This window comes from Schistocerca gregaria, chromosome 4, assembly GCF_023897955.1.
Source record: "Schistocerca gregaria isolate iqSchGreg1 chromosome 4, iqSchGreg1.2, whole genome shotgun sequence".
NCBI classification, from domain to species: domain Eukaryota; kingdom Metazoa; phylum Arthropoda; class Insecta; order Orthoptera; family Acrididae; genus Schistocerca; species Schistocerca gregaria.
In genome coordinates, this window is record NC_064923.1 from 610,384,405 (window position 1) to 610,528,583 (window position 144,179).

The following is a 144,179-nucleotide window of genomic DNA, read 5'->3' on the forward strand; positions in this document are numbered from 1 at the left end:
ACTACCAGATAAATAAAAGATTCTAACTACTGAAGGCACTAACTACTGATAGGCATAGTCAGCAATGAAAGATTTTGATAAAGAACAAACAATGTATTTACCTTAATAATGTTCCAAAGTCGTCATATATATCAGTTCATGATATACAATATTACAAATTTACTGTTTCTGATGGATACACGTCCAGGTCGTCCGCTCTCAAAATTCTGCCATCTCTCTCCCCACATCCACCACTGCTGGCGGCTCACCTCCAACTGCGTAACGCTACGCGCCGCTAACAGCCAACTGCCCAACACTACAATTTCGAATATTCCAACAATGCCAACCAGCCACAGACTGCACACAGCATAACCAGAGATTTTCATACAGAGCGCTAGGTAACGTTACCAACATAAAAACCTAAACAGTCTACGTACACTGTTCCAGTTAGTCGGTCAACATAGGGACGGGTAATGCACTGGAGTTGCTGTTCGATAGTGTCCCAAACGTGCTCGATTGGAGACAGATTTGGTGACCGAGTAGGCCAATGCAACACGCCGACACTCTGCAGAGTAGATTGGTTTACCAACAGTGGTATGTGGCCGAGCGTTATCCTGTTGAAAAAAGCCCCTTGAATGCTGTTCTTGAATGACTGCACAACAGGTCGAATTACCAGACTGACTTACAAATTTGCAGTCAGGGTGCGTGGGATACCCACGAGAGTGCTCCTGTTGTCATACGAAATCGCACCCTAGACTGTAACTCCCGGTGTACTCGTAGGTCCTGTGTGTGTGTAGGCTAAAGACCGATTGGTTGCAGGCGTTCGCTTGGCCTCCTCCTAATCAACACGAGGCCATCACTGGCACCGAAGCAGAACCTGTTTTCATCTGAAAACACAACAGAATTCAACACTGCCCTCCAATGAGCTCTCGCTTAACACTTCTGAAGCCGCAAATGACAGTGGTTTGGAGTCAGTGGAATGAGCGCCTGGCTCGGAGATGACATTGAAAAAACCGATTTGTAGCAGTTGGTTGTGTCGCTGTGGTGGCAACTGCTGCCCACATTCCTGCTGCAGACGCAGTGCGGTGCGTCAGAGCCATACGTCGAGCATGATCGTCTTCCCTCTCGGTAGTTCCACGTGGCCTACCGCAGCCCCGTTATCGTACGACCGTACCTTCCCGTCACCATCGCTGCCAGCAGTTATGAACGGGCGCTGCATTCCTGCGAAGTCGTTCTGCAATATCGTGGAAGGAAAATCCTGCTTCTCGCACCCCAATTGCACAATCTCATTCATACTCCGTGAGCTGTTGATGATGTGTTTTCGTCGTCTTAAAGGCATTCTTGACTAACACCAACTCACTACATACAATCTCAATGAAACCTTCCCGTCTCCTCTATACCTCTTTTTTTTGTTACGCAACCTTCCCTTCTACAATAACCTATGAAACCTTTCCTTAGGATTTCTATCTCTTGCTTAACAATAACAAATGAAATCTTCCCTTTGAAATTTATTCTCTTTCTCAATCTTCGCATACAAATTTCATTGCTGCTTAAAAAAGTGATTTTCTGATTATTTCGACGAAAAATAGAATGTGTCGTCGTCGTGGCCCTCAGTCGTTATTTGCAATAACCCAAAACTGTTCCTTACCTTTTTTACCGTTACTGGATCGCCATCTGACTGCTACATCGAACTGCGACATGAATATACTTACTCTTGTTTACTATACTCTATTGACTGCTGGTGGGCTGTCATAATAAGTGGCTGTATTTATTACCAAAGCTGACGTTATTCTTTAATAGCAAAGCTGACGTTATTCTTTAATTAATTTGATTGAAGTTACGTAGTTCATAGTTACACTTTTTCTTGACAACAATAAAATTTTTGCAAAGTTTTACGTTGATGGTTTTTGGGATGGATTATAATCAATAATGCAACATTCCTGGGAAAATTAATTATGTTCTGGAAACGCTTCAAATATTTACTGTTGGTAATGAAATGATTTTACAAACGTTCAAATGGGACTTACTTTTTACAATAATCTTACAACTAGCATTGCGCAAACATACCTTCAGTAGTCTTGAGTTTCGCAAAGGAAATAATTCAATAATATTAGTTCCTCTTATGATAATAGTTAGCTGATGTCTCTGTAAGTGAGCTAAATCATAGCTGGTGGCTGGCAGGCACACTGCTCCTCTCAACCTGTAGCTTCAGACCTGCTACTAAGTCGCTTCACATCTCGCTTACTACTGACCCCTACGAACGCTAAAGTGAGGTCTCTCCTGCCAACAATGCTTTCTGGTGCAGACAATCCCTGCTACCATTACAAAATGTATTAATGCGCGCTCTTTCGCGCTCTTTTCTTAAAATGTATCCACACGCGCTCTCTCCCGCCCTTTTTAAAATTATGTCAATTTGCGGTCTCTCTTGCCAACAATACTTTGGTGCAGACATTCCCTGCTACCACAATTATTTCCGACATGACAAATATTAATTATTGCTACTTAATCCTATTAATAAAATATACACATCTTTGATGAATTGTGGTTTGACAATAGACAATAGAAATATACACGTCTTACGTCAGTACAATCTCAAACGACCGTTACAGCGTGTATTTGAAGCAAGCCTGGCCTGCATCCTCAGAGTGACGCAGCTAGGACGACCCTTAGGCGACTGGCGCAAAATCTGAAGAGAAGTCATCTTTGAAATGTGCAAAGACACCTACAAACTGTGGTTTATCTCGCAAGACTTTTTGTTGGTGTTGCGATTTTCTTCTTTCATTGTATAACGGCGCAAAGGACTAAGTATGTCGGCGCCTCAGAACCATCCGCATGTTCGTACGACAGCTGGAAGGACGAATTATTGTCATTTTTTTAAAAATCTATCCGAGGAGATCAAAAATTCTGCCTCTGATTAAAAATTGTGCGTCTGTAAAAGCACTTGGTAACATTCGATGAGTGCAACTGCCCAAAGAAACCAGCAAAATCTCACGTGTACTAAATTTTGATAGAACAGTTTTGTAGCAGTACTGGCTGCTAGGTCTCCAACCCTCATGCGAGCACGGAAAATCCAGTCTCCACATCCTTGGTCCCAAGAACTTACCCAGGGACCGTGGTAGTTCGCAGCTCGTGGTCGTGCGGTAGCGTTCTCGCTCCCGTGTTCGATTCCCGGCTGGGTCAGGGATTTTCTCTGCCTCGTGATGGCTGGGTGTTGTGTGATGTCCTTAGGTTAGTTAGGTTTAAGTAGTTCTAAGTTATAGGGGACTGATGACTATAGATGTTAAGTCCCATAGTGCTCAGAGCCATTTGAACTTTTTTTTTTTTTTGGGACCGTGGTAGTGGGAGGGGGAAAGGGAGAGGAATTCATATTAGTTTTGTAGTGAATAACGAAACAGCTACGAGATTTCACTAGAAATTGTTCTGAGTAAACTTGCTAGCAGTGAATATCCGTTGTTCTGGCTTTATTCAGACTGACAATTAAAATATTTATCTGTTTGCCGGAAGGATGCGATTACGATTTGGTATGACTTTTTATAAGGAGGGAGGGGGTGGGACACCTGCTGTCCCCTGCCTCTTCGTGGGCACACTGTTGCATACCCCTACCAGTCTCGAAGTTGAAAACTGATGGATGCTGTACGAAGCGTGTAACTGGGAAAAACTAATTTCATTGTGGAGGTTCGTCCATTGTGTTGTTCGAAATGGTCATTCTTTTACTTTCATGCCTCGCTACAGTGGGCTCATTCCGTATATAAATGTAAACAGCACTACAAGAACTTCTCCTCTCAGAACAGACGCGATACATAATACTGACCGCCTCGCGCGTGTGCCCTGTACAGAATCCTAAAACGAGTCAAGACTCTATCACGTATGTTCGTATTAGGAGAGCTCCCCGTTTTGGGCTGTCGGGCCTAATTCCGCGGCGCTATTATCTTATTAGGCCCGGCGCGCGCGGTTAAGGAACCGCGGACGAAAGCCGGCCGGGTCGATACGCGGGAGACAATCAGCGTTTGCGGCCTGCCGGCAAATTACCGCGGATTGCCTCGCCGCCCCTCGCAGACTGCGTTTTAATCTGGACGGTCGAGAGCGCTGACGGAGCCGCGTAAATCGTCCTGTTTAAACAGCGCTCGTCCAATTAAAACGGAGCCGCTGATTTATTCAGGTGGGGGACGCGCAGTTTAAACACGCGCTGGCGCCCCCCGCTCGCTTGCGCGCGCTTCGACATTTTTCAGATTGGCCGGCAGTTACTCGCCGTCTCCTAATTTAGAAAAGTCCCTGCGAGCGACTGCGCCTGCGCCTGCTAACCTGCCGCGGATTCCTGGTCGGAGGATTCCTTCCACATTCCCGGCGAGAACGCGTCCCCGCAGGTGGCGGACCGCTCGAAACGAAAGAGGCCAACATTTCTGAGCAGCGCGTGTGGTAAAAGCTACCCCAGACACTTTACGGAAAAGAAATTACGTACGTGCTTCGCGTGTGGTGCCAGAAAAGGAAAGCAATTATCTACTCGAAGATGCTGTAGTAGGTATGGTGCAGATGTAGATGGCATGCCTTTGACGTACTTGGGTCTGACAACCGATTATTATGCAGTTAGGGGAAGAGTTAGAGTCAAACGCGGATTCTGTACCTTGTGTATGTTTCACTTACACAGATTTCTGCAGAAGAGAAAGTTGTTAGAAAAAATTCTATAGGTCAATGGAATTCGAATGCGAAATTACGACGTAATGGTCATACGGAAAATATTCTGTAGGTCAGTGGAGATCAAATGCAAAATTACTACATAATAGCCGTATAAGAGGACAGACCAGTCAACCCTGTGCAGTCTGACTGGCTTACTGTTCTTGAAAAAGTGATACTCTGTCAGTAGAGAGAAGTGGTTTTTATTTCTTTTCGACTGAATCTCAGTAGGACTCCATTAATCGTGACCAGCATCAGCTGCGACAGCCATCCTCAAAAACTATATCTGAAAATGGTCAGTGTAAGGCCGAAACGAACCACAAATAACAGCCAGTTATTGTGACTGTGTCTCAAAGATATAAAAACAATTTGTAACCTTATAGTTATGGATATATGAAGTTTAAATTTTCATGGATCTTATTGAAATTAGCTCTTATCGTTAACATTATCATCATCATTATTTTCTTCCTCTTCTCCTCAAAATAAATAAATAAAAAACTGCCACTTGAGTTAACAGCCACTAAGAGTTCACGCGTCCTCTCTCTCAATCTGCATTCCTTTTCCCTGTTTGTCTGCACCGGTAAATTTCAACACATAGCACACCACTCACTGGTAGTCCTTCTTCTTAAGCGTTTTATTAAATTCTCCTCCGTTGTCCTGAGGTTATTTCTTACATGTGACTATTTCCTGTTCTGTTCCTGAACTCGAAATCGTAATATGGAACAAATTGACACGTGTGGAAAATATCAGAGAGAAATGAAATGGCCCATTTCTACAGGATGGAACGATTATAAGTGCAGATGTTTTTATGTGCTACCGTAATATGTACACATATCAGTGTATTGGTTATTTTTCTCTGCGTCGAACATTCTTCCCACTTACAGCTCACAAACATTACCACGTGATATTTTCTGCTTGACCGTAACTCCACCACTAAACGGACTTCGCCCATCAGTATAGACTGACCGTTTTTATGTCCACACTTCAGCATCTGACCTACTGCCCAGGGCAAAATAAGGATTAAAGGACTGTTCTTGTCTCATGTACCAACCTAAAAAGGTACAATTTGTAATACCCATAGTTATTCATCTACGAATCTACGAATAACGTAAATACTGATTTAATGTTGTTCACTACACCGTCCTCAGTCACCAGTAGAAACATTTGCACTTACAAGTGTCACACTTTGTAGACATTACATGTAAGTAACAAAAATAACGTGTCAACCTGAAATGTTGCTATGAAACACTAAACGTCTAAGACAAGAGATTCAAACTAAAATAATTGTGGTTAGCAAGAACTTGACGATGATTCCTATTGTAGACACTGAATATGCCTAAAACAATCAGAAGAAGACGGAAGATTAAGATTTGATGTGACGTAGACGAGGATGTCATTACAAACGGGAAAAATGGTGGAGTTTGTTTGACTGAGCAACGACATAAATTTCTGTTGCTGAAGACCAGTAGCAGACATTCTTACTTTTGAGAATCGTCATTGCACTAGCAGTTGAGGAAGAATACCTACGAACTCTATAGATGACCTTCACCTCAAAGTTTATTTCCCGGTTGAAAAATGCCCTTGAATTGTTGTGATTCCACGTAAAGGAGTTTAAAATAGTTCTCTATGCATGTAAAACCACTTAAAGCTGCATCGCAGGTAGTACCTCACGCTTACCATACGCGTTTAGTTCACGGAAGTACAGTAGCACCGTGAAGCGAGTGCTTTTTAGTACAATTCCTTTTTTCAAAAGGAGATTGACAAGTATGCGGTTGCTTAATATTCCTGAATTCCTGAGTAGGTTTTCGCGAGTTAACAGATATTTGTCTTCTTCGACTGCTTGCAACATGAGATTTTTCGGCCTTGTGTTTCATTCTACAGCGATTCAAACGATATTTTAACCAGTCACAGTGCCCTTCTTTGTGTACATTTCATGTCCCCAAGTAGAAGACTGTTAACGAAGGTACGAGCATGTGGATCATGTTTGCAAATATATAAGTTGCTCGAGGACTTCTCTAGTAAGTGGACCAAGTACGTTGTCCTCGAGGCGAATGTTCAGGAGAGGAAACGGAATTGTCAGGAGCGCTCTAGGGAAGTGTTGAAACGTCCCCTTTGAAAAATTATGAATGACAGTGCTGGAAAAACTCTTCTGTTGTTTGATTTTCAAACAGCTGAGCAAAACTCAACGTACTCAAACGGTTTTCTCTTTACTTATTCTGATCATCACAAAACTGACACACAATATTTTTAGCGCAACGGAATCTGATATTCAATTATCCCTACAAAAGAATGGCCCTGACTAACGATAACATATACCTATCACGAATCACTTACCTCACAAAAATCTTCGTTACTCGACCTACTGCAATACAGCTAGCGCCAATACTGCCAGCTAAATAAAAGATTCAAACTACTGAAGGCGCCAACTACTGATAGGCATAGTTAGCAAATGAAAGATTTTGATAGAGAACAATCAATGTATTTACCTTAATAATGTTCAAAAGTCATAATATATATCAGTTCATGACATCCAGTCTTGTGAGAGGACCGTTGTTAAATGGTTCAAATGGCTCTGAGCGCTATGGGACTTAACTTCTGAGGTCATCAGTCCTCTAGAACTTAGAACTACTTAAACCTAACTAACCTAAGGACATCCATGCCCAAGGCAGGGTTCGAACGTACGACCGTGGCGGACACGCGGTTCCAGACTGTAGCGTCTAGAAGCGCTCGGCCGCTCCGGCCAGCAGACCGATGTTATTCTCTATATAGGACGAAAAGCAATCTGCGGCTATTTGCTGATGATGCTGTGGTATTCGGGAAGGTGTCGTCATTGCATAACGGTAGCAGGACGCAAGACGAGGACGCAAGATGACTTACACAAAATTTCTCGTTGGCGTGATGAATAATAGCTTGCTCTAAACGTAGAAACAATCCCTTAGTCTTCGAATAGCTCATCAGTCATGTGCTACTTGAAAAAGTCACACAGATTAAGTATACAAGCGTAACGTTGTAAAGCGATATGAAACGGAACGACCATGTATGGACTTTAGTGGGGAAGACGAATGGTCGATTTCGGTTTATTGGGAGAGTCTTAGGTAAGTGTGGTTAATCTTAGAAGGCGACTGCATATAGTGCGACCCATTCTTGAGTACTGTTCGAGTGTCTTGGGACCCCCACCAGGTCGGATTAAAGGAAGACATCGAAGCAATTCGGAAGCGGGCTGTTAGATTTGTTACCAGTAGGTTCCGTCGACACACAAGTATTATTAAGGTGCTTCGTGAACTCAAATGGGAATCCGTGGAGGGAAGGCGGCGTTCTTTTCAAAGAAATCGGGCATTTGAAGCTGACTGCAGAACGATCCTACTGCCGCCAACGTACATTTCGCGTAAGGACCACGAGGATAAGTTAGGGCTCGGTTGAAGGCATATAGACAGTCGTTTTTCCCTCGATCTTTTTGCTACAGTAACAGCAAGGGAGGTGATGAGTAGTGATACAACATACCCGTACGCCACATACCGTACGGTGGTTTGCAGAGTGTGTATTTAGATGTAGATGTGGTCCAGTCCGATGTGACTCCCGGTGACATCCTCATGATTCCAATAAGAATAGGACAAGTACTTTAAATAAGGTATTTCCTAATCAACTTGCACTTTATCTGTGCCCTATCAGTGAATCGAAGTCGTTTCTAGTTTTTGTCCGACGCACGTTGTTGTACCCAGGTAGTTGTGCAGCACGATTCGTTATACGTTTTCTGCCATAAGAGAACGGTAAAACTTTGCCCAGGCTCAGTTCTGCTGTAGCTGTCAGGAAATTCCCCTGTTTTCTGTCTCTGCGTGTAATGTTTCTTGATCGGCATTCCCACATCCTCCCCCTCTCCTTTGACAGCGCCCCCACTCCCACTTGGCCTCTCTTTCTCTCTCTCTCTCTCTCTCTCTCTCTCTCTCTCTCTCTCTCTCACACACACACACACACACACACACACACACACACACACATTCCACTCGCCGCGTTCTCCACCAGCCGAGGCATTGTTCCAGCGAAAGCGGCCGACGCGCCGCTGAAATATGTTACAATTACCGCCGCTTGTAAGATGTAAATGTTTGCGCGCGGCCCGACCTGTTAGCGCTGGCCGCCCGCCGTGTTCCAAAGTGTGATGCGCAAAAACTTGTTTCTGCTTCCATTAGCGGCCTTAATCGAAAACAAAAGGAGCGGCCGGCGAGCGGTTTTTCGCCCAGGAGCGCGCTGCCGGGCATTATGTCGGCGTTATTTAGACGTGGAGCCTCCCCGGCTGATGGTCGACAGCTTCGACTCGGAGGCGCCTTTTTCCTGCCTCGCCTCTCCTGTCTTGTGGCGTGTTCCGCCCCTTTTATGCAGGAAGTAGACAGTCGTAACTATTCCGGGACAGTTAACACTGGGCTGTTGCACTGGCCGTGCGACTGGATGAAACCGGACAGGCCGTTGTGCGTCAAATGTTAGCAGTGTGACGCTGCGCGGCAGGAAAGCTCCTGGTTTCAGCATAGCAGCGCTGCTTAGTAAAACGGAGATCGCTGTTTCGAATACCTGGTTCAGTCATCAGTGTTGGCATTTAACGTGTTCCGCTGCATATACTGTACACATGAAGAATGCAGTTTATAGAAAAGAGTCGATTCGAAGTGCAAGTGCTGTAACCTCTGAGATTAGGCACGTATCAGTTATATATAGATTGCTCCCGACATTTATCGTTTTAAATCTTATACTTAATTCCATAGCTTTTAAATATTCACAATCACAAATTTTCAGGACTATCTGCATAGAGTTGGGAATCTGTATGGGGCTAGGAAAAATTGTTATTCTTTTTTAGTCCAATTTACAAACGTATAATAAAAATTTATCTTTTAATATAATTATATTCTGCTTTGTGTGTGTGTGTGAAATTTTTTAGTGGATTTTAAACATATTGATGAGAATATTACGCAGACACATTTCAAATTTCAGGTTTATTACAGTGTGTTTTCATCTGATAGTATGTGAACAGAAAAGTGTTATACCTATATATTAATAATATATCAATCCGTTTAACTGTTATTCTCCTAACAAATGAAATAAAAAGAAATCAAAATCAATTTTATATGGTTTTTTGTAAGGCTTGTGTTGGAATACTAACTCTGTGCCTGCAGGTTTGCCCTTGTATGCTTTTGTCACTAGTACTGCACACATTTTCTCTTTCCCCATCTCTCTGTCCCTATCCTCGTCTCCCTTACTCTGTCTATCTCCTCCATCTCCCTCTCCAACCACCTCTCTGTCCTCCTCCCTCTCACCCTCTCAAGCTACTGCGTCTACTGATTTAATTCGGATAATTACAACCACCCTCTGAAATGGTTGATGATCCCCGTCTCTCAGTACATGAAACCTGCCTGGTCATGATATTTAGCTGTGGTTGTTCCTCCGCGTTTGCACATTGCAACTACACTAATGGCCATTAAAATTGCTACACCACGATGATGATGTGCTACAGACGCGAAATTCAACCGACAGGAAGAAGAAGCAGTGATATGCAAATGATTAGCTTTCCAGAGATTTCACACAAGGCTGCCGCCGTGGGCGACACCTGCAACGTGCTGACATGAGGAAAGTTTCCAACCTATTTCTGATACACAAACAGCAGTTGACCGGCGTTGCCTGATGCAACGTTGTTGTGATACCTCGTGTAAGGAGGAGAAATGCGTATCATCACGTTCCCGACTTTGATAAAGGTCGGATTGTAGCCTGTCGCGATTGCTGTTTATCGTATCGCGACGTTGCTGCTCGCTTTGGTCGAGATCCAATGACTGTTAGCAGAATACGGAATCGGTGGGTTCTGGAGGGTAATACGGATCGCCGCGCTGGATCCCAACGGCCTCGTATCTCTAGCAGTCGAGATGACAGGCAACTTATCCGCATGGCTGTAACGGATCGTGCAGCCATGTCTCGATCCCTGAGTCAACAGATGGGGACGTTTGCAAGACAACAACCATCTGCACGAGCAGTTCGACGACGTTTGCAGCAGCATCGATTATCAGCTCGGAGACCATGGCTGCGGTTACCCTTGATGCTCCATCACAGACAGGAGCGCCTGCGATAGTGTACTTAACGACGAACCTGGGTGCGCGAATGGCGAAACGTCATTTTTTCGGATGAATCCAGGTTGTGTTTACAGCATCATGATGGTCGCATCCGTGTTTGACGACATCGCGGTGAACGCACATAGAAAGCGTGTATTCGTCATCGCCATACTGGCGTACACCCGGCGTTATGGTATGGGGTGCCATTGGTTACACGTCTCGGTCACGTCTTGTTCGCATTGACGGCACTGTGAACAGCGGACGTTACATTTCAGATGTGTTACGACCTGTGGCTCTACCCTTCAGTCGATCCCTGCGAAACCCTACATTTCAGCAGGATAAAGCACGACCGCATGTTGCAGGTCTTGTACGGGGCTTTATGGATACAGAAAATGTTCGACTGCTGCCCTGACCAGCACATTCTCCAGATCCCTCACCAATTGCAAACGTCTGGTCAATAGTGGCCGAGCAACTGGCTCTCCTTGGTGTAGCAGTTTTAATGACCAGTAGTGTAAGTTAGAAACAGTTGACTTGGGCAGCTGTAAAAAGATTGAAATGTCGTTGATAGGTTTGTTACTCAGGTGAAATCCGATGACCAGTCTACTGGCCCGCCGGAGTGATCGAGAGATTCTAGGCGCTCCAGTGTGGAACCGCGCGACCGCTACGGTCGCAGGTTCGAATGCTGCCTCGGGAATGGATGTGTGTGATGTCCTTAGGTTAATTAGGTTTAAGTTGTTCTAAGTTCTAGGGGACTGATGACCTCAGATTTTAAGCCCCTATAGTGCTCAGAGCAATTTGAACCAGTCTACTCTCGAAATTACTGAGCTCTCCTGACCGATTCACTGTGTAGTTGCCGCCTCTCTGCTGCCGACACAATGCTCCTCGGCTTGTTTTGTGCTGAAACGTCCGCCTTTAGTGACATTAGTGGTCAGTTTCGCTTTAGATAGGGGTGTCCGGATACTTTTGGTCACTTAGTGCTAAGGATCTGAGACGCGGTGCGCAGCGCGGACAGTGCCAGGTCGCTCGCGGCTTTTCCCGGACAGGCGACGAGATGGAGCCAGCCGGCCGCGCTGTGCCCTCGCGACAGCCGGCGGCGTGTGGCGCGCGGCGCCGCCCCGGGCATCGGCAGCTCAGGCGAGCGCGCGCCGCCGCCGCCGCCGCGCAGGCAGGTGTGAAAGCCGGTAATGCGCTCCGCGCCGCGCCACGCCGCGCGATCATGCACGGTAAACACACGCGCCTCCTTTGCGCGCGAGCCACATCAAAGCCGTGAGCAATTTACGTGTCAAAGGCTGCGCACGGCGGCTGGTCGCGCATCTCCACACCCCTGCCCCCTGCCCGGAGCTCCGGGGCGGCTCGCCACATCCTGACGAGCCGGCCTCTCGGTTTGTATGCCTCTGTTCCGCCCTGTTTTTTTATTTATTTTGCAGCTCCCAGCGGGCGCGCGGGATGAAGAATAAATGTACAGCGGTGGCGGCGGCAATTTGTCAGACGTGAAAAAGGAAAACGGGAGCGGGAGCGCGCGGGCGGGCGGCCGCGTTATATACCTGCGGCCTGCGACGACAGATGGAATAAAAATTGATTCCCGCGGCAAATAAAAGTCCGGCGCGTTGCTTGCCGCCAGTAATGGAGAGGGCGGATTAGCGCAGCGGCCCCGGCCAGCCCTTTGTGTGTCCGGCTGGCCGGCCACGAAATTCGCGCCTCGCGGCTCCGCGCTCCGACTTCCGGCGCAGCCGCCCGTGCTGTATAAACGCCAGCCGCGGCTCTTTGCGACTGTTAAACAACGGCGCCGCCCCGCTACGGCCGCAACGCCGTCTCACTGGAGGACCCGCCCGCTCCAGCTGTCTGCACCGGCGACGTCAGCGCTGCGATCGCTCGCTTCTAGTCCGAGGCCACGCCTTCATCCTATCACTGCCCGCGTTCGTTGTCAAAACTGTCCCTGCCCTCCACTGACAAAAACAAAGTTCGCAAAACACTCGCGCTTTCCGTTCTAGGGACCACTAACTGTATTTCCGCAACCGTACAGTTTACATATCTAAAACAATAAAATAATTTTCCCTTAAAGTACAAATAAACCGCACAGGTCGCGTATTACTCAGTTTGTCACTAGCTTCATCCTACAGACGAGAGCCTCTGGATACTATGCTTTCTCGATTTCTGTCCCAGCACACATGGATAGACATTATCAATTGTCCTACATCTCACTGTCTCAGTTCTTACATCTTTGCAATATCTGGAATAATAATTGCGGTAAAAGATGATTCACTGCGCCAATATATGTATTTGTTGCTTCGTTTGTAAAAAAAAAAAAAAGATATTCCTCTACTCTGACCTTCCAGGGACGTTTTTTGAAATTTAGATTTCTTGAAACTTTATTTTAACGCTTTTCTGAACATATAGAAAATGTGAGTACATTCATTTTATAGACCTTCAACCACAGCAGAAAATTTATCGTGCCACATCTCGAAATGTGCAGTCTGAATTTTTCTCGTTAGAGATTGTGGTACGGTGTACTGATGCATATGTAGGTGCCGCTATCGATAGATTTCATGCAAACTATAACGCCTTCAAATAGCACATGGTAGAGTTCCGTATTCTCTCGTTCGCTGCACACAAACTGCTAGTCTTATAGAAAAAATGAACTGGACCTTTCTGTAGGAAATTTTATGTAGTTAAATTTTGTGGTGTGATACATTTTCGATAGAGCCCATAGTTTTCAAATTATTCAAGAAAAACATAAATAAGTGTCCTTCAAACGCGTTTTTCTTGAGAAACTTAAAAAGTGAGCCCTCCAGCCAAAATGTATCCCAGTACAAAATTTAACTACATTAAATTTCCTACAAAAAAACATCCTGTTCATTTTTTCTGTAAGACTAATGGTCTGGGCGTAGCGATAGACTATGAAAATCTCACACATGAGTTATTTTAAGGTATTGAAGGTTGCATAAAACCTATCGGCAGGGCAGCTGAATCACATTGTATTTTGAGTTCTTCGGCGTTTATAGATGCAAAGTTACAAACCTCACAAATTACCGAGGACAAGTAAATTTATTGCTCTTTTGCAACACCGATTAGCAACAGTGTCAAAATCAGAATCTATAACCCTCTACTGCTCTCCGCCGTACAGTTAGCGTGCAAAAATACTCCCTGAATTTTGAGTGGGGTGGATTCATGAGTTTTCTGCACAGAAACCGAGAGATTTTCATATAACATTACTATTTTCGACGTCCTACCTTTGCAAAACCGAAACCAAGAGAATTTCATATGATATTACCACTTTCAACATCCTACCTTGGCAAAACCGGATTTTCTGCGTTGGCTACTTTAAATCTCAGCCAAACGTAGCAAAATTATATGAGTGTAAATGTGAATTTTAATGTTTTATTATGTGAGAAAGTATTTTGCGTTGCTGTTCTTACAGCACTATCTGACTTTTTACAGGATGTGGTCTAGCTGCGTGTTATTTCCAAGCTGCCTAGACAGGCGTCTAGATAGGTGTTGTATGTGGTTGTGTCCTCGTTAGTTGAGCGCACGTTTCCATGTGGCATTTTTCGTATTAATTCCTTGCCCTAGTGGACAAGATAAGGTGTTTGAGATCTCGGACCACTGTGCCATTTAGACCTGTACTTCTCTATGAAAGCATCCGGGATGGTATTTCCAGGTGCAGCATTTGCTTTACTACCAAGGAAAGCGTCCCAAAATCGTTGGTCAGAACTGGGGGATTGAACTGAGGCAGTACATATCTGATAAAGATATTTGGCCTACACATCACTATTATATGCACTCACATTTTTCCACAACACACACGATATAGGTGGGAATAATGAAAGAGTTTCGCAAACATTGAACCTTATTTTCTCATATAAATTTTTAAACATCTATTCTTGAACGGTCTCCGCCGCCTCCTTAAGTGTTCACTACCATCCATTAGGAAGTCGTACATTCTCTTTATTACAAATACATTGAAGAGCCAAAGAAACTGGTTCACCTGCCTAATATCGTGCAGGTTCCCCGCAATTACGCCGAAGTGCCGGAACACAACGTGGCATGGACTCGACTAATGTCTGAAGTAGTGCTGGAAGGAGCTGACACCATCAATCCTGCAGGGCTGTCCATAAAACCGTAAGAGTACGAGGGGGTGGAGATCTCTTCTGAACAGCATGTTGCTCGGCATCCCAGATATGCTCAATAACGTTCATTTTTGCGGAGTTTGGTGGCCAGCGGAAATGTTTAAACTCAGAAGAGTGTTGCTGGAGCCACTCTGTAGCAATTCTGGACGTGTGGGTTGTCGCATTGTCCTGCTGGAATTGTCCAAGTCCGTCATAATGCACAATGGACATGAATGGATGCTGGCGATCTGACAGGATGCTTACGTATACGTCACCCTTCGGAGTCGTATCTAGGTGTGTGAGGGGTCCCATATCACTACAACTGCACACTACCCACACCGTTACAGAGCCTCCACCAGCTTGAACAGTCCCTTGCCGACATGAAGGGTCCACGCATTCATGAGGTTGTCTCCATACTCGTACACGTCCATTCACTTGATACAATTTGAAACGAGACTCGTCCGATCAGGCAACATGTTTCCTGTCATCAGCAGTCCAATGTCGGGTGTTCACGCGCCCAGGCGAGGCGAGGCGAGGCTTTGTGCCGCACAGTCTTCAAGAGTACACGAATGGGCCTGCGGCTCCGAAAGCCCATATCAATGACGTTTCGTTGAATCGTTCGCACACTGAAACTTTTTGATGGCCCTGCACTGAAATCTCCATCAATTTGCTGAAGCATTGCACTTCTGTCACGTTGAACGATTCTATTCAGTCGTCGTTGGTCCCGTTCTTGCAGGACTTTTTTCCGGCAGCAGCGATGTCGGAGATTTGATGTTTTACCGTATTACTGATACTCGCAGTACACTCGTGAAATGGTCGTACGGGAAAATCCCCACTTCATCGCTACCTCGGAGATGCTGCGTCCCATCGCACGTGCGCCGACTATAGCATCACGTTCAAACTCACTTAAATCTTGATAACCTGCCATTGCAGCAGCAGTAACCGATCTAACAACTGCACCAGACACTTGTTGTCTAACGTATGCATTGCCGACCGCAGTGCCGTATCCTACCTGTTTACATATCTCTGTATTTGAATACGCATGCCTATACCAGTTTCTTTGGTGCTTCAGTGTATTACAGAGATACTTATAACCTAATGTCGCTGTTTTTGTCAGAATGGGACAGCTGATTTACAGACAGCTGTAATATAAAATAACTAACAATCGGAAAACAAATATGTGTGAGAGAAGAGATAGAAAGCAACCATATATAATCATACCCACTCTCTCTGAATCTCACCTGCGATCACCCACACAGTCACACTACGTAGCTTGCAACATGGAAGATAGCATTAAAATTTTTCAGATGTTCTAGACCTGTTGAATAAATCTAAATAAGACAGGAGGAAAACTAAAATAGATTCACGTGAATATGTGGCTGGCTGATCACTTACAAGAAACACAGATGAGCCAGCCACCCTGAAGACACATTAAAACATTTGCCCTAAAACTTTACGGAACAAGTCGGACAATTCACTAAGCCTTAAAAGCCGTACTACATTCGTTTGTTTGTTGAAAACAAAGGGCAGATCTGTTGACAAATGAGCCACCGCCCTTTGTCTGGAAACAAATGATAGTGAAACGCGGCGCACAGTGACCTGTACACCACAAGCACCACACACTGGAGTCTTCGTTGATCCATTGTGGATCGTGGGACAACGGCTGGCATGAACTTCTTGATGCAATAATTTACCACCAGCCGTATGATTTGTAGAAGTTTATTTTATTTTATGAACTTCTATGTGCTACCAGTTTCCGCATTACATTGATGCCATCTTCAGGCCCCACTCGCCATAGTCGTAAAATCGTTATTCACGGAAGGAGCCATATAGCTGAGGCCTCAGTCTGTGTCGCCTGGCCTGCAAGAGCTGTTGCAGGACGATTGATTAACGGATCCAGCTATGTGGCTCCTTCCGTGTATACCGATTTTACAGCTATGACGGGTGGGGCCTGAAGATAGCATCAATGTAATGCCGCAAATGGTAGCACATAGAAGTTCATAAAATAAAATAAACTCCTATAAATCATACGGCTGTTGGTAAATTATTGCATCAAGAAAGACACACTGGAGTGTCCTCTCGCGAGAGCAAGAAGCCATGCGTCATACTGTTGTAAGACGAGTAAGGAGAACCTCATCACGGCTGCCTGGCTGCAAGGAGGTACGCCACGACCTCGTTATGGACTTCACTAGATGTAGCTTATTATCTGTCACTTCCAGCCACTCTTCTTCCCATCGCCGCATGACTCTGTACCTCAAACGTGAGGCAATAGCACATAGGGGGATGGCACACTGAATTACCTTCGGATCACGGCTCACCTCCTAGGCAGTTACAGCCTTTCCTTTAGTGTCCTTAATACAAGTGTGCCTGGCACTCAGCAGAAAGACACCTCGCACCCAGCCTATGTAGGTGGAGAAGGGCGTCCTGGACATTGTGGACTACTTTATCTGCTGGGTAATAGCGCTGTAGAGAGTGAAGGGCGCTCAGGGGCTCGGGACAGGCAAGGAATTCAGCAATCGAAATACATCTCATCTGTCCAGTGCCCGTAAGGTCGCATATAATTTCGCGTCAAAGACATAGAATCTTGATTCAGTGGGATCTTGAGTTGAGTACACGATCAGGGAAAGCAATTGGGCAATCAGTGGAGTCCGCCTATTTAGACCCATCCGTAAATACAGCCACATAGTTGTGGCGCTCAGTTAAAATATTTTAAATTAATGTAACAAAATATGTGTAGGAGTGCAGCCTCTGCTCTACTGGACTAAATAAAAAATTACTCATGGCTTCTTCAGAACCAGGATGACAGGTAGTGAAAACCCTGGATTTGGAGCTCTAGCCCAAGTGACTCCAGGACACGCTGCAGGCGGCCTCGCTCCTTGCGTCGACTGGAGAAAATGCGTTCCAGAAATGGACAAGCCACCTTTTGGTATGCAGCGAGGATCTTACATATCTGCCGCCAGATGGCAAGTGGCGGTTCCCCAGCCTCAGCGCAGAGACTCGGTCTGCGTAAGCACCTGTGACCAGCCTAATCCCCTAATGGTGGATAACATCACTGATCTTCAGATAAGACGGACTCGATGATCCTTACGCCATGCACCTTTAGTCTAACCATAAACGGACGGAAGTCCGATAAATGTGCAGCGATGTGCTCTGTCCACTCCCCAAGACTTGTGTCTAAGGCAGTTTATGACTTTCAGTGACTTCCGTGTCCTGGCTGTCAGGTCTTCAAGTGTGGTAACTTCGACAGATTGGAGTGAAAAATGAGGCCCAGAAACCTGGCCGAGTGTTCAAAATGTCCAATGGTGTCCCTCATATGCAAATCAGATAAACTAAAAATACGATGAAAACACACACACACATTTATCTGATGAAAACCGAAAACTCATCTTTGCACCGCATTCCTCTAACCTATGCACTGTGAGGTGCAAATGACGAGTCGCTTGTGCAGTACTGTGGGAGAACAGAAAACTGCAAAACTGTCCACAAATAAGGAGCATTTTACAGGTCTCCATACTGTAGTCATCATACTGTTTACGGTTATGGCAAAGAGGGCAACACTTAAAACACTGTCCTTAGGAACACCATTCTCCGGCTCAAAACAATCCGATAGCACATCACCAACTCGGGACCTAAGCAAGCTCTTAGATAACGACCGTATGAAGACAGTAAGGTGGCCATCGTGGAGTTTCCGTCACCAACTCGGGAGCTAGCCTAAATAAGCGCTTAAATAAGGACCATATGAAGATGGGGAGGTGCCCACGACAGCCCCACTGGTGGAGCAGCCGTAATACTTGTCTCGCAGGCCTTACTGATGTCAAAGAATATACCGATACATCGATATTCGTGTATGAGAACCCGCTGGATAGCCGCCTGTGGCAGGGTCAGGTTGACGACAGTGAATCGAAATCTCCTGAATCCAATCCGAGAGCGGCTAAGGAGTTGCCTGGTCTCTAACATGCACACCAGACGATGATTAACCATTTGCTCCAGGCTCTTTACGCATCTCATTTAGGGGACTCTCCGATAACTACTAGGACACGTTCGGTCCTTACTTGGTTTGAGGAGAGTTATCAAAATTGCCTCTCTTCACGAGCTGGGAGAATGGCCTGTCTGCCGTATCGAATTAAAACATTCAAGGAGGATTTCCTATGACGCTGCATGCAAATATCGAGGTGTGTTGTACTATATTTGGTCATGACGGAGTGTAGTACCAAAACGCACACGCGGAGAAAGGGCAGTTATAAGACAGAATTACTGTACCTATAGCCCAACTTACCCCTGTCCCAAAATGCTCTGCCATCGCCAGGACGATGTCTCTCGGCGTTGTCTGTAGACACCGGTATCAGCACTGCTGCTTTTGGTAAACGACTGCATTTACCAGAAATCCTCATGATGGTTTCCCATATTTTTGTAGAACAAGTGGAACTGTTCATATAGTCGAGGAATGCTTGCCACGACCTCTCTTGCACTCCTTAATTACGCGTAGAGCCTTGACTGTAGCGACTCGGAAGGCTGCTGTGGTACTCTTGAGTCCAAAAATGTACAGGTTGCCTCCAAAGATGACATGAGGTTGTGGAATGGATGTCAGTGGTCAGATGGGTCACTCGTGTGATGTGATCCACACATTCCTGGATGCTGCTTCGGTGTTCAAGTGCAGTGGGTGCGTCGGTTTGCTGGCGGACCCTACCTGCCCGCGCCGACCGATGCCTACCGTCCCACAATCCGCCAGTGCAGTCAGGTAGGGTCCGCCAAGCAGTGTGCCCACACACAGCCACGTGGGTCGGCGACCTGCTCAGCGTTTGGGGGCGGGGGGAGGGGTGTCGACAAGGCACGCTGTGAATGGGCAGCTTAAGAGAGTTAAGTCGATGACATGCTAGTCATGCGCTGAGGCTGTCTCGCCACACTGCTACGTATGAGGAACAGTACCCAATTGAATGCGAACAGTAGTCCAGGCATGAATAAACATAACAGCAGAACCTGCAGCACATAAAAAATACTGCCGGGTCGGTCGTTGAAGTATTGTGCGTAAAAGGGAAACAACAGCTCAGCAGAAAACTCAGAAGGGCTCTGTAATCATTCGCGCCGATAAAACCAGAGAGATCAAATTGTTATTATTTATTTAGATGACGACTATTTCTCCACTTCAGCACCGCTTCTAAGTAATTGCACTTCAGAGAAATAGACAATTTGAAAAACATCCGCCCAAAAATTCAGTAGTAGCCTGCCTGTGTCATGAAAATTATGTAAGTTCTTTAATAGCAACAGACTCATAAATTTGAGAATTTCATAATTTACGCAGTGTAACATCGATGTGTGCACGCACCATTATCAGACTATCATTGTGTTGGTGGGGGGGAGGGGGGAGGGATGTAGGACGTTTCCTTCAGTACTTAACGCCTATGTTTGGGAAGTCAGACCTCCTGCGTCGTATTATTTTTTCTTGTGAACGGTCTCTGTCTTTTTGTTTTGTCTTACTCCCTGTGATGTACTGGTTCTACCAGCTGGTTCACAAACCGCGTCGGCTCGAATGTTTTCTGAAGCCGATCACGTGACAAGCCTATCTTTCTCAAAAGAAATTGGAAAGTGTCCAATGTTAATCATATCTCTGTACTTGCCATCTCCTGGTGTCTACTGGGACCACAGCTGTAGTTGTATCTTACATGCGGTTGCGACACCACCGTCAGCTGTATTTACTGGTTTTATTCCTATGAAACTCGTTTCGATGTTACCAATACACCATCTTCAGGCACTTCTATGCTGCTCGGTGGTCACGAAGGTGTCAGGAGTCACAACTGTGCTTTGCGTAGAAGGTCCAGAAAACATACTTGTCTGGAGATCATTCACTGCCGCCACACGCACCACAGTTCCGTGGACGCCAGACTTTCTGCGCACACTATGGTGATGTTTCCCGATGCCTACGTGATAAAGCAGCGACGTAGAGAGATCTGAAGATGGTGCATTGTAACACCAAAATCGTTTACATGTAAATAAAGCAGTAAATATAACTGATGGTGTTATCTTTACTGCATGGAAGACTTGCAGCATTCTAGAATTCCTTAAAATTGTTGAGACTCTTACCTTTTATGCTTTCTGGAGGACAACGGTTCAAACCCGTGTCCAATCATTCACTGATTTCCCTAAATCGTTCCAGGCAAATGCCGGGATGGTTCTTTTGAAAGGGAACGTCCGATTTCCTTCCCCATCCTTGACACAGTTCCAGCTTGTGCTCCGTCTATAATGACCTCGATGTCGACGGAACGTTAAATTGAGTCCTCCTTCCATCCTTTATCTTCTGTGCGACTTCGCGTAATTAGCTGAGAAATTCGGTAATTGATATTCCGCATGTAAAACCACGAACGCCTCCTGTAAAGTGTTCTTTGAGGCGACGGAGGGTTCCATATGCCCTCCGCCTGCTCACCACGTCAATCGAACCACGCGGGAGGCTCGAACTGCCCTGCAGTTCGGAGTCTGAGGCGGAGCAGGCCAACAGCACTTGTTGCACTCCGCCAAAGTGCTGGCCAAAAGTGGAGAGGCGACGGCAGCAGCGCGGCCGAGCGCGGGCGGCTGCGCTTCCTCGTGTTTTGCACGGCGCGCCGCCCCCGCCGCCGCCCATACTGATGCGCGCACGCCCACGCACGCGCGCGCACGCACGGCGCGGCGCGTCTCATGTGGCGCGGGCGGCTCTTTGCAGCGCGACACGGCCGCGCCTCGCATATTCATGCGCCGCCGCCGCTACCGCCGCCGCCTGACAGCCGGAAATGGCCCCCCTCCTGCAGACAGCCGCCGCCGGTGCAAGACATGCTAATTGCGCCCCCGCGTGCAGATCTGTCGCGCTCATACCGATGCGGCCGCCTTGGCGCACGGCTCACGTCTCACGTGCCGGCTCTGACTCTCTCACGGCCCTACGGCCCTTCCCAGAACTGGCCGCGTCTCGCCGAACTACCACCCACGAGCGGCCTTCTCCTGCACATTTGGATTTGGCCACGCACCTCACTCACGGCTTTTCTGCAGCCTTCATCTCCCGTATACAAACGCTGTTGCATTCCCGATATCGTTACCGTAAACGCTGCTGGGGTTGTAGGTAACCGGGTCAGGGAAATGATCCAGTATGTGAAGGTGACAGTTGGGGAAATGCTGGCGATCAAAGAGTTACACACCTTACTTCCACGTTTATATCTGCGTCTACACTACGCAAGCCATTTGATAATGTGTGGAGGCGACTACTCTGCGTATCACTTTCACATCCTGTCCCACTGTACCACTGTCACATCCTGGTCCCACTCTTCCGTCATCTTCACTGTAATCAGTAAAGATGTTGTTGAATTCTGGTGTAAGGCACCAGAAGGAGGGAAAATTCAAGAGCTACACTTTATTAATTCATATGCCTGCGTCAGAAAGACATCGAATACAGCCTGTTAGCCAAATTCCTGTGTCGGAACGGAAGAGTTTACTTTTGGCAGTGGTTACAGAATCGGTAACCGGTTTGAAATCTTTATAGGAATAGTAGCGAGGGGCTTCGGCAGCCTAGTGACGTTTCGCAAGAGAATAGTTCCACGAATTTGCGGATTTGCCAGCGACTTCCTGTAGTAATTCACGTTGCACACTACAGTGCACAGTTGCATCAATGTGACCAACTGTCAGGACTGATCACCTCAGAAGTTAAGTCTAGTGCTCAGAGCCATTTTTTTTTACCACCTGTCAAAAGCCTGTATAACCACCATTTGCCGCGCAGACCGCTGTGAGAGGTGCAGCAAGAATTACTGAGGTTCTGGAAGGTACAGACAGGGATGTGGAGCCATGCCAACTCTACTGTCATTGCCAGCTGCGCTATGTTTCTCGGCTGAGGAACCATGGTGCGGGCAGAACGCCGAGGTGGCACCACAAATTCTCGACTGGTTTTAAATCTGTGTAGTTTCATCGCCAGGGAAGTACAGTAAACTAATCTTGGTGCTCTTCGAACCTCACACGTACATTGTTCTGTGCTTAGTAAGTTGCGTTGTCCTGCTCGTAGATGCCGTCGCGCCGAGGAAAAGCAAACTGCATGTAGGTGTGGTCATGGTCCTCAAGGATAGATGCATAATAGTGTTGATCCGTTCTGCCTCCCAGATTGATGAAATCACGAGGGAATCCCATGAAAACATTTCCCAGACCATAACGTTCCCTCACCTTGCAGCAGTCTGCAGTTGTTTACTGATGAGGCCGTGGTGTACGGTAAGTCATCGAAGTTGAGTGACTGTAGGAAGATACAAGATGACCTAGACAGAATTTCCAGTTCTTCGTTGATCCATTATGGATCGTGGGACGACGGCTGGCATGAACTTCTTGATGCAATAATTTACCAACAGCCGTATGTATTGTAGAAATTTATTTTATTTTATGAACTTGTATGTGCTACCAGTTTCGGCATTACATTGATGCCATCTTCAGGCCCCACTCGTCATAGTCGTAAAATGGCTATACATAGAAGTTCATAAAATAAAATAAATTTCTACAATACATACGGCTGCTGGCAAATTATTACATCAAGAATGGCAGCTAGCTTTAAATTGTGAACATTTAAGTTAATGCCGATGAGTAGGAAGAACAAATCTGTAATGCTCGGATACAGTATTGCTGGTGTCCTGCTTGACACAGTCACGTCGTTTAAATATCTGTACGTAACGTTGTAAACGATATGAAACGGAATGGGCGTGTGAGAACTATGGCAGGGAAGGCGAATGGTCAACTTTGATTTATCGGGAGAATTTTAAAGAAGAGTGGTTCATCTGTAAATGCGACGGCATATAGAACGCTGGTGCGACCTATTCTTGAGTACTGCTCGGGTGTTTGGGATCTGTACCAGATCGGATTGAGGGAAGACGTCGAATCAATTCAGATATTGCCTGCTAGATTTGTTACCGATAGATTTGAACAACACGTGTTACGGACATGCTTCAGGAACTCAAATGGGTATCTCTGGAGGGAAGGTGAAGTTCTTTTCGAGAAACACTACTGAGAAACTTTAAAGAAGCGGCATATGAGAGCTGACTGTCGAACAGTTCTACTGCCGCCATTATACAGGACGCGTAACGTCCACGAAGATATGAGAAATTAGGGCTTATACGGAAGCATACAGACAGTCGTTTTTCCCTCGCTCTGTTTTTCGAGTGGAACAGGGGAGGGAATGACAAGAAGTGGTACAGGGTACCCTCCGCCACGCGCCGTACTGTGGTTTGCGGTGGATCATCTAGATGTAGATGTAGATGTGGATATGTTGTAGTTCCGACCAGCCACCTCCCGGAGTAATCAAGGAACCCACAATTACGATCGGACGATTTTAGTGTGGTCAGGTCATAGGAAAAGGCACGCCAGTGAGCCTGTGTCACGCAATAAACAGATATACCTAAGATATAGTAGATACTTAAACACTGTACTACTTGGTACTCTGTGACTGACATATGATTTAATACTTACGTGCAGAGGGAAAGTACATGGACGAACGAGTAATATGATGAAGGATCGGAAAGTAACGCACAATAATTTTTGCTCCTCTGGTATTGCAGATGAAATGTTTTACGGCGAAATAATTTGAAGTTGCGATAAAGATACTATTTTGTTTTCAGGTCAGGCTGTAACGTGAGAAGCCTGAACTATGAAACAAACAAGACGTGCATGTTACCGTCTTCGACTTGTGAAGAGCAGCGAAGTGTAATTCCATATTTGCCAATGAGTACAAACTGAGTGAACTTCACAAGGACATGCCTTGCGTGTATGGAGACGACTGTGTGGATCGTAGCAATGCCTCCACGTGATGTGCATTCTTGCAAGAGGGCCGTGTGATTCGCCACGCTCCGGGCGACAGGTAACAACGCAACCCAGTAAAATGTCGGAACCATGTAGGCAGAAATTTTGAACGACCAGCGTGTGCAACTGGGAAGCGTACCACAGCAATTCAACGTTTTCTATGGTGCGGCGTACGATTTGGTTCACAACATTAATGCAAACGATGTCAAATTTATGTTGCTACTCCCATTAGTGAGAACATCTTAGTTTTCAGTTGGAGGTTCTAACAACTCTACCACAACAAAGGTCAAAATTTAATGATTGTGGTGTTGCTCACGCTGCTAAATACTGCATTTTCGGGCAACAACAAAGTTATTATGTGGCAGGTTTCATTGGAGCACAGCTAATAAAGTCATATAATAATGAATAAACTAGGCACTCATCTTTTCGTGTTTCCCACGCTGGTCTCGTTGTAAAATCATGGCTCAGTCGTCGAAAATCCAGGTGGTGATGATTCCAAGCTCGGATGCAAAGAGGCCTAGGTTTTATTCTGCTATATTGAAAAGTTTTGTAGATGCGCTTCACAAACCATTCTTGAAGATTAAACCTTTCAAAGTTTAGCACAATCGTGATGTAAAAAAATAATCAGCACTCCGAATTTAAGATACACTTTCTTGTTATTGCTTTTGTTGCGATAGCACGTAACACACAAAACGTCACTTCACAATACAAAACATACTTGAAAACACCTTCCTCGCTGTTAAAATTCACATTTTATAAACTGGCGTCTTTCAAACATGACGTCCAAGACTTGACTTTTTTAAGGTCCGACTGTTTAACAACTAACTAATAATCGCTTACGGGCCCAAAGATCAGAATTACAAGTACGTCAAAGATCATAGTGACGAAAGAAAAGAATACACATAACAATAGTATCATTGCAACATAAACATATCGATGTATCAAAGTACCTCTAAATTAATGAAATCAAATCTGAATGTCGTCTTAGAAATATGTCAACTACTTTACAGAAACACAGTAAAATATTGCTGGTATCGAGAGGTTCAGGTGAGGCACCATAATGGTTACGCAACTCTAGTGCCATTAGAATGTGCACCAACCTTCCACAATGCAGTCCGGAACTTCCACTGTCGGATGCGGAACTGATATCAGCAGTCCGCAGATGGCTGTACTCCAGCCAAACTGACTTCCACTTACAGGGCGTATTGGAACTGGTACCATTATGTGAGAAATGGGTTGAGAGCGTTGGTGTAAATGTAGAAAAGAAGGTAAAAGACGTAAGTTCATTTCTGATTTTTTTGTTTTGTTATTTATCAAACTTTTTGGTAATAAAATTATTACGTGTTATTTACCAATCTTCACTCGCACGTGTCAGGAAAACGAGACTAAGTGTCGTCATTATCCATAATGCTAGCGAAGTTGACAACGACAGGGGTATCATTCGAGCGAAGCTAGCTGTAAAACAGTCCACTTTACGTCTTCACCAGGGCTGCTACGAGCCATTCCGGCTCGAACCGGGATAGCCGAGTTGAATTTCTTCATTCGCCACTGTCAAATTGCTGAAAAAGTGATTTGTAAGATAGCGACCGGCTTTTGACAAGGGGTAGTTAAGAAAATGGCAGCTTTTCAGTGCCGATCGTCCACCGGAGCCAAGTACGGCGTTCAGGAGGGAGCTCACTTGTTCGGCGGAAATGTCAGTCTCCAGAAAGAGGACGCAGAAGGGGAAATTATCTTCCGAGGGCGATCGACCCGCATCGCGCAATTATGACGGCCAAAAACGTCAGGGAGCCACGAACTGGCCGAAAGTATTGGAAAATTGCCGACCATTAGCAGCCGACCGGCCGGAATCAATCACGCCGCGTCGAGCGAGGAGTAACCGCCCGCAAAGAAGTTGTGTGCTCAGCGCAGCCACAGGCCGGGCCGGAATGCTGTACGCCGAGCCCGCGCTACACCACTTTGCGCGTCATCCTCTTCTTGCGGGGCGGCCATCCATCACGGTCGCGCTGCCGGTAAAGTGCCTCGGGTAACGCGCGGGCCCGCGCGCAGTCGCCTCACGTACCGACCCGCATTAATGATCGCTCCGGTAAAGAACTTTGCCTATTTTTGGCGCACTTTCCGCCGCGCATAGCTCCTGAGAAACCACGCCTGCTATGCGCCGAGGCGGCCGCCGCTGCCGCAGGCCGCATTTCCCGCGCAAGAAAGGGCAACCGGCGCACCGCCGGTATCTGCGGCGGACAGAACGCCAACGAAGACCACTGCTGCGCGGCTCGTCCGAGGAGATGACGACCGACCGAGCTGAATTAGTTAACACGCGAGATGTGTTCCGAGCTGCCGTACAAGCGTTTACTGGCGTCGTCCGCAGGCATCTTGTGATCCCGGTAGGTCTATGCCGTCCCAGAGACCTACTGTTAGTGCCTCGTGAGCATGTCATGTAGGCGGGATAAATTATACACTGTTTTTCAGTGACACTGGTGCACTAGACAAGTCGAGTACGTCATAGACAGTGTACACTTAAATAAATACACTCTACAAAAGCTGACATATTGCCATCTGGGATCTGTAATGTAAATGTATGTATAATAATCTATTACTTTACGATAGCCTAGATGCATAAAAAAATTCAAAATACCGGTTTCTGCAACTAGTTTCCGTCTTCAGTTGTGCTTAATCCGCTAAAAAGCTTCGTGCAGATATACAGTGTTCATCATAATTAATGGCGTAAACGCCACACCGGTGATAGTACACGATACTGCACACAAAAAAGCCTTAGTAAACCTAAAACTATTTGCGAAATAATTCGACTTTGTGGTTACCAGCCACAACTGGCTCTACACTGTGTAAAAGTCATCCCAGTTAGGAGAAGGTAACAATACAGTACAACATTAAGAAAAGTATTTTATCCACCTTCAGCAACTACTTCCCTATTTGTAGAAATAATCGGGAAGGATTTGCACATAATTTTTTTTATTCCTTTACAGTTGCAGGGACCTAGTGCCTTTCTTCAGAAGGTTATAGCCATCGCATCATTTGCCAGCTGTGTTGTTGTTGTTGTCTTCAGTCCTGAGACTGGTTTGATGCAGCTCTCCATGCTACTCTATCCTGTGCAAGCTGCTTCATCTCCCAGTACCTACTGCAACCTACATCCTTCTGAATCTGCTTAGTGTACTCATCTCTCGGTCTCCCTCTACGATTTTTACCCTCCACGCTGCCCTCCAATGCTAAATTTGTGATCCCTTGATGCCTCAAAACATGTCCTACCAACCGATCCCTTCTTCTAGTCAAGTTGTGCCACAAACTTCTCTTCTCCCCAATCCTATTCAATACCTCCTCATTAGTTACGTGCTCTATCCACCTTATCTTCAGTATTCTTCTGTAGCACCACATTTCGAAAGCTTCTATTCTCTTCTTGTCCAAACTAGTTATCGTCCATGTTTCACTTCCATACATGGCTACACTCCAAACAAATACTTTCAGAAACGACTTCCTGATACATAAATCTATATTGGATGTTAACAAATTTCTCTTCTTCAGAAACGCTTTCCTTGCCATTGCCAGTCTACATTTTATATCCTCTCTACTTCGACCATCATCAGTTATTTTACTTCCTAAATAGCAAAACTCCTTTACTACTTTAAGTGTCTCATTTCCTAATCTAATTCCCTCAGCACCACCCGATTTAATTTGACTACATTCCATTATCCTCGTTTTGTTTTTGTTAATGTTCATCTTATATCCTCCTTTCAAGACACTGTCCATTCCGTTCAACTGCTCTTCCAAGTCCTTTGCCGTCTCTGACAGAATTACAATGTCATCGGCGAACCTCAAAGTTTTTACTTCGTCTCCATGAATTTTAATACCTACTCCAAATTTTTCTTTTGTTTCCTTTACTGCTTGCTCAATATACAGATTGAATAATATCGGGGAGGGGCTACAACCCTGTCTCACTCCTTTCCCAACCACTGCTTCCATTTCATGCCCCTCGACTCTTATTACTGCCATCTGGTTTCTGTACAAATTATAAATAGCCTTTCGCTCCCTGTATTTTACCCCTGCCACCTTTAGAATTTGAAAAAGAGTATTCCAGTCAACATTGTCAAAAGCTTTCTCTAAGTCTACAAATGCTAGAAACGTAGGTTTGCCTTTTCTTAATCTTTCTTCTAAGATAAGTCGTAAGGTCAGTATTGCCTCACGTGTTCCAACATTTCGACGGAATCCAAACTGATCCTCCCCGAGGTCTGCATCTACCAGTTTTTCCATTCGTCTGTAAAGAATTCGCGTTAGTATTTTGCAGCTGTGGCTTATTAAACTGATAGTTCGGTAATTTTCACATCTGTCAGCACCTGCTTTCTTTGGGATTGGAATTATTATATTCTTCTTGAAGTCTGAGGGTATTTCGCCTGTCTCATACATCTTGCTCACCAGCTGGTAGAGTTTTGTCATGACTGGCTCTCCCAAGGCCGTCAGTAGTTCTAATGGAATGTTGTCTACTCCGGGGGCCTTGTTTCGACTCAGGTCTTTCAGTGCTCTGTCAAACTCTTCACGCAGTATCGTATCTCCCATTTCATCTTCATCTACATCCTCTTCTATTTCCATAATATTGTCCTCAAGTACATCGCCCTTGTATAAACCTTCTACATACTCCTTCCACCTTTCTGCCTTCCCTTCTTTGCTTAGAACTGGGCTGCCATCTGAGCTCTTCTACATCCTTACATTTGTCCTCTAGCCATCCCTGTTTAGCCATTTTGCACTTCCTGTCGATCTTATTTTTGAGACGTTTGTATTCCTTTTTGCCTGCTTCATTTACTGCATTTTTATATTTTCTCCTTTCATCAATTAAATTCAATATTTCTTCTGTTACCCAAGGATTTCTAGCAGCCCTCGTCTTTGTACCTACTTTATCCTCTGCTGCCTTCACTACTACATCCCTCAGAGCTACCCATTCTTCTTCTACTGTATTTCTTTCCCCTATTCCTGTCAATTGTTCCCTTATGCTCTCTCTGAAGCTCTGTACAACTTCTGGTTCTTTCAGTTTATCCAGGTCCCATCTCCTTAATTTCCCACATTTTTGCAGTTTCTTCAGTTTTAATCTACAGGTCATAACCAATAGATTGTGGTCAGAGTCCACATCTGCCCCTGGAAATGTCTTACAACTTAAAACCTGGTTCCTAAATCTCTGTCTTACCATTATATAATCTATCTGATACCTTTTAGTATCTCCAGGGTTCTTCCACGTATACAACCTTCTTTCATGATTCTTAAACCAAGTGTTAGCTATGATTAAGTTGTGCTCTGTGGAAAATTCTACTAGGCGGCTTCCTCTTTCATTTCTTAGCCCCAATCCATATTCACCTACTATGTTTCCTTCTCTCCCTTTTCCTACACTCGAATTCCAGTCACCCATTACTATTAAATTTTCGTCTCCCTTCACTATCTGAATAATTTCTTTTATTTCATCGTACATTTCTTCAATTTCTTCATCATCTGCAGAGCTAGTTGGCATATAAACTTGTACTACTGTAGTAAGTGTGGGCTTCGTATCTATCTTGGCCACAATAATGCGTTCACTATGCTGTTTGTAGTAGCTTACCCGCATTCCTATTTTCCTATTCATTATTAAACCTACTCCTGCATTACCCCTATTTGATTTTGTGTTTATAACCCTGTAGTCACCTGACCAGAAGTCTTGTTCCTCCTGCCACCGAACTTCACTAATTCCCACTATATCTAACTTTAACCTATCCATTTCCCTTTTTAAATTTTCTAACCTACCTGCCCGATTAAGGGATCTGACATTCCACGCTCCGATTCGTAGAACGCCAGTTTTCTTTCTCCTGATAACGACATCCTCCTGAGTAGTCCCCGCCCGGAGATCCGGATGGGGGACTATTTTACCTCCGGAATATTTTACCCAAGAGGATGCCATCATCATTTAATCATACAGTAAAGCTGCATGTCCTCGGGAAAAATTAAGGCTGTAGTTTCCCCTTGCTTTCAGCCGTTCGCAGTACCAGCACAGCAAGGCCGTTTTGGTTAATGTTGCAAGGCCAGATCAGTCAATCATCCAGACTGTTGCCCCTGCAACTACTGAAAAGGCTGCTGCCCCTCTTCAGGAACCACACGTTTGTCTGGCCTCTCAACAGATACCCCTCCGTTGTCGTTGCACCTACGGTACGGCCATCTGTATCGCTGAGGCACGCAAGCCTCCCCACCAACGGCAAGGTCCATGGTTCATGGGGGGAGGCATTTGCCAAAACGTAAATTCTTTGGTCCCACAGAATTACTCCTAGGGTCTTTGCTAATAGCTTCGTTTCCACTGCCATTAACTTCTGTATTTTTTTCGTTTCAGCTCTAGTTTGTTTGGCGTAAGTCAGATCAGGACGCACTATTGTTTTATGTATTTTTATTTTCCCCCAGTTGTAAATTTGTTTCTCCGTACAGTATTTTGCAGGCATCCGGCTATCCCTTACTACCTTTGTCACTTGATTTTTCACTAGCACGGTTAAGTCTTCATAGCTGGTGATAACAGTCCCTAGACAGGAACAAATGTGTCGACAAGGCAACAATGTGTAATACAAAATATGAATAAACTGATGAAGACGATTAAAAGAAATTAGAAAGATCATGTGGAAAGGATGGACCCTTCAAGACCAGCTAAAATTTGAAAACACGGGCGGCCGCAAGGGAAAACGATTACCCAGACGGCGACCCAACAGGTGGGGCAATAGTTGGTCGGGTACATCCACAGAATGAGACAGATCCTAGTCAGCATTAAAAAAAATCAAACGTAAGTAGATGTATGCTGCTTACATCTGTTTACGTTTAACGCTCGCAAATAATGCGATAGTTATAACCTTCCGAAAACGGGCATTAACAGCTTGAAACGGATACAGGAATAACATTTCTTTTCTCTGTATGTTGATCTTTTCAGAGATGGTTGCGGGATCTCGGCTGTTCAGTACAAGATGTGAGATCAAAAACGATTCATCTATCTAATTTGCGAACTGTTACTTTAGTGGGTTAACAGTTTCTGCGATATATTACGCCGTCTTGAAGCCTCGTAATCGACTTGTAGGATGATTTCAACCTCGGTTTCGGTCAAAACTGGGGCCAACATTATAAGACTGGTACCTATGGATTTCTACTTGATCCAGCGATCACTTCAAACATCGTCTGCCGACGCTGTTCTTTCGCAATTTTTTAAATCTTTATTTTAATGTGGAGTCGATTATCTTTCTCTGTGTGTGTGTGCGTGTGTGTGTGTGTGTGTGTGTCTAAAACCTCTCTCTCCCTCTCTGTCTCTCTCTCTCTCTATCTCTCTCTCTCTCCCTCCCTCCCTCCTTCCCTCCTAGTTGGAAATTTCCAAAAATTATTTTCCACCCTCCAAAGCAAATAATATTCCTATGCCTATCTACAGATCAAGTAGCAATTTTATATGTTACTACAATTCTCATGATGCTAAATAGAAATAAATAAAGTACTGTTTACCTATACAGAACTAAATAAAATATGATCTTTTTCCAAACATGGGACATCTTTATAGTGTTACGATATGTCATAGCATATATATGTAAGCACTTTTTATGTATCAAAACATGTAGTGCGTGTTAGAGATCTATTCTGTGACAAATCTAAAGTTTTCAGTGAGAAAAATTTACGTGTGCGACGATAAGAATACAGTGGGAATGTGTTCACATCTGTTGGACGAAAACTATGAAAACAAACACTCCAAACCGACATTTCACGTAATTCACAACCAATGCAAGTCTGCAACGCAACCATCTGTGTGGCGTGCTTGTAATTTTGTATTATTCATATTTTAAGACAGTTAAACTGTAAAAAACGCACCACATGTTGTAATGAAAGCATGAAAACCGCCTGAAGATGAATCATAGTGATTCGAAACCGGTAGCGGTACCTTTTGAATTTTTAATAAAGGAACTGAAAATAAATTTGTGGCTGTTTGCTGTCTTAACAGCATCAACATTTGTCTTCAGATAATAGCCACGGTCTCCAACCACGTCACCCTATGGCAAAATTGCATTATTATTCGTGTTCTCACTATTGCCAAGTAGATTTGTACTCCTGACCGAAGTCGTGTAGATGTTCAGACTCTAAACTGGTTACCGAACTATCAGTTTAATAAGTCATAGCTGCAAAATACTAACGCGAATTCTTTACAGACGAATGGAAAAACTAGTAGAAGCCGACCTCGGGGAAGATCAGTTTGGATTCCGTAGAAATGTTGGAACACGTGAGGCAATACTGACCTTACGACTTATCTTAGAAGAAAGATTGAGGAAAGGCAAACCTACGTTTTTAGCATTTGTAGACTTAGAGAAAGCTTTTGACAATGTGGACTGGAATACTCTCTTTCAAATTCGAAAAGGTGGCAGGGGTAAAACACAGGGAGCGAAAGGCTATTTACAATTTGTACAGAAACCAGATGGCAGTTACAAGAGTCGAGGCACATGAAAGGGAAGTAGTGGTTGGGTAGGGAGTGAGACAGGGTTGTAGCCTCTCCTCGATGTTATTCAATCTGTATATTGAGCAAGCAGTAAAGAAACAAAAGAAAAAATTGGAGTAGGTATTAAAATCCATGGAGAAGAAATAAAAACTTTGAGGTTCGCCGATGACATTGTAATTCTGTCAGAGACAGCAAAGGACTTGAAAGAGCAGTTGAACGGAGTGGATAGTGTCATGAAAGGAGGGTATAAGATGAACATCAACAAAAGCAAAAATCCATGGAGAAGAACTAAAAACTTTGAGGTTCGTCGATGACATTGTAATTATGTCAGAGACAGTAAAGAACTAGGAAGAGTATTTGAACTGAATGGACAGTGTCTTGAAAGGAAGGTATAAGATAAACATCAGCAAAAGCAAAACAAGGATAATGGAATGTAGTCGAGTTAAGTCAGGTGATGCTGAAGGAATTAAATCAGGAAATGAGATACTTAAAGTAGTAAAGGAGTTTTGCTATTTGGGGAGCAAAATGAATGATGATGGTCGAAGGAGAGAGGATATAAAATGTAGACTGGCAATGGCAAGGAAAGCGTTTCTGAAGAAGAGAACTTTGTTGACTTCGAGTATAGATTTAAGTGTCATTAAATTATTTCTGAAAGTATTTGTATGGAGTGTAGCCATGTATGGAATTGAAACATGGACGATAAATAGTGTGGACAAGAAGAGAATAGACGCTTTCGATATGTGGTACTACAGAAGAATGCTGAAGATTAGATGGGTAGATCACGTAACTAATAAGGAGGTATTGAATAGAACAGGGTAGAAGAGGAGTTTGTAGCACAACTTGACTAGAAGAAGTGATCGGTTGGTAGGACATGTTCTGAGGCATCAAGGGATCACAAATTTAGCATTGGAGGGCAGCGTGGAGGGTAAAAATCGTAGAGGGAGACCAAGAGTAGAATACACTAAGCAGATTCAGAAGGGTGTAGGTTGCAGTAGGTACTGGGAGATGAAGCAGCTTGCGCAGGATAGAGTAGCATGGAGAGCTGCATCAAAGCAGTCTCAGGACTGAAGACCACAACAAAAACATCCACAAATCACTATGGAAATCCTTCGATGTGCGAAAGCGGCAGCCAGTTGGTTCCCCCCTGCTGGCCGGTACCTGCCAGGCGCGGGGTGTAGGTGTGGAAAGCGGCGACCCCGGCCTTGCCTCCTCGGTCACGCCAGCCGGCCATTAGCCGGGCTGACAAGTGGCGCCCCTAATCCGGCTATCGCATGCTGGCCGCCCGTTTCCGCGGCCTTGGCCCTGCCTCCACTTCGCGCCCGGCTCACCCCAAACTACGCACTCCCTAGGGGATTACACGGACGACCCAACTCGCTTCCGAGCTCTATGGTCCGGCGTCCGCCCACCAGTCCACACCGACTATGTACATCACCTGCCCCGGTACCTGCAAAATTTCGTACCGTGCACAGCGTAATGCCTTCATAATGCGCTTCACGCATCAGTTTTTTAAGGCTTTCAGTACTGGTGTCCGAATTCTGTTTTATCCTCGTGTATTTTCCGAACCGAAGCTCGACTTCTTATTTATGGAAATACAGGCTCTTTCATGGGCTGTGCGGGAAGCTACCTACACTACTGGCTATTAAAATTACTGCACCAAGACGAAATGCAGAAAATAGACGGGTATTCATTGGACAAATATATTATACTAGAACTGACATGTCATTACATTTTCACGCAATTTGGGTGCATAGAACCTGAGAAATCAGTACCCAGAACAACCACCTCTGGCCGTAATATCGGCCTTGATACGCCTCGACATTGAGTCAAACAGAGCTTGGATGGCGCGTACAGGTACAGCTGCCGATGCAGCTTCCACACGATACCACAGTTCATCAAGAGTAGTGACTGGCGTATTGTGACGAGCCAGTTGCTCGATCACCGTTGACGAGATATTTTCAATTGGTGAGAAATCCGGAGAATATGCTGGCCAGGGCAGCAGTCGAACATTTTCTGTATGCAGAAAGGCCCGTACATGCGGTCGCGCATTATCCTGCTGAAATGTAGGGTTTCGCACTGATCAATTGAGGGGTAGACCCACGAGTCGCATCACATCTGAAATGTAACGTCCACTGTTCAAAGTGCAGTCAATGCGAACAAGACGTGACCGAGACGTGTAACCAATGGCAACCCATACCATCACGTTGGGTGATACGCCAGTATGGCGATGGAGAATACACGCTTCCAATGAGCGTTCACCGCGATGTCGCCAAACATGGATGCGACCATCATGATGCTGTAAACAAAACCTGGATTCATTCGAAAAAATGACGTTTTGCCATTCGTGCACCCAGGTTCGTCACCGAGTACATCATCACAGGGGCTCCTCTCTGTGATGCTGCACGATACGATAAACCGTAAACGCGATAGGCTACAATCTGACCTTTACCAAAGTCGGCAACGTGATGGTACGCATTTCTCCTCCTTAGACGAGGCATCACAACAACGTTTCACCAGGCAATGCCGGTCAACTGCTGTTTGTGTATGAGAAATCGGTTGGCAACTTTCCTCATGTCAGCACGTTGTAGGTGTCGCCACCGGCGCCAACCTTGTGTGAATGCTCTGAAAAGCTAATCAATTGTATATCATAACATCTTCTTCCTGTCGGTTAAATTTTGCGTCCGTAGCACGTCATCTTCGTGTTGTAGCAATTTTAATGGCCAGTAGTGTATGTTCCGATGGTCAAATAAGCTGCTGTTCGTTTCTCAGACTTTGGGAAGTGGTGCATCAATTTCATCTGAAATGGATGAGTTAGAAGAGGCCTTGTAGAGAAGTCTGAGAAAATACAGGGCTATTCAAAAGGAATAAACAGATTTGAAGCATTAATTACTTCCAAACTACTAAAGATACAAAGTCAATTTCAGCGTTCCTGGAAAGGGAAAAGTTCAAAGTGTTATGCATTCAGTATGAAAACCATACGTTACACGACAAATATGAAAACGGTGGCTCATTTCCTGCCACACACGGAGCAGCTGGTCTCTCGTTATCGGATTCACAGCTTCAACAAGCGAGGTCGCAGACTTTCAAGAGTGTCAGGCATAGGGGGAATGAAAGCGGTGTCTTTTACGTAACCCCACGAGTAAAAGTCACAAGGTGTGAGGTCTGGACACCTGGGAGATCACCGGCGATAAAGTTCATCTTCTGCTCCTCCTCTTCCAGTCACGTTCTGGAATGGTGTCATTCAGATAACGTCGACCGTGCTTCGAGAATTTCTCATTGTCAATGCTTCAACCTCCAGTACCAGTATTGGAGGGTGAAGCTTTGACAGTGAGAATTTCTCTGAGCGCGTCCGACGTTAGCTGCGTAAAAATTTGAACTTCTATCTTTCCAGAAACGTTGAAACTGTGTGTCCATCTTTTGCAGTTTGGAAGCAATAGATATTTGAATCTGTTCCTTCTTTTTGAATATCACTATAGTTACAAACCGAAGTGTTAGCAGCATCGGCTCACAGAGCTGTGAAGGGCCTACAAACTCGAACTGACACCGTGTGAAATTAAGGTGAATATTCGACTTTGACAATTCAGGTGTTTTTGCTGGACATCAGTACTGCAAATGGCTAGTGCAGTTTGTGGGTGATGGAAATAATTCTAAGATGCTTTTTTCTACCACTTTTTTGTTAAGATACTTTCTTGTCTGTCTGTTCGGTACAAATTTCCCAGCCGATTTTAAACTAACTTCCCAGTGAGTTAGACGCTTGAAACTTTAAACATAACCGAGAAATGGATGATTGTGTAACATTAACTCGCTTTCTTGTCAGTCTGTTCGGAAGAGGTGGGAGTAAGGGTGGAAAAGTTTGGTACACCTGACACATAGACTTCCAAGCACAACTTGCATGTTTATGCACAACTGCCGTTTCCACCTTTTCCTGTTTCAGTCACGAATGGTTCATGGAAAGAACGAAACCTGGTAAGCTTCCACGTGAGCTCGAATCTCTCTAATTTTTACCTTCTTGGCCTTTACGTGAGATATGAATAGGAAGAAGCAATGTATTGGCTGGGTCAGCTGAAAGGAAACTGAAATATACCTGAAGTTTACCACATTTTTCTGTTCTGTTCTCATCAAAATGTTTGAAATAGGTTGAAACATTTTACATACGCAAGATTAAATTTTTAATATATCACGTTTTTAAATTGGGCTAAAAATAATTTCTACTTGCCCCCTACAGTTTCCCAAACTATACAAACAGTACTTAAGATTTGTGGTTGTGAATTTTTAATATCTGTGAAAATACTTGTCGAATTTAAAATGAAAATCGTGAAGTCCATGGAATAAAAAAATGGCACATGAATAGTTCACCTCCGCAGTATTACAGTACTTAAAATTAGTATGTCCGCGTTTTGCGTTCCAGGTCTTAACAAGTGTTTTTCATAGCTATTAGAAATTTACAGTCTCAATTTTCAGGACTGTCTGTATGGGGTTAGGAACCTGTATGGGGTTAGGAGGAATTATTTTATACTTTTTAGGCCGATTGAGAAACATGGTAATTAAAAATTTACTTTTATTTAAATGGTTGTTTCTGTGGTACGTCCACATGCAGAATAGTCGACAGTGAAGAGTTGAAAATACTGATCAATTAGATCAGGAATCTCTGTTGACATGAGAAAGGATTGTGGTGTGGAACTTTGGTCAAGACGAACCGTTGAAATGATCTTTTTGCACCAAACTACAGCTTCTGATAGGCGCGTGGACAGTGTGTTGCAACCTTTCTTTAGACAACTGACAGTTCCTTTCATCAAAATCGCTTAATAACAGTGTCATAGACGCACTGGCTGTGTTCTGTTGCATGTTTTGCGTGAAGTTTTAGGTAGTTTGTGATATATTCGCCCGTAGACGTCAGGCAGCCAACATAGAATGACCGCACTCTGAGGAAGGAGCTCGCCGCCCTCTTTGAAAGGCACGTATCTCTTGCAGAGAGGTGTCCTACAGCGCGTCACACAGCTTCTGTTGTACGTGAGGAGAATAAAAACGCTTCGCGCCCTACGAGCGGCCTGTCTGCCATTGAGAAGTGAGGAAAGGGTGCGGACTCTGAACATGTTGCCGGGCTGGAGATAAGAAGACGTATATGCATGTTGCCAAAGGAAGGAATACTTGCTCTGAATGCCTTTTTTTAATTTTACCTTGTGATCCTCTGTAGTTTGAGTTGTGGGATCGATCCAGATACACCTTGTCAAGATGGATTGGAAGCAGATGTTTGCAGGTGCAGGGGTAGAGGTGGCGGTCATTCGACAGGACGCATGACATCTATTCATAACTGATAGTGCAGTTTGACAGGCGAGGGAAAGCCGTGCGACAGTAACGCACGTGTGGTCATCCTGCGTGAGTAAATTTACAAGAACGTTGAACAGTAATTTGATTTGCCGGTACGTGAACACGAGGCGGCAAACCGGGCGCATGGTCACGCCCAAGGATATAGCTCTGGAGAAAGCAAAGAGAACGTCCTTGAAGATACTTGTTGTGGAGCAGGCAAAAGGGGCAAGTTTGTGTTTGGCATCCGAAAGGCAGCTGGCTGTGCGCTGCCAGATATCCAGTGCAGGCGACTGACAGAGACGCACGCACCGCCTTCACGTGCCCCCCCCCCCCCCCCCCCCCGGGACCTGGCCACCACTAGCACGCGGCCGGCAGTGTGGCCGTGCGGTTCTAGGCGCTACAGTCTGGAACCGCGCAACTGCTACGGTCGCAGGTTCGAATCCTGCCTCGGGCATGGATGTGTGTGATGTCCTTAGGTTAGTTAGGTTTAAGTAGTTCTAAGTTCTAGGGGACTGACGACCTCCGATGTTAAGTCCCATAGTGCTCAGAGCCATTTAAACCTAGCACGCGTGCCCGCTGCCTTCACAGTTCACACCGCTGCAGCTTGAATCTAACAGATTCCAGCGCGCCTACAGTTTCGCCACCGGCAGCCCCGTTATCGCCCGGTAAAGGCCTACAACCCTCTCATCCAAGTCCGTCCGACAATTCATCAACATCTACGTGATTACTCTGCTGTTCACAATGAAGTGCCTGGCAGAGGGTTAAATGAACCACCTTCAAGCTGTCTCTACCGTTCCACTCTCGAACAGCGCACGGGAAAAACGGCCACTTATTTTTTTCTGTCCGAGTCCTAATTTCTCTTATTTTATGGTGATGATCATTTCTCTCTATGTAGATGGGAAACAACACAATGTTTTCGCAATCGGAGGTCAAAACTAGTGATTGAAATTTCATGAGAAGATCCCGCAGCAACGAACAACGCATTTGTTTTAATGATTGACACTCCAATTCACGTATCATGTCTGTGTCACTATCTTCCCTATTTCGCGATAGTGCAAAACGTGCTGCCCTTCTTTGAACATTTTCGATGTCATCCGTCACTCTCACCTCATGCGGACCCCACACAGCACAGCAGTATTCCAGAATAGGGCGGACAAGCGTGGGGTAAGCAGTCTCTTTAGTAGACCTTTTGCACCTTCTAAGTGTTCGGCGAATGAATCGCAGTCTTTGATTTGCTTTACCCACAACATTGTCTGTGTGATCGTTCCAATTTAGATTATTTGTATTTGTAATCCCTTTGTATTTAGTTGAATTTACAGCCTTCAGATTTGGGTGACTTATCGCGTAACCGAAATTTAGCGGAGTTCTTTTAGTACTCATGTGAATAACTTCACACTTTTCTATATTCAGGGTGAATTGCCAGTTTCCAAACCATACAGATATCGAATCTAAATCATTTTGAAATTAGTTTTGGTCTTCTGATGACTTTAAAAGACGGTAAATGACAGCAACATCTGCAAACAATCTAATAGGGTTACTCAGACTGTCTCCTATGTCGTTAATATAGGTCAGGAACAGTAGAGGCCTATAACGCTTCCTTGGGGGACGTCGGATATTACTTCTGTTTCACTCGATGACTTTCCGTCTATTGCTACGAACTGCGACCTTTTTGAAGGGAAATCACGAATCCAGTCGCACAACTGAGGCGATATTCCATGGGCACGCAGTTTGGTTAGAAGACGCCTGTGAGGAACAGTGTCGAAAGCCTTCTGGAAATCTAAAAATATGGAATCAATGTGACATCCCCTGTCGATTGCACTCATTAGGCTACTTCACGAGTATAAGGAGCTAGTTATGTTTCACAAGAACAGTATTTTCTAAATTCGTGTTGGCTATGTGTCAATAAATCGTTTTCTTCGAGGTACTTCACAACGTTCGAACACAGTAATGTTCCAAAACCCTATTGCAAATCGACGTTAGTGATATGGGCCTCTAATTCAGCGGATTACTCCTACTTCCCTTTTAGTGTATTGGTGTGATTTAAGCAATTTTCCAGTTTTCAGGAACGGAACTTTCTGTGAGCGAGCGGTTGTATACAATTGCTAAACATATAGCTATTGTATCAGTATACTCTGAAAGGAACCCGACAGGTAAGCAGTCTGAACCACAGGCCTTGCCTTTATTAAGTGATTTAGGCTGCTTTGCTACACCGAGGATATCTGCTTCTATGTTTCTCATCTTGGCAGTTGTTTTTGATTGGAATCGGGAATACTAACTTCGTCTTCTTTAGTGAAGGAGTTGCTCAAAACCGTGTTTAATAACTCTGCTTTAGTGACATTGTCATCCGTGATTTCACCGTTGTTGTGGCGCTGTGAAGGTATTGATTCTGTTTTCCTCTTAGCGACCACGATTTAAAACCCAGTTAACGGTCCTGAGAAACTTTTCATTGATAATGGGCAAGTTGTTACGATTGTTTCCTCCCTGCTAGTAGAAACTTGTAAATTGTGTTTGTGCAACCGTGGTCCAGTCCAGAATCACTTTTCTTTTGAAAAAATAAATATTTGGGACTAATCTCCGTACGATCTTTCGTCTCGCGCTACCAATACTTCTATTTAATTTGCAGACGCCGCACTGAAGTGTAATTTAATATACTACAATTGACAAATGGCGGAAAGTCGAGCACAATAAGTTGTTAAGAAATTAACCGCAAATTGAGATTGTGGTTCCGCATTAGTTGTAGAAAATTTCAGAACAAATGAAAAACTGTGCCGGACTGGGATCGAACCCAGATTTCCTGCTTGCCGCGAACCTTCGTGTAAACCACGTCGGCTATCCGAGCACGCTTCCTTTCGTAGTGCTTCTTCATTCCTTAATGCTCGCACTGTATTAACGTCATTCCCTCACAGGTTGAGCCACTGTTTTTCGATCGTCAAGTTGCCGTACTATGGCGTGGAACAGTACAATGTAGTGCAATGTCTTTGTTGTACCACGTATTCCGAAACAATGTTCCTCCGGACTACGTGGTACTACGCAGACACTGTGCCACAATACTGTATAAGTTGTTAGTTTTTTCAACAAATGTTGGCGTATATTGTTTGCATTGCGTACCTGTCGGAATTATGGTTGCATTCCTTACTGCTGTTTTCACATAGTGCAGAGGCTCTTGACGTAAATCATGAGGTTGCTTCTGAACTCCGACGTTGACTTTGTTGCTAGCTTGTGTAATCCGATAAATACAGACAAAGAGAAGCCTCTGAGTGTGGTCCTTTCCGTCACGCACAGACTGCAAAAGCCGGTTGCAGTACTGACGCCAAGAACCAGTATATGAACCGGCCTTACAGTAGGGACGAGAAAACCGGCGTCTTAAGAACGGTATTTTTCGGTATTTGTTTGAAATCGGCTACAAAAAGTTTTATTTTTATTTTTTGGTAATGGCTGAACAAAAAATACTCGGATTAGCAATAGCAGCAGCGCTAAATACTTTTGTTTTTAAATAATCCTTTCTTTAAAAAACTAGTAATTTTTATCCGTAAAATGTCGATTGTTTTGAAATATTGCATTATTATAGAAATTGAGAAGAGCAGCAGCCTGTTACTATATGGCATGGACTACTAAATGTTACACGTGTACCTGCAGTGTGGAAGACTTGCCTCATGTGGTCTGTATGATAGTTTCTCGCTGTCGTCAGTCATAGTCTGTATTAAAGAGTGGCACCATTCCTATACTGAAAGTGTTTTGCGAAGTGCAGTATCAGTGAGGTACAATGCTCCATTTACTTTAAAAGATTAAAAACGAGTGGATGCACAACGGACTACCGAGATCAGGTGAAGAGAAAATTTTAAAAAACAACTATTCATAGTTTAAAATAAAAGTAGAGAGTACCTAGTCTGCTGCCTATGTCTGCATAATGTGCCTTTCAGTGCTTGTAATCCGCGAGGAGGAAGTGTGTAATATTTGTGCTTTAACCTTATACTGTAGGATACTGATAGCAAAACGATCTGTCTGTTCAGTAAACAAATGGCCCTTAGCCCAATAGGTATCGGAAACACTTGACACTATCTTTTTATCACCTATAGAACCCGTGGTATGAGCACTGGAAAATCCCGTTTTTATGCTAGTTGTTTTGGATCGTATTAGGTACGGATGCTGTCGCTTGCATACCAGCAACAAGAGACTGTGACTATGAGATTTTTCCTGGAGTGCCTACTTATCTACAACGCTTGATCACTAGTGGCCTGCATCTAACTAAGAAATGGTTCAAATGGCTTTAAGCACTGTGGGACTTGACATCAGAGGTCATCATTCCCCTAGATTTAGAAATAGTTAAACGTAACATAAGGACATGACACACATCCATGCCCGAGGCAGTCTAATTAAGAAATAGGTGACACTGTGGGAACTTTAAAGTGATAGAGTCACTGACGGAAGTACCAGACTGAATGTTGAAGGCGCTAGGGGCATCGAATGTGTTCAGGGAGATGTGCACGACACGATGTTACTGATATGACGGTAGTAAAAACGATGAGCCAGTGGGTAGCTGTGGTGGAAGAAGTGCCTGTCAGCACGTTTCTCTGATATCACAGATGTCGCATTTCCAACCACAGTTTCATTACTCGGAAGTGATGGACAGCGACCTCCCTCCCCCCTCCTTCCCCCTCTCCCCCTTCCCACAGACACTTTAACGGCAGTGACACATGTTTCTGTCGTCGCCGTACGAGAGCAGGCTGTAGGCGCCGCAGAACAGTAGCGGCCCAGACCAGCTGCGAGCCGCCGGTCGCGTTATAAAGTGCCTCCTCGGGGTTTCCCCAACGATACGTCGGCGCGACGACACTCGGCGCCCTCTCAACTGCGGCGCGGGAAAGCTTGGCGCAAATAAAAGTCGCTATGAAGTTATAACGCAGGTATTAACATTTCAGCAGCGGCGTTGGCGGCGGCTCGTAAAGCGAGCGCTGTAAAGCCGCCCCTTTACGACGCCGGCCAGGGGAGTTGCGGTGCGGTGGCAACGACTGCGCCGCTACTGCCGGCCGTGGCGTAGGGGGCGGCCGGCTGCGTGCAGGCCGGGGGCTGGGGCTGACCTCCGAGCTGCCCGGCGTCGTTAAGCACGTGACACGAGCGTCTCCGTGCCGGTGTCGAAGGCCATCTTCGAGCTTCACTCGCAAATGGCTCTGGGAACAAGTGTATCCTGCAGGCGAACTACACTATTGGCCATTAAAATTGCTACACTACGCAGATGTGCTACAGACGTGAAATTTAACCGACACCAAGAAGATGCTGTGATATGCAAATGATTAGCTTTTCAGAGCATTCGCCCGCATCTCGTGGTCGTGCGGTAGCGTTCTCGCTTCCCACGCCCGGGTTCCCGGGTTCGATTCCCGGCGGGGTCAGGGATTTTCTCTGCCTCGTGATGGCTGGGTGTTGTGTGATGCCCTTAGGCTAGTTAGGTTTAAGTAGTTCTAAGTTCTAGGGGACTGATGACATAAGATGTTAAGTCCCATAGTGCTCAGAGCCATTTTTCAGAGCATTCACACAACGTGCTGACACGAGGAAAGTTTCCAACCGAGTTCTCGTACACAAATACCAGTCGACCGGCGTTGCCTGGTGAAACGTTGTTGTGATGCCACCTGTAAGGAGGAGAAATGCGTACCATCAAAAAAATGGTTCAAATGGCTCTGAGAACTATGGGACTCAACTGCTGTGGTCATCAGTCCCCTAGAACTTAGAACTACTTAAACCTAACTAACCTAAGGACATCACACACATCCATGCCCGTGGCAGGATTCGAACCTGCGACCGTAGCAGTCGCACTGCGTACCATCAAGTTTCCGACTTTGATAAAGGTCGGATTGTAGTTATCGCGATTGCGGTTTATCGTATCGCGACATTGCTCCTCGCATTGGTCGAGATCGAATGACTGTTAGCAGAATATGGAATCGGTGGGTTCAGGAGGGTAATGCGTAACGCCGTGCTAGATCCCAACCGCCTCGTATCACAAGCAGTCGAGATGACTTATCCGCATGGCTGTAACGGATCGTGCAGCCACGTCTCGATCCCTGAGTCAACAGATGGGGACGTTTGCAAGACAACAACCATCTGCACGAACAGTTCGACGACGTTTGCAACAGCATGGACTATCAGCTCGGACATCATGGCTGCGGTTACCCTTGACGCTGCATCACACACATGAGTGCGTGCAATGGTGTACGCAACGACGAACCTGGGTGCACGAACGGCAAAACGTCATTTTTGCGGATGAATCAAGGTTCTGCTTACAGCATTATGATGGTCACATCCGTGTTTGGCGTCATCATGGTGAACGCACATTGGAAGCGTGTATTCGTCATCGCCATACTGGCGTGATGGTATGGGGTGCCATTGGTTACCCGTCTCGGTCACCTCTTGTTCGCATTGACGACACTTTGAACAGTGGGCGTTACATTTCAGATGTGTTACGACCCGTGACTGTGTACGACCCGTGGCTCTAACCTTCATTCGATCCCTGCGAAACCCTACATTTCAGCAGGATCAAGCACGACCGAATGTTACAGGTCCTGTACGGGCCTTTCTGAATGCAGAAAATGTTAGACTGCTGCCTTGGCCAGCTCGTTCACCACCGTTCTCACCATCGGAAAACGCCTGGTCGATGGTGGCCGAGCCACTGGCTCGTCATAATACTCCAGTCACTACTCTTGATGAACTGTGGTATCGTGTTGAAGCTGCATGGGCAGCTGTAGCTGTACACGAGCTCTGTCTGACTCAATGCCCAGGCGTATCAAGGCTGTTATTACGGCCTGAGGTGGTTGTTCTGGGTACTGATTTCTCAGTATCTATACACCCAAATTGTGTGAAAATGTAATCACATGTCAGTTCTAGTATAATCTATTTGTCCAATGAATACCCGTTTATCACCTGCATTTCTTCTTGGTGTAGCAATTTTAATGGCCAGTAGTATATACAGCGTTCCCTGTATTTTCAAACTACAATATTACACAGTGAATCACGTTACAATAAGAAAAAAGTGACAAGAGTGACAGCATTTAAAAGAGGATCCACGTATCGATTACAAATACAGAACGCAATGCCTATCCGTCTGAATGAATGCATATTCAAACTCTCCAGCTAAATCGATGGATCGATTTTGGCGTTTTCAGCATCGTATAGTGCAACAGTTTTTCGATAAATTCGTCTTTTTCACTTAACTGACAATAATAGTTTGTGAAACCTTCGGTATATTGAAGCAACAGAAAAGAAACGAAATTTAATCAGAACCACGGACCCGAACGGTTTCATAAATTATTTTCCGACATGTCCTGCGTCGTACAGCAAGGTATTAATGTCGATACGAGATAAAATAGAGAAACAAAGTACGTTAATGAGTGAGACAATAAGTGTTGACGAGAGATTAGTAGCAACTTCGAGATTTCCGGTGACACACAGATCTTTCGAATGCTCGAAATTTTGTTCTCTAATACCAGCAAACAATCGGTAAAATTCTGTGGATAACCTATGAAGCAGTTATATCTTCCTGGCAAAGACATATTCGGGCAGTTAACGTAAAACATTTTTTTACGTGTCATACGGTAATAAATCGGTGAAACTGACACGCAACTCGTAGACTTCTTACTAGTCATTGAAGATATCTGACGTCTTTTTCCAAGTGCAAGCTTTTTTTTAAATCTTTTATGTAATTCACCAACCTGTACTATACTTTCAAATTAATAATGTAAGCAGTGTCATAGAGAATCCTCCGATTACCCTCACATTGCTCTATTAAAACTGTTTTGTGTTAGAAGGATACTAGAAAAATTGAATCTCGGGTATGATATGCACAAAGGCTAATTGAAAAAAATAAACTGCACGCTAACGCCATCTGTCTGGTACATAAACAACTGTAAAAGTCAGAATGGAGAATTTTGTCAAACCGTCAATAGTTGACCCCACACGTTCTGTATGTATTGAAAATACTGAGAATATTTTGAGGACCATCAATTATTTCCAGTTTTGACAATAGTGAAAACGCGCCGTCAGACGGTTTGACAATACAGTTTTGGGACCCTTCATAGACCGAGAATCAGTACACGGAAGTCGATGTGGCTTCAGCAACGTACAGCACATCTATTGTAAAGTGTTTTAAACCGAGTTTCATAGAATTGGATGAATAGTAAATTACATACAGCTTCAGCGCTAACATTAACCCATAAGGAGGCATTGGGTCAATAACTAGATAAATCCACATTTGGAAGTAAAAGCACAGTTATCTTCTTACCAACCTTCCTCACCTATGACTTTTATTAAGGTGTCCATTTTTTTGGTAGTACTGGGACTCTTCATAAGAATCAGTCAAGTGCTAATAGTTGTTTCTTTAGTTAATTGTTTATTTTTTTACACATTAAAAAAGTTGTTTGGTGCAAGTGCGTGACAAGTTACTTTTTTTTAATTCAATAAATGTGGTAATAAATCTCAGTTTGCTTATGTAATTAGTGGTTCAAATTGATGTGAGCACTATGGGACTTAACATCTAAGGTCATGAGTCCCCTAGAACTTAGAACTACTTAAACCTAACTAACCTAAGGACATCACACACATCCATGCCAGAGGCAGGATTCGCACCAGCGACCGTAGCGGTCGCGCGGTTCCAGACTGAAGCGCCGAGAACGGTGCCGTTGATTTTGACTACTCTGATGCAGGTAGTGTTGCACAGCAGCAAAATAGAGGAAGTGCGGCACGTGCCGGCTTGTACTCATTTCGCAGGGGCGCAGTGCGCGCTCTCATTTGTATGCAGGGGTAGAAGGTCCGCGCAGAGTTACCGGACGCGATATACTGGCTCACGAGAATGGCACCGCGTTACCCCGCAAAGAGTCCGCACAACTCACAACAATGAGCGGGCCCGCAGTAATCCATTAGCCCGCGAGCGGCTGCCCGGCCACCCGGCTACCTGCGTGATTAGATGGGCAAGTTACTGGCGCCAACTTGCGCGCCAGCTTTAAATTCCCCGCCGGGCGCCTGGGCGCGCTCGCGTCTGTGCGCCTCGCCTTCTACACGGGCCGCCGGTAATTATATTTGCAGCTCCGTGCCACTTCTGGACGGACCGGGCTTTCCAATTAACGGTGAAAAATGTCAGTTGGCTCAGGTAACGCAATTGCAGCGAGACGAGGTAACTCAACGGCCACACCTTACCAAACCGGGCGACCCTCTGCGTTACTGCGTCCCCTTTCGTCCTTCGCGAAAGGAGCGTAATATTAGCAAGAAGCCTACGACTGCTACCAGAGCGTAGGCGCCTATGGATACCTGACCAGTTCGTCCAAGAGTAGTTTATACGTTGACAAAATGCCGCACATGTTACGGTTGTCCATCGATCCTTACAGTAATAGCATATCTATGACCCGTGTGCCAGTTTAAAACAGCTGAGAGAGGTGACCCAATGGTTAAGGTTCTGGACTTATGTTCGAAAGGAGCGTAGTTCAGATCTCCCAGGCCATCCCGATTCGCACGAAAGTGAGTCAATAAATAAATCGCAAGAGACAGAGTACCGCATATCGCTTTATATTTGGCGCCTATACGTGTCTAGAAGGTAGCAGCAGATGTCGGGTGGACAGTAGCCAATACAAAGCGTACCGCGGTAATTTTTTACTAATCTGCAATCAGATTAAAATGTCAGATGAGCTACGAGTATGTATTCGACTAGAACAACGCGACTTTTGCGAACCGGTGGACTGTCCACAGAGCACGTCCATCGTGAAATGCGTCCCACGTACTGTTATAACCGTATTTCAGAGTAATATATGTTCAGTTGGAAGAATAATATAATAATTCCAATCGCAAAGAAAGCAGGTGTTGACAGATGTTAAAATTAGGGAACTATCAGTTTAATGAGTCACGGTTACAAAATACTAACGCGAATTCTTTACAGACGAATGGAAAAATTGATAGAAGCCGACCTCGGGGAAGATCAGTTTGGATTCCGTAGAAATGGTGGAACACGTGAGGTAATACTGACATTACGCCTTATCTTAGAAGAAAGATTAAGGAAAGGCAAACCGGCGTTTCTAGCATTTGTGGACTTAGAGAAAGCTTTTGACAATGTTGCCTGGAATACTCTCTTTCAAATTCTAAAGGTGGCAGGGGTAAAATACAGGAAGCGAAGGGCTATTTACAATTTGTACAGAAACCAGATGGCAGTTATAAGAGTCGAGGGACATGAAAGGGAAGCAGTGGTTGGGAAGGGAGTGAGACAGGGTTGTAGCCTCTCCTCGATGTTATTCAATCTATATATTGAGCAAGCAGTAAAGGAAACAAAAGAAAAATTCGGAGTAGGAATTAAAATCCACGGAGAAGAAATAAAAACTCTGAGGTTCGCCGATGACATTGTAATTCTATCAGAGACAGCAAAGGACCTGGAAGAGCAGCTGAGCGGAATGGACAGTGTCTTAAAACGAGGATATAAGATTAACATCAACAAAAGCAAAACGAGGATAATGGACTGTAGTCGAATTAAATCGGATGATGCTGCGGGAATTACATTAGGAAATGAGACGCTTAAAGTAGTAAATGAGTTTTTCTATTTGGGGAGCAAAATAACTGATGGTGGTCGAAGTAGAGAGGATATAAAATGTAGACTGGCAATGGCAAGGAAAGCGTTTCTGAAGAAGAGAACTTTGTTGACTTCGAGTATAGATTTAAGTGTCATTAAGTTGTTTCTGAAAGTATTTGTATGGAGTGTAGCCATGTATGGAAGTGAAACATGGACGATAAATAATTTGGCAAGAAGAGAATAGAAGCTTTCGAAATGTGGTGCTACGGAAGAATGCTGAAGATTAGGTGGGTAGATCACATAACTAATAAGGAGGAATTGAAAAGAATTGGAGAGAAGAGAAATTTGTGGCGCATCTTGACTAGAAGAAGGGATCGGTTGGTAGGACATGTTCTGAGGCATCAAGGGATCACAAATTTAGCATTGGAGGGCAGCGTGGAGGGTAAAAATCGTTGAGGGAGTCCAAGAGATGAATACTCTAAACACATTCAGAAGGATGTAGGTTGCAGTAAGTACTGGGAGATGAAGAAGCTTGCACAGGATAGAGTAGCATGGAGAGTTGCATCAAACCAGTCTCTGGACTGAAGACCATAACAACATGTTCAGTTAGATACAGGAATTCCACAAAGGACAAGAAAAAGTCACAAACGTCTTTGCCACCTTGGTTATCCAGTCTAGGGTCTTGTGGGCTGCAGCAATTTAAGGAACCGAATAAACATGTTATATCCTGCTATACCACTCGTTAGATTTGAACGCTGCCAAAAGAATTCTATGCTGCAGGCTTTCAACGCCTTGTCGAACTGTGAGTGGCTGTTGAAGTTTAGAAGGGAAGTATGGTGAAAATGAATTTCAGGCTCATTTCCATGGTCTGCTTATATCGCTTAAGCCGAAAATCCTGATAGTTCGATTGAAAACGACACGACCAATGTTCCATCCCTCTTCATTGTTTTCATGCGGGATCTCGTGAACTCCGCGTCCGTTGATGACGCAACGAGCCACAAATACTTCCAAAAAAGCTTTATTTCAATGCCGTAACTGGTTTCGGACAATCACGCGCAACTTAGAACTACTTAAACCTAACTACCCTAAGGTATCACGCACATCCATGCCCGAGGCAGAATTCGAACCTGCGACCCTAACGGTCGCGCGGTTACAGAGTGAAGCGCCTAGAACCGCTCGGTCACACTGGCCGGCATTTCCTGTCCATGTTATTCAGCTATACTTGTGTGCAGTCGAAAATGACTACAGCATGTCTGATCAAGGGAATGACCCAGGTATTGAGTGCCTTGATAGTGTTAACACGATTTAGTTTGATTTTCAGAATTTTTCCAACCCTTTGGCTCTGCTGTTTGCTGACCACATTTCTTACGTGCCCATGCTTGATATTGTCCTAATTGTAAAATTCCTGGGTATTATTATTATTATTATTATTATTATTATTATTATTATTATTATTATTATTACTAAAAACGCTTAGTTTCAATTGCTCCTGAATGTGTAAACTACCGTGCAGTAATTTGGTGCATGGTAGGAAATTTCGTTCCCTTCAAGCATTAAGGAGTAAATAAATGTCATATTCCTCAATATTTAATATAGAATATAATACTTCACGGAAGTCTGCAGTATAAGAGACACAGAGTGCGACTGGAATAGGCATTAAATAAGGTCTCATCTTTAAAGTTAAAAAAGGCTCATATCTATTGAATGACGAGCGTCCATTTGTAAGCTTGTTGGCTCTGCTGTTTGCTGACCACATTTCTTACGTGGCCATGCTTGATATTGTCCTAATTGTAAAATTCCTAGGTATTATTATTATTATTATTATTATTATTATTACTAAAAACGCTTAGTTTCAATTGCTCCTGAATGTGTAAACTACCGTGCAGTAATTTGGTGCATGGTAGGAAATTTCGTTCCCTTCAAGCTTTAAGGAGTAAATAAATGTCATATTCCTCAATATTTAATACAGAATATAATACTTCACGGAAGTCTGCAGTATAAGAGACACAGAGTGCGACTGGAATAGGCATTAAATAAGGTCTCATCTTTAAAGTTAAAAAAGGCTCATATCTATTGAATGACGAGCGTCCATTTGTAAGCTTGACTTCGTGTAACAGAAGCGAGTGAAATGGTACATTATTTAACATGCCCAGAGTGCACTAAAAATGTAATGGAATTTACTGGCAACAATACTTACTTGAAATTTAAAGCAAGCTTATACTATTTCAATACGTTTTGTGGAATTCATTCCTTAAGTTGTGTTATCTCAAGTGTTGGATGTTTTAATTGTGTCGCTGTTCTCGCAGGGGTGCGATATGGGAGGCGTAATGTTCAACTGTCTTCTGGCTATCAGCTTAAGTTCTACAGTTTCCCTAAATCGCTGAACAGGAATGCCGGGCAAAGGATACGGCCATTTTCCTTCCCCAACCCAGACTGTGGTCTGTCTAATGACATCGCCGTCGACAGGACTTCAAACGTATATCCTCCTTCCTTACACAACCGAAACGGTCATCGCAGGCATTGATAGCGCGGCGGAAAAACCGGCGTCTTAACTCGCCACCCGCAACACGCGTCGGCCGGAGCCGCTCTCCAATTACGGCGCTCACGGCCGCTTCCAGGAACGGCGCGCCCTTATCTCCCTCGCTTATTAGCCGCCGTAGGATGCGGCGTTTTTCGTCGGAAGTTCTTTCTAGCACTTTATTTCCGGAGATAACTGTGCGTGACTGTTTGCCGTTCTTCATCTGCTTCCGAGAAGTGGCACGTGCTAGTGCGATAGGCGGCAGAAGTAATCCGCGCTACTGCCTCCGAGCGGTGAAATTTAATTTAGTCCCGAACATCATCACCGCTCTCTCCGCCTTCCGTTACGCTATTACTGTTTTAAACAATGTATTCGTTTACACGCATCTAAGGTAGACCTAAATCATGACTCCCCAATCGTCGGCCGACCTGTTATGTTTCGACATAAGGGGACATTTCCTTGCTCAGTTTCCAAGTTGTGTTTCAATAAGTATGTATCTTTCCTTCAGCAATAGTATTCTTCTTATTTCATCCAACACTTGCTATAAACTTATGGAAATAACTCACTTTCCATCGTGAGGCGTTTTCTTATTTCGAATGAACGGTTTATTTAATTTCATTTCCAATTTTCTTGGGAAGTAGTTTCCTTTGTTCGCCCCCGGTAGCTGAGTGGTCAGCGCGACGGACTGTCAATCCTCAGGGCCCGGGTTCGATTTCCGGGTGGGTCGGAGATTTTCTCCACTCAGGGACTGGGTGTTGTGTTGTCCTAATCATCATTTCATCCCCATCGACGCGCAAGTCGCCGAAGTACCGTCAAATCGAAAGAGTTGCACCAGGTGAGCGATCTACCTGACGGGAGGCCCTCGTCACACGCCATTATTATTATTATTATTAGTTTCCTTTAATTTATGTCTATGGTCACAATCTTTTCTGTTTAACAGATTACCGGTTTCGGTCTTTAATGACCACCAGCAGATCTGATGATGGTCATTAAAGACCGAAACCGGTAATCTGTTAAACAGAAAAGATTGTGACCATAGACGTAAATTAAAGGAAACTTATTACATATGCGGGTCAGTGTGTTTTTTTAGCGACGATGTCGCAGCTTGTGATTCTTGGGAATTGTCAAACGACATCACGCAGTATGTGTCGTGAACCGCAATATCCAGAGTTGTGGAGCACTGTAACAGTTGCCCGATATTGGACTGCATGGGAACGTGAGGCCAGGCGTATTCAACGTCGAGGTTCCAGTCAGTCACGTCTGATTACCACAAGCTGGGAGTGCCGTATTGCACAACAAGTACAGCGTAAAACAGTGACTTCACCGCGCCTGCCATTTGAGAATTGTAATGGACTCCAGAAACATTCTGTGTCATCCCACACCATTTGTGGACGACTAGCAACAGCGGGGTGGGGAAGTATCGTCCCATGCATAGGTTGCCGTTAACACCCCCAACACACACGGCTGCATTTGCAGTTGAGCCGCAGCAGGGAAGCATTGGTTGCTGGTGAATGGCGTCCCATTGTCTTCAGTGATGGCCATCGTCGCCGATGACAACCTGGCGAGAGGTCTCATTCTTGCAACGTTTTGGAAAGGCAGAACGGTGTTCCTGCTGTCATGATGTGAGATGTCGTCGGGTACAACTGCGGGTGGCGGTAGGTAGTGATTGAGAGAACTCTGGTGGCGCAACGGTACGTGACTCACATTCTGCGCCCTCATGTGTTACCTCTCACGCGACTGTATCGTAGTGCCATTTTTCTACGTGGCAGTGCTCATACACACATGACTGTACGAACTGTCTGCGTGATGATGAGGTACTCCCGTGGAGAGCAAGATCCTCAGGTCTGTTTCCGATGGAATATGTATGGCACCAGGTCAGACGTCAACTCCGCCCCAGTGCAATTGGCCAGGATATCAAGGTCCTGTTGCAACAGTTGTGGGCTAGTTTGCCTCAGGGGAGGATAAAACGGCTTTAAGACACCTTTCCCAACTCCATAAGTGCATCAGCGCGTCCAGGCCAGAAGAGGTGCAATGTCAAATTTCCAAGTGAGCTCATACTGGCAAGTTCCTTGTAACTCTGACTCGATATTGTAGTCACTCAGATAACATCACCTGAGATTTTTTTTGGCTCTCCCCTCCCTTCCGGGTGCTTCAGTTCTTCTTTAAGGCAGTGCACATAAATGCTCTGAACATCTGAAGATGAGTGATTACCTACTTGAAACTACACAGTCCTGTCACATTGAGGTGACCACCGCCTATATTCGACATCAACGTGCAATAACCACTCTCACAGCGTGGATCGGAACACTCGCAGTTATTAAACTTTCTCACACAGCTATCTCTCACTGCATTTGTCCTGTCGAAATACCGGCGGTTGTCGCAGACGTCACCCGGTATGCATTCCCGTGAGTTTTTTGACTATTTTACACGCCGAGATAAAACTCAAGTTCCGTACTATTTCAGGATTATCTACAGTCTGTGTAATGGTTAGGTGCTCTCTGTAGTTACTAGTTTATTACACACATAATTCAAATGCTTAATGATTTTGTTAAAATATCTTTTTAACTGTTGTGTACGCTAGTCTTTTAACCGGCATTGAGACACTGTAGCCCTCCAAATAACTACCGGTACTGCCAACATTTTTCTCGGCACCGTTATTGAAACCGACTTCCTCGTCTTCGAGTAATCGTCATTTCAGCACAAAGGCATGCTAGCTGCTTCTATCATGGGAAGTGCACCTGCATATACTAAGATTCCGCCTATGTAGGTAGGTCTTTACGTCGTGTCTTGCAAATATTGTACGACCCAGCTACGGGCAGTGATATAGCTAGCTGATGGCAGAGTGTAACTAAATGCCTCTTGGCTTCACGGGAGGCGTGCATATGACTTGAAAGTTCATTTCCTTTCCTTAATTTCTTTCTCAGTCTTCTGTGGTTATGGTTGAGTGGTGTCGTGCGTGAAGATAACTGAGCAGTTATCAATTTGGAGAGCAGATGTAATGGAGCAATGTGAAGGCGTTATCGCTTCGGTTGCTGGACTGGAGCGCGCAGTATCCGTACGTGGTAGTGGTGGAGTGTATACAAGCCTGTGAGGGGGGGGGGGGGGGACAGTGCAGTCGTTGCCGTAATGCGAAAACGGAGAGATTTATCTGACGTCCAAAAGGCAATATGATCTTCAACTTTCAGGAGCATTTCCGAAACTACTGAATTTGAAAACTTGTTCGCGTGTTGGAATAGCATAGCGAAATGGTGCTATTTAGAACTGGCACCGAAGCAACTGTGGTACAGCGTGGCCGTAGATGACAGGGGCGAACGACGGCTGCGGAGTGTGTACGAGCGAGCAGACGTGCAGCTGTTGAGCAACTAACTGCTCACATAAACCATGGGACTACTAAGAATGTTAAAATTCATGGCGAAAACTTCAGCTGTTATGTATTTTGCACAGTTCGCTAGTAGTTTCGGTCAGGCATAGGTGGCGTAAACGGCACGAAAGCTATACCGTAATTTGAAGAAAAGTAATTTTCTCTTTTAAGCCCACCATAGAGCGTAAAAAATTTCTCACAATAATAACTGTGTACGATAATTTTCGTCGAGAAGCAAGTCCACATCGACAGCTACTTACGCACTGTATTACTAGCTGCAGCACACTGTGTTACTAGCTGGAGCACACTGTGTTACTAGCTGTCGATGTGGACTTGCTTCTCGACGAAAATTATCGTACACAGTTATTACGGTGAGAAATTTTGTACGTGCTATGGTGGGCTTAAAAGAGAAAATTACTTTTGTTCAAATTATGGTATAGCTTTCGTGCCGTTGATGCCAGCTAATCCCGGTAATGCTCACTGACCGAAACTAGTAGCGAACTGTACAAAATGTATGACGGCAGCAGGCTTCAGAATTAATTTTAACCGCTGTTTGGCGGCTGAATATCCCAACCTGCAAACATACATATACCGCCAACAGTGTCTCCTTAACGACCGCTCAGGCGCCTGTTTCTTGGACCCGTACTGACTGCTGTTTATCGGCGACGAGGGCTGGCAATTGCACTCAGCTGGACGTCCACTATGTGGGTACAGGTGGCCTTTTCAGATGACAGATGACCGTTGGAGTGTACGGTGTGAAACCTCTGGAAACAAACACCCCGGTTCTAGGCGCTTTAGTCCGGAACCTGCTAGGGTCGCAGGTTCGAATCCTGCCTCGGGCATGGATGTGTGTGATGTCCTTAGGTTAGTTAGGTTTCAGTAGTTCTAAGTCTAGGGCACTGATGACCTCAGATGTTAAGTCCCATAGTGCTCAGAGCCATTTGAACCATTTTTGAACAAACACCCTGCTACAGTCGTAGGAAGATTCCAGGCCGGAGGAGGGAGCAATATGGTCTGGTGAATGTTTTTCATGGAATTCCGTGGATGACCTTGTCACTCTGGAAGGCACAGTGGATCAATACAAGTGTGCATCTCTCCTCGTGGATCATGTCCACCCGTACATGCAGTTGGTGTTTCCTCGGCACGATGACATCTGCCAACACGATAACGCAACTTGTCACACAGATGTCAGTGTACGAGCATGATTCGAAGAACAGCGGGGCCAGTTTACCGTACTCCATGGCAACTAAATTCCCCGGATTAAAACCCAATCGAGAAGATGTCGAACCGCTTCGATCGGTTTGTTCACGCTGTAGATCGTCAGCCTAGAAACCTTTCCACTTCCATGTCTGACCCTTTCAGAATCCCACTGACGCACTTCCTTCATGCCTCGCAGCGGGTCGCGCTGTAAAAGGTGGTTATTGAGGTTATTGACAGTTGGTCACATCAGTATGACTGGACAGTGTAGTTACACATTCTAAATAAACAAAGAGGAGTCAAAAGTAAGTGCCAGCTGAAGTTACATTAATACGTAAAATACAAATTTAGTTTTTCGGGCCTATTTACAGCCCCGTCTTTCTCCGGTCTGTGTTTGGTCTCCAATAACACCATCGCCAACGTGACGTTAAACCGTACGTTGCTCTCTAGAGCACAGAGCACATTACTAAAACTTGCGTTTCCTTCTTCTGGAAGACTGGTAGTCGCCGTCTCCTTTCACCGAGCGTTTCTCGAATAACGACCGTCCCTCCAGCCTGTAAACTTAACATTATGGCCGTCCGACTCGCGTAGCTAAACAGTACATAGTGTGCGTTCAAGATCGATCGGTAATCCTCTCCTTGTTTTGGTGGAGCAGCTAGGCGATAGATTATGCCGAAAGCTTTCCCGTACAAGCTGAAGGTTACACTCCCAGCACCTGTGTGGCAGCGGAGCCGGGCTCCCATTCCATTTATTCATGGGAGCGGTGCCTGCAAACAGCACGGTCGCGCCTTTACAGGTAGGCAGCCTTTGTCCCCGGTGGGACTGCAGACCGAATCGATGCGGGTCGCGCCTCTACGACTTCAGCGGCACACATCCTCGCTGCTGCCACGTACGGAAACTACGCGCTCCAGTCCGGCAACCGAAGCGAATCGCCTTCACATTGCTCCGTTATGACATTTGCTCTCCAAACTGATAGCCGCTCACTTATCCTTGTTTACGACACAACTCACATATGAACACAGAAGATTAAGAAGGGAATTAAGGATAGCAAATGAACTGTCAAGTCTTATGCATGTCTTCCACGAAGCCAATAGGCATTTAGTTACACAGTGCCGTCTGCTAGCTATATTACTGCCCGTGGCGTGTGTCCTACAATATTTGTAAGACACAACGTAAAGACCTACCTACATAGGCGGAATATTAGTATATGCAGATACTGTTCCCATGACAGAAACAGGTAATGACATGACGATTATTCCAAGACGAGGAAGTCGGTTTCAATAACGGTGCCGATAAAAAAGGTAGGCAATACCGGTAGTTATTTGGAGGGCTGTAGTGTCTCAGTACCGGTTACACAGCAGTTGAGAGGCACTTTAATGAAATCATTAAGCATTTGAAGTATGTGTGTTTCGAACTACTAAATACAGGGAGCCCCTAAACATTGTACAAGACGGTAGATAATCCTAAAGTGACTACGAAACTCGTGTTTTCTCTCGGCGTGTAAAATACTGAGCCGGCCGGGGTGGACGAGCGGTTCTAGGCGCTACAGTCTGCAACCGCGCGACTACTACGGTCGCAGGTTCGAATCCTGCCTCGGGCATGGATGTGTGTGATGTCCTTAGGTTAGTTAGGTTTAAGCAGTTCTAAGTTCTAGGGGACTGATGACCTTAGAAGTTAAGTCCCATGGTGCTCAGAGCCATTTGTAAAATATTGAAACAACTTACGGGAATGCAGCGGGGTGACGTCTGCGGCGACCGCCTGTATTTCGACAGTACGAATGCAGTGAGAGACCGCTGTGCGAGGAACTTTAATACCTCGTTAAGACGGTCTACGCCGGCCAGAAAACCATAAGACATCACATACAGAAAGGCAACACACACACACACACACACACACACACACACACACACACACACACAAAACATAGTAAACTACTAGCGTCAAGACAACCAACTTCAGAAGTTATCGATTGTGAATATTAATGACCAACGCGTAATCTAGAACTCCGTCCCTCTGTTGTCTGACCAGGGAGGGAGCAGGATTTTTGTAGAATTTAAGCAGAAACCTCCGTCTCTATTTATAAGATCACTTGCTAATATAATCACAAATGGAATGAAATTTTCACTCTACAGCGGAGTGTGCACTGATATGAAACTTCCTGGCAGATTAAAACTATGTGCCGGACCGAGACTCAAACTCGTGACCTTTGCCTTTCGCGGGCAAGTGCTCTACCAACTGCAAAATTCGCAGGAGAGTTCTGTGATGTTTGGAAGGTAGGAGACGAGGTACTGGCGGAATTAAAGCTGTGAGGACGGGGCGTGAGTCGTGCTTGGGTAGCTCAGTTGGTAGAGCACTTGACCGTTACATTTTCTGCATGTATTTTGGTTTCATCTCTAATTTTTTGTACTGTCGAATTCTGTCATAGTCTGCCACAAATAGTTTCTATTAAAACTGCCAAAGGCTTTTTTGTAATTAACTTGAACTTTCTCATATTCACTCTTCTCTACAATATATCCATCTATTAGCAAATTAACTGTTCTCTTAAGTCCCAGGATATATTCTGGCAACCTACATATTCCTCCCTTCTCTCCCCCCCCCCCCCCCCCCGGCCTCCTTCCTCGCAGTACGATAAAGAGCCTCTTCATTATTATCCTACCAGCCAAGTCAATCTTCAGCACTTCAGACTACTTAAATTTATATTCGGTGTTAACGTTTTTCTCATTTACACAAAAGCTTTTCTTCATGTTGTGTCTGGATTTTACTTCTTTATTTCTGTCGTCTGTTGCTTTCGTGTCCAATTAGCAAAGCTCTTCTACTATTTTTAGTCATTTCCTAAACGTATACAAATGAAATTGCTCTCCGTGTGTAGATGGAGAATTTTGTCGAGTCTGTCCGACTTCCTGCTCCTATTTTCTGAGGGCCATTCGCTAGCACCCAGATTTCACGCTCTGCCTTTATATGATTATGTACACAGAGAGGGGAGCTTCAGCGTTTGAGCGCAAATGTCTCTGGAACGACAACACATATTGGAAAACGGCTTTCACGGACATGAACGTAAGGCACGGACTTATGAAAGTAAGTATTATGAGACGTTCTAAAACGTAAGCAAATATTATTTTCAACGCAAACTTATGTTTTTTAAATTGACTCAGGTACTATTTCTTACGCAATCAATAATATGAAAAACCACATTAAGAATGGTGTTGGTTGCAACGCAATACGTCTATTACCTCCCGAGAGATTGCAAAGTGAAGTTGACACTTGAAATAAACAAAACGCGCCGTTGCACATCCCGAGATGCAAGCGTGAACCCTATGTTGGTCGTAATCGCTATGTAATTGACGTACTACAATGCAGCGTATGCTGTACTTTATTATGTATATTATTAAATGTCTCGAAGAGTTAATTCTTACCCGATATGCTTGAAATTTCTACAAGTAATGAATTTTTTCGAGGGTAAATATGCCAAAGTAACGTCTTTAAGTGGGTAATATCACAAGTTCAAGGGTTAATGTAACTGCGAGATAAACCATTGAAAATGTGAAATGCTGGTTCATTTGTAACCTGTGTAGCCGCCAGAATGCTGAATGCAAGAATGCAAACGATCGTGCACTGTGTTGTACAGGTGCCGGATGTCAGTATATGGGATGGAGGTCCGTGCCTGTTGTACTTGATCGGTCTGTTCAGGGACGATTAATGCTGTTTGTGAATGAGACTGGAGTTGTCGTCTGATGATGTTCCGTATGTGCTCGACTGAAGACAGATCTGGTGTCCGAACAGGCCAAGGCACATGTCGACACCCCGTAGAACGTGTTGGGTTACAACAGCAGTATGTGGGCGTGCGTTATCCTGTTGGAAAACACCCCATGGAATGCTGTTCATGAATGGCAGCACAACAGGTCGAAGGACAAAACTGTCAGGGTGTGTGGGATAACCACGAGCGTACTCCTGCTGTCATACGAAATCGCACCCCAGACCATAACTCCAGGTCCAGTGCGTCTAGCTCGCAGACGTTGGTTGCAGGCTCTCAACTGGTCTCCTAACCAACATACCGCCATCACTGGCACCAAGGTAAAACCGTCTTTCATCAGAAAACTCAACAGACCTCCATCCTGCCTTCCAATGAGCTCTTGCTTGGTACCAGTGTAATCGCAAATGGCGGTGGTTCGTGGTCAATGCAATGCACGCTACAGGGCGTCTGGCTGGGAACTGTCCTCAAAGTGATAAATTTATGACAGTTTTTTGCGCTCAGATTGCTGCTGCAAATGCTGTACGATGCGCCAGACCTGTCTGCAGAACACGATGGTGTTCCATCTCGGAAGCCACATGGCCTTCCGGCGCCAAGTCTTCTTGCGACGGTACATTTCTCGTGACCACCTCTGCGACCAATCGTGTACAGTGGTTCCATTCCTGCCAAGTCTTTCTGCAGTATCGCAGAGGGAACATCCAGCTTCTCCACCTCGTTCAAGCTCAGTGAGGTGTTGATAGTTACGTCTTTGCAGCCTTGAAGACGTTCCTGACTAACGTCAACTCACCACGTCCAATCTCAAAGATACCTAAGGCTAACGACCGTTATACCGTGTATTTAAAGCAAACCTCATACGCATCCCCATAGTGGCGTCACGAGCGCCTCTCGTATGCAACTGACGTGAAATCTGAATAGACGTCATCTTTAAGATGTAGAAACACTCCTACCAACCGTCGTTTATGTCGCACAACTCCTTCTTGGTGATCCGTGCAAGATCCCCTCGCTTCTAAACTGATACTGTTATTGCTCAGCTTAGCCGCGTGTCCGTAGTGGGTAGTATATGTGACGTTCAGTATACCCGGAATTTCCGAGTGTAAGTCGGACCTTCCTTGATCCGCCTTGGTGGGTCGTGTCGTCAGATTTCCTCCTACCTGTGCGCGGTGCAGTTCTCGTAAATGTCGTCCCGTGCAGATTCTTCATTGGCGCATTGGATGTCTCTGTCGGTGGAAGCTAATTATCTGAAATTGCTGTCGATCAACTTTGGGGTATCTATTTACTCGAAATTAACATTCAGAATGGCGTAATCACTTTTATTCCCATTAGATCAATAATGGAACACTCATGTCACAAACTACTCGTAGCCGAGAGCATGGCTACCATCGAACAAGACAGGAAGAGCTCTCAACACCGACTGCCGACTTTGGCGCGCAGTCCGTATCTCTTATTAGTTTCGTCATAGTTCGTGGATTTCCGATCAAGTTCGTACTTACTAAGATATGCTTTTGTTAATGAACGGGTGTGAATTTTAACGAGGCAAAATTATGATAAATAGTATTAAACATCCAGAGGCTCCTGCTAGTATTCATGTTGTCATAAATGACTTTAATTATTAAATATAAATAAACAAAATCGGTGACTTTGGGGTCAAGATGGCGGTACTTCCCTTCATGTATATTTCCCAGGCTGACGCTTTTTGGTACGGTCTAGCGCCGAACCCCACCCCACTACGCGCGACATATGGTCGCTCCGTCACCTAGCCAGCCAGCGTCGGAAATGCTCTCCGACTCATGGCCGGCTACGGACTACAGCACTTCCTAACTATCGTGAATACATCAATAAGAGACAATAATTTATTAAAACTGGTAAAAATGTCTTCCTCACGTAAGAGGCACCTTACATCAGATATTTCTTTTCGTCAGTGTATATCGTAGCAAACTGACTGTAATTTATATTGCGAGAATAAATTACAGCTGCAATATCAATCTTGGCGATAGCAGACTACCATCAGACGTCACAAGATCGCGGAACAAAAGCTCGAGTATTTAACACAAACATGATTCCTGACTCTTATTTATTGATTAGTTGCCATTGTTCTACATGGCACATACCCTAGAAGATATTTTACTCCGAGTTTAACTGTTAATCTTATTATTAAAATCCACAGCGCCATACTAACGCTGAGGCAGGCCGTGGGTATAGTACCAACAAAAGCCACTAGATCGCCTTCTCATCAAAAGATCGAACAGAACCCGAGATTTATCGGACTGTGACGTAAACTGTTCAAACAATTCGAGCCGTGCTCAAACACAGCCCTACTTGAAACAGTGAAAACTGAGCTGAAATAATGGGAGACGAATTGTCCAAAAACTGTATGAGATACTTATCGCAAAATGTAATAACAAATGGCGCAACAAATCATTCTTTCATACAGGTGAAAACCAAAGTATTAATTCGTCGCTTTCTGTTGACATCCACTGATTCAAATATGCTCTTCTATTTTACTCGAGTCTTCCACGCAGCTTGCATTTGCTGTATCAAGGCACAGGGCCAATCACTTTGTATGGCAGGTATTACACGTCCCAGGTGACGCCGGACACAGCAGCTGGTGCATAATGAAACGAAAGTGATTGCAGTCATACGTTTGGCACAAATAAACATCGTCTGCAGGTGGTATACGGGAAATGGCTAACCAGCCACGGTAGTACCCTTTCTAGAATACACAAATCCGGGATTAGCCAGAGAGTACAAACGTTAATTACGTGATAAGTCAAACTCTCACGAATATACGGTTAAACATAGGATACGACTAGTTTTTACGGAGAGGAGGAATATGACGCACCGTCTAACAGCCCTGTCAGCTGCCGAGTGGCTGAGAGACAGTTTGGCAGCTGCCGCCAGCATCAACTGCAGAACGCGGACCTGATTTATGGCCGAGCCGCCATTTAGATGCGGCACGAACGACGCTACCTCCAACGTCGCTTGATAATTGCTAATGACTCCGCCGGCTCACCGATGCTGGACACTGCTTTAATGCGAGAGTAAGAGCTACGCTGAGGTATGACGAATGACTGGGGCAGCAGTTAAGGAGCGAAGCGGGACGTAAATCACGGCGTGGCGCCGTGTTTTGCTGCCGCCGGCTCCCGCCCCACCTGACGTGTAGGGCAGGCTGACCTCTTTGTCCGGCTGCGAGTAACAATCGGCCTGCGCAACTGAGGGAGCACCAGCGCGCTCTATTAGGGTACGCACTTCAACGAGCTGCACCCGGCTCTCTCCTACAGTCTTCACGATTGTGAGCGTGATGGCAAAGGAAATGGCTCTGCAATACATATTTAAATACACTTAATGTTATTTGCAAACTTACTTCTTTCCAGATATCTATAATCTGCAAGGTACCTTAAAGCCGTCCATTCACAGGCTGACCTATGCTACGACGCGCTAGCCGTCCCGCCTGACTGTATGGGCAACGGCGACTGCTTGGCGGGTCCTACCGGCTGCCTGCACTGGTGGAGTGTGGGCTAGCAGGTAGCGGTTTCGCCGTCAAGCGGACGCATTCCGCACACGGTGTGCGGACATTTCCACGCCGGATCTTTGCCACGGCGGACATTTGCCACGATTTTACCTGCTCCGAAGCGTTGGGTCCCTTGTCTCCTCCTCCTCACTCGCCTCCCGACCCGCAGTAAAGGTACTTACTGAGCCTCTCAGCTGGTTTACTTAACATAGGACGAGAATCTCTATGGATTTTCCGCCACATTTCTAGAGAGGGTATCGTTGTGGAAACTATTAAATGCATCTCGCATTGAAATCCGCACCAAATTTCGAGCCTCAGTGAAACTTCGCCAATCTTGGAGATTTTGCGTTCGTGTGAATTATACGTGCCTTTTTCTGTGTTCCTGCAGCATCTGTTATTAATTTATTTCGTATGAATCTCTCGAGTGCTGTTGATACTAAGCCACACATGGTCTTCACTTACATAGTTTGGAAGGATTGGAGACTGTCTCTTAGAAAGACGTCATCCGATTTTTTAGTTCCTTTTACAAATAGATACATTACGCGATTAGTTTTAGTGAATTTATTTGTTACGGAATTGAGCCTCGCTACGACTGTGTATTCAATAAAACTCAGTATCCGTCGTGATGCTGAGGATTACTTGTGGCTAAGAGGTCAAGTGTGTTTTGGTAACCATTTACAATTTGTATGGCCTCGTGAATTAATTGTTCAAAATAATTTTTTAAAAAAAGGATTTAGAACAATTACGGAAGTTGTTTTTTGTCTACAATAGGATCTGAAAATGTATTTTTGTCAACATACGGAAGTTAGATTGAAGTCACTGCCAAATATAATTGTATGAGTAGGGTACCTATTTGCGATGAGACTCGAGTTTCTTTGAAATGTTCAGCAACTGTTTCATCTGAGACCGGGGGTCTGTAAAAGCTGCCAGTTACTAATTTATTCCGGTTTGCCGAATATAACCTCTGCCCATACTAAGTCACAGGAACTATCTGCTTCAATGTCGCTTGTGAGCTGGAACACACATTACATTATTTTTTCTTAAGTTGTGCTTCTTGTTTCTGTTGTAGTGCAGATCATTACAATTACGGCTTTTCCCCTCAAAACCTAGGATGCTTTCTCTGCGACCCTGTAAATACCAGAGCTAAACAATGTAGAACAACAACGTACGTTACAAGCATATCATTCTGCATTGCTTCATTTCCTTATTTTTCATTTTAAAATTGTACGTCGTCTTTAGATGACGTGTCAATCACAGATATTCTTATCTCTGTTTATGAACGTACTTTCAGTCATGTTTTGAACATTGTCCCACTACTTTATTAACAAATGTTTCGCCGCAAGGGAAATCGGATTTTAGAGAGTAAATTAATATGGAGTATGTCGTTCTTATTTTCAAACAATCACATACCCATTTCTTCTTTCCTTATTGTCTTTTGGGCATGCAGTTGTAGAAATGAAATTAGGCACAAATGCAGTAATCAAAAAGAAATGATTACCGTACATTCGCATTCTCTTTACATAGTTCCTTTTTTGTTGCTCCCATGGCGATGGACTGTTTCTGTCACAATCAGTAAGCATGAAAGGAAGCTACCGTACAGACAGAGGGATCTATATTTATACTGGGCAGAACTAATTACATACTGACATTATCGTTGGAATTGCTTTCGTTTTCCAAAAGTTATAAATATTTCGATTTCGAAAAAGAAGCTCTGTATTTCACCAAGATGTCGAAGAAGAAGGTCCCTTACGTACTGGTTGTACCGAGTAAGATGTGGAGACGGCGGTTTGAAAGTGGGCAGAGGTAGTGCGGGGAAGGGCGTCCCTTACCTGAGGGATCTCTACTCAAGCTACCTGGCGAAGGGGTAAGTGTGGCAAATGTCCGGCGTGGCAAATGTCCTGTGTGGCAAATGTCCGGCATCCGATGCACCCAAACCACGGACCCGACCGCTAAAACATCTCCCACACACAGGCGTACGGGGTCGGTAGATGCTCACGGAAACGGGGGACAGCCGACCAGCCGGCCTATGTATGGGGGTCTTTGCAGTATTTGTCTGCCAGTCTAGCTCAGTGGTCAGCACGACTGGCTCCTATGCGGAGGACCAGAGTTCGATCCCTGGTAATTTCTCGGTGGTAGGGCTGGAACGAGCTGCACTCGGGTCTCGTGATACCAGTTGAGGAGCCATTCGAGTGAGAAGTAGTGGCTATCGCCGGAAGAGCATTTTACTAATCCCATGCCTCTGCACACCAATGACTCAACTGGCTGAAGGTGACACAGAGGCCAGTCCCAGTTCGATGCTCTGGGCCAGAACGCAGAGCTACCTTGCAGTGTGTAGCCGGGTGATTCAAAAGTAGCTGTACACCCTTCGTGTACCCCTTGTGTAATGTAAGCATTTAAATAAGAGTAAAACGTTAAATACAGTTTGGTCTGAACCTTCTTCATTTCAGCTTTATGCAGGTGAGTAGGGATCACAAGTGCAACATATAGAACACAAAATTAACTGTTCTCGGAGAGCAGTGACGTGAAAGGATCGGAAATTCAACTCAACCCTGTACTGTTCATTTTGCCCTGGACATGTTCAAAATGATGTCCATGTAGACAGAGGCAGTGATGTGCTGCACTTCTTAGCACTCTCGGAATGTTGCAGGGTCCGTCTATCTCATTCTGCACAGCTGTTTTCAGTTCACTGCTGAAGGTGTGCTACATTCTCATCTGCAACACCTTAAATGAGCGCCTTCAGATGGCCCCACAGGTAGAGATGCAGGGGTTAAGATCTGGAGATCTTGTAGGCCAAGCAACTGATCCTTCGGGACCTGTCCACTTTGAGATGCTCTGTTGCATTCCAACTGAAATGTGCAGGTGCACCATTGACAGAGCAAAATTTGTCGATATGCAGGTGAACATGACATGCCAAAAGCCTGCACTGGCTCGTGACTTAATGCCTACAACAAATGACATTATGCACCATAACTCGGAAATAAAGCAGTTTCAGACATATATATATATATATATATATATATATATATATATATATATATATATATATATATATATATATATATATATGCGTTGAGACGCTATAGGAACCCACAGAGCATTCTGCCTCCTTTGAGCATGCTTGCTTATCTTCCACGTTCTCTGATTTTTTTTCCTCCATGGAGTCTCTTTCTTTTGTCCCTGGTTCCTTTGGAACTACATTCTCTGACCCAACATCCCATTTGTATAGTTTGTCTCTGTATATGTTCTTCTCTTGAACTTGTGCTGGATGGATGTGTGCTTTTTCTAGGTCGAGTTTGACTTCAGTGAGCCATGTTGTTGTTGTGTTGACCCCTTGTGTTCAAATGGTTCAAATGGCTCTGAGAACTACAGGACTTAACTGCTCAGGTCAACAGTCCCCTAGAACTTAGAACTACTTAAACCTAACTAACCTAAGGACATCACACACATCCATGTCCGAGGCAGGATTCGAACCTGCGACCGTAGCGGTCGCGCGGTTCCAGACTGTAGCGCCCAGAACCGCTCGGTCACTTCGGCCGGCACCCTTTGTGTATATGTCAGCATTCTTTTGGTGTGTCTTGGTGGTGGTAGTCTGCCTATGTACACATAGAACGTTAACCTTCTTTTTCTGACATCTGCTGCTAGGTTTGACATCTTCTCCGTGGTTTTCCTAGATTGTAAGTTTTGAGCAGAGAATTTTTCTCAAGATTTTGCATTCTTCCTTCGGTATACTTCCCATGTCGCTTTTCGTTTGGAGTGTTAGTGTCTCACTTCCATACAGTATTCATTGCTGTGCTCTAGTGTCTGATCTTTCTTTGAACAGGCATGCATTTCTTATGTCTTGTATCCTGCCATAAGCTCTCTTCATTTTTTGTAGTCTAGTCTTCTGTGAGATCTTTACTCCTTTTGTAGATTCGAAGTTTTCAACTCTGTTTACCTTGCCGCATTTTGCGTCTAGTTTTTGTATGTTTAATTTTGAGCAGAAGAATTCGAACTTCTGGTAAGCCTTTTACAGGCCAACTTTTTTTGCACATTCTTTTAGTATTTCTGTTTGTTGGCTGCTGTTGCCTCGTTATCCGAAAGTATGGCCACGTCTCGGCGAAAGCTAGTTTTGTTTTGTGACATGTTCCCCATCCTACAAGGATGCACAGAGCTAACATTTATCAAATCTAATCTATAAATGTCACTGACATGATTTTCTTCACACCTGAACGCGTCCATGGGGATATCTTGCGGTATCTTGTGGTTTATCACTGGCCATAAGTCAACTGCGTGTTCCACGAACGTGCTGCGTCGCTTCATCCAGCACATCGGGCAACTCGTACCGTTCTTCTGTCTGAGGTGTGCCATGTGGGAAGGTATAACAGCCTACTGAGAAACACTGTCATGTTTAAGGCGACATTGATAACTGTGCGTGGTGGTTATAATTACATTTTCGCTTCTTGAACCAGTGTTGGATGGTAAACTACATCTAAATGTACACACATACTCCTCAATCCACCATACGGTGCTTGGCGGAGGGTATCTCGTACCACAACTAGTATCTTCTCTCCCTGTTCCACTCCCAAACAGAACGAGGGAGACATGACTGCCTATATGCCTCTGTACGAGCCCTAATCTCTCTTATCTTTGTGGTCTTTCCGCGAAATGTAAGTTTGCGGCAGTAAAATTGTACTGCAGTCAGCTTCAGATGCTGGTTCTCTAAATTTCCTCAGTAGCAATTCACGAAAAGAACTCCTCCTTCCCTCTAGAGACTCCCACCCTAGTTCCTGAAGCATTTCTGTAACACTCGCGTGATGATCAAACCTAGCAGTAACAAATCTAGCAGCCCGCCTTTGTATTGCTTCTATGTCCTCCTTCACTCCGACCTGATAGGGATCCCAAACGCTCGAGCAGTACTCAAGAATAGGTCGTATTAGTGTTTTATAAGCGGTCTCCTTTACAGATGAACCACATCTTCCCAAAATTCTACCAATGAACCGAAGACGACTATCCGCCTTCCCCACAACTGCCATTACATGCTTGTCCCACTTCACACCGCTCTGCAATGTTACGCCCAAATATTTAATCGACGTGACTGTGTCAAGCGCTGCAATACTGATGGAGTATTCAAACATTACAGGATTCTTTTTCCTATTCATCTGCAATAATTTACATTTATCTATATTTATAGTTAGCTGCCATTCTTTACACCAATCACAAATCCTGTCCAAGTCATCTTGTATCCTCCTACAGTTACTCAACGACGACACCTTCCCGTACACCACAGCATCATCAGCAAACAGCCGCACATTGCTATCCACCCTATCCAAAAGATCATTTATGTAGATAGAAAACAACAGCGGACCTACAGCACTTCCCTGGGGCACTCCAGATGATACTCTCACCCCACTAATTACCGTATGAGTACCCATCTTTGTTTTTGTTGTTGTTGCGGTCTTCAGTCCTAAGACTGGTTTGATGCAGCTCTCCATGCTATTCTATCCTGTGCAAGCTTCTTCATCTCCCAGTACCTACTGCAACCTACATCCTTCTGAATCTGCTTAGTGTATTCATCTCTTGGTCTCCCTCTACGATTTTTACCCTCCACGCTGCCCTCTAATACTAAATTTGTGATCCCTTGATGCCTCAGAACATGTCCTACCAACCGATCCCTTCTTCTGGTCAAGTTGTGCCACAAACGTCTCTTCTCTCCAATCCTATTCAATACTTCCTCATTCGTTATGTGATCTACCCATCTAATCTTCAGCATTCTTCTGTAGTATCACATATCGAAAGCGTCTATTCTCTTCTTGTCCACACTATTTATCGTCCATGTTTCACTTCCATACATGGCTACACTCCATACAAATACTTTCAGAAACAACTTAATGACACTTAAATTTATACTCGAAGTTAACAAAGTTCTCTTCTTCAGAAACGCTTTCCTTGCCATTGCCAGTCTACATTTTATATCCTCTCTCCTTCGACCATCATCAGTTATTTTGCTCCCCAAATAGCAAAACTCCTTTACTACTTTAAGTGTCTCATTTCCTAATCTAATCCCCTCAGCATCACCCGACTTTATTCGACTACATTCCATTATCCTCGTTTTGCTTTGGTTGATGTTCATCTCATATCCTCCTTTCAAGACACTATCCATTCCGTTCAACTGCTCTTCCAAGTCCTTTGCTGTCTCTGACAGAATTACGATGTCATCGTCGAACCTCAACATTTTTATTTCTTCTCCATGGATTGTAATAGCTACTCCGATTTTTTCTTTTGTTTCCTTCACTGCTTGCTCAATATACAGATTGAATAACATCGGGGAGAGGCTACAACCCTGTCTCACTCCCTTCCCAATCACTGCTTCCCTTTCATGCCCCTCGACTCTTATAACTGCCATCTGGTTTCTGTACAAATTGTAAGTAGCCTTTTGCTCCCTGTATTTTACCCCTGCTACCTTCAGAATTTGAAAGAGAGTATTCCAATCAACATTGTCAAAAGCTTTCTCCAAGTCTACAAATGCTAGAAACGTAGGTTTGCCCTTCCTTAATCTAGCTTCTAAGCTAAGTCGTAGGGACAGTATTGCCTCACGTGTTCCGACATTTCTACGGAATTCAAAGTGATCCTCCCCGAGGTCGGCTTCTACTAGTTTTTCCATTCGTCTGTAAAGAATTCGCGTTAGTATTTTGCAGCTGTGGCTTATTAAAATGATAGTTCGGTAATTATATTCCGGCTGTGCGCTGCAGGATTTGCCTTATTAGTAGTGTCAGTGTCGTAATTTGTCCTTAGGTACCGGTGCTAGCACGACGACGAAGGGCCTAAACACAAGCATCAGCGTGCATTACAGTTGCTCGCAGTCAACACAGGTCTGGGCAAGGTGAAGAGGGCTCTACTCATAAAGCTGTTTCATCAAAACAACAGCAGTAGTGCTGCTGCTCTTCGCGAGAATCGACGCATTTGAGGAATAGAGAGAGGTCCTCTTTTTCGCTCAGGGGTTAAAGAAAAGGATTCGGAAGTTCAAATTAAATGACGATGTGGGACCTACTCCTGGGAAGAGCCAACAACCAATTGCGCCACAAATTGTTGAAGAAGTTGGAGTCACCATGGCTCAGAATGCTGGACGCAAAGTGCGATCTTCTAGAATTGCACGAGCTGTGTGCTTCGAAAGCTAACGTTCCATGGTCCAACGTTTGAAAAGCGCTGCGAACAATGTAGAGGATTTCGATAATGTCGCGGATGCAGTTCTTCGTCACATTGGGCAACGTTTGTAAGCTGGAGTATATACATAGTATGCTGTTAACAAATGGTTCAAATGGCTCTGAGCACTATGGGACTTAACATCTGAGGTCATAAGTCCCCTAGACATAAAACTACTAGAAACTAACTAACGTAAGTACATCACACACATCCATGCCCGGGGCAGGATTCGAATTTGCGACCGTAGCAGCAGCGCGGTTCCGGACAAGCGCCTAGAACCGCTCGGCCACAACGGCCGGCAGTAAACAAATCTTACCCTCTCATGTGGAAATTTAAATGTGTTTCTTTTGATCGTTTATTCGTTATTTCTCTTCTGCAAGTGCATACAAGTGTTTCCTCGAAAGTTTCATTGTTCTACGATCACTCGTTTTTCAAGGGAGCCCTCTCAACTAGCGGAAGTTTAATTACAACTGATAACTACCCCGTAGATTTCAGTTTTTCTGAATTGGGAAGTTGGCTATTTTGCAAAACAGCCTGTGTGGCATAGTAGTCCTGGACTGTGAGCGATGCCTAGGAAGAGTAATGCGGTTTTGTGGCTTTCAGATAAGATGAGCGCATAATAGTGTACTGCTTCCTGGATCACTATACATTACACCAGTCGCTGAAACGAGATCCACAAATTTTTTTCTTATTTTTCAGGACCACCTCGCTTTCGAACAGTGACTGGAACATCAACAGACTCGTTCATTTTCTGACATGTACCACTTCTTCGGCAGTGTTCTCAATTTTATGACTATGAAACGACCACTGTATCTGATTTAGTCGGAGAGATAATCTTTGTGACCACAGTGAATGCTTTCTCTCGTTAGTCGTTTTATTGGTAGTAGTGCCTGGCAATATCAAAATTGCACACTCAGAATTAAGAGGCGGAGGTAGCACAAAACAGACAGCGCTCAGCGCCCATTGCAGCTGCAGCACCGCTCCCACCTCTTCCAGGGGAATCGCCTGACGTGGCGTGTGGTCTTTGTCTTGTTTCAGGTGAAGATCTGGTTCCAGAACCGGCGCACCAAGTGGAAGAAGCAGGACAACATCAGCAACGCGGAGGCCGCCGAGCACAAGAACCAGGCGACGGGCAAGCCAGAAGGCGGCGCCGCCAAGCCCAAGGAGGGCGCGCCCGCCAAGCCGGCGCAGCCGGGGGCCAAGGCGGCGCCTTTGGCTGCGCTGCCCGGCGCCAAGCTGGGGGCGGGGGGCGGCGCCGCGCCAGCTCCCGCGCCGGCCACCGGGGGCGGGGGGCCCGCGGCCGCTCCAGCGTCGCTGCCGTCGCCCAGCAGCGGGGAGGACCACTCCAACGCGTCCGTCTTCACGGCCGGCGACGGCTCCGCCTCCGAGTCGTGCTTCGGCGACCCCACGCAGCCGCCGCCCCCGCCGCCACCGCACCACGTGCTGACGGTGAGCGTGCAGGACAGCAGCCGGTCGCCCACCGTGTCGCCGCCCAAGACGCCGGCGCTGGCGCCGACGCCGCCTTCCGTCGCCGCCCCCGTGCCCATGGTGGTGGATCCCCTGCCGGCGCCGACGCCCCCGACGCCGACGTCCGCCCCTGCCGCCGTCTCGACGCCGCCCCTCGCCGTGCAGATGCAGATGTCCGCTCCGCTGGCGCAGCCCGAGCTGATGGAGGCGCCGCGGCCCGTCTCACCCTCCAGCTAACTACGCGACAAGCAGCGCCGACAAGCGGGACTGCAGGCGCACCGCGAGCTCTGAGCGCTCACTCCCTACAAAACTTGTGTCTTTGTAGCTCCGAGGAGGGTCCTTCCCGGAGCTCGCCAAAGCTGGAGGAATTTGCGACGCCAGTGTTGTGCCACGATTGTGACGAAATGACTCAGGACGGAGCGTTTCAGGTCCCATACGGGGGACAGGACATGACAGACGTGTGCCATACGTTTACGATGCTATTTTTCCTTACGTTCTCGTTACAGTGTTTGTTACTACAGCGCCCACCTGTCAGGGCAGGTAAACTCTTTGTACCGCGCCGTCACCAATAATTTTTTGCTTTTATCGGATAACGATCCAAATTTACGGGAATAGTTGTTTCTTTTGCCAACATATTCAGTAAGCCACCGTTAGTGATAGTTAAAACTGGGCATGTCAGATGCTTACTTTTCTTTTTTTAAATTCTTAGCCCAGTGTCTCCCAGGACACTTAAAATGAGGGGGGGGGGGGGGGTAAACGAGAAAACGGGAGGGGGAAAAATGAAGGGGAAGGGTATCTCGCAGCGATACGTCGGAAGCCAAATTATTTATACTGTTGGTCCAAACTGTAATCTAAGTGTAGGCCTTATTGGAGGTAGAATCATCTTCTATGTTGATCCTTCTGGTCCACGGTACTGCGCCAAGCTCCAAAAAGCAACAGACTTCTCTCTCGGACTTCGAATTTCCTTGAGCATTCGTTGAAAGGGCGTTTTAATTAGGTAAAGTCCTTTATTTTACACGCACGGTAGCGCAGGTACGCAAGTATCTATGATGTTTTTTTTTTATCTACGACTTTTCAATTTCAGTCCAGTGTTTCCGAGTCCTTCGTGTAGTAATTTTTGTCCCGTAGCTTTGTCAGAGATTAGAGTGGTGGCCGAGAGCCCGTAGCGTGGAGCGGGACGTGTTTTCTCTTTACGACGACCCTGATCAGACGACCGGAAGCTTAATTTCGCAAATATGGATGAGACAGCGGCGGTGCCGCGCTGCTGTCGGGGGGAACTAAAACAAACGCGGGCGGACGCGGCCAGCCACGGCCAGTGTACACTGCGAGGGCGGGGTGGCACACAAAGGGGGCGGCTGTGCCTCCCCCGCTGTCCGGCCACGCGCGAGGGCCAGCGAGTCGGAAGGGCCAGCAGGTTAGGCGAGAGCGTTGGAGCCGGAGGCGGCTCGGACACTTACCGCGACGCTGTTGCCTCTGCTCACGTTCCGCTCACAAATTTTATTTTATACGCCAGAGGCCCACAGCGTCACGACTCTAGAATTTTTAGGCGGCCACTGTGTTGCCACAAATTTGACATCTCTTCCGCTCTGCGAAACTGACCTGAGTCGTCTTCTCTACGTATCAATAATAAACGAGCACACAGCAGTCCGGCATAGTCGACGTTTGTACTGATTGACAAAAAAAATTAAACTGTTCAACAAGCTATGTTGAAACAAACATTTGGTATCGGTTGGAATAAAGATAACTCACAGCAAAAAGAAAGGTGCTGCACGAGCACTGTCAAATTAACAAGAGAGATACAGGTGGCAGAAACGAAGTTCTTTGTTAGGACAAGAGATTGTGAGCGAAGGGAACCTCTCTGGTGACACGAGACTATACCATTATTCACAACTGAAGGTGATCCAAAGAGAGGAGAGGAAAATATTATCGAAAGAAAGAGATAAAAATGGTTAAGGCATTATGGAATCGAGAATTTAAAAAAAGAGGTGCCAATGTAGGAATTTTGTTGACAAGGATGTGCGAAGGAGAGACCGGACGAATAGTATGGATGCAGAAGAAAAATGGCTGTTTGTTGAGACTAAATGTGTCAACAAGAAAATTGGTAAAGTGTAAAGTCAAATGAACGGCGAACAAATAATCCGTTTTGATACTGCTACGGGTACATTAAAAGCTGGGAAATAGAACTAAGCTTTTCAGTAACGGCTCGAAAAGGTTTCTGTTCTTTTATTCAGGTAATGTTTCCTGCTACATGGGGAAAAATTTGGCAGAAATTGCTGTATAAGTGAAAACGAAGTAGGGACGAAATATTGTACTGCTTTTGTAAATTCCTGCTAGTAAAACGGAAATTTTACAGTTTAAATGGATATATATGGCTTATGCGCCCCTTTTCCTATTGTCGCAGAAGTCTGCGACACTAGAAAAGTCATATTTTGCCATACTCGTCCGATAAATTAGTAATCTTCATTTGACTGAGTCTGGCGTTAGCATAATTACCTTGCTGAAGGACGACATTCTCACTTTTGACTGATCAGCGCAAATCACCAACATTGCAGCTTCGTTTTTGTATTGATTTTTGGTAGTGAACGCACTTATATAAACATTTAGAAATCTTTTGCAATATAGAAACATTTCTTGCCGTAACTACACCCACACACGCAAGAAGAAAACCCAGTCTTATTGTGGATTCTGTTGTTCTAACTGGGTGAAATATCAACAGTAAATGTTTATTTACGAAACAATGTTTTAAATTTTTTGACAAGACAGGAAATGTTGCTCTTGAAAATGACGATTGCAATGGTGGTTATTGACAGAGAGTCAACGATAAAAATGTTGGCCTTTAAGAATTCCTGTACCACTATGAATCTTGCCTTGTGTTTGGATGTTTGCTGAAAGGATAAGTAGCCAGCAAAAATTCGGACATCCGTATCTAGTGTGCACCTGGAAATGATTCGAAAACGGAAAATTTATGAAATATGAAATAGAAGGAAAGACAACGCTCACTTTAGAGACTGTGATTGCTTAGCAGTTGGGATGTATAGCTTTAGAATTGTCCTAATGTGCAGATGAGTACAATGACTGCAACATGTTTATGGAGGTGCTCTTAAGCGCACGATTCTCGCTTCGTGACATTCCTCATTACAACAATAGTACTCTGGGAGCCTTATCATTTAATTACGAGCCCCTCTGTAACTCAGAGCCATTTTAAATCGCCGCTGTCGCATTAGAACGGGAGCCTCGTATCTCTAGGGCAGGAGCCACTGCCGCAACATCTGTGCCCTATCTGTAATTTGTTTAACGTCACGCTAAGTAAATTATTAAGTATGACGTATCGGGCCGAGCAGTAAACATCGCAGCGGCGCTCTTACAGTCCCAGCCGCACACAATTCACCGCCCTAATCTCCGATCGGCGGCGGACGCGGGCCGCTCCGGGGGCTCGCCACTCGATTATATCGCACTTAACGACAAACGTATGCAAATCGCTGTCGTAAATATCGGCATTGTGAAACAAGATGTAATCACTTCCCGGCCCATAACTGTCGCGCCAGACGAGCTCCGGAGTTCCAAATACGGCCGTCGGTAACTGCGCCGGTCGCCTATTAACCCTTCATAGCCTACCCCGGGCCTCGTGCTCTAGACCGGGCACGGGCAAATGCGCCGACACTGATACGAGATTTCGTCTGGTACTGGCTGAAACCAGAAGGAAGTTAGCACACGGAATCAGCAGAAGCCACGACCTGAAAACAGTTCTGTGTAGAAATGTGAAAAATTTAAATATATTTTTTTTCTGAAAGCAATTCCTAGAGTAAAACTCTGTTTTCGGAGTACGAAGGGCGGGGAACTTGTCGCAAAGTACCGTGGACCACTCTCGCAAACTGCACACAAGCTCAAACGAGTCTGTTTTTTACGATATTGTCGTCGGAGTGTTACAGCTTAGAATTTTGTCGTCCCAGTCACTTAAAAATACTTATTACGTATGATCTGTTCTCTTGTTCGGTCACACGATTGTCTTAGGCTGTGTCCATTATTGTGGCAAAAAGTTTCTCTAATATATTTAATTTGTGTTTCGGTTTATTCTTTATTATGATAAAATATATACAATAGAAAAGAAAAATTACTAATTTGTAAATAAATTAAATTTGAAAGATGTCTTCTCTATTTGTTGTTTTGTAAATCACATTTCCCTGTAACCAGTGTTCCTTTCCGCTTATACAGTGCAGACAGTTTCTGGCAAAAAGTTATCCGGTAAACATTATTACAGGTGGATATGTTTTATAGCATATACCAACCACTAAATTGATGGCATGGCATTTTTTTAAAAAAACTGTTTTGTCAGTGTGAAACGAGGTTGTTCATCGTCCAAGTGCAAATGATTGCCAGTAAAATTTTAAATCGAAACATACGTGACTCTGCTGACAAAAGCTCGTAATACTGTGATAAGTATATCAACACCATTATTTGCTCTACACGAAACAAGCAAGTTATCAATAATAACTGGGACACTTTCAATGACACCATCGCACAAAGAAACACAACAACTGGTAAGTAGCTAGCCATGTAAATGCAATGCAGTCACATTATGATGAACAAAATGTTTTGAAACGGTAATGGCAGGCAGTGCGTTAAACACACACACACACACACACACACACACACACACACACACACACACACACACATACATATCCACATCTCTGTTCCATGTATTTTCTTACGTTTCTTCTTTTGTTTCCCGTAAACATACCTGATTTTTTGTATTCTCTCCGTGCATGTCATTCTATCCTGTAGTACACCTTCATTATCCAACGCACATCTCTGTTCCTTGGTTCTATAATCGCCATTTCTCCAATGGTGAATCTGGTTGAAAATCTAGCCATTCGATCTCTTTAATTCCAAATATACGAGCTTCTTTTTCTGATGTATATTTTCAGTTTGTTTGTTGTCATAATGTCTTTGTTATGTTTGTATCCGAACTCAGAATCTACTGATCATACAGTGAAGGCCTTTACGAGCGGATGTCTTAGTTGCTAGTGAATCTTCCGGATTGTGTGGAAGTGGTCTAAGAAACTGTTCGGATCCTGACATTTCGCCCAGAGCTGCTCTGGACATCTTCGGAGGTGCTCCTGGGGTGATGCTGAATCTTGCCGATTGACGAGTCGGAAGTTGGAGAGCGACTTAAACACTGTGTAAAATGTGCGTGGTCTAGTTTACATGTGATCAGCAGAGATAATCCACGTCAGAGATGAAATTTAACTACCGATTGTCGCCTGTCAAGGGTGAAACTTCTGTATAGATTCTGCAGAGCCATTGTCCATATATCACTAAGTATCATTGCTTCTTCTGTTCTGTGAAATATATAAGCATTGGCATAATTTTAATAGAAATGAAGAAGCCATGAAAGTTAGTGATATATTGTTAGTGGTTCTGCATAATCGATAGACAAGTTTTTATCCTTGACATGTGGAAATCGATAGTTATGTTTCATCACTGACAAGGATTCTCTCTGCCGATCACATGCAAACTAGACCATAGTACACAGTTTTTATTCTCTCTCCGACGTCCAACTCATCAGTCGGCAAGACTCAGCACCGCCAGGAGCACCTCCGAAGATTTCCTGCGCATCCCGGGAAGAAACGTGAGAAATCGAGAAGTCTTGGACCCCAGCCACATAACCCAGAAGACTCACCAGCAAATATCACAATCCACTGTTTTCGGCGAGTCCAAGACATTTCCCATTTTAATGGGCCTCTACTTCACGGCTTCCAGTTTTTCTGACACATCTTTAAACCTCTCTCTTGTGAATAATGTATTGAAATTCGGAAAACCTACTGCTTTTATGAGTTGGTTACCTAATTTCATTTTTCTTCTTGCCTTATTTTGAAAACATAACGTACTAATTGGGTGTCAAAATTTTACACTATTATGCGAATATTATCGGTATGTTACAATCTCACAATTCAACATTTTCATTTGGAAGACTGTTTTAGCTATAAGGATGTGATGTAATCTACGAATTTGATAATGACGTCTCCAATGAGTTAAATAAGTTTCAAATCATATGTCACACTATACATAGAACACCATCCAATAAAACCAGTAAAGACAAAGAGACAACACTCTGCCAAGTAATGCCAACGCCTGTGCTCACATGCTGGAAAATAACTAAGAAAGATCAAAGAAGTACACTGTCAGCATGAAGTGACATTTTTGTGCGGAAGTCAAATGGTATACTCTGAGGGATCAAACAAAGAAGTCAGAGATAAGGAAAACTTTCAATCCATTTTGCATGAGCGAAAGAATATAAAAAGGGATAACAAAATGGAAGAAGCATATTGAAAGCATGGGGGCAGAAAGGATAGGCAGAAACGTAATAGATTATAGGTCTGTAGGAAAGAGAGATACAGGACGACAGAGGGAAAGGTCGCTTCTTTGAAGACGGAAGAGGCTTCATATAAGCCTACTCATAATGTGACTGCATTGCATTTACATGGCTAGAGGAAGAGGAAGGCTGTTTCCATTGATCATAAGAAAACTACTGATTTCAGAACAAACGTAATGAAACTGTACTCTAATCTTGTGTCTTTTTGAGGCAGAAGTTTAAATAGTAAATCCCGAGCGTTTCTTTGAATGTTCTCGTTACACAAATCACATTGCTAAACCATCACAACTGCAGTTTTCGATAAGTATTATCACTATTAATGTAAAGGTAGAAAAAGAAACTGCAGCGACCAGCGAATTATCATTAACCCTGATGATGAGGATGAAGACTGAGAACTAATTGTGATATAGTGGAAATATTAGCTTGCACACAAAAAAACTTGCCGTCACCTAAAATTCATATTCAACGTCAAAATGATTTCTAAAAATTTTATCGATAATTTATTAAACGTAACAACAATAATAGTAGCCGACGATTATTAAAGATATTTAAAATCCGTCTTTGAAATTACTACTTGAGAAGATGCTTTCTACATGCCTACAATAAGTGTAATGCAACTACAGATAACCTGGCCATACAAATGAAGAACATAACAGTACAGTTTGATATTCGCATTTCATATAATAAGAGCTCGAGCACATAAACTGCAACGTTTATACAGATTTCATCGTCATTAGGTTGGATAAATGCAGTTTCTGGGTAACAATGAGTTTCAAAACAGTATATACTAACTAATGACATTTATTCTACTTCAATAACACCAGATAACACACTTACATCCCTGAAACTTTATAAAGCATTCACTATAACAACGTGACTGATATGTGGCTGGAAAGGATTTCTTTTTCGACCCTACAGCTATCTACTCCAGGTAAGTAGCCATCCTTACACCAAAACACGGTCTCACTGCTTTTACATCCCTCCTCTCACGTTGAAAGTCTTGTTCCTGGGTTAATCACACTGTTCAGTCTCACTAACTCAGTTCAAATGGCTCTGAGCACTATACGACTTAACTTCTGAGGACATCAGTCGCCTAGAACTTAGAACTAATTAAACCTAAATAACCTAAGGACATCACACACATCCATGTTCGAGGCAGGATTCGAACCTGCGACCGTAGAGGTCGCCCGGTTCCAGACTGTAGCGCCTAGAACCGCACGGCCACTCAGGCCGGCCCACTAATTCAGTAGATATGAAGGTCATAGATGGTAAAAAATGTTCATTAATAAATGAACTTGCGATGCTCTTGTAATGTAGCCTGGATACTCGTAGGAAAGAGACAAATCACTGTAGTAACTAAAAAGTTGCAGGTCCTTCCATTTAACGAAAGCTCCTACCATACAAACACGTCGCCTTACTCACTCAAGGCTATCTACGCTTTTAAGGAAGCACGAAGCACACGCCATACAATCAAAGGTCGACAGTCGGAGTACGACGAGTAGGTCCACTGAGCGACGACGAACAATGGACACTGAATGGGACCATTCCAGAGGTGAGTAAATTGCTTTTTTTTTATTATCTGTTGTTTCACAGTGCTTCCCATGAATAAACTTCGTATATGTTTTACAAACATTTACGTTACACAAACGAAGGCGAAATTTCACGTCTTTTAATTTAGAAACAACGTAAACCAATAATAATAATAATAATAATAATAATAATAATAATAATATCTATATCCTATGGTTTGAGAAATTGGCAACCGCATTTCCAAGTAAAAGCTTTAAAAACGAAGCTGAAATTTACGAATGTAATTCGCAAATAGAACATGTGCAGACTTGCAACATGTCTTATTTTCAAGGAATGCACTGACATTAATCTGAAAAAGAAGCTACACAAAGTTAATTCTTTAGAGCCTTAGACCAGAGCAACCCACAAAAATGTACTGTTGAGTACTGAATACATGAAGATTGTATACTAGCTCGTTCACCACAGTAAGGAGAGGCGGGCTACTGAGTCGTGCGACAGCTGTCGTCGTAGGGAGGTTGGACAGGAGTAGAAATGATTAACAAACAAGTTAACACAGCAAACAGAAGATTTACTTAACTTCTGTTTCTCCAGGCGAACGAAGACTCATAACAAATAAGTCAGCAGAAAACAGAGTCCAGCTATCACAGTGTTAACAATGATGAGGATCACTGTACTAGCCACCAAAAATGGGGTCGTGGTGACGAGACGCCAAGTGCAAATGGCTTGAGTGTCTGCCGGCGGTCGTCCTGTCTCGCGGCGGCAGAGGACGCTACGCCAGTGGTATGCAGCCGCTGGAGGGAAGACTCAGTGGGCGCGCAATGCGCTAATGGCGTCGGACGGAAACTTGCAGTTCCGTTACCAACTTCGCGACACCCGTGGGTTGGTATAAGTAAACATCTTCGAGAATGCGGCAGTTTGTTTCGAATCCAATAGATCCTTAAACTTTATGGATTCGAATAAGGTCTGAGAAGCTGCAATGCTGCATGTAGAGTTTGATGTTTTTTCAGGGGTGTTATTATGGAGGGATTGTTGTCGCTGATTAAGAATAGACAAATAGAGGGGTAAAGATAATTCAGGATCTATTACATGGTCAATGTTTTGGCTTTCAGAGAACTGTGGACACCACAGAGGGAGTTCTGAATTTGCGATTGGCGATGGAAGCAAGACTTAAGAAACATCTACACAAGTCAATAGCATTTGTCGACTTGGGGTAAGACTTCGACAGTGTAAAATAGCGCAAAATATACGAAATTCTGAGAAAAATAGCAGTAAACTGTAGGGCGAGACAGGTAATATACAATATATACAAGAACCAAGAAGGAACAATAAGAATGGAAGGCAAAGAATAAAAAGCTCGGATTAAAAATGGGGATCAGACAGTGATGTCCTTCGCCCCTAAAATTCAATCTATACAGTGAAGAAGCAATGACGAAAATAAAAGAAAGTTTCAGGGCTGAGATTAGACTACAGGGTGAAAGGCTCCCAATGATAAGATTTACTGATGACAAGAGGGAAAATGAAGAGAAATTACAAGAGATATTGAACTGAATGAAGAGTCTCATGTGTACAGAATCTGGACTGAGAGTAAACTGAAGACAGACGAAATCAATGAGCTGTAGCAAATGTGAGATTAACGATAAAACTGACATCGAAATTGGGGATCACAAAGTGTATCAAACATCAGAATTGATCAGAGGAATAAATTTGTGAGAATGTGCATTATGGTAGTGAATCATGAACAGTAGAAACCTGATAAAGAAGAGAACCAAAACATTTGTAGTATGGACCTTGCCGAGATGGGGTGACTTGCGTGGCTCAGTGACAGAGATAGCCATACCACAGGCGCAGCCACTGTTGTGGGTATCTGTTGAGAGAACAGACAAACTTGTGAAGAGGAGCAGCACCCTTTCCAATAGTTGCAGGGGCAACAGTCTATATGCTTCACCCATCTGGCCCTGTAACATCAGCCAACGAGAACTTTCTGCGCTGATACCGCGAGTAGGCTGAAATCAAGGGGAAACTACGGCCATAACTTTTCCTGAGGACATGCAGCTCTTTTGTATGGCTCAATGATGATAACATCCTTCTCGATAAAATATTCTGGAGGTAAAGTAGTCCCTTGGATCTCCGGGTTGGGGACTACTCATGAGGATGTCATCGTCAAGAGAAACAAAAATAGCTTTCCACAGGTTGGAGCGTGCAATGTTAGATCCCTTAATTGTGAAGATAGGTTAGAAAATTTAAAAAGAGAAATGGATACGTTGAAGTTAGATACACTGATCAGCCAGAACATTTTGATCACCTACCTAATAGCTGGCATGCTCACCTGGACAAAAGCGGCTATGCGTCGTGACGTGGAAGCAGTGATGCCTTGGTAGGGAGCTGGAGGGAGTTGGGCACCACATCTGCACACACAAGTCCCCTAACCCCTAATTCCCGTAAATTTCGTGGGGTTTGGGGGGGGGGGGGGAGGTGATGGGCTGAGCTCTCACGTCACCTTCAATAACATCCCAGATCGAGATGTATTTCATTGGTTTCATATCTGGTGAACTGAGGAGCTAACACATCAACTGTAATTTATGGCATGGCGGACTATGTTGTTGAAAATGCCACTGACACCTGGAAATATGGTCGTCATGAAGGGTTGTACATGGTTTGCAACCAGTGGACAATACTCCTTGCCCAAATAAGAATGTATGTAAGGTACTAGAACAACATAATGAATGCCTTACCATTGCTAAGATAGACACAAAGTCAGCACGCAACAAGTTTACATTCCAGCAAGCTCCTCAGATGATGAAGAGTTTGAAGGAATTTATGATGAGATAAGATAAATTGTTCAGATAGTTAAAGCTAACGACCATTTAGTTCTGATGGAGGACTGGAACTCGATAGTATTAAAAGGAAGAGATGAATAAATAATAGGCAAATATGGACTAGAGGAAAGGAATGAAACAGGAAGCCGCCTTGTAAAATTTTGCACAGAGAATTATTTAATTATCGTTAATTTTTGCTATAAGAATCATGAAATATAGTAGCTTACAATGGAACAGCCCTGGAGATACCAGAAGTTTATGTAGTGGCAAGGCGGAGATTTCGAAACCAGATTTTAAACAGTAAGTCATTTTCAGGGTCAGATGTGGAGTTTGACAAAATTTATTGATTATGAACTGTGAATTAAAACTGAAGAAATTGCTAAAGTGTAGGAAATTAAGGAGTTGGAGCCTGTATAAGTCAAAAGAACCAGAGGTCATTGAGAGTGTCAGAGGGAAAATTACGCAACGATTGACTTAATCCGGGGAAAGGAATCAGTAGTAGACGAATGGGTAGCTTTGAGAGAGAAATAGTGAAGCCAGCAGAGAATCAAATAGGTAAAAAGACAAGGCCATAAGTCCTTGGATATCGCAGGAGATACTGAATTTAGTTGATGAAAGGAGAAAATGTAAAAATGCAGCAAGTGAAACAGGCGAAAGATAATACAAAGTTCTAAAAAAATGAGATTGTCAAGAAGGGCAAAATGGGTAAGCAGGATTAGCTAGAGGACAAGTGTAAAGATAAGGAAGCATACCTCACTAGGGGAAAGACAAATGCCACTTAAAGGAAACTTAAAGAGGCCTTTGCAGAAAAGAGAAGCCGCTGTATGAGTATAAAGAGCTCAAATGGAAAACCAGTACTAAGCAAAGAAGGGAAGGCTGAAAAGTGGAAAGAGTATACAGAGGGGCTATACAAGGGAGATAAACTAGAGGGAAATGTAGAAAAGAACGAAGATCTAGATGATGATGAGATGGAAGACATGATTCTGCAAGAAGATTCTGACAGAGTACTGAAAGACGTAAATCAAAACGAGTCCCCGTGAGTAGGAGACATTCCGTCAGAACTACTGATATCACTTAGAGAGTCAGGGATGACAAAACTAGTCCATCTGTGGTCAAGACATATGAGACAGGCGAAAGACTCTCAGACTTCAAGAATAATAATTCCAAATACAAAGAAAGCAGAGGCTCTCAGGTGTGAACATTACAGGAGTATCAGTTTAATAAGTCGTGTTTTCAAAATACTAACAAGAATTTTTTACGAAAATTGGAAAATCAGATAGAATCCAACTCGGGATATATATATATATATATATATATATATATATATATATATATATATATATATATATATATATATGTGTGTGTGTGTGTGTGTGTGTGTGTGTGCGCGAGCGCGCTCTAACGCATTGCCTTCCAAGCGGGAAGGCTTGTCGGTCTCCGGCACGAATCCGCCCGGCGGATTAGTGTCGAGGTATGGTGTGCCGGCCAGTCTGTGGATGGTTTATAAGGCGGTTTTCCATCTGCCTCTGCGAATGCGGGCTGGTTTCCCTTATTCATCCTCAGTTACACTATGTCGGCAATTGCTGCACAAACACTTTCTCCAAGTAAGCGTACACCATAATTACCATGCAAGCATTGGGGTTACACTCTTCTGGTGTGAGACATTCCCGGGGGAGTCCACTGGTGGCCGAACCGCACAATAACCCTGGGTTCGCTGTAGGGCGGCGGTAGGGTGAATGAACTGCTGTAGCCTGTTGGATTGTGTACCACTGCGGGTAAGGCGGGGACGAAGCCTCTCTGTCGTTTCTAAGTAAGTCCTGATAATCATTTATTGCATTTACGGGCCTTTAAGGCCTACAGCAGAATGAAAAGGATACAAACTACAATATAAAAGGAATACAACAAACTGCACATTAATGCGAAAGTACACATTGCAAAAAAAAAAACACCAGTCAGTCACAATCTCAGTGCAGGAGACATTTACTGCAGATGGTGATCCATCGCTGCCGGTCCCCAGCCTCATCGTCTACCGCTGTCAGCTTCATTTGCTTGAGTATGGACAGTACCCGATCATTCCATCGCGTCCTCGGTCGTCTCTGTGGGCGTCTCCCAGCAGTTTGGGAACGAAGAACGTGGTTAAGGAGGGACCCACCGGCTCAGAAGATGTGGCCAAACCACTGTAACCTCTTCTGCCCCAATATCCGGCCGATGTGTGGTTTTCCTTACCGCCGGTAAAGGGCTTCTTTTGTTTTTCGTTCCAATTTACCTTCCACGGTATTGTAGACGAGTCCATATATCTTTCGAAGTACCTTTCTCTCGAACGCATAAGTTGCTTCTTCAGTTGTTGCTGAAGTTGCCCAGGTTTCACAACCATATAAAAGTACCGGCCGTACTAATGTCATGTATAGCCGAGTCTTGTTTTCTAGCGATATCAGCTGGGATTTGAATAAATTGTTTAGGCTGAAGAAAATGCGATTAACGTTTGTCATTCGTTGCTGCACCTCTTTCGTCACTTCACTTTTGTTGGTTAGTATGGATCCCAGGTATCTGAATTCTCTAATCGTTCGAAGACGTGCCTGTCAACAATAATGGATGAGAGAAAGGAGCTAGATGTCGCAAGACAAAGAGATTTTTTGCTTTACTCTCGTTCACTACCAGCCCTGTTTGTTTCGTGTTGCCAAGGATCGCAACATCGTCAGCAAATGGCAGGATTATGTCTGTTCCAACCATCTCCATTTCTCTGTTTCGAACACTGTCGCGGCTTACTTTACCCAAGGTCAAGTTGAATAGTATTGACGCCAGTGGATCTCCTTGTCGCAATCCAATTGGAATACTGAATGGTGATGATAGTTGGCTGTCGAACCTTACATGCCGGCCGGAGTGGCCGAGCGGTTCTAGGCGCTAAGTCTGGAACCGCGCGACCTCTACGGTCGCAGGTTCGAATCGTGCCACGGGCATGGATGTGTGTGATGTCCTTAGGTTAGTTAGGTTTAAGTAGTTCTGAGTTCTAGGGGACTGATGATCTCAGACGTTAAGTCCCATAGTGCTCAGAACCGTTTGAATTTTGAACCTTACTTGGCAAGTTGATTGGGAGTAGCAAGGTGCTATTAGTCGGATGTACTTACGTAGAATGTCGAGTTCTTCTAACGTTTTCCGTAGCATGGAGCGCTCATTGCCGTCGTGCGTTTGTCTAAAGTCAATGAAGATCAGGTGAACTTCCGGACCAAACTTGTAGAATTTTTCTGTTAGCTGCCACAAGGTACACAGGTGATCAAGAGCCGACCATCCAGAGATGAAGCCACATTGATAAGGGTCTATAATTTCTTTAGCCAATGGTTTCACGCAGTTTAGGAGCAGCACTAAAAATACTTTGTACTCAGTCTCAACTAGGGAAATGCTGCGTTAGTTGGATACCTGTATGGCATCTCCCTTCTTGAAGATGGGACATATAATTGCGCCCTTCCATTCTTCAGGAATTTTTTCCTCTGTCCAGATGGTAGATCTTAACTGCTTCAACGCTTCCATGAGTGCTTCGCCCCCCAAGCGTAGCATATCAAGTGTGCTGTCACTACCACATGGAGCCTTCTTGTTCTTGAAGGCCTTTAGTGCAACATGGATCTCTTCCTCTGATGGTTCAGGGATTTCCTCTCTATCAAATTGGACCCGGATCTGAGTTTTCAACATTATTGGGCTGTCATGGTTCAATAAACTCTCAAAATGTTTTAAAATAGGTTTTCCTGCTCTAGTGGTGGTACCACTTCACCAGTCTGACTCGTTAAAGCGAACTTATGTCGCCGGTAGACACCTCCGGGAAATATTGAGGCCAGGAAAAAGGAGCGTGATGACTTTACTCTTCGACGGTTATCAACAGATTTTTTGGTGTTCCCGTTTCTTCCGCCTTATGAGCTGGTCTATGTTTCTCCTCGCCTCACAATAAGCGATTCTTGTATCATCTGAAGGTCGCTTTAGCCACTTCAGCTTCCTGGCTGATTTAGCCTCTACGGAGTGTTTGCTTTTATGTTTTGGAAGGGAAACAAGCTCTTCATTTGCGCTCAGTAGCACTGCATTCCGCAGTGCCATCCACGCAGCTTCTACGTTGTTAGGGTTTTCCGATGTTGTGAGATGTTCTGCAATTTTTTCTTGGTAGCGCTGTCTCACTGCTACATCTTCCAATTTTTCCTTGTCAAAGCGGACAATCCTTTCGGCAATGTTCAAATGTGTGTGGAATCTTATGGGACTTAACTGTTAAGGTCATCTGTCCCTAAGCTTACACACTACTTAACCTAAATTATCCTAAGGACAAACATACACACCCATGCCCGAGGGAGGACTCTAACCTCCGCCGGGACCATCCGTACAGTCCATGACTTCAGTGCCTGAGACCGCTCGCCTAATCCTGCGCGGCCTTTCCGCAATATTTCGCCATTTGGTGGACAGTTTCCAACATAGTTTGGCTACATTCAAAAAGTGGTCGGAGTTCATATCTGCGCCGTGGAAGGTTTGTACATATTCGACACTTCCATGATGCCCTCGGTCAACTAGAACATGATCGATCTGGTTCTTCGTACTTCCATCTGGGGATATCCAGGTAACCTTATGTATTCTTTACATAGGGAGTACGTACTTCTGATGATCATTCTCATTGTTTCAGCGAAGTTTATTAGCCTGACACTGTTCTCATTCCTTATTTCATGGTTACTACCAGTGCCAATTGTTGAGCGATACTCCTTTTCTCTTCCCACTTTGGCGTTGAAATCTGCTATTACCAGTTGGATTGAATGCCTAGGTAGTCCATCTACTACATTTTCTAGCTCGCGATAGAAATGGTTTCTTCGTCAGCATCCTCTGATAGGGCATGAGAGTTGACTAAGCAGATCTTTTATGGTTTAGCATTTAATATCATCCAGCTGATGCGGTCATTTACTGGAGGCCATTTATTGGTAGCTGGTATCATTTTATTACGGACAGAAAATCCAAATCCCGAAGTTCGGGCTTGACTTAGCTCGTTGCTGTTGAAGAGCGTGTGCGTATCTCCGATCTTCATGACTCCCTGAGATAGTCTTGTTCCTTGAATTGCTGTCACGAGGCATTGATATTTACCGAGTGTTTCTCCAAATTGTTTCATTCCCACGGTCATAACTAACTTTACGTTCCATGTTCCAGTTCTAAGTCCAGAGAATCCATTCACATATCCGGCTTTCTCAACGTTTTGATCCATCTAGTTGTTCCTTTTGTCTTTTTCTTTAACCAGGTTCTCTTTTACAGAAGTGGGGGGTTGCCCATCTTCTAACCCTCCTCCTTTCTCATCTGGGACATGGCTAATAGAAGAGATCGGTTGATAGGAGACATTCTGAGACATGAAGGGTATTAGTATTGGTAGGAAGTAAATCGTAGATGCATATAGTAAGGAAATTCAAAAGGATACAGGATGCAATAGTCATTCGGAGGTGAAGAGGCTTGCACAGGATACAGTATCATGAGAGTTGCATGAAACCAGTCTTCGGACTGAAGAACGTAACAACAACAACATTAACAACAACAGATGGATGTCGAAAATTAGGTGAACTGATTATGTAACGAATGAGGAGGTTCTTTGCAGGATCGTAGAAGAAAGGAATATTTGAAAAACCATTGGCAAGAAGAAGGGATGGGATGATAGGACACGTGTTACATCGGGGTACTAGATTGATTTGTCGTGGGTAAAGAGTTCAGAGGAAGACAAAAACTGGAATACATACAAACAATAACTGAGGGCGTGCGACTGTGAAATGAAAAGGTATTCACAAGAAAGACAATTGTGGCGCGTCGCATGAAACTTGTCAGAAGACTGGTGACTCGAAAGAGTGCGGAAGGCAATTCTAGATACACGTGTCTTCAATAAGCCTAATGAAATAAGCGTGGTAAAAACACACAGTTCTTTTGAAAGAATACATGAAAAAAATTTCGATAAGAGTGAAAGACATCCTTCAGCTGCTAGAGGTTTTTACCACAGAAAACGCAAAATTATACACGAGTTCACACTTAATATAGAAAAGTGTGGCGAACATTGTGCTGATATGATTTCTTTTCTTTACAGACAGATGAACCGCTTTCACAGAAGTAAACGACTGGAATTTTATAGATTTTAACTGCCAAATCACAGTTAATTCCCTTACTACCGACTGCCTGCTACTGAGATTCATCTCTTTCCTGACAACTATGAGACCTATATCTGACATCGTATCAATGCCCAAAGTAACATCACCAAGACCTTCTTGAAATAATGCTGTAAAACAATGGCGCAGATTAACTTCTTTCATTTTAAAGTGGATTGTGTGGTTGACGTTGTCGAATCATGTTGTCAGCGAGCTGCCGCTATATTCTGTTGGAAGGAGCACAATCGCGGAAGAGAACAGAATTTCATTTTATAATCACAAAGCAACTACCCTTTCTTTTGTTTACTTCATGTACTGGGTGTGTTACAATAAAATTATGGTATGGTAGTGGCCTTAATAAGATCACAAAGCGTTAGTTGTCCTTGTCCAAGAAGAACTAAAATAAAGTACTAAAATGTTTGAGTCCTGAGGATTCCCTGCAGATATGCAGCTGCAATGTCCTACTCTTAAGAGTAAGCTGACCTGTCAGTTAAAGCAACGTCGTGGTCCAGGAAACAAATTTGGGACAAACACACACACACACACAACATTTACGTCTCGTACACATGAACATTTACATACTGATATGCAATTTCAGTTTTCTCTCCTGGGTATAACGAATATATGAGGGTTATCTGGAAAGTGAGGAACGATCGGTCACGAAACCGAAACCACAGTGAAAATCCGATGAAGCTTTGCGCAGGTGTGTTGGGCAGTGTTCCTAGTATACCCGTCGATCGCGTTACGTCGTTCTTTTTAGTTCTGAGCACGCAGGGAGCACATAAAGATACCTGGAACAATAGTGTCTACCGCCAAGTACGAGGGCCTGGTGAGAAATTTCGCCTAAAGTTATGCAGCCAACATTACATAACTGTCGTGCGGTTTCTTCTTCAAGACAATTCTCAGCCGCATTCTGCAGGGGCAATGAAGATGCTCCTGCATCGTTTCCATTGGTAATGTTTGATTACCCACAATACAGACCGTAACTGTCTCCCTCTGAGTTTCATCTCTGCTCACACGAACCGCTGGCTATGAAAACAACATTTTGGCACAGACAAGGAGCTGTAGGGCAGCGTAGAGAATTGGCTGAAAGCACTTAACGAGAGTACTGGAAGGTTGATACAACGCTACGACAAACGTCTACGTCGGATCGGCGACTATGAAGATAAGTAGCTGGAAGTTGTAGATAACTTTTGCAAATACAACAGTTTTGATTTTCACTGTGATTTCCATTCCGCGAACTATTGTTCCTTACTTTCCGAATAGCCCTCGTAATTTTTAGCCTAGTCAAGGGTTACAGGAATTTAAGTAGACTGCGTATCAGAAACTGACTACATATCAGTGATTTTCTTCCCTTCATACATCGAACATAATTTTCCTTGCTTGATGTAAATAATTTGAAGCACTTAATGATAATGGTTAAGCTGTGGATCAACGCTTAGGAAAACGTATTTCAGTACAATAAAAGCTTTTAGTAAAAAAAGGGGGATAACGTTTTTGACTAGTACTCAAAACGACCTGAGCCCGGTGTTTGAACATAGGAACTGCTTAAATTTCGAATAAAAATCACCTGCAACAGCCGAAGATTTCCAGCAAAAAGAGTCGCCCACGTTCTGCCAACGGCCTTGTCAAAGAAGACGGAGGAACGTAGAAAAGTTTGGGACACCCTGGGACAGGAAACTACCTTTAAAAGGCGGATTCATCAGCAATGATCAACGGCTTGAGGCAACAGAAGCCACTGCATTAAAGACGCACCATGTTTTTCGTCAACAATTGGCCTGTAATTGAAAAAGTGTCAAGATGATGTCTCCATTGGAAAAGATACCGTACTACTCCTCCATTCGGATCTCCGGAGGGGACTGTAAAATGTCATTGTTGTAGGGGAGTTAGAAAAACCGAAAAGAGAAATGTAAAGGCTCAGTCTAGACTCAATGGGGGATGTGAAATTAAATGGAAAGCAGATAAGGATATCTGATTAGACAAATGTTCGGCACTATCATTTGACGGAAATACGATTCATCATGAGCAGGAAGATATGGCAGAGGCTCAGCTACTACGAACACTTCGATGATAGAATAATTCTCATCAGGATCGACAGCAAACTAACGCCAAAAACAATATTTCATAGAATAATTATCATCAGGATCGACAGCAAACTAACGCCAAGAACAATATTTCAGATTTACTTGCTGGTGTCGCAAGCAGGATATGAACAGGAAAAGAAATTATATGAGGATACTGAACGTGTGATACCGTATGTAAAGGCAGATAATCGTCGGTCAATGGGACGCGTTAGTAGGGGAAGAAATATGAGAGAGAGCTACGGAAAATATGAGCTCACTAATAGGAATGAGAGAGTAGAAAGGTTAGTTGAGTTCTGTAATATTAATAATCACCTTTTATGCATACTGCAGTCCAGCTTTGTGTTCTTATAATTTGACAGTCTCACCCGAAATTCCTTTCTATCATTCACAGCAGGACAATGTCCTCGTAACAACCGTTTTCAGCTTAAATACTTCAAAAAACGGAAACACTTTAAAGTGACCATATTTTCTTCACTAAAAATTAATATTTTTCGCAACAGCTTCTCCTAAAAAATCTTTGCAAAAAGTAATCAACCCCACAAATTCACATGTTTCACAGATACCTCTCTCCACCCCCTAGTGCCTCTTTGTCTTCAGAACCAGATGTAGGTTTTCCGCGATTTTCCTAAATTTCTCCAGAAAAATGCCGGGATGACTGCTTCGAAAACGTCGCGGTCGATTTACTTACAGATGATGCTTTCGTAATCTGAGTTTGTGCTCCAAATGACCTCACTGCCAGGGGACGTTGAACTGTAATCTTCCTTTCTTTTTTCTCTGGTTCACAACATATTTGTTGTTAACAGTCTTCTTCCATAGCAATAATCATCCAGTTCAACAAATAAACAGTAATTTTGAGATATACCAACAAATTATCTTCCGTTACCAAGTAAAGGTTTCATCATCGATTAATTACTCGCTGCAGGCAGTTGGTTGCTGAGGTGTTACATCTTGTCCTGTAGGTGCACAGGAGCACATCACAATAGAGGGAACGAGTTTTTCGAACACACGCAGAACCGCAACGCTTATATGAAATCAAGGAAAGAGTTAAATTTGGTATTTAAAATTGAACTGTTACGATATTGAAATCGTACGTTCTGTTTTTCGAACATTTAACTTACACCTACTGAAATGTATTCTATTGTTACCAATGCAGGAAGCCATTCTTTCATCCTTTATCATTTTAAATTATTCTTTTTGCTCTTAATGTTGAAATAGGTGTTACATGCCATTTACTTTTACACATGCTGATGAGCGAAATGAGTTGATTATTGTACAGAAATGTACTCAATCTTTGGAAAATAGTGTTAAAATTTCCGCTCGGCCATCCTGATTTAGATTCCCTGTTTTCCTCTTAAACACATATTACGAGCGCCGCTGTCCTGCGTTCAGTGTAGTGTCGGATGGTTGTTATTTGATCGACCAACACTTCTGGGAAAGAAGTTCCTTAATACAGAACGAATCTTTCTCACGGCAGCGTAGTGTGCGCTTTTTTTTAAAAAAAAAATTGTTGGCATATTAAAACTGTGGCCAGACCAGAACTCGAATCCGCAACCCGTCATGTCACGGGCAGTGTTGTTACAGAGTGAACTATCCGTAGGAAGCTCACAAGCCTCCGTCAAAGCTGCAATTACCTCATTCCTACCTTCCAAATTTCACAGAATCTCCCCTTCACACCTATTTGGAGTAGAAATAGAAAAAAGTAAAGATTATTTATAAGAACCCTCGGAGTTCCAGAAAACGAGTGCGCAAAAACGACGAGCCATACATAAAGATGACACATGTCAGTGGACAGAGAATTCTCCAAGTTTCTTCTTGTAGCACATGCCCTGGAATGGTTGCAGGGTGGACCCCTAGGGAACAGGCGCGCAGGACACATAAGCGGACCAACGGCTCCGTAGTGTCACATCGAATCAGTTTGCGGTTGCAGACAGGCAATCTAATGAAAAGATTTCCTAAGCAGGGTGCCACTCAGCACACAAAGGAATGAAAGGCATTAGATGCCAGTGAGTTCAAAATGGTATAAAAATAGCTCTGAGCACTATGGGACTTGACATCTATGGTCATCAGTCCCCTAGAACTTAGAACTACTTAAACCTAACTAACCTAAGGACATCACACAACACCCAGCCATCACGAGGCAGAGAAAATCCCTGACCCCACCGGGAATCGAACCCGGGAACCCGGGCGTGGGAAGCGAGAACGCTACCGCACGACCACGAGATCCGGGCTCAGAATGGTTCCAATGGCTCTAAGCACTATGGGACTTAACATCTGAGGTCATCACTCTTCTAGACTTAGAACAATATGACCACCTACCTAATAGCCCATAAGTCCACCGACTTAGAACAATATGACCACCTACCTAATAGCCCATAAGTCCACCTTGGGCACGGATAACAGCGGTGACGCATCGTGGCATGGAACCAAAGAGGCCTTTGTGAGTCCCTGGAGAGAGTTGGCACCTATCTGCAGGCACAAGTCATCTAATTCCCGTAAATTCCGGGGTGGGGGCTATGAGCTCTGACGTCACATTCAGTCACATCCCAGATGTGTTCGATCGGGTTTAGGTCTGGTGAGTTGCGAGGCCAGCACATCAATTGGAGCTGCGTTACTTGAACCACTCCATCACTCTCCTGCCCTTCTGTCATGGGGCATTACCTTGTCGTCAAATGCCACTGCCGTCGGGAAACAAGACCGTCACGAATGAGTGTACGTGGTCTGCAATCAGTGTTCGATACTATCCTACTCCTTGGTCATCAAGGTGCCTTGCGTGAGCTGCCCACATGAATGTTCCCCAGAGCATAAAGTAGCCGCCGCCAGCTTGTCTTCGTCCCACAGCACAGGTATCAAGGAGCTATTCTCTTGGAAGACGACGGATCCGCACTCTCCCATCGGCACTGGAATTCACGAGACAATGCAATGCTCTACCACTGCGCCAACATTCATTGCCGACGCTCATATACCATTTCAGTCGTAGTTGACGATGTCGTGGTGAAAACATGCATTGGTTGTCGGCTGCAGAGACCCATCGTTGGGAGTGTTCGGTGCTCTGTGTGGTCACACACACTTTGACTCTGCCCAGCATTAAACTCTGATGCTAGTTCCGCTACATTTCACCGCGTGTTCTGTTTTACCAGTCTGCCCAGACTGCGACATCCGACAACTGTAATGTGGGGTGACGGCCCAACCCCAAGACTTCTGGCAGTGGTTTCACGTGTTGAAGACATTCACGTGTTGAAGATATTGACCACAGTGCTCCTCGAACAGCTAAAAGTCGCTCCGTTTCCGAAATGCTCTTGCCTAGCCTGTCGGTACTGTCTGGCCTCGGTCAAACTCTTGACAGATCGCGCGTCTTCCCCATTCTACATACGGACAGCAAGTCACCGATACTGCATGCACCGTGCGTGTGTCAAACGGTCCCCATACTGTCCACCTCTATTGTGAACTAAAACTTGCAGAGATGCTCTATCCACTGATACATGTCTGTTTTCTCTATGTATTGTATTTTACGTTCAGGCGTCTTCTGAAACCGTGTAGGTACTTAATGTATAACCGTATATGTTGCAGAGAATGTCTAAGCCATAGTCTAGACTCGAGGGATTCCTTCCAGAATGAATGTTTCACTCTGCAGTTGAGAGCGAGTGGTTAGAAAGCGCCCTCTTGTTGGGACGAAGACATTCAAATCAACGTCCAGTATTTGCGGTCTGGCCCTGAAACAGGCCCCATAATTATATACTATCAATGTACTCGAAACTCAACATATAATAACACGTTCCGGTATACTGCAACACAGGGTGTTCTAAATCTCACGCTTCTTAATAGAGTTCTCACAGAATAAAGCACATGAAGAGACAGATGACATTACGTTTGTGCTGCGTGATGTCTAAACACAGAGAGTCAGATAGGAAAATGGCGGCGAATCGAGCCAGGTGGGTGCAAACAATGCAAGCGTAATGGAGCAGCCCATGACAAATCAGTTACAGCACTTGTTTAGAAAACACTGAGCTTTCAAATAAAAATACATGTCCACTGCAGCGCGAAAAATCGGTGGTGTGGAAATTTAAAACCGCGATTAAAAGTTAAATTCGGACCCCAATGAATTGTATTGAAAATTAAATATATCGTTAAAACCACAAACCAAAGTACGTGCGGAGAGATGATATTTTGTACGCAAAGCTGCTGCTGTCCTCTGTGGAAATCACAAAATCTGTCTCCAACGCTAAATTATTCAGAAAAAACTGATGCCGTGTCAGCTTTGGAGAATGAGTACTTGTGTCATGCTTTGCTTACTAACTTTGTGATTAAACGCACTGTCCTCGTGTTTAGGGTCAGCTGTGTGCTAGGCCCTGTTCGCAAATGTTTTAATTTTTCCCCAGACGGCTTCAGCCAGCCGTCAGCGTATTTCTTTACACAAAGAAAGAGACGAATCCTTCCCAGTTCATGTCCGAGTTTGTGCTCCTCATATGATCTCTGTCGACGAGATGTTAAACCCTAATATTTTCATCGTTTATTCTTTGCTCCTTATAGTTATCATTACGTTTTCGGTCCTTAATTTGTACACACTCTCTCCTGCTAACTCTAAAACTCTAACAATCTGACATACATACAACACTCTTTTATGTGTCTAAACCAGCGTATTAAAAAAAAAAAGAAAAAAGAAAAAAAAGAAAAACAGAGGAACAGTTGATTGTCCAGCCTTCTCCCGTTACTTATTTATCCCAATGGTAAACTGTATGCTCACTAACTCCAACGACGTCTAGGGGTGTTAGTCTCACAGTTACTCATCTCTCTCTCTCTCTCTCTCTCTCTCTCTCTCTCTCTCTCTCTCCCTCTCTCACCCCTTTTTTTGTGGTTCCGTGCCTCAATAGGTAAAAACGAAATCCTTAGGCTGTAGGATCACTTTGTTGTCCCTCTGCCTGTAACAAACTGTTTTTCTCAGGACTGGTAGGAGTATCAAGTTGAAATTTGCGTTACACACTATTGGAAAACTGAAGATCTGTAATTATATCAAACGAAATTTTTTTTAGAAAATTTTTCGAATCCATCTGTGGCATACAGCAAACCCGTGCTAAACAGTATTGGTTAGAAACAGTCTTGGTTGCAATTTTATTTCTTATTTTTCAACTTCACGTTTCGCCTTATTTAGGCATCTTCAGGTAGATCTACACAGAAAACAGGGAACAAATACATCTATTTAAGAATCACGATCGCGTTGTGCAGACTTGGATAACCTAAAAACATGTATAAACAGATCAAATACTGAAAGAGCAAATACCTTAATTTGGTATTTCTTAGAACGATCCTTTAGACAGTGTAGCCAGAGAGCATCGTCGAATATATCAGGTCAACATTACCTTCGTTAAACTGAGTAAAAACTAGAAATTGCTTATCTGTTTTTACCTATTTTATTTTTCTAGTTGCACTGTGAAGCAACAGCAAAATTTGGTAACTCTTTTAAACAGTTGTCTACAAGATAATATTCAGTGAATACAACATATTATTCTTACAGCAAATTTTTGAGAAATGGCGACATTTTTCTTAAATTTAAGTGACCTTGTAACATTATACCACATGACATTCTTGAACAGAAATATGCAAAATATGCAAAATTACTGATTTGTCTCCCACAAGATGCGCAACGATTCTAAGTGCAAACGTGACTGAAGTGAGTTGTGAAACGATAATTAAATCAAGATCCTAAGCTGTCGACAGACGTTGATATACATCAACGGGGCAGTTGAAAATGTGTGCTCCGACCGGGACTCGAATTCGGGATCTCCTGCTTACATGGCAGACGCCCTACCCATCTGAGCCACCGAGGGCACAGAGAATAGTGCGACTGCAGGTATTATCAAATGGTTCAAATGGCTCTGAGCACTATGGGACTCAACTGCTTAGGTCATCAGTCCCCTAGAACTTAGAACTAATTAAACCTAACTAACCTAAGGACATCACACACATCCATGCCCGAGGCAGGATTCGAACCTGCGACCGTAGCAGTCGCACGGTTCCGGACTGGGTGCCTAGAACCGCGAGACCACTGCGGCCAGGTATTATCCCTTGCACGGTCCCCGTGAGACCCACATTTCCAACTTAATGTCTGCACACTACATGCGTAGTGCCCCTGGCCACTACACTCATTACTAGCAGGAGACAATCTCTGTCCCGTAAGAGTTCAGGCAATGCGTGTGCATCTGCACAAAAGAAGAAGACAACGGCCGGTTAGCCTTAACTATATAGAATTGAGTTGTTGTGGAAGTTCCGAAATGTGCCTTCTTCAGTTTAAACTCCTAGTAATATTCAAGTTTCCACCATATTTATTATTTCCTCACCATGTGGTTACAGTTGGTATAGAACCTCTAGATGTGCGGAATTCCATATGTCGAGTCTTTTTTAAAATTGAAGATGAGACCATTTGCAGAAAACCAGTCAATGATACATTTAAGAACATTGGCTACCATTTCTTCTGTAGATGTATGTATACTTGGATTGTTTCCAAAACTAGTGTCATCCCCAAAAAGAACTAATTCTCCTTGTCGTATATTAGCTGCATGTATGAGGAACAATAGTGGATCTAAAACTGAGTCTAGGGGAAACCCAAACATTACTTCTTCTCAGTCAGATGAGTTTCCCTTGATTGCATTGGTTGGATAATTAAGTACAACTTTCTGCATTCTTTTGCTCATATATGACATTATCTATTGATTTTCTACACCATCAATTCCATAAAAGCTCACTTTATCTAGGAGAATATTGTGATTCACAGGGTCAAATGCCTTAGGTAGCAGAAAATACCTTCTGATGCGATTTTGTTATTTAATCCCTGTACAATTTGGTGAGTGGATATGTAAATGGCATTCTCAACTGAGCAACTCTTTTGAAATCCAAACTCTGATTTGCTGAGGATATTATTGCTGCTTGGGTGAGATACTATTAGGAGCACACTTTTATTCTCAAAAAATTTGGACGAAGATGTCAGTAGTGAGACAGGTCAGTAACTATTGAAATTTTACCTTTCTTTAAGAACTGTTTAACAATGGCACAATTCAATCCTTGTGGAGCAAAGCACTAAGTGGAGCAAAGCACTGAGTTAGCGATGCTTCACATATTTTAGGTAAGACAGGGCTTTTCATATAGGAACAAAGGTCTAGTTCTCTGCAGTTAAAACCATTAAATGCAGAACTTTTATCTTTGTGAGACAATAGTGGTGATATAAAGTAAACATTAAATAATTATCTTTTTCTGACAACAGTTGTCTAGGGGCAGCAACAAATCATTCAAATCAATCCATAATTCAAGATTGGTTTCAACTGTAGACTGAAACACTCTTTTTCATTATTATGCTTTATTACATTGTTCTCAATCAATTCCAAGCTGAGAGAACTGTTAAAGTCACAATAAACAAACTTTCAATCTCTTTACCAGAAATAAGCAACATGTTTGACCGCTTTCTTCAGTACTCCATTGGCAACTAACTAACATAACACACTACTTCACTTTGGCATGATTGACTGACCAAATGCATTAACACAATAACGATATATATCAATGCATTATTTGCAGTATATAGATTTACTGTATGATTCATTGCATACAATAAATACAGAGTTCGTTTATTCAGGATGATTAACTCTACAGTTTTCATCTGATTACTCCTTTAATAATACCGTATGTTCCTATTAGCTTGGAAACTATAAAGAAATAGTAACAACTGCACAGTACATTAATAGACCAAGCTCCTCTTCAGAAATAGAGAATTGTGCAAGAATGAACGAAAGCAGCATCAGAAATATCAGTAGTGGAACCAAGCACTGATAGATTCAATTTACATCAGATACTATCAACTTAGTATCTCAGAATTATGCTACTCACAGAATATAATGCAAATCAAATATATGACATTTTGTGACCTAATGGAATATAAATTCTCCAAATATATGGTCATCCTATAAAATTGTGGAAGCAAAATTTTCATGAAAACAAATATTATATCACACTTTTGAAAAAATTAAATGTTCTGTTAGAGTGAGGTGTGACAAAATAAATGTATTAATTGAGCATCATATGTAAAATCGAATGGTAATTTTCTGACATAAATAGAAACTTACAGATTTCATCAAAATTTTGTGAAAACGTGATTGGTTGACTGTGCCATGTAAACAAAAGCAGATTGCAAAATTACATGTCTTACGGGGCAGAGACACAAAACATGTAAAGTGTGGCAAAATTATTTTTCATATGGAAGTATCGAAATGTACCAAAGATGTGGTATCTGCATACATGTCTTCCATACATAATAAAAGTTTGTAAAATTTATCAAAGTATTCTTTTAAATAGAACAAAGATGAAAATCATTGTAGATTTGATCTAATTTGAATGTATTAATTATATGGGCTGAATTTACAATAAACATTTTACAAAACACATTCATTTTCGTAATAAACAATTGAGTGTTACATACATAAAAGAACATATGCTAAAATACAAGTGTGCATATTCGTATTAGTGTAAATGGTGCAAAAGAAGAACAGAATAAGAAAAAGTGTGTTCTGCTGAACATATAACAAAATTGCATATGAAATAGTAATTTGAAAACCTTAAAAATATTTTTGCTCGTTAAATGAATTGTCTAGTAACTTTGACAGAACATCAATGAAAATGATGTAATGTCTACTAAGTAAATTAATAACAAAGTAGTAACAGTAAATGGTCTGTGTTGCAGAGGTTTTTTTTAATGGGGAGGCTTCTTCTTCAGCTTGATTACATAAGTTTTTTGTACGCATTTAATCAGTTTTCTTTCTTTGTGTACTTATATTTCGCTCCATGTCCTTTCATCATTAAAATCTTATTTCCTTTGTTAGTCACATCATTGCTCTAGTACGGTCATCATTTCTTTCAAGACACTATCAACTTGGCAGTATAATTCTCTCCTGAAATTTACATCCATGCATATGTGAAACAACACTATTTCCTGTGACAAAAGCTGAGAACTGGTTTACATAATGGTCTTTGGGCAATAAGGCATTACAAGACCAGAGTTATGATCACTATACATAGAAAAATGAATATGTGTTCTAATGCAGGGTTATTTAAACATGACATAATGAAACTAACTTTAACAGTATAATGAAAAGAATAGTTGTTACTCACCATAAAGCAGAGATGCTGAGTCGCAGACAGGCACAACAAAAACTGTCAGGAAGTTAGCTTTCGTCCAACAAGGCCTTTGTCAAAAATAGACAACATGGACACATGCAAACACTCACAGAAATGCCTCTCACATACACTTGACAACAGTCTCTAGCAGCTGAAGTCAGACTGTGTGCAGCAGGACATTATGGGAGAGGCAACTAGGTGGGGTTAAGGAGGAGGCTGGGATGAGGAAGGGGAGGGATAGCAGACCACGGGTGGGGAATGGTAAAGCTCTGCTTGGTCGCATTGCGGCTGAGGCCATGCAGGGATGAGGTGGAGAGTGGAGTAGCAAGGTGCAGTTAGGAGCTTAGTTAGTGGACAGAGTCGAGGGGGAGGGGGGTTAGTGGAAAAGACAGGGTATGCTTGTGGAACAGAGGGCTGGAATGGGAACAGGGAAGGGGCCAGATGGGTAATGACAATGACTAACTAAATTTGAGGCCAGGAGGGTCATGGGAACCTGGGATATATTGCAGGGAGAGTTCCCACTTGTGCAGTGCAGACAAGCTGTTGTTCATGGTAAGGATCCAGATGACACAGGCTGTGAAATTTGATAAAGGTCGTTTTTGATGGTATGCTGAGCAGCAGGGTGATCCAGTTGTTTCTTGGCCACAGTTTGTCAATGGCTGTTCATGCAGACAGACAGCTTGTTGGTTGTCATGCCCACATTGAATGCAGAACAGTGGTTGCAGCTCAGCTTGTAGATCACATGACTGGTTTCACAGGTAGCTCTGCCTTTGATGGAATAGCTGACACTTGTGACAGGATTGGAGTAGATGGTGGTGGGTGGTGGGAGGAGTATGGGACTATTATAGGGGTATGGCCCATAAGGGAAGGAGATGGGAGCAGGGGTGTGTAGGGATGGATAATGTGCAGGTGTGGTGGGCAGCAGAATACCACTGTTGGAGGACTTGGAAGGATAGTACATAGGACAGGTCTTGCAACTAGGACTCTTACAGGGGCATGGCCCAAAAGGGAAGGGGGTGGGAGCAGGGGGTGTTAGGGATGGATAATGTGCAGGTGTGGTGGGCAGAGGAATACCACTGTTGGAGGACTTGGAAGGATAGTGGATAGGACACTTCCCATTTTAGGGCATGATGAGAGGTAGTTGAAACCCTGACAGAGAATATAATTCAGCTGCTCCAGTGCTGGGTGGTACTGAGAGACAAGGGGAATGGTACTTGGTGGCTGGATAGTGGGGCTTCTGGAGGTGGTGGGTGACTGGAAAGATAAGGAGTGGGAGATCTGTTTTTGTACAAGGCTGGAAGGGTCATTACAATCTCTTAAGGCCTCAGTGAGACCCTCAGTTTATTTCGAGAGGGTCTACCCATCACTGTAGATGTGACAGTCACAGGTGGCTACACTGTATGGAAGAGATGTCTTGGTGTGGAGTGGGTCGCAGATGTCAAAGTGGAGGTATTGCTGGTGGTTGAAAGGAGATACTGACATAGCCATTTTTTAGATGGAGGTCAACACCGAGGAATGTGGCTTTTGGGTTGAGAAGGACCAAGTAAAGTGAATGGGAGAGAAGGCGTTGAGATTCTGGAGAAATGTGAATAGGGTGTCCTTACACTCAATCCAGATCACAAAGATGTCAATAATGAGATTGAACCAGGTGAGGGGTTTGGGTTTTTGGGTGTTTAGGGTGGGTTCCCATACACGGCCCATGAATAGGTTCACTGGCATAGGATGCTGTCTTGAAGGTGTTCATAGCCATACCCCAGATTTGTGTGTAGGTAATACCTGCAAAGGAGAAGTAATTGTGGGTGAGGTTATAGTTGGTCATGGCGACTAGGAATGAGTTTGTATGTACGGAATCCATTGTGCATTGGGAAAGGTAGTGTTCAATAGTGGTAAGGCCTTTGGCATGAGGGAAGTTAGTGTAAAGGGAGGTGGCTTCAATAATGATGAGCAGGACACTGTGTGGTAAAGGATCAGGAACCATGGAGAGTCGATGGAGGAAATGGTTGGTATCTATGGTTGGTATCTATTATATAGGAGAGTAGGTTGCAGGTAACAGGCTGAACGTGTTAGTCTACAAAAGCATAGATTGTCTCAATAGGGACACAGTAAACGGCCACAATGGGGTGTCCTGGATGCTTGGGTTTATAGACTTCAATAAGCATGTAGAAATTAAGAGTGTGGGGAATGGTAGGGGTGAGGAGAGAGATGGACTCCGGAGACAGATCCTGGGATGAGTGTAAGGATTTGAGGCGAGACTGATGACCCTGCTGGATTTCTGAAAGGAGGTTACTGCGGCAGGTTTTGTAGGTGGATAAATCAGACAGCTGGCGGTGACTTTTTGGCAGGTAATCTTTGCGATTCAAAACAACAGTGGTGGAGATTTTGTCAGCAGGTAGGATTCTAAGGTTGGAATCACTTTTTAGGTGATGGATTGCGGATCTTTCTGCAGATGTTAGGTTAGTTTGCCAGTTGAGCGATTTGGGGAATGATGGTGAAGCAAGATTCGAGGTTAAGAAATTCTGGGAAGCTGACAGGGAGTGATTTGGCGGCAGTGGAGGTGGATCTCGGTTGGATGGAGAAGTGAACTATGAACTGAGTCAGGCTAGGTTCTACATTGGTCTTGGTTGAGTCTGATTGGTAGGGTCGGCGGCGAAAAAGTGTTTCCTCTCTAGCAACTGGAAGAAGGAAAAAAGGTCTTTAACAAGGCCTGTGTGTTTAAATTTGGGGGTGAGGCAATAGTTGAGGCCTTTCGAAAGGACTGATACTTCTGTGAGGCTAAGGCCTGCAGAGGAAACGTTCATGACTGTGTTTTAGGTCTATTTAGGTTTTGAATTCTCTGTAGTGGTCGGAGGGAATTTTGGAGGATGGGATAAATGTAATAGGTTGGCGAGACAGGGTTTGTCACTCATGAGAGGATGTGGGGGAGGTTTGGAAGCTGTTGTTGAGGTGGTGCTCAGTGGTAGTCCAGGACTGGAGTAGGAAGTGAGCAGATTGGAGAGTTTTCTGAGGCGGCAAATTGCATGTTGCTCTAGTTTCTGGAGGGCACGAGTTTCAACATCTGTTATGGGATTCAGGAATTTTGGATTACACAACACAAGAATTTTATAGATGGAGAGAAGTTATTGCAAGGAGGTTTGGACCCAGTTGACATAGGTTTTTAGGACTATGTTGGAGAGGGCTAAGGATTGGCGGAATCCGAACAGATAGAGCTGATTGTGGAAGGAAGGGTGGCAGTAGGAAGGGGGTAGTCTGATGGTAAGGCCATTTTGGGGATTCAATGGGCCAAGCAGCAACACGAGAACAGTATGTGGGACTTGGTTCTGGCTATGGGTAAGGAATCCTTCCTGTAATGACCCAGATGGAAGGAGCAAGGGTCCATAGTGGTGGAAAAATGCGTAAAATACGCAAATAACGCAGAAATACGCCCAAATGTTGTGGTCTTCAGTCCAGAGACTGGTTTGATGCAGCTCTCATGATACTCTATCCTGTGCAAGCTTCTTCATCTCCCAGTACCTACTGCTACATACAATCTTTTTAATCTGCTTAGTGTATTCATATCCTCCTTTCAAGACACTGTCCATTTCATTCAACAGCTCTTCCAGGTCCTTTGCTGTCTCTGACAGAAATACAATGTCATCAGAGAACCTCAAAGTTTTTATTTCTTCTCCATGGATTTTAATACCTATTCCGAATTTTTCTTTTGTTTCCTTCACTGCTTGCTCAATATACAGATTGAATAACATCAGGGAAAGGCTACAACCCTGTCTCACTCCCTTCCCAACCACTGCTTCCCTTTCATGTCCCTCGACTCTTATAACTGCCTTCTGGTTTCTGTACAAATTGTAAATAGCCTTTCGCTCCCTGTATTTTAGCTCTTCCACCTTCACAATTCGAAAGAGAGTATTCCAGTCAACATTGTCAAAAGCTTTCTCTAAGTCTACAAATGCTAGAAACGTAGGTCTGCCTTTCCTTAATCTATCTTCTAAGATAAGTCATAGGGTCAGTATTACCTCACGTGTTCCATTATTTTTACTGAATCCAAACTGATCTTCGTTGAGGTCGGCTTCTATCAGTTTTTCCATTCGTCTATAAAGAATTCGCGTTAGTATTTTGCAGCTGTGACTTATTAAAATGATAGTTCCGTAACTTTCACATCGTGAACACCTGCTTTCTTTGGGATTGGAATTATTATATTCTTCTTGAAGTCTGAGTGTATTTAGCCTGTCTCATACATCTTCCTCACCAGATGGTAGAGTTTTGTCATGACAGGCTCTCCCAAGGCTATCAGTAGTTCTAATGGAATGTTGTCTACTCCCCAGGCCTTGTTCCGACTTAGGTCTTTCAGTGCTCTGTCAAACTCTTCACGCAGTATCATATCTCCCATTTCATCTTCATATACCTCCTCTTCCATTTCCATAATATTGTCCACAAGAACATCGCCCCTGTATAGACCCTCTATATACTCCTTCCACCTTTCTGCTTTCCACTCTTTGCTTATAATCATACAAGTAGTTCTCTTTTCTCCAAAGGTCTCTTTAATTTTCCTGTATGCAGTATTTATCGTACCCCTAGTGATATATGCCTCTACATCCTTACATTTGTCCTCTAGCCATTTCTGCTTAGACATTTTGCATTTCCTAACGGTCTCATTTTTGAGACGTTTGTATACCTTTTTGCCTCCTTCATTTACTGAATTTTTGTATTTTCTCCTTTCATCAATTACATTCAATATTTATGCTCTTACCTAAGGATTTCTATTAGCCCTCGTCTTTTTACCTACTTGATCCTCTGCTGCCATGGATTGGTAAGATAAGATAGAAGTTCCTGTGGCACAGGAAAGATGTGGGAAATAATACGCGAAAATAAGCCAGGCTGATGCATTCAGAGTGAGCAGTATGAAGTTAAAGATTAATGATATCGACGGGTGTAATGTGCGACATAAGATGCTGCACCAACAATCAGCGTGGTCTTGTAGCTATCTGCTGTGGGTGGCCTTGACGATTGATACTGTGTGGCTTATAAGTAGAGTGTGCACTTCAGTTTGTAAGGCAACAAGTTAAACACTGGAAAGAAGAGAGAGAAGAATGGATACTAAGTTTAGTAATGTATTAGGAAATAGTAAAAAGGAGAACAACAATGCATTAGGATGGAAGAAAAGCCATCAGGTAAAAATTAAACAATGAAAAATCCGGGATGGAATGTGACAATATAATGAGAGGGATGTTGCTACTCACTGTATAGTGGAGGTGCTAAGTCACAGAAAGGCACAACATAAAGACTGTCAGAATATTAGCTCTTGGCCAACAAGGCCTTTGCCAGAAATAGACAATGCACACAAACACACACACACACACACACACACACACACACACACACACACACACACACAAATGCAAACACAACTCACACACACATGACCACAACGTCTAGCGGCTGGAGCCAGACTGCGAGCAGCAGGGCATTATGGGAGAGGCAAATGGGTGTGGATAAGGAGCAGGTTGGGGCAGGTATGGGGACGGATAGCTGAGCATGAGTGGGGGTCAGTACAGTGTTGCTGACAGCATGCAGAGTCAAGGTGGAGAGTGGGGCAGCTAGGAGAAGTCAGGACGTTAGTCGGTGGGTAGGGGAGAGAGGGGGTAGCAGATAAGGAGAGAAGTAAAAGACAGGTTGCTTTGGTTGAATAGAAGGCTGTGTGGTGCTGGAATGGGAACAGTGAAGGGTCTAGATGGGTAATGATAATGACTGACAAAGGTTGAGGCCAGGAAGGTATGGCAACTTAGAATATATTACAGGGAGAGTTTCCACCTACACCTCAAAGGTGTCTATATCAATACCTCTGTCCGTAGTGAACCTACCAACCACCAGCTGTTACCCACTCCAGACCAAGAAGTCCCTTCCATACAGCCTAGCTACCCGTGGCCATTGCATCTGTAGTGATGAGTGGTCCCTCTTGAAGAATACCGAGGGTCTCACTGAGGCCTTTACAGGTCGTAATTACCCTCCTAACCTTGTGCAGAACAGGTGTCCTGTGCCTTATCTTTCGAGTCACCCAACACCTTCCAAAGCCTTACTGTCCTGCCACACTGCCGTCCAGAGTGGCCGAGCAGTTCTACGCACTTCAGTTTGGAACCACGCGACTGCTACAGCACCAGGTTCGAATCCTGCCTTGGGCATGGATGTGTCTGATGTCCTTAGGTTGGTTAGGTTTAAGTAGTTCTAAGTTCTAGGGGACTGATGACCTCAGACGTTAAGTCCCATAGTGCTCAGAGCCATTTGAATTTGTCCTGCCACAAACGAGCATTCCCCTTGTCACTCAGTACTACCCAGAACTGGAGCAGCTGAGTTATAATCTCTGCCATTGGTTCGATTACCCCATTGGTCGTGCACTGAAATGACATATGTCCTACCCATTATTCGTACCAGACCTCCCACAGCGATATTCCGCCATCCACCAAATGTACACAATATCTTTGTACATCCCTACACAACCCAAGCTCCCAACCTCTTGCCTCATTGCTCATATCTCTATAACAGACCTATGTGCAAGACCTGTGCCATGCAGTCTCCCACCACCAACTACTCCAGTCCTGTCACAGACATCAGCTGTCCCATCAAAGGTAAAGCTACCTGTGAAACGAATCATGTGGTCTACAAGCTAAGCTACAACCTCTGTGCTGCATTCTACAGGGAATGAGAACCAACAAGTGTTCTGTCCAAATTAAAGGTCACTGACAAACTGTGACCAAGAAACAACTGGACCACCCTGTGGCTGAGCACGTCCCCCAACACGACGTCCTTCATATCAATGACCACTTCACAGCCTGGGCCATCTGGATCCTTCCCAAGAACACCTGCTTTTCTGGACTAGTAGTGGGAACTTTTGCTGCAGTAAATCTTATGTCCCTGTCACCCTCCCTTCCCTGTTTCCATTCCAGCACTACACAGCCCTCTATTCCACCAATTCATCCTGTCTTTTTACCTCCCTCCTTTTTTGTTAACGACCCTCTCTCCCCTGCCCTCTGTCTAACCTCCCAACTGCACCTAGTTTCCCCACTCTCCACCTCGTCACTGCACACTCCCAGCAGCTCTATACCACCCCACCCCCACCCAGCTATCACTCCACCTCCTCAACCCAGCCCCCTCCTTATCCCCAACCAGCTGTCTATGCTATCATGGAGTGCTGCTCGCAGTCTGGCTCCAGCTGCTGGAGATTGTGGTCATGTGTGTGCTAGTTGCGATGGTGTGAGTATGTGCTTATGTGCATGTTGTCTGTTACTGACAACGGCCTTGTTGGCTGAAAGCTAACTTTCCGTCACTCTCTTTGTTATGCCTTTCTGCGACTCAGCATCTGTATGTGCGTAGCAATTATCCTTCTCATTATGTTGTTACATTCCATCCCAGATTTTCCATTGTTTCAAACTAACTTTAAGTCGTCGAGTCCACAATCCAACAGGGCATGCGTGTTGTGTCACCATTGCGCATGCACCTGCGTGTCACAGATGGAGCAATATTCGAAGAGGGTGTTAAATGTAACAGAGGGCACGAGTACAGTGGCTGCCTATGTGCATGTTTCTCTGCACCAATTTTTAGCATGAAGTTTTCGATAATCACTAGCAATCTCCAGTCTAAAACGGTCACTTCAAGGTCACTGAATGGCTGTCAGTTGAAACATCGAGGTAAGATGTCAGTGTCATGAGGCTGCAATCCTGAAACCTTATGGGGCTTTATGCTGGAAAACCTTCAAGAATAATATGAGATTTATTATTTCTCATGATGATAATTGAGGTGATTTTTGTGCTTGTTTTCCAAATTTTGACAAAGGTTTAAAGTTGACTAAAAATGAAAAGTTTTCCTTGTTTTTAAATGACCAAGATTAGAAGATTCAGTTTTTGCAATACTTCCAAACAGAAAATGATTCATTTTAAGGATCATGTACATAAGGCTTTCTCTGAGAGATATTTTGTAATTCAAACAGTTCCCTAGATCTTGGATAAATTAATCTATATGCAATGGTACACAAGTTTTCTTTTACTTCAAAAGAACGTTTGTAAATGTCAAAAAAATCATAAATTCTGCAGTCATATGTTTAGATTTCTCTTCTGTTTTACCAGAATCAAATTTCCCCTTTTAAACTGGGTTTTTCTTCCTTTTGTGTCTTGCCTTGTTTTTCTTAATTCACCCTAATTCCTCAAGATTTCTCTAACTACTTCCCTTCTTTCTTATGCTGTTATAGCTTTGCAAACAGGGTATTCAAAATTTTAAGAAGTAAAATTGTCCGTTTTTTGTTGTACCTAGTTTCACATTGAGACGAACCTGAGGGAGGATGTTGCAGGCTGTCGCTTTGTCCTCATAACTGTTGTCATATTCTACGCAATTGATACGCTTTTATTTGCAATATGTTCTTCAAAGTCTTCTTATTTCTCTCATATACCTTTCAGCACGGGTAGATAAAAGATGGTACAACCTAAAAGAAGGGATTTTATTTTCTCTTAGTCAACAAAGGTTTCATGACCTGAACATGAATTTTGACCCAGTATGTGAAAGAATTGCTTTAGAAATATTGATATTAGGAAGTAATGCCCCATAACTGTGAAAATTATTTGTTTCCTTCTAGACTTTTTAAGAGGATACAACTTTATGAAGTTTGAGAAAACATCGACCACTAAGAAAGCATAGAGGATACCCACCTTTGGTTATTGGTAGGAGTCTATAGAAGTTGACAGCTACTGGACTGAACTGCGTCCTTAAAAAATATTTTCTGTTAGTCCTCCACGAATTTGTTTGGTGACTTTTACTCATTGACATCTATCACAAGTGGCAAGTTTCTTTTTCGTTTTCCTATCAATGTCATGAAAATAAATGTTTTCTTATATCTTTTGGATGCACTTTGTTGTACCACAATGACATAAATTTTCATGTATGTAATTTATTAAAATGTCTTTGTGTTTTTCAGACTAGCACAATTTCCAGTTATGTAAGTCTGGATATGTCCTTCTAAACAAAATTCTGTAATGTACCTTGCAATACTGACCAACCTTTTGTTTTCCTTTTGAACAAATTCAGTTTTCATCATGATTCTGGTATCTTCTGACATTATTGCAAATTTTCAGCGTTTTCCTTTCTTCTCTTGCCCCTTTAAATACAGTGCAGCAACGTGACTTCCTTGGTTGACAAGCATGCTATTCAAGCTGTAGCAGTCGCAGTGGGTCATGAGTGGTCTCATTAGAACAGGTGTAATCCTAAAATGTTTTCCTTTTCTAGGTGAGTCACTATCATGCATTTGAACAGCGAGGAGCCATCGAGGCCCACTTTTTGGATGGATGCTCTGTTATAGCAACCCACTGCACCTTCTTAAATCGCTTCATTATAGCCCCATTGGCGTATGTCTGAGACCATATATCAATTGTTACAGCAGTCCTTACGTTCAGACAAACTGCTAGTTCGACAAGACAAAGGACTGTACTCTCTCAGCCCACCAGATTCTGTGAACAGTGAGACAATGAGAGCTTCAGTCTTGCAATTACCACTATGTACTGTGTGCAGACATGCATGTGCCCTTAGATTTTCTGATAGTTCAGTGAGGCGAATTCTTTATGATGACCTTCATTACCATTTGTACAACTTGGCAAGTATGCAGTTACTCTCTGAACACGGCTTTAGTTTTCGGAGAAATGCATGTAAGTCACTTCTCGAAAACTTTCCTGAAGACTCAATTTTTTTTTCATTGATGAAGCACAATTTCAATTGACTGAATGCATCAACAAACAAAACATGCTCTACTGGGCTGACATCAATTCTCAAGAATTCCATCAAAGACCTTTGAAATCATCTAAAGTCACAGTGTGGTGCGCAATTTCCTCAAGAGATTGTTAATCCACGTTTTTTTTTTTTAAGAAAGTGGGGTCACAGTGACGGATAATTCAAACTGGTATGTGAACATGTTGGAGGAATTTGTTTTTCCCCAACATGATGAATTGGACTTAGGGGACATTTGGTTCCCAAAGGTTGGAGCAATGGCTCACACTTCAAGGGCATCTATGACTGTTTTCAGGCAACACTTTCAAGAGCACCTAATCTTAAGAAGGGGCGATTTGTGGTGGTGAGCCTGCTCCCCCAGTTTGACCCCTTGTGATTTTTTGTGAGGTTTTATGAAATACCACATTTATGCCAACCATCCAAGAACCCTAGAAGACCTGAACGACGACATCTGGGCAGAAACTACCAAAATACCCACTGCTATGCTGGTAAAGGTCATGAGAAACGACAGAAAGCAGCTTATTCAATGTATGGGCAATTGCGGCACGTCGAATATCTGGTATGATTTTGAGAACTGGGAATAACAAAACTTTATATATGTACCTACATTATAAAATATAATTGTGATTCATAGAATGGATTTTACTGCATTTTTTAAATCAGGAAATTATATTACTTCACATAATTTTTAATTCTCTTTCCACTGCACCGATAATGTTTTCTGAACTACCCCCAGAGGTAATCTTGAAAGGGCAATAACATTGTCTTTTGCATAAGTGTACCTGATTTCTTAACTTAACTATAAAAATATATCCTGTGCATGTGGTTAATCTACTGTCTCATAAATTGTGTTTTTGTAAATAGCTCAGAGCCTTATGGTCAGAGTAAACAATGAAATTGCGGCCAAAAGATGATTTCTAAATTTATTGTTTTGGCAGGAGTTCCTTTCAGTTGTGGTTTACTTGTTCTCACATTTTTGTAAAACCCTCCATGCAATTGTGACAGGAATATGTTCAATGTTCCCTCAATTTCCCTTTCCTGGAACAAATGTACATCCAGTCCAGTATACTTGTTATCTGTCATAATCCAGAGGGGAATAAACATGTCATCTCTGTAGAATATTTAACTCAGGCATAGCTGATTTTTAATTTCGTCAAATGCATCTTGACGTTTCTGACTCCATTCACAGACACTACTTTTTCTTAACAAATGGCTTAGACAAGATGCATTTAGAGCTTGAGTACAAATGAAACTCCTAAAGTATCCTGTTAACCCAAAAAGTGATTTCAGTAGCTTTTGGTTTGTGGGTGTTGTGTACTTTGCAATAATTTCAATTTTGTCCTTATCTTATAAAATTCACTTTTCTTAAATTCTGTACCCTAAAATTTCAGTTTCTCTACTACAAATTACACCTCCTTTAATAGTAACAAACCCCCTTTAATAGTCCAAAATATTTTTCATAATTCCTTCCAGTTATAAGAATGTCATCAACATAAACAGTTAACTTATATGAAATTTCATAATTCAAACAGAATCCAGTGCTCTAATATATACAGAAGCATTTGATCCAAACAGGAATAATACAATATTGATAACATGATACTCCATGTCTCTATCTTCTGATCTCTGCAGCATCTGCTTTTGAAAATTGGGTCCCATATGGTCTAAAAGAAATAGGTAACATTTGAGTTGTAATTTAAGCATAATTTTTTGCTTTGGCAATTTCTTCACTGAAAACATCTTGAAATTCCCACACTAAATTTTTTAAATTGCTTTCCTGAGCAGGTTTTTAAACTTAGAGCTTGTTCTACCTTATTACTTAATAATTCTTAAAAATTTTGATTGATTGAGTAATTTACAAATATTTCATAGGAAAACTACTGCTCTTTGCCATGACATCTTATTTCTCTAATGTGGATACAGTCAGTACTACATTCTAATATAAACATACCTGTTTTTAAATTTACTTTAACTATAGGCTTGGTAATTACTATCTCTTTCCCACCCCAAACAAAACCTGCATTTACTTTTATCACCAATGTTAAAAGCTGACTTTCCTAAGTTTTTCTGTAATTCCAAAAATGATATTGCAAGTGTCAATTAAACAACTCTCTTTCCTCTCTTCAGTTTTGACCTTTATTTGTGTATAATCTGACTCGTTACATTTCCCTTTCACTCCTGGATCTTCACACAACAAATCATTTTCAATTTCTTTAAATTTTTTTTAGTTGTCTCTTCTTTTTCTCTAGATATTTAACATTCAGATTGACAGATACACCAGGCTCTTTATCGCTTGTGTTTCTCTCTACCTTTGATTCTTTACAAAACAGCTCATCTTTTATTATGTCCTTCTTCGTTATTAGACTTTTAGTTTTTTCCCACCAGGTAGGGTCTGAAGCTTCTCAAGTTTCTCCCAAGTTCCTTCCAAAATCTTTCCATATTTTTGTTGTTCCCCAAGTACTTCTGATGTGGTTTAAATAATCTTTGTCCCTTGCTCCCCATATTCATGTACAAGCTCAACTGACACAGTTCATCATGACCTTTATCTCCCGATTCCCCGATAATCAGAATATCAGCAGCAATGGACCACAACTGTATTTCAGATAAAAACACATTAGCAACTTCACCCTCATCTCCAACTTCATCTTCACCCTTCAACTTCATTAGCACTTCCTCATTTATTTCAACAAAAGCTTAATCAGCGATCTCACAAACCTTCATCATATCTATTTACACTACTTGCCTAAAGTGCACTAACATCAGCAATATAATTTTCAAATTGTTCACTCCCCACTATCTGATCATCAGTGTTATGAACTGTAGTGTTACCAGTTTCAAAATCATATCGTTGTTCATTGAACAACCCCCTCCCCCCCCTCAATTCAAAATCTACATAATATTTATTTCCCATTTCATTACTTTATAAGTTACTTTTGGCCCAACTATGAAAACGTGCAACTGCTTCATTATCCAGATCTGGATTTTCAATTCTTTTCCCTATCTTTTCCCTATAGCAAATCATTCTTTCTTACTGTATTCAAATATTCAGTCTGAATCTACTACCTACTCACTTGATGGACAGTCTTATCACTATGTTTTTGTGTAGTCTAATTGATTCCAACAAAATTCAGTGGCCCAATTTTAATTTGATCCCCTTGACCCTCAAAATTATAGACTTTCATTGTAGTTATTCACATATTCACAGTTGAGTTCCTTCATTAACTGATATTTCTTGTATTTGCGTTCTTTTTGCCCTTCCTGATCCCATGCTGCTTGTGTCAAAGTCCCTTCCACGATTTCTATCTCTGCCATTTTCATTATAATCCCTACACATTCCACTGTTATTGTGTTCATGCCTAAATTTACATTTCTCTCCTCCCTTCATTTCCCCATTAAAGTTTAGATTACAGCTCCCATATTGATGTTTTCCCTGACTGCAGTTTTGTCCATTGTCCCACTCTAAAGCCCCTCCTTGCTTGCCAACATACTTCAAAAATCGATTTATTGAATCATCAGGTCTGACAATTAAATTGCATTACAGCCTCTCAGGTAGCCTCCTTTTCAATGCATTAACTGTTGTGAATTCATCAAAAAGTCTGTCTAAATATATTAATATTTTCGACTGATTTTTCCAAAATTGCTTCATAACCCCATTTACCCCACTGTAGTGCTTTTAATCCTGGCATATTTAAAAATCTTTTTCAAACTTCTCAAATGTTACCCACCAACCAAATGTTGATTTGCCCAGGATACAAGAATTTTTTTAACAAATTTAATTTTTAAAGTTGCTTGTCTACCATTAACAAAATTATCTGGACAGTTTTTGAAAAATCTATAGTATATAAGTATTCACTGGAAAACTTTTCACTTGAAGTTTGGCCCACAAACCATCAGTGTTGGCATACAGACACTATAACTCCCTGAATTGCCTCTAGCTTTTTTCCAGTATCATAAAACTCATTTCCCAATGCAGTTACATAATTAGTTATATTATTTTTGACATTACTTTATTTTGCATCTATCTTATTATGTTTTCCCTCTGTCTCGGTAATTAAACTACTTGATTTCATTTTCTAAGTACTTTTTGTACTATACAGTTTTATTTTTATTTTGTCATCTCTTTTAGTGGCAGATCTAATCTTCTTGAACTTTCCTTGATTAACTCAGTTCAGTTTCTAGGTTAACAGTTCTACTTTGAACAGTATCTAAAATGGAATCCATCCCCTGTAGACAAGTCTCAGCAAGGCTTTTAGATGTTTTATTTAAGAAGTGTTTTACCTTTGGTTTAAATGAGTCATTATTTCCTGGAAGTGTTTGTTGTTTCCTTTCATGAGTACTCAAAACTATGTATTGTTTTCTTGAAGTATCTCAGTTAGATTCTTCCTGTTCAACTTCGTTTCTGATTTCAACTTCAGTTTTATTTTTACTGATTAACTACATCTTTCTAAACTTGTATCTCATTATTCATACCACATCTGCTAGATTTAGATTCTTTACTTCTCCCAGATTGTCCTTTGTCTTATCAAGTACATCCCCACTGACCCCACCGTCATTGAGAGCTTTTTCCACTCCAGATTTCGTGATGATTAAAGTCACCTACTTTCTTTGTGAACAACAAATCACTCTTTGTTTACTTCAGTGCAGTACTGTGACCTACCAGATTTTTCCAGAACGTATCACATTTCCAGTGCATCATACTTCTGCAGCCAGCTTCCACTGTTTTGTATACATTCTGGAATTGACATATGTTGCTGGAATACGCAGCAATAATTAGAATTTCAGTTTGTGAATTTCGAAACCCAGTTGGCACACCCAGTTCTAACCACTGTCTACTATGGGATTGTTAATTAAGTCGACAATTAGAAATCTGCAATGCAATAAAAGTGTAAACAACTTACGTTGAATAAATGGAGGTAACTTTACAGTAGCGATGATAGAAAGTAAAGTTTGAATATTTACTTTCTTCTAGTAACAGTGGTCTAAGGGCAGCAACAAAGAATTCAGGTCTGAGTTTGAACGATAGACTGAGACACTCCTTTTACTTCATATGTTGTATTACGATGTTCTCAGGCAATTCCAAGATGAGAAAACTGCTAAAGTCACAATAAACAAATTCGCAAACTCTTTTGCAGAAACAAATAACTTTTTTGTAACAGCTTAAAATAGCTGACTACATTCTTCAGCACTCCATTGCCAACTCACTCATACAGCAGCTGCTCAAATGGCACCTAACTTAACAGTAACATGCAAAAGATATATTTCTAACCGTTTATAGAGATGTAAATATTTCCTATGTTATTCATTGTATACAATAAACACAGAATTCATTTATCAACGTGTTGTAAAATTATTTTATCTTTTAAAATTTATGATTTTGTTATTTTTATTTAAATTATCTGTAAAATTATCAGAACGACGAACTTTCCAGTTTTTTCATATGATTGCGGTTTCATCATATTAAATGTTCCTACTAGCTTCAAAAGAAAAGGAAATAGCAACAACTGAGAAATACGTTAATAGGTGCAAGCTCCTCTGTAGGAACCGAGTATCGCGAAAATACGAACACAAGTCGTGTTGAAAACATCATCAGAGAAACCTGGCATCAGTATATTCCATTTAGATCAGGAAGTATCAACCTAACATTGTTGCAGAGGGAAGGAGAGCTTGTAGTTTACAGTTCCAAATACACAGACTTTACGCCAATGTCTTGTGTTGAATTCTAAACTTCTTATCAGTGTCTTCTGGAGTGAGGCCATGTGACCCCGTTGGTGGATGGGGACGTTAAGCATAGTAGCAGCACTGGGTCTCTCCAAAAGGAGTATGCTAAGTGCCGGCACCAGATTTAATCCTCTCCCTTCCATTCAGCCATAATAACACAGACAAAACGCTATACAGCTCAGGCACTCATCGCAAACACTGTGGATACAATTCACGGGCTCCAAATGAGTAGTTGTAGTTTGTAAACAACTGGAAATTGCTTTGATTGCTACCTAGTAATCTGAAGCTGCTTAAAATGGTTGCACTGGATGAATTACTGAGAGTCATATACTAGAGATACCAATGGTGGTTTAAATACTATACTCTCCAGTGGATACTATGGATGTGTTAGTGATACGTCCGGGAGCTGTCTTCTGCTGAAACTTAACCAGTGCGACACACACCATCTGTTGGGATGGCTGCAACGACTGGTGTCATGTGGAAGCAAGTGACGAAGGATAGGGAGTTAGAAAGTGTTGTGAATAATGATACCTCTTAGGGAAATAACAGCCGGGGAAGAAAAAGATCATTTTGCGTACTTTGTGTGTATGCCTGGAGGCTTCATTCTACATGCAGAAGATGCTATTCCAGCAGTTACTCAAGAAACAGGGTTGACCAACTAGAGTCTGTGGCATACCTAGGAATGAACTGTGGCTGTTGTAAGGACTCACAATCAGGGGATCCGAGGTTCATTCCATCTACTGGTAGAGCCTTGCCTACAGAGTTTAAACGAAGCTCACAACCTTTAGCGTTGTTCCTAGAACTGATTGTGGCCTCCTGGTTTTCAGCCAAGCAGAAGGCTTGAACCAGACACTTCGAAGATTCTGTGAGAAGCTAGACTGTGACATCTGTAACTTGCCGCATAGCATTGAGAACTGAAAAATTCCCCTAAATGGGTCATGTGTGCAGTACATATCAGAGGTTGCTACGTAGGTGGCTGACTGTGTTTTTCTTAGCTTTGGCAACTAACCATCCAATCCAGATAACAGCAGCTGTAGGAGACCCAGAACTATCAGTGTAAGATACAAAGAAATTGCTGTCATAAGTGAAAGTGTTAAAATCCTTGTCTTCCATTATTAGCAACGTAGTCTCAGAGTTTGAAGCCTTCCTAAAAAGCGAAGTGTTCACATAATAATGGATATAGAGAGCCGTCTCAAATCCGAAATTGATAACAGTGAGAGTTTTAGGGAAAATTTGATGGGAAGGATAGAAAGAAGATGGTACATTTGATGTTGTATATAAGGAACTGAAATCCATCGAGACAGAAATCTAAGGTGCATGTGAGACTGATTGAGCACAACAGAATATCCAGGATGCACACAAACTTACAATTTAATCTTTCTGTCAGCTACGGTCTAAGGCACTGCATTCACGGACTGTGCGGCTGGTTCCGGCGGAGGTTCGAGTCCTCTCTCGTGCATGGGTGTGTGTGTTTGTCCTTAGGATAATTTAGGTTAAGTAGTGTGTAAGCTTAGGGACTGATGACCTTAGCAGTTAAGTCCCATAAGATTTCACACACATTTGAACATCTATCAGCTACCAGAATCATTCCAAAATGTAAACAAAAGTTTCTGAGGAGACTTCGGTTTGCTGGTTAATACGATCCTCAATCCTGCCGTCATCATCGGAGGACAATAATCTTTAACAATCAAAAGGGACAATTACAGTTTTGTAAGAGGTAGGTGTGACAATACGTACTGTAGACCTTCCCCCCAAAACTACATAGAACAGATTGAAATCCCACTCATAATGGAAATGTAATGGCAACAAGTAGATCCAATCTGTTTAAGGGTGTCCACATTGAAACCGGAATGACGCCGTTGTAGCAATAATGATTACCAAAGCACAAAAGAAAACTAAAACAAACAGAAGGATTTATATGTGAAGAGAAGTAGATAAAGATGAAACGGTGTCGTGGCTCTGTAAGGAACTGGAAACATTTAGCTCTGGACAGGACAAAGCAGAAGAACTGTCGCTCAAGTTAAAGGAATAACCTGGCCATGCGGTTCCTAGAGATGAAACGCAGTACAACAGTTCACGATAAGAGGTTTGCTCCGTGATACACTGTTACTATAAGAAAAGTTCTAAAGAAACAGAGGTATAAAACAAAGCATAGGACTATAGATAGAGAGATGCTGAATGAAACGTTCTTAGCTTCCAAGAGTGCAAAGTGTGAGAACTTAAACTACTACTATAGCAGGATACTGCCAAATGATATTTCATAAAAGCCTAATAATTTCTGGCCATGTGTAAAGCAGTAAGTGATACAAAAATTACTATCCATGCACTCATGGATCACACAATAGCTGAAACGGAGAGTAGTATAGAAATGCCAGAATACTGAACGCCGTTTTAAAATGTTCCTTTCCGAAGAAAAATCCTCCGTTTCTAAGATGAATGAAAAATATATAAGATGAAGCCGTTAAAAGTGAAATAAGCTCCAGGATGCGATGGAATTCCTTTCAGATTCTACCTAGCATCTGTGGCTGAGTTAAACTCTCTTTTAACCGTAAAGTACCACAGATTACTCGAGGCAGAAGCTATACTGAGTAATGTAAGAAAGCACAGATCACACCTGTTTACATGAAGAACAGGAGAAGTGGTCGTATTAATAACATCCTTCTGTCGTAGAACGGATTTCGAGCTAGAACATAATAAGGTTTCTCGAACAGGATGATCTGCATATCAACCAGAATGAATTCTGAAAACGTCGGTCATGCGAAATCCACCTTGCGGTTTTCTCAGACAACATCCTGAAAGCCATGGATCAAGGCAGCCATGAAGATTCAGTATTTCTGGACTTCCGACAAGCTTTTGGCTCAGTAACAAAAGCGTGCTAACTATAGAAAGAACAATCATATGGCGTATCAAATGGAACTTTTGACTAGATTGAGGATTTATTGATAGGCAGGCTGCAGTGTTTTCGGATCCTTGCTGTTCATGTTGTGTATTAATGACGAAGCAACAACAGTAATAATAACCTTAGAATTTTCTCAGATGATGCAGTTACCTATAATGAAGTATTGCCTGAGAAAAAGTGCACAAACATTCAATCTGATCTTGATAGGATTTCAAAGCGGTACTAAAACTGGCATCTTGCGTCAAATGTTCAATACTGTAAAATAATGCACTTCAAAAACCGGAAAAGGTAGTACCACATGATTACAGGTATCAGTGAGTCAGAGTGGAATCAGTCAACTCATATAAACAGCTGTGTGCAACAATTCCAGGGACATGATGTGGAAAAGTCACGTAGGCTCCGTCGTAGGTAAATCGGATGGCAGACTTAATTGGTAGGATACTGGAAAAATGCAATCGGTCTTCAAAGGATATCGCTTCCAGAACACTTGTGCAGCCAATCCAAGAACATTGTTCAAGTGTGTGACCCATACCAAATAGGAGCAACAAGGAATGTTGAACGTATACAAAGAAGGGCATCTCGAATTGTTACAGATTTGTTTGATGCATAGGAAAGTGTCATGGAGATGCTGGGAAAACTGATCTGGCAAAAACTTGAGCATATATGCAAACTATCACGTGAAAGCCTAGTTAATACGTTTCAGAAACCTGCATTAGGTGAAGAGTATAGAAATATACCACAACCCCATACATGTCACTGCTGTAGACGAGATTAATTTAATTACAGCACTAACAAAGCCCTTTAACCAGTTGTTGTTCCCACACTCCATATATGAATGTGCAAGATCCTAAGAACATGTACAATGCGAACTACTGCCCTTTGCCACATACTTCGTGGTGTTTCTTCCTGGCAGATTAAAACTGTGGGCCCGACTGCGACTCGAACCCGGGACCTTTGTCTTTTGCAGGCATATGCTCGACCAACTGAGCTACCGGAGCTATCACACAACAAAACTGCACGCTAATTGTTAGTTCAGAACTCGGAAAAGAGAAGGCGTTCACAAACCCTTTCATTGTTTGCAGAATGGCCACGTTCAGAATTTGAACGAGGGCATTCCAGACAGCATTGTCAAAAGCTTTCTCTAAGTCAACAAATGCTGTAAGTTTAGGTTTGCCTTTCCTTAACCTATCTTCTAAGATAAGTCGTGGAGTCAGTATTGCCTGACGTGTTCCAACATATCTAAGGAATTTAAACTGATCTTCCCCGAGATCGGCTTCTACCAGTTTTTCCATTCGTCTGTGCAGAATTCGTGTTAGTCTTTTGCAGCCATGGCTTATTACACTGATAGTTCGGTAATTTTCACACTTGTCAGCACTTGCTTTCTTTGAGATTGGAATTAATATATTCTTCTTAAAGTCTGAGAGTATTTCCCCTGCCTCATACATCTTGTTCACCAGATGGTAGAGTTTTGTTACGGCTGGCTCTCCCAAGGCTATCAGCAGTTCTAATGGAATGTTTTATACTCCTGGGGCCTTGTTTTGACTTAGGTCTTTCAGTGCTCTGAAAATTCTCACGCAGTCATATGTCCCATCTCATCTTCATCTACGTCCTCTTCCACTTCAATAACATTGCCCTCAAGAACATCGCCGTTATATAGACTCTCTATATACTCCTTCCACCTTTCTGCTTTCCCTTCTTTGCTTAGAACTGGTTTTCCATCTGAGCTCTTGATATTCATACAAGTGGTTCTCTTTTCTCCAAAGGTCTCTTTAATTTTCCTGTAGGCAGTATCTACCTTACCCCTAGTGATATATCCCTCTAAATTCTTACCTTTATCCTCTAGCCATCCCTGATTAGCCATTTTGCACTTCCTGCCGATCTCATTTTTGAGGCGTTTGTATTCCTTTTTGCCTGCTTCATTTACTGCATTTTTATATTTTCTCCTTTCATCAATTAAATTCAATATCTCTTCTGTTACCCAAGGATTTCTACTAGTCCTCGTCTTTTTACCTACTTGGTCCTCTGCTGCCTTCACTATTTCATCTCTCAAAGCTACCCGTTCTTCTTCTACTTTATTTCTTTCCCCCATTCCTGTCAGTCACTCTCTAATGCTCTCACTGAAATTCTCCATAACCTCTCGTTCTTTCAGTTTATCTGGGGCCCATCTCCTTAATTTCCGCCTTTTTGCAGGTTCTTCCATTTTAATCTACAGTTCATAACCAACAGACTGTAGTCAGAGTCCACATCTACCCCTAAAAATGTCTTACAATTTAAAACCTGGTTCCTAAATCTCTGTCTTATCATTATATAATCTGTCTGAAACCTTCCAGTGTTTATAGGCCTCTTCCACTTCTATAACCTTCTTTCATGATTTTAAACCAAGTGTTAGCTATGATTAAGTTACGTTCTGCGCAAAATTCTACCAGGCGGCTTCCTCATTCATTCCTTACCCCCATTCCATATTGACCTACTACTTTTCCTTGCCTTCCTTTTTCTACTGTCGAATCCCAGTTCCTCTTGACTATTAAATTTTCATCTCTCGTAACTATCTGAATAATTTCTTGTATCGCATCATACATTTCTTCAATCTCTTCATCATCTGCGGAGCTAGTTGGCATATAAACTGGACTACTGTGGTAGGCGTCAGCTTCGTGTCTATCTTGGCTACAATAATGCGTTCACTATGCTGTTCGTAGTAGCTTACCCGCGCTTTTTTTATTCGTTATTGAACCTGCTCCTGCGTTACCCCTATTTGATTTTGTATTTATAATCCTGTATTCACCTGACCAGTAGTCTTGTTCTTCCTGCCACCAAACTTCACTAATTCTCACTATATCTAACTTTAACCTATCCAATTTCTAAACGACCTGCTCGATTAAGTGATCTGACATTCCACGCTCCCATGCGTAGAACGCGTTTTCTTTCTCCTGATAACGACGTCCTCCTGAGTAGTCCCCGCACCCCGCACAGGTATCCGAATGGGAGATTATTTTACCTCCGGAATATTTTACCCAAAAGGACGCCATCATCATTTATTCATTCAGTAAAACGGCATGCCCTCGGGAAAAATTACGGCTGTAGTTTCCCCTTGCTTTCAGCCATTCGCAGTACCAGCACAGCAAGTCGGTTCTGTTTAATGTTACAAGGCCAGATCAGTCAATCATCCAGACTGCTGCCCCTGCACCTACTGAAAAGGCTGCTGCCCCTCTTCAGGAACCACACGTTTGTCTGGCGTCTCAACAGATGCCCCTCCGTTGTGGTTGCACCTGAGGTACTGCTGCCTGTATCGCTGAGGCAGCCTCCCCTTCAACGGCAAGGTCCATGATTCATGGGAGGACTTACTGAAAATCACTATAATTTGTCTCGTGTAACCATACTAATTTTCGAATGTGTAAATGCATTAAATAAGGGACACACTTTCAAACAGTAAAACACAGTAGGAGAAATACATTCATTTAACCAATAAAGAGTGGATCTGTTGTAACGTTCATGAGCTTGAATAAGCAGTAAAGTAAGAATTTTCAGTACGGCAGCAGTAATGCAGTAGAAAACAGTTTCTTTCAGATACTGTCATCAAAATACTTATTACTTTACTTGATATATGAACATGTGTTTTTATGCTGAATGGTTGAATGTCTTTCATATGCAAAATAGCTTGCATAAAAAATGTAAAGAGAATCACCTACGAAAATGCACACTCTCTCAGTTACAGTGAGGCAGTACTAAAAATTTAATTCGTTGATTAAGTAAATAAAGTATTCTTGTAACCAAACATAACTTAAGTAAAATGAAAGTATTGACAGTGTAGTTTTCATTCAATGACAATAACTAAACATCTTTAAGCTTTGTGTTGTTCAACTATGGAAAATATATTTATCTTCACCCTGTCGCAATATTATACATAAAAATTTTAGGTTTTGCGCTATGATGATCATGGTCTACAGGTTGTGTGGTCAAAATGTAGCTGCTCTTAACAATTGCTCCATACAATACCGATCATGTAGGGGCAAGCAAGTTATCCTTTTGAATTATTAATATGTATCTTCATACTCATCTTGCTGTACGTGATGCAGATAATTTATTGGATGCTCGTAATTGGTATTTACAGCAGAAAACGCCCACTACGCATCCACTCTAATTTTCTTCATGCTTCAGGTTGTATTATGGCCCCATTTTTACGACAACACACACCACAGTGACTTCTAACCACTGCCTTCATACGAAGATTGGCACCATCTGACATTACAGGTAAAATAAAAAATCACAGAGCAGTGCTCAGCCCTTTATTTAGAGAATACAACTCAGTTCATGCCACATTTGCTGTGGTCAGGCTGTTAATTGCTCAAGATTCTTAGGCGTGCTACAGACGGTGTCTGAGGTTCCATGCGCTCTGGCACACATTCTAATATTTCAAGCCTGCCACGTCATCAATACTTCCCCATTTCAGAGACAGATGACAATCGATACTATTCAGGCTGAAATTATGCATTAATCTTCACAATATTGTTTTCTTTGGTTTATCGTTGTCCACTTTCTGTTGCTACAATAACAGTAATACACACCTGCATATAATTTGAATTTATATGAAATAATTTAAAGAAAAATATTTTATAAAGATGGCACAACAAACACTGGGTCGTATTTTGTAGTTGTGTTAACGGTAAAATTGTGTAGCTCCGTCATAAACGAAGGAACATTCATGCCACCCTCTTGCCCCTGGGGCAAAAATGCGGAACATTCAACAATGACAAACGTCATGAGGATGCAGAAGCAAACTGAAACCACTGCATTAAAGACGCGTAAGATGCATCCAATGGGCAAGTGGCTTGTAACTGAAAAACTGTCATAATGATCACTCCAATGGCAAATGATTCCTGATTAGTTACCCATTTGGTTCTCCCTCACAGGACTGCAAGGAATCTGTGACCATGAAGAAAAGATGGAATACCCAACGAAAGGGTGACATTCTACTACTCAAAACATGGAATGTGAAAAGTCTCAAATTGCTAGGGAATCTAGAAAATTTGAAAAAAGAAGTGCAAGGACTCAGTCTAGGTACACGTGGCTATAATTTAACTTTCGCTTCTTGAACGTAGACAGAAACCTACTTACTGTATGGCTGCCCAACTTTATAAGAATGACGTTCAGACTCTTCATTGCAGGATTTGCATTGTTAGTAGCGTTCGTGTTGTGGCTTGCCAATACGTAGCGCGATTTACGTTTGAAACATATACATCAGTGTGCATTACATTTGCAGTCAACATGGGTCTGGACAAGATGAGCAGGGATTTTACTCGTAACGTGCTTTATCGAAAGAACTGCAAAGTGCTGCTGCTCTTTGCTATTATTAATGCGTGAAAGGAATACGGAAGGGGCCCTCCATCCACACCGTGGCTGAAGAACACGTTTCGCAAGTTCGAATTCACTGGCGGTTTGTGAATTGCTAGTGGTAGAGGTCGAAGGTTAATTGCACCGTATATTGTTCAAAATGGTTCAAATGGCTCTGAGCACTATGGGACTTAACATCTGAGGTCATCAGTCTCCTAGAACTTAACTAACCTAAGGACATCACACACATCCATGCCCGAGGAAGGATTCGAACCTGCGACTGCAGCGGTCGCGCGGTTCCACACTGAAGCGCCTAGAACAGCTCGGCCACAGCGGGCGGCCATATATTTTTGAAGAAGTGACTGTTGCCATGGCTGGGAATACTAGGACCAAGGACACGCAACGTGAACGGCACATGTTACTCAGATTTGCTTCGCCAACATGCGATCCATGTTCTGAGAGAGAGTGGTGCTTTGGATTCAACTGTTTTGATGTGCTTTGACGCACGATTGAGCTCCACATCACATTGTTCGTGAGGTTACTTGCTTACACCGTAACACATCTGGAGAAAGCCGAATGTTTCACCAATCTACATCTACATCTCCATGGATACTCTGCAAATCACATGTAAGTGCCTGGCAGAGTGTTCATCGAACCACCTTCACAATCCTCTATTATGCCAGTCTCGTATAGCGCGCGGAAAGAATGAACACCTATATCTTTCCGCACGAGCTCTGATTTCTTTTATTTTATCGTGGTGATCGTTCCTCCCTGTGTAGGTCGGTGTCAACAAAATATTTTCGCATTCGGAGGAGGATGTTGGTGATTGGAATTTCGTGAGAGGATTCTGTCGCGACGAAAAACGCCTTTCTTATAACAACGTCCAGAATTAATCCTGTATAATTTCTGTGACACTCTCTCCCATATTTCGCAATAATACAAAACGTGCTGCCTTTCTTTCAACTTTTTCGATGTACTCCGTCAGTCCTATCTGGTGAGGATCCCACACCACGCAGCAGTGTTCTGAAAGAGGACGGACAAGCAGTCTCCTTAGTAGATCTGTTACGTTTTCGAAGTGTCCTGACAATAAAACGCAGTCTTTAGTTAGTCTTCCCCCCAACATTTTCTATGTGATCCTTCCAATTTACGTAGTTCGTAATTGTAATACCTAGGTATTTTTCTGAATTTAAGGCTTTTAGATTAAACTGATTTATCGTGTAACCGAAGTTCAACGAGTTCCATTTAGCACTCATGCGGATGACCTCACAATTTTCGCACCATTCAGATTTATTTTCTAAACCGCTTTGCAGTTTGTTTTGATCTTCTGATGTCTTAATTAGTCGATAAACGACAGCGTCATCTGCAAACAACCGAAGACGGCTGCTCAGATTTTCTCTCTAATCGTTTATATAGATAAGGAACAGCAAAGGGCCTAAAACACTACCTCGGGGAATGCCAGAAATCACTTCTGTTTTACTCGATGACTTTCCGTCAATTACTACGAGCTGTGACCTCTGTGACAGAAAATCACAAGTCCAGTCACATAACTGAGACGATATTCCATAAGCACGCAATTTCACTACAAGCCGCTTGTGTGGTACCGTGTAAAAAGCATTCCGGAAATCCAGAAATACGGAATCGATCTGAGATCCCTTGTCAATAGTACTCAACACTTCATGTGAATAAAGAACTAATTGTGTTTCACAGGAACGATTTTTTCTAAACCCATGTTTACTGTGTGTCAATAGACCGTTTTCTTAGAGGTAATTCATAATGTTCGAACACAATATATATTCCAAAACCCTGATGCATATAGACGTTAACGATATGGGCCTGTAATTTAGTGGATTACTCCTACTACCTTTTTTGAATATTGGTGTGACCTGTGCACCTTTCCAGTCTTTGGGTACGGATCTTTCGTCGGGCGAACGGTTGTATATGATTGTTAAGTATGGACTAATACATCAGCATACTCCGAAAGGAACCTAACTGGTATACAGTCTGTGCCAGAAGACTTGCGGCCAAAAGTATTTTCGGATATGAACCAGTGTGATTTCTGGCTGTGGTGTTACTTGAAGGACAGGATTTATCAACCTGGAGGTTAACACATGTCGGAGGTTGAAAATCAACGTTGCTAGAGAGGTAAGCCAACATTCCGTCTGATATGTTTCGGCCAGTAGTAGAGCAATCTCTAGTGCAGTTCCAGGCTGCCATGGATGCAGATGCTCGTCACATTGAGCAACGTATGTAGCTTGGTACTTAAATATGTTACACATTTAACAACTGTTATCCTCTCACGTGGGAACGAAAATGTGTTTTTTTTTCAGTGGATTTATTCACTATTTCTCTTCCATGTGATGTTACAAATGTTTCCGCAAAGTTTCATTGTCTCACGACCATTCGTTTCTCATGGGGGATCCAGGTAACGCGAGTTTGATTACAACCACCCGTAGTAGTAGTGGGTCAATGAAGTGAAATGGAAAGAAGTTGTGGATCTCTGGTCAGACGAATACAGCAGCAGAAACTGGTATAATTGTAGCAGGATTCGTTCTGAATAGGAAGGTAAGACAGGGAGTTATTTACTGCGAATGGTGCAGTGGTTGGGTTGTTTGACAGAAAACAAACGATGACAGCAAACAGGTCAAGCATATACGGAAATATCTCAAGAAGAAGAAGAAGAAGAGATAGAGGAAGTACACTCCTGGAAATGGAAAAAAGAACACATTCACACCGGTGTGTCAGACCCACCATACTTGCTCCGGACACTGCGAGAGGGCTGTACAAGCAATGATCACACACACGGCACAGCGGACACACCAGGAACCGCGGTGTTGGCCGTCGAATGGCGCTAGCTGCGCAGCATTTTGCACCGCCGCCGTCAGTGTCAGCCAGTTTGCCGTGGCATACGGAGCTCCATCGCAGTCTTTCACACTGGTAGCATACCGCGACAGCGTGGACGTGAACCGTATGTGCAGTTGACGGACTTTGAGCGAGAGCGTATAGTGGGCATGCGGGAGGCCGGGTGGACGTACCGCCGAACTGCTCAACACGTGGGGCGTGAGGACTCCACAGTACATCGATATTGTCGCCAGTGGTCGGCGGAAGGTGCACGAGCCCGTCGACCTGGGACCGGACCGCAGCGACGCACGGATGCACGCCAAGACCGTAGGATCCTACGCAGTGCCGTAGGGGACCGCACCGCCACTTCCCAGCAAATTAGGGACACTGTTGCTCCTGGGGTATCGGCGAGGACCATTCGCAACCGTCTCCATGAAGCTGGGCTACGGTCCCGCACACTGTTAGGCCGTCTTCCGCTCACGCCCCAACATCGTGCAGCCCGCCTCCAGTGGTGTCGCGACAGGCGTGAATGGAGGGACGAATGGAGACGTGTCGTCTTCAGCGATGAGAGTCGCTTCTGCCTTGGTGCCAATGATGGTCGTATGCGTGTTTGGCGCCGTGCAGGTGAGCGCCACAATCAGGACTGCATACGATCGAGGCACACAGGGCCAACACCCGGCATCATGGTGTGGGGAGCGATCTCCTACACTGGCCGTACACCTCTGGTGATCGTCGAGGGGACACTGAATAGTGCATGGTACATCCAAACCGTCAGCGAACCCATCGTTCTACCATTCCTAGAACGGCAAGGGAACTTGCTGTTCCAACAGGACAATGCACGTCCGCATGTATCCCGTGCCACCCAACGTGCTCTAGAAGGTGTAAGTCAACTACCCTGGCCAGCAAGATCTCCGGATCTGTTCCCCATTGAGCATGTTTGGGACTGGATGAAGCGTCGTCTCACGCGGTCTGCACGTCCAGCACGAACGCTGGTCCAACTGAGGCGCCAGGTGGAAATGGCATGGCAAGCCGTTCCACAGGACTACATCCAGCATCTCTACGATCGTCTCCATGGGAGAATAGCAGCCTGCATTCCTGCGAAAGATGGATATACACTGTACTAGTGCCGACATTGTGCATGCTCTGTTGCCTGTGTCTATGTGCCTGTGCTTCTGTCAGTGTGATCATGTGATGTATCTGACCCCAGGAATGTGTCAATAAAGTTTCCCCTTCCTGGGACAATGAATTCACGGTGTTCTTATTTCAATTTCCAGGAGTGTATATGAGGTTATTCAACGGTTAATTCAATATTTAAAGCGAGATGAAAATCTAATCATCATGTGAGACTGGAACGTGATTGTAGGAGAAGGAGTAGATGAACGGGTTGCAGGTTATGGGCTTGGTATCAGGAACGGGAGAGAAAAAAGTCTAATTATGTTCTGCAATAAACTTCAAATAGTAGTAGCGAATACTGTGTTCAAGAATCCTACGAGGAGGAGGTATAATGGGAAAACGCCAAGAGAAAAGGGAATATTCCAGCTGGATTTCATCGTGGCCAGACAGCGATTCTGAAATCAGATATTAGATTGTACGGTGTATTCTGGAGCAGATATGGACTCAGATCTTGGCCAGACAGCGATTCCGAAGTCAGCTACTGGATTGTACGGCGTACTCTGGAGCAGATACGGACTCAGATCACCAGCTGGATTTCATCGTGGCCAGACAGCGATTCTGAAATCAGATATTGGATTGTATGACATACTCCGGAGCAGATATGGACTCAGATCGTGGCCAGACAGCGATCCAAAGTCACATATTGGATTGTATGGTGTACTCCGGAGAAGATATGGACTCAGATCGCCAGCTGGATTTCATCGTGGCCAGACAGCGATTCCGAAATCAGATATTGGATTGTACGACGTACACCGGAGCAGGTAGGGACTCGGATCGGGGCGAGACAGCGATCCAAAGTCAGATATTGGGTTGTACGGCGTACTCCGGAGTAGATATGGATTAAGATCGCCAGCTGGATTTCATCGTGGCCAGACAGCGATTCTGAAATCAGATATTGGATTGTACGGCGTACGCCGGAGCAGATATGGACTCAGACTGTGGCCAGACCGCGATCCAAAGTCAGCTATTGGATGGTACGGTGTACTCCGGAGCTTATATGGCCTCAGATCCCAGCTGGATTTCGTCGTGGCCAGACAGCAATTCCGAAATCAGATATTGGATTGTACGGCGTACTCTGGAGCAGATATGGACTCAGATCGTGGCCAGACAGCGATTCCGAAGTCAGATACTGGATTGTATGGCGTACTCCGGAGCAGATATGGACTCAGATCGCCAGCTGGATTTCATCGTGGCCAGACAGCGATTCTTAAATCAGATATTAGACTGTAAGGCGTACTCCGGAGCAGATATGGACTCAGATCCGCCGCTGGATTTCATCGTGCCCAGACAGCGATTCCGAAATCAGATTAGATTAGTTTTTCGTTCCATAGATCCGCGTTGAGGAGATCAACGTGGATGTGGAACATGTCACCTTTTTTTTATTTTTATTCTTTTTTAAGCTGAAATAACAATACTAATAGTATAAATATATACAACACATCATTTGTTTCTATTAAAAAATTCGTCAATGGAGTAGAAGGAGTTGGCCACTAGTAAGTCTTTCAGGCTCCTTTTAAACTGATCTCTATTTGTAACTAAATTTTTTATGTTTGCTGGCAAATTATTGAAGATGAGTGTTCCTGAGTAGTGGAAACCCTTTTTGAACTAAAGTAAGTGCTTTTAAGTCCTTGTGCAGATCATTTTTCTCCCCGGTATTGTATGTATGAACTGAGCTGTTTGCTGGAAAAGGAGATACATTGTTTAGGACAAATTTCATTAAGGAGAAAATATACTGAGAGGCAGTAGTTAGTATACCCAGTTCTTTGAAGAGGTTTCTGAGAGACGTCCGTGAGTTTACTCCACAAATAATACGTATTACACGCTTTTGGACTCTGAAAACCTTTGTTTGACTTGAAGAGTTACCCCAAAATACACTCCTGGAAATTGAAATAAGAACACCGTGAATTCATTGTCCCAGGAAGGGGAAACTTTATTGACACATTCCTGGGGTCAGATACATCACATGATCACACTGACAGAACCACAGGCACATAGACACAGGCAACAGAGCATGCACAATGTCGGCACTAGTACAGTGTATATCCACCTTTCGCAACAATGCAGGCTGCTATTCTCCCATGGAGACGATCGTAGAGATGCTGGATGTAGTCTTGTGGAACGGCTTGCCATGCCATTTCCACCTGGCGCCTCAGTTGGACCAGCGTTCATGCTGGATGTGCAGACCGCGTGAGACGACACTTCATCCAGTCCCAAACATGCTCAATGGGGGACAGATCCGGAGATCTTGCTGGCCAGGGTAGTTGACTTACACCTTCTAGAGCACGTTGAGTGGCACGGGATACATGCGGACGTGCATTGTCCTGTTGGAACAGCAAGTTCCCTTGCCGGTCTAGGAATGTTAGAACGATGGGTTCGATGACGGTTTGGATGTACCGTGCACTATTCAGTGTCCCCTCGACGATCACCAGAGGTGTACGGCCAGTGTAGGAGATCGCTCCCCACACCATGATGCCGGGTGTTGGCCCTGTGTGCCTCGGTCGTAGGCAGTCCTGATTGTGGCGCTCACCTGCACGGCGCCAAACACGCATACGACCATCATTGGCACCAAGGCAGAAGCGACTCTCATCGCTGAAGACGACACGTCTCCATTCGTCCCTCCATTCACGCCTGTCGCGACACCACTGGAGACGGGCTGCACGATGTTGGGGCGTGAGCGGAAGACGGCCTAACGGTGTGCGGGACCGTAGCCCAGCTTCATGGAGACGGTTGCGAATGGTCCTCGCCGATACCCCAGGAGCAACAGTGTCCCTAATTTTCTGGGAAGTGGCGCTGCAGTCCCCTACGGCACTGCGTAGGATCCTACGGTCTTGGCGTGCATCCGTGCGTCGCTGCGGTCCGGTGCCAGGTTGACGGGCACGTGCACCTTCCGCCGACCACTGGCGACAACATCGATGTACTGTGGAGACCTCACGCCCCACGTGTTGAGCAATTCGGCGGTACGTCCACCCGGCCTCCCGCATGCCCACTATACGCCCTCGCTCAAAGTCTGTCAACTGCACATACGGTCACTTCCACGCTGTCGCGGTATGCTACCAGTGTTAAAGACTGCGATGGAGCTCCGTATGCCACTGCAAACTGGCTGACACTGACGGCGGCGGTGCACAAATGCTGCGCAGCTAGCGCCATTTGACGGCCAACACCGCGGTTCCTGGTGTGTCCGCTGTGCCGTGCGTGTGATCATTGCTTGTACAGCCCTCTCGCAGTGTCCGGAGCAAGTATGGTGGGTCTGACACACCGGTGTCAATGTGTTCTTTTTTCCATTTCCAGGAGTGTATTATACCATATGACATTATGGAATGAAAGTAGGCAAAGTATGCAAGCTTTTTCAGCTGGATTCCAAAATCAGATATTGGATTGTAAGCGCACTCTGGAGCAGATACGGACACAGATCGCAGTTTAGTTATGATGAAGAGCAGAATATAACCTGAGAGAATCATCCGGAAGAATCAGAATCAGTCATTTGAATTTCGCTAAGTATGTGGATAGTGTTGTAAGCAATACCATAGTTCGCATTTCAGTTTTACTGATCTTGGATGAGTGGACCCGCTCCTGTGTAGAAGTGGAGTGGTGGGGTATTGAGGCGGTTGTGCTGGCCAGTGGCGGCTACGAAAGCTCTGTTTCCAGGAAGAACACCTTCATCTAGTCTTGCCCTACAGTGATGGACGTCACAAGTTTGAAATATACACTACCGGCCATTACAATTGCTACACCAGAAAGATGACGTGCTACAGACGCGAAATTTAACCGACAGGAAGAAGATGCTGTGATATGCAAATGATTAGCTTTTCAGAGTATTCACACAAGGTTGGCGCCGGTGGTGACACATACAAAGTGCCGACATGAGGAAAGTTTCCAACCGATTTATCATACACAAACAGCGGTTGACTGGCGTTGACTGGTGAAACGTTGTTGTGATACCTCGTTTAAGGAGGAGAAATGCGGACCATCACCTTTCCGACTTTGATAAAGGTCGGATTGTAGCCTATCGCGACTGAGGTTTATCGTATCGCGACATTGCTGCTCGCTTTGTTTGAGATCGAATGACTGTTAGCAGAATATGGAATCGATGGGTTCAGGAGGGTAATACGGGGAACGCGGTGCTGGATTCCAACGGCCTCGTATCACTAGCAGTCGAGGTGACAGGCAGGCATCTTATGCGCATGGCTGTAACGTCTCGATCCCTGAGTCAACAGATGGGGACGTTTGCAAGACAACAACCATCTGCACGAAGAGTCCGACGACGTTTGCAGCAGCTCGGAGATCTTAGCTGCGGTTACCCTGTGTCACAGACAGGAGCGCCGGCGATTGTGTACTCAACGACGAACATGGGTGCACGAATGGCAAAAAGTCATTTTTTCGGATGAATCCAGGTTCTGTTTACAGCATCATGATGGTCGCATCCGTGTTTGACGACATCGCGGTGAACGCACATTGGAAGCGTGTATTCGTCACTGCCATACTGGTGTATCACCCAGCGTGATGGTATGGGGTGCCATTGGTTACACGTCTCGGTCACGTCTTGTTCGCATTGACTGCTCCTTGAACAGTGGACGTTACATTTCAGATGTGTTACGACGCGTGGCTCTACCCTTCACTCGATCCCTGCGAATCCCTACATTTCTGCAGGATAATGCACGACTGTATGTTGCAGGTCCTGTACGGGCCTTTCTGGATACAGAAAATGTTCGACTGCTACCCTGGCCAGCACATTCTCCAGATCTCTCACAAATTGAAAACGTCTGGTCAATGGTGGCCGAGCAACTGGCTCGTCACAATACGCCAGTCACTACACTTGATGAACTGTGGTATCGAGTTGAAGCTGCGTGGGCAGTTGTTCCTGTACAGGCCATCCAATCTCTGACTCAATGGCCAGGCGTATCAAGGCCATTATTACGGCCAGAGGTGGTTGTTATGGGTACTGATTTCTCAGGATCTATGCACCCAAATTGCGTGAAAATGTAATCACATGTCAGTTCTAGTATAATATATTTGTCTCATGAATACCCGAAATGAAATTTCATGTAGTATCGTGTTTATATGAAAATCAGACTTTACTACAGAGCTCACGAAAGTGAGCATTTTCGCGAGTTTTGTACTTAAGTTTGATTTTAATGTAAGTACGATTTTAATTAAAATTTCTGTGTATTGGAATAGATTTACATCCACATCCATACTCCGCAAGCCACCCAATGGTGTGTGGCGGAGGGGAATATTTAGATGCATACTTTTGTTATCATGTTCTTATCTGATACAGTTAATTTTTTTGTAGAATTCATTCCACAGCTTCAGTCTGATGATGAAATCTTGAACCGCGTAACTGTTAATAAAGAACTGTGCGATCAACACCTTTCTGTATTTCAAAGTTGTGCCAAACCCGAATGGTCACCTGCCTCTACCGTGGATTTACTCCTCCATCGAGTAATGAAAATGATGGAAGAGCTGCGACGCCACGGACATGCCTCCCTGCAGGTGTGTCGTATGCCAGCGGCGCCATCGGCTGCGAAAGGCAATGGCGCCGTGCTGGAGTGCGACGTCTAAGAGCTGCTTTGCTGACACTGTTTATTTCTCCTAGGAGTGCGTACCTCAGTTGGCAATGATGGCAAGAAGTGCCAATGTGCTAACGTTGCTACATAGAGAGAAACCCGCCCCAGTGTGCGTAGACGGCGGTCGTACGACCCTACCAACGAACCACTGCCCGTCGAGGCGGAAGTTCAGCTGCTGCATGCAGCACCCAGAGACGTCTCATCCGTTGTACTGCTCGAAGTCTACAGGTGCGGACTTTACCCCGTGAGGTGGTCTAGTGAATACGGCTGCTCAGGCCGGCATTAGCTGTTCACTGGCCCATAAAATTGTGGAAACTTGCAGGCCCCTGGTGTCGCGGGGGGTTCTGCCAGATTGCAGATAATTGTGTTAGAATCGAAAGGTGTTTGTAATGGTTAATGCATTGCTTCCAGGCACGTACAGATCAAAACCTTCGTGGCCCAATGGTTTGTGGTCGGCCGGGGTGGCCGAGCGGTTTTAGGCGCTACAGTCTGTAACCGTGCGACCCGCTATGGTCCCAGGTTCGAATCCTGCCTCGGGCATGGATGTGTGTGATGTCCTTAGGTTAGTTAGGTTTAAGTAGTTCTAAGTTCTAGGCGACGGATAACCTCAGAAGTTGAGTGCCATAGTGCTCAGAGCCATTTTTGAACCAGTGGTTTGGAAACTGCTCAGGCTGGTTTGTAGTTGCACAGTTTTTCTGCGAAGTCGCCAAGATTGCGCGACTCGGCTTGGCTGTTTTGTGGTAGCTGGACAGGCTCGTTTATGAAACGGCACAACAGCGCCTCTGCGCCTGCCAGCTCGTCCCACATACTGTTGCTATGGAGCTGATGTCCTCACAATAAAGCCCACAGTTAGCGATGGTGTTACATTTCTGTCCTTGCTGGAAGGACCTGGGCCCCAAACCTGAACCCCTGACTGGTCTGTAATAAAAGACTTCACGTACACAGTTATGACATATACCATTTACAGTTTTCCTCTTAGTATTAAGTGACATTAGTCACAGAGCTCAGAGGTCCCACGGTCTAGAATTCTTAGCCTATCGGCTCATCCATTCTTTCTCGCGTTGCTAAATAAAACCTCCATTCTCGTTTAAGTTAACCGATAAGCACTAACCCTTTCACAACTATCCATTCATGGCACCCTTATGGCGTCTCGTACTAAAAGTAACAATGCTTGTACCAAGTCACTCAGTGGTTCTTGTCCTCCAAATTACAGACATAACATCACAACACACGTATCTTACTATTTATTTAGTTTCTTGCACCTCTTGTACTCTCTCATCCATGAATGGTTAACCGGTCCAGAGGTATCTGATGTACTGGAGCGTCTCACTGACAAATGGCCCTCTCCATAAGATAAATGAAGACTGCACAAAACAGAGACAAAATCAACGTATGGCTTGTGATTCTCAGACTCATAGTTATGATCGTATTCTGTTGCTCCTCCCGATGTTGCTGGACGTGTGAAAGCATTTGCTCTGCATAAGATAAATGAAGACTACACAAAACAGAGACAAAATCAACGTATGGCTTGTGGTTCTCAGACTCATAGTTATGATCGTATTTTGCTGCTCCTCCCGATGTTGCTGGACGTGTGAAAGCATTTGCTCTACTGAAATCTATCCCTCTTGCGTGTCTGTTAGCTGGTGTAAGGTTTGGATCCAATGTTTCATGTAGGAACAGTAAGTCAAATTTCTAACTGTATGTACCGCTTGTGGCTTCTTTGACCAGCTCTACGGCTGCGTAATGTTCAGTTTGGTTTCCCATGTAACGGGGGCTGACAGGTCTCACAGTCTCTTCCGTTCATTCCCTTGCAGTTCCAACCGTTTAATTCCCACGAGCCTCCCAATCTTGTAGCAGTTAGCTTTTACAACTTCGATGTCATTCAAAAATAAGCTCAGTGCGGACCCCCTTGTTGAAAATAAGGTTGCGGCTCCAGGATGTCAGTGGACAGTTCTGATCATCCGTCCTGCATAATTACAACTGAATCTCGCACATACCAATATATGCAACACATTGTCTGACAACAGCAATACTTCTTTTCTTCTAACATGGACAAACTTCATCAAGCTTTCCCACCGTAAATGCTCTGGATGTATGGTGAAACACCTGAACTCAGCTCGATCACTGTTAGCCGGAAATCGAACTAACACACACGATCATACTAAATCCATTTAAATATCAACCGTTACTATGTGGTAATACAGTAGTAGGTTTGTTTCGTGTGGTTTGGCGACGAGTTCTAATTCTCGCAGCAGCTCCCTCTGTGCTTTCTGCAGGTATACTGAGAAGTGATTCTGCATTAACAGAGTTGTACTCAGCTGCTTGTGTGCCGCTTGTAAAACTGTATCCTTCAACTACGTCACCACTACCTAAACATCCCACAAGCTATCAGCTAAAGGCTGCATAAGTCTCACTACTGCTATTCTCGTGTCTAAAGTATCCAACCAGGCCCATATAACCTCCAAATCACGGTTTACAGACATCTTCACAAGCTGCATTACCTCCACTGTTTTATTCAGTACCCCTTGTTCCAAACTGGTTAACTGTGTAAAGTGCCATTCCATGGTGGCTTTATTCCTCCTTGCACACCACTCACTGTCTCTACTGTACCATATAAGTACGAGACAGACTGACATCTGCAGCCCCTAAACCCTTTTTCAGTGGTCTGGGTCGAACCAACCTCTTCTGTGTTGCTGTACTGTGCACGGTAAAACTGCCCTCGCTATTGCTCATATGCCTGACGCAACTTACCATACTTACTCACCATTTGTTCCAGTATGTCTTTAACTTCTATCTCTCGCCGTTAGTTACACAACAAATCGACTGATTGTTTGACCTTGTTGTGCAGTTTCCAAGCGTTCATGGTCAGTTTCAGTGCCCAACGATGGGTGTGAGTACCACTTCCTTCTGTGTCGTGAAAACTACTTGTTTCCATTGTTAGTACCACTCGATACATTAATCACCTATGCTTCACCATTAATCCTTAAATAACACTCTATCCAACTTAACTTTTCAACTATTTGCATCCTAACAGAAAACGTAAACTATCTAATATTCTGGGTGGTGTCTGTTTGTTCTGTATCGTGTCTCCCTACCACTTTCGCGCAACGACGCTCTGAGTGTGTTTTTTAGGGAATTGACTAGTTTGAACCTGGGACCTGTTGCTGGTAAGGAGACGCCAGACCACACATGACATGTAGAATTCAGAAGAGTTCAGTGAGACTAGCGATGATATAACCAAATACTTAATGATTTCAGCGTCAGCTCCACTGCACTCCCTGTAAAAGAATCTTAATACTAACTAAATTTAGTGGAAGGGGTTCATGGCTTTCCTACTTTTAGTTAGCTGGTAAAATAATGTCGAAAAAGCAGTTAAGTTTACCATTGGAAATTTTATTCTACTCATAAAACATTGTTTATAAATTGCACTATTGATAAAAGGAAGTGTTTTAATACAGGATGGTAAAAACAAACTGCGTTCAACAAAAATGTGAACGAATATTCCCTGAATGGGTTTCCAAGTTCTACAATGGATCGAAGGATGACCTATGCCATATCACATCTATAATCTAGGTTTAAATTAAGTTTCACAAAAGAGAAAACTATCAAAATGGTCTACAGTGACCCTCAATTATCTTTATTACTCATCTAACTTGTCGTAAATTACAGTGGTTGATGTGGCTTCTCAACAACTATATAACAGAAAAATCTTTAATTTACGATCGACACTAGTATTACGCTAAAAGGGGGTGTAACAGATGAGACTTCTGCAGTTCTGAGTGAAGCTTTATGCGCTGTTATGCGGCAGCGCGTGCGTTCATTACCTCGTCGGTGTTCGTCAGGGGGCAGCGGGCAGCACAGTTCCGCTCACCTCGCCGACTCGGAACTAACTCTTCTCTAACTTCTCCTTACTACAATTTACCGAAGTTGGTTTAAAAAAAAAACTATCTGGCTGTGTTTTCATCTGACCAATCAGGGTCTCAATGTTAACCTTAAGATCCGCCAACAAAAATTCTGTCCATCCAATGAGAAACGTTATACTTTTCGTGGTGGGGCAATGTTTTTAAACTCTGCAACGTAACAGAGATGCGAAAAAGTCTCACGCTAAAACTTGCAGCTGGCGTTGTCCTAGTGGTTAGCTGGCGACGTAGGTGTCCAGTCCGTCCCTTATCGTAGGGCCTTCTAGCTTAACACGGTTCTGCTCTCGGCTTCTGTTATCGTTTCTGCCCTCGGAACTGCGTCTGTCTCATGGTGGGAAGGTATGACATGTATTTAGGCATTCTTGTGTTAGTCTGTGGTATTCCATTTGCTCACTCGTTACTCGTATTACTTTGGTTAATTTAATGTCACGATTTATTCGGAGCTATGTGACATACTACAGGATTTGCTTATCATGTCAGGGTTTTCATGGAAGGTGTTGGATTTGCCTGACGCCTTACAACTACTCTTTCCTACTGTCATGGTCATAATACATATGGAATCTCACGTGTAGGTCGTGCAAGCTTTCTGTGCTTTCCTTCTTCCTACTGCACATACTTCACTCTCAGCTGATGATGTCATTTGCGTCAATGCATCAGAAGTACCATGAAATATCTAAGATGTCCAACATGAAAAATCATTGTACGAGTCAATAATTGGAGTTTGACATTAACCAGTGACATTGTTCCATTACCTGATATGGCCCTTGTTACTTACCTTTTGGTATAAAAGAGCATAATGACATTACCCACTGACTGACTTTATACTGTGGTGATTTTCCCACACAATTTCTTAACGGATCTTGTCATTCCGGAACTTTGGCGTTTGTTCCCTGAATGTATTTCCATACCTCCCTTAATTTTTAGCAAAATTCTTGAGAGTCTCCCCACCGTTGGTCTTATCTTGTTAAACAACAATGCCTTGCACACACTACCTCATATTTTAACAGACCTGTACCAGAATGGATCTTTGAACTGTTCATGGTCACAACAAATGATAGGTACATATCCCAGTCGTTTTGGTGTGAGTTCACATACTGGTAATGATTCAACATGCTGCCAATAGTGTCATGTACACTGCCTGTCCTATCATTACCCTGAGAGTTCTTAACCTCCTAACTTTTAGCAAATTACACATCTATTTCAACAAATCTGACTTAAATTTGTCCCTTAATCCATGGTTATCGTTTCTCGCCCTCCAAATTTGAGCACCCAGACTTGATGAATGATTGTTCTATGGCTTCTGCCTGTTGGTCAAGGACTGCAGCAATTGCCTCGTATAGAGAAAAGTGATCAATAACAGTCAACACAAATAGATTTCCTGTTTGAGTCTGGTTAAATAGTCCTAGGATGTCTAACACAGTCATTTGGAAAGGTTCTGTCATTTGTTGTAACATTTTCAGAAATATTAAATTATGGCTTACATTTGCTTTTGTGGATTTATACAAGTCTCACGTATCAATTCACATCTTCCTTCCTTGACTTCCATCAGTAGTGTTCCAGTACTTCCCTACAATACGTGAACATGCAGTTCTTTCAGACCTTCTCGTTTTAGCTCAATTGGCACTACTGCCTGTGGCCCCAACCTCACTGCCTTACATAAAAACCCTCCACACACAGTGAACTGCAGCTGTGATGTGTACAGTTTACAGACCATGTCAGTGTGTTGCACTGCTTGTGACTGTTCAAGGCCAGGACCCAATGTCTGTAGCACTGCTACCTCTCTCCTTAAACCATCAACTTTTCTATGTTTCTTATTAGGGTGCTGTGCAACTTCACACTCAAACTCGTTCAGTCTCAAAGAACATCTGATCGACCTACTAGAAGGGCCTTTAAGTCGCTAAAGCCACTAAAGAGCTCCTTGGTCAGTCACTACTTTAGACTTCTTTCCATACTAATGACATCGAAAATACCTGGTTCCATATACGACAATAACCACTCTGTTATCGAGTAGTTTTTCTAATATCCACAACTGTCCAGAGAAATATGCTACTGGATGATCCTTTCTTTTTATTGTTTGATTGGGAACACACCCCACAGATTGATTAGAAACATTACATGACAAGTAAAACTCTTTCTTGTGGTCTGCAAAAATAAGTGAAGGACTTGAAATTTAAGCTCTCTTTATCTCCTTGAATTTGTCTTGGCATTCCTTCACTCTTTCGAACTTCACGCTTTTTCATTAAAAGTTGCATAAGTGATCCTACCGCATCTGGAGATAATTGATGAATTTTCTGTAATAAATTGGTAAACCCAAGAAGGGCTGTAACTCCTTAATATACTAGACAATGTAAATTCCCATATTACCTGTACGTACCTTTGATCCTTCTTAGCTCTTTCGCTGTTAATCGCGTACCACAAACATCTTACTTCTTTTAGAGCAAACTGGCTCTTTTCTGTTCTCCGTGTTCAATGCGCTGCTCATAACCATCTAAAAACGTCTCGCAAAGGTGGTTTATGTACCACTACATTCTTTGTGAAAACAATTATATGGTCTAAGTATACCATACGCTGGTGAGGTTTTAGTTCTCTCACTACTCCATTTAGCAACGCTGAAAATTTGCTGAAGCGTTCTTCAACCCAAATAATGTTCTATGAGTTTGATAGTGATCCAAGGAGACTGAGAATGCTGTTTTTGAATGGTCATCAGTTGAAATGAAACTGCTGGCCGGAGTGGCCATGCGGTTCTAAGCGCTACAGTCTGGGGCCGAGCGACCTCTACGGTCGCAGGTTCGAATCCTGCCTCGGGCATGGATGTGTGTGATGTCCTTAGGTTAGTTAGGTTTAATTAGTTCTAAGTTCTAGGCGACTGATGACCTCAGAAGTTAAGTAGCATAGCCATTTGGACCATTTTTGAAATGAAACTTCTACTCATAAAAGTAAAATCAATTAATTAATTAGCTTGCTTGCTCTTGACTTTTTGACTTTGACAAAGATAAGATAGGTACTGCATTAAAAAAACTGAAATTTTTGCATAGATCCGTATATTATAAAATTTTTACCTGTCTAAGATTAAAAAAATCTGAGGAAAAAAATTGACTATAGATGGATATGTTTTATTTGTGGTTGCTGTAAGGGGAGAACGGGTTAGGTACAGGACGAGTCGGCAGTCGGAGGTTCTCCAGTTCTCAGAGAACACCAGCCGATGTTGGAGAAAACTGCTACAACTTGTGATGAAGACTCCGTCTCTCTCTTGGCCACAAAAGTACTCACAGTCGCCGTAAGATTTACTGGAAAACACTTTCAAAATGAGAAGGCTGAACAAACAGCTTGATGTCTTCTGACTAACAGACTGGTCGCTTAGTGAACGTCTTGAACACACAAGCAGACGGCGAAATACAGCGCTTTGTTCGGACCGTTATAGTAGCAGATTCTCCCAGTATTGTTAATTCGCGAAGCAATCACTATCCACTGCATTGCAAAACACACAAACATTTTTTTTTTGAGACCGGGAATCTAACATAGAATAAAAGTTCGTAAACAATATTTATCTTTTTCACAAATACAATTTTTATTCTTGATAATCGCGATTACATGTTGACCTCTGCACTTCACATTACGTCTATATGCAAACTTATCTGCAACAAAAAAACAATGTCCATTCGGCATTACTTATTTCCAAAAATTACAAATTACAAGAAAACATAGAAGCTCCTCTTTTTTTAAGAAAAAAGCGTTGTCGTCAGAGCAAAGAGCGTTGTCGCATCAAATTCCGGAGCGCATCATCGCTGGTATTCGCAGCCGGCATATTACAAAAAAATGGTTCAAATGGCTCTGACCACTATGGGACTCAACATCTTAGGTCATCAGTCCCCTAGAACTTACAACTACTTACACCTAACTAACCTAAGGACATCACACACATCCACGCCCGAGGCAGGATTCGAACCTGCGACCGTAGCAGTCACGCGGTTCCGGACTGCAGCGCCTCGAACCGCACGGCCACTGCGGCCGGCGGGAATTACAATCATATTACATTATGTAGGGACATTACACAGTGAATACCTCTATCTGATGGTACCCACTCTTCAGATCCATGGCAGAGAATATTTGCACTACCCTAAGTTTTTAATAGTTTCAATGACGTTTGGTATTGGATACACATAAGTTATTGTTTTACTGTTAAAATTTCTGCAGTCAGAGCAGAATCTGAATCTCAGTACTATCTGGTGACATCCTTGGCATAACTATCACGCCTTTCATGGGCTAGTGCTCTCCTCTATAACTATTTGCTAGTTATTACTCAATGAATTCTTCCAGCAGTGATTGCAAATATCGCAGTGCACAGTAGGGCTTACAACATACCAGTGACTTATTTCCGCGCTGCAGGCACGAACTGTGCAGCTGGTCCCGGCGGATGTTCGAGTCCTCCCTCGGGCGTGGGTGTGTGTGTTTGTCCTTGGGATAATTTAGGTTAAGTAGTGTGTAAGCTTAGGGACTGATAGATGACCTTAGCAGTTAAGCCCCATAAGATTTCACACAGATTTGAACATTTTGACTTATTTCCTGCAGGAATACACTGGTGTGTTATAGGCGTCGATGGTAGGGGCCCTCAAGGAAGAAATCGGTCCTCAAACTCAAACTATCATTTCTCCATCTCGAGTCTGTCTGCACATTTAAGCTGCTCTACTTTCTGCACATTGGAGTTTTATTAGCTGCTTGCAAATTATCCTGGTGCACACTGACTGAGTCCCTAACCACACCATCCAGAGCTTACAATTTAGCTACCAACATTTCTTTGGTCATCCCTACTCCATTGGCATTAAAATTATTGAGATTCATGGGTACCACTTTCCTATTTAACCTCTCCCACAAGCGTGTAATTCTTCTCCTTACAAACCAGTGTGATGTGTCTAAATATCATTTTCTGCTAAACACAATACATTAAGAAGGCGTTCTGCTTCCACATTTACCTAGACCAATTTCCTGGTGCCTTACAGCACAATAACACATGAATTAATCCCTAACAGTACCAATCGGAATTCAAGCGGGTCACACTTAATATTGATGTACCTTATGACATTACTTCACTGGTGGCAGCCTCTCCTAGCTGGAACATTGTCCCTCTAACTCCAACCAGACGTCACCCACGGTCAGTTTTGGCATACTCTGAACCTAAGATTATGCAGTAACTTGCATTTGCCTGGGGCGTGACTACTATGCATTGCTTAAAACTCTGTGACACAACACGAAAATCTACTGTTGCCGAAGCCACAGACTCCACATCACTATCTCCAACTCTATGTAAATAATAGTGCGAAGGATTGAGTCACCTCTGACCCCTGAGGTCCATAGTTGCAACTAACAGATTCTCTCCCCACCTCCCTCCCCCCATCCAATAACAACTTGTGCTATTTATCCTTCACTGAGCTCAGTATATCGTACTACATTCTGCCTCTGCATCTGTACATGTTGCTTTGAAATTTACTGGGATCTGTGTGCAGATTGGCAGGGGTTCCCTCTAACTTTTAATACTTGCTTATTCATCCCTTGGTTCCCGTTACAGTTCCAAATGTTGCACTGATGGTGTCTAACCACACCACATCTACCACACTGAGGTTGGTGACGGTTGGCGACATTACCTCTGCGCATGACTCATCCTCCCATCTGTGTAGCACTTCACTTTAGTGGAACACACTCCCCTCTTATTCCATATTCCTGTTGCAACACCAGTGTTTCCAATCTCTGTGGTTCATTTGACTGCAGAGTACAGATCCTTCACAGCATCTATTCTCGCCCTTCCAGATTATAAGGCCCTTAAAATGCGTCTAGCGCCCTCTGTTCCGCTTCCTCGAGTATGACCTTACTTGCCTCGTCACTTTTCCCTAATTCATGTGTCTGCAAAATTCTCTACTGACTCATTATGTTTTTCAACAGGCTACTCACTTTTGTAAGAAAATGAAACACCTACAGTCGTCCTTGCGATCTTATTTAGTGTGTAGCTACCAGTTTCGGCGCTTCATTGTGCCACCTTCAGCCTTAGTTGATGCTGAAGGGGTTATCACGATCCATATAAGAAGGGATTATTTCAATAGTGGTACAAATCCATTTTTGTTCATTCTGAGATACAGATTCCTAGAGTTAAATGAGCGCTGAAAAATCTGCAGTTGAGATATATGTATACTTGAATATTTCTGCTATCTAAACTGCAGATTTTTCAGCGCTCATTTAACTTTAGGACTCTGTATCTCATAATGAACAAAAATGGAATTGTACCACTATTGAAATAAGCCCTTCATATACCATACATCAGTGGCCAACATAACTGGTTTACGCAGACTACCTACAGAACGACATAAAAACAACGAATACCAGAAGGTACAACTCAAATAATCACTATAAAATGAATGCCAGAAGTACCTGGTTTCGAAACCTAGGTTAATGTATTTAAAAATTATTCACAACCGGTTGGCTCTGTCATTTCTCGGTTGAAATTTATAGACAGTTGCTGAAAGATAGCCATATTCAAAACTACAAAAAGAAACTATTTTCCGTTTGAGGAACAACGAGTTGGTCACAAGACAATTACAATGTCACAGTATGGGTACAAGAGGTATACGGTTAATGTCAGTGACCACTTTTCATGGAAGAACATATATTTCACTGTAGTGCATGGGTCCTAGTTTGATATAAGGCAACTTGATTGCGATGCAAGATAATCCATAGTGTAATATTTTTCCTTAATTTGTGGCACATACACAGTATTCGAAGTTTAGTTGCTCACAGTGTTGTTATCTTAATCTGTCGATGTAAGTCCAAGTCTATGATCAGATCTTGGCTAGGACATATAAAAACTTTAAATCGCGGTGATGGAGTACATTAAAACCGTGTCTTTTAACACTAAGTGGTTATTGTCTTGTACACTCAAAGTCTGGTCTATGACCTGCGTTTGTGCGAGGTGTGGTCAGACATCTGTTCTCAGACAATAACGGTTTTTAAG

At 43.5% G+C, this 144,179-nt stretch overlaps 1 protein-coding gene across 1 annotated transcript; it reads left to right on the forward strand.

Annotated features, from left to right (window-relative positions):
- Positions 1-26,769: 26,769 nt before the first annotated feature.
- LOC126267832 (nascent polypeptide-associated complex subunit alpha, muscle-specific form-like) lies at positions 26,770-72,130 on the forward strand. Its single transcript, XM_049973136.1, has 3 exons — positions 26,770-26,997; positions 71,465-71,675; positions 71,736-72,130. The coding sequence occupies exons 1-3, from the start codon at positions 26,770-26,772 to the stop codon at positions 72,128-72,130; spliced, it is 834 nt and encodes a 277-aa protein (XP_049829093.1).
- The last annotated feature ends 72,049 nt before the right edge of the window (positions 72,131-144,179 follow it).

What these genes read in the sequence shown, in the direction of transcription:
- LOC126267832 (XM_049973136.1), top strand. Translation starts at nt 26,770, where the DNA reads ATGCGCCGAGGCGGCCGCCGCTGCCGCAGGCCGCATTTCCCGCGCAAG. An exon ending in GCAGGCATCTTGTGATCCCG is followed by an intron (nt 26,998 to 71,464) that starts GTAGGTCTATGC and finishes GTCTTGTTTCAG; the next exon opens with GTGAAGATCTGGTTCCAGAA. An exon ending in CGCCAAGCTGGGGGCGGGGG is followed by an intron (nt 71,676 to 71,735) that starts GCGGCGCCGCGC and finishes CGGCCGCTCCAG; the next exon opens with CGTCGCTGCCGTCGCCCAGC.